Source organism: Moschus berezovskii, chromosome 22 (genome assembly GCF_049115385.1).
Source record: "Moschus berezovskii isolate FMDL1 chromosome 22, NW_MosBer_1.0, whole genome shotgun sequence".
Taxonomy (NCBI): domain Eukaryota; kingdom Metazoa; phylum Chordata; class Mammalia; order Artiodactyla; family Moschidae; genus Moschus; species Moschus berezovskii.
In genome coordinates, this window is record NC_142481.1 from 61,675,691 (window position 1) to 61,803,277 (window position 127,587).

Here is a 127,587-nt window from a genome sequence, read left to right on the forward strand (position 1 = left end):
GAAAACACTAAAACAAGGCAGTGACTGCCAGTGCAGTTTGGTGCCACTGTCTGGAACCCCCAGGAGGCTCCCCAGCAAGTAATTTTTTTAAAGTGACCTTGACCTCCTGCATCCTCAGCAGGGTCTTGGAGACCGCAGGGGCCTGTGGGTCAGACTTAAAGCACGGTCCCTGTGCACTACTATCACACCTAAAAATTGTACAGTATTTCCTAAATACTATTCAAATATCCAGTTGGTGTTCACATTTCCAACTTGTTTCCATGAATGTCATACATTTCTTCAAATTTTTCAAACTCAAGATCCAGTCAGGGACTTCCCTGGTGGTCCTAGCTCCCAATGCCGTGGGCCCAGGTTTGATCCCTGATCAGGGAACTAGATCCCACGTGATGCAACTGAGAGTTTGCATGCCAAAATGAAAGATCCTGCATGCTCTAACTAAGACCTGGCACAGCCAAATAAATAAATATTTTTTAAAAAATCCAAATGAACCTGTGGCCCAGGATTAATGTCTTTTAATACATAGGTCCTTCCTCCATATCTTTTTTCTCCCTTTGTCACTTACATGGTAAAAACACTGGATTGTCTAATCTGAAGAACTTCCACATGGTCTGGACTGTCTTGACCACCTTAACTTTTAATTGTCAATTTTCTCTTCCTTCATCTGAACTCTGAACCTGAGGTCAAGGTTTAAGAAGAAATTTTAGCCAAATATTACCCGTGATTCCTTACTCCTTTCCAGGTCTTGAAACAACTCTTTTTCTGAATAAGTTAAAATTTTCCCCCAAGTGTCTTTATTTTCTACTCCTTTATTCAGCATTCCTGCCATCGTTTATCAAGCACCAGCTGGCAGCAGGCACTGTGCGCGGACACAGCTCTGAGTGACCTAGAGCCCTCTCCTTGGGAGCTTCCATTCTACTTGGGGAGACAGGCAATAAACAAATAAAACAAAGCATGTCAGATGGCGTTTACTGCTAAGAAGGTCATATCAGGGACTTCCCTGGTGGTCCAGTGGTTAAGACTGCAATTCCATTGCAGGGGGCAAGGGTTTGATCCCTAGTCAGGGAACTAAGATCCTACACACCACTTGGCATGCCCCCCAAAAAAAGTTGTATCAAGAGCTTGTGGAGGGGTGAGTTTTTGAGCAGAATGGCTACTGAAGGCTTTACTCAGCAGGTGAGGTTTGAGCCAAGACTCTCTTAGACTCCATTATCCCTATAATCATAACTCTAAGACTCCATAATCAGACCCCTACCAGTGGATATTTCTTCCTTGTATTATTTCCAGTGTCTGACAACACCACTCCATCTGGTCACTAATTTCTCCCAGCCAGTTGACCGACCTCCCTCTTTTTTATAGCCGAGATGATGGAAAAGGAATGATATCTAATCATAAGCTTTTCCCTCCTCATTTGGGGCTCTGAGAAGTGACCTTCAATTTACTTTTTTCAAGGCAAAATTACAAAGTAGGGACCCTGCAAAAATTCTTCTGATTTGTAGCAAGAAAGTGAAAGTGAAGTCGCTCAGTCGTGTCCGACTCTTTGCGACTCCGTGGACAGTAGCTTACCAGGCTTCTCCGTCCGTGGGATTCTCCAGGCAGGAATACTGGAGTAGGTTGCCGTAAAGTAAATATAGTATGCTATCTTTCCTTTATTTATTTAAAAATTATTTGGTTGCATCATGTTTTCGTTGTAGCACATGGGATCTTCGTTCCGTTATGCAGGATCTTTCGTTGGAGGTACTGTCCCTCTAGCTGTGGCGTGCGGCCTCAGTAGTTACAGCAACAGGCTTTGTTGCTCTGCAGCATGGAGCTTCCCAGGCAGCTCAGTGGTAAAAGAATCCACCTGCCAATGCAGGAGACACAGGACATGCTGGTTCAATCCCTGGGTGGAGAAGATCTCCTGGAGGAGGAAATGGCAACCCACTCCACTATTCTTGCCTGGAGAATCCCCATGGACAGAGGAGCCTGGCGGGCTGCAGTTCATGGGATTGCAGAGTCAGACACGACTGAGGACACACGCACACATGCATGTGGGATCTTAGTTCCCTGACTAGGGATGGCAAGGTGGGTTCTTAACCACTGGACCACCAGAGGAATTTCTTTCCTTTATTTTTAACATAAATGAACTCTGGGGAATGGAACCAACCTGAGCCTCAAAAAAATTGTTATCTTATTTGAATGCTTGACCAGGCCATCTTTATCATCAATGAACGAAGGGGTCTTACAAGGTCAATGGCTGAGATCCAGAGGTCCTCTGTGCATACAAGGACTGGCTGTCTCATTTGTCACGGTCTTTCCAGCACTGTGCTTGATGTACATGAGGAAAGAATGAATGACCAGGGCCGGAAGTAATGACGCTTGAAACCCAACTACTGCCAGTATCGTGCACGTCTGTCCACCTGCGTGCATCAAGTGCTGCCTGTGCATCCTGCATCCTGCTGGAGTGGGCAGCTTCCAGCATCACCCAACTTTTCAGGGCTGCCCACCTCAGTGGGCCAGCAGTGCCTCTGCAATACACCAGGGTAGGTAGCTGCTCCTCTGGCCCTTCTCTCGGGCTGGCCAGGTCTTGGGACTGCAGAGAACTCCAGCTATTTCCTCACTCTATCTCGTCTTTGTGAAGAGACACCTAAAGACTACACTAAAAAAAGAAGAAAAAAGATTTCCCTGAATAGCCCAGTGGTAAAGAATCTGCCTTGCAATGCAGAGGACAAGGGTTGGATCCCTGGTCAGAGAACTCAGAATCTAATATTCCACATGCTGCAGAGGAACTAAGCCTGCGTGTCACATCTAGAGATGTGCGTACTACATCTAGGAGATCCCATATGATTGAACGACGAGCCCAAGTGCTGCAACTAAGACGTGAATCAGCCAAAATAAATAATTAAATACATTTAAAAAAATAATATCCTGTTTATCCCACCTTAGGGGAAAAAAATCATAGTCATTCTGAATCAGGTTTAACTTTGGGTACATTGGGTTTTATAGAGAATTTAGAGATAATTGCATACAAGTCAGAAAGACATAGGTTTGAATATTATTGGACACAGTATTATTCTTTTAAAAAGCAAATATTCTGAACTTGTTTTATTTCTTCTATTTGCCTTAGTCTTTTTTTATATTTATTTTTAATTGGAGGATAATTGCTTTACAATGTTGTGTGGGTTTCTGCTGTATACCAACACTATTCAGCCACAGGTATACATGTCCCCTCCTTCTTGTATCTCCCTCCCACCTCCCACCCCATCCCACCCCTCTAGGTTGTCACAGAGCACCAGGCTGAGCTCCCTGCACTATACAGCAACTTCCCATTAGCTATCTATTTCACACATGGTAATGTATATATTAAAAAGCAGAGACATTACTGTGCCAACAAAGGTCCATCTAGTCAAGGCTATGGTTTTTCCAGTGGTCATGTATGGATGAGAGGGTTGGACTGTGAAGAAAGCTGATCACCGAAGAATTGATGCTTTTGAACTGTGGTGCTGGAGAAGACTCTTGAGAGTCCCTTGGACTGCAAGGAGATCCAACCAGTCCATTCTGAAGGATATCAGTCCTGGGTGTTCATTGGAAGGACTGATGCTAAAGCTGAAACTGCAATACTTTGTCCACCTCATGCGACGAGTTGACTCACTGGAAAAGATTCTGATGCTGGGAGGGATTGGGGGCGGGAGGAGAAGGGGACGACAGAGAACAAGATGGCTGGATGGCATCACCGACTCGATGAACATGAGTTTGAGTGAACTCCGGGAGTTGGTGATGGACAGGGAGGCCTGGCGTGCTGTGATTCATGGGGTCGCAAAGAGTTGGACACAGCTGAACAACTGAACTGAACTGAACTGAATGTATATATTTCAATGTTACTTCATCCCACCCACTCCTTCCCCCATTGGACAAAGTATTGTTACAAAATAAGCAACTGAATCAAAGCTTCCTCTATTTTAAGAGCAGAGCCATAAATATTAACAGAACAGATCAGGACTCAACTGGTCCAAATACCCGTTCACAAATGGAAAAAGCTTGGAGAAGCCAACAAGTTTTAATTCTGACAAAGATAAGCTGTTTATGGCTTCAAAATGATACTATGACTGGAGCCTGGTAGGCTGCAGTCCGTGGGGTCGCAGAGTCGGACACGACTGAGCAACTTCACTTTCACTTTTCACTTTCACACATTGGAGAAGGAACTGGCAACCCACTCCAGTGTTCTTGCCTGGAGAATCCCAGGGACGGGGGATCCTGGTGGGCTTCCGTCTATGGGGTCACACAGAGTCGGACACGACTGAAGTGACTTAGCAGCAGCAGCAGCAGCACCAGGGGTTCCCCAGGCCATGCGCAGGTTCAGTTTTTCCTTAGAAGGACTCAGAACTCAGTAAGCTGTTACACTCATGGCTACATTTGACTGCAGTGAAAGGATACAGATTAAAGTCAGCATGGAAAAGGCACAAAGGCCAAGGTCCAGAAGACACAAGGCACAAGAGTCCAGATGTCCTCTCTCAGCGGTGCCATGTGCACAGCACTTGATTCTCCTAGCAGTTGTGTGTGACATCATACATGCAGTATAGCTAACCCTAAGCGCAGCTGAACCTTGGTATCCAGGGTCTTTACTGGAGGTTGATTATATGGGCATGTCTGACTGCCCACACAGCTGACATTAGTCTCCAGCCCCTTCCCAGGGCAAGCTGATACCCTGGGATCAAAAAAAAGAATAAATGTTTATTGTTTTATGCCATGGAGTTTTAGGTGTTTGTTATATCATAGCAACAGCTAACTGATTCAGTGCGGTAGTAAACAGAGCAGCAAAAGTACTTTTTGAAATTAAAGTGTAGTGACACAAATCAGACAACTGTTAAGACATACTTTTTTTTTTTTCATTGTTTAAATTTGTTTTGTTTTATTTCCAACTTTTTGGGGTACCTTAAATTGTAACTTCCAAGCACCTGCTTCTACTATGGGTAGGCAAGCCGATTTTAACTCTATTCGCTTTCATTTGTATAGTTCTTCCTCAGCATACAAAAAACAAGGCCCCATCATGTGGAAAATTTTATAAAACCTTTTAAAAAAACAAAAACAAAAAAAAGAACCCTTTACTGTTTCTCATTCCCATTCTTAGGTCTCCTTTATTGTGCGCTATAGAATTTTTCTTCTTTCTTATCCCTATGCATCATTTATATGGTTCTTGTTTTGGTACAATTCCCCATAATATTCCAGAATGTACGGTTTTGTGAGTAGATAGGTTTTTTTTTTTGCTTCTTCACATCCAGTGAAGAGTTGTAAAAGACATACTTTCTTAACACACTGCTGTCAAGCAAACATTTCTGGTTCTAAATGTGACAATGAAGTGTCAGCAATGCTTCTTTAGTTTAAAAAGTGGTTCTTAGGGGATATAAGTATACCTACGGCTGATTCTTGTCAAGGTTTGACAGAAAACAGCAAAATTCTGTAAATCAATTATCCTTCAATAAAAAGTAAATTAATTTAAAAAATGATCCTTGCATCATTTTCCTTGTCAGCTAGATCTTTAACATTTTTTAACTAAAATATTGTTTTAAGTGTAAGAACACTTGGGACTCCCCTGGTGGTCCAGTGGCTAAGACTTGGAGTTCCCCATGCAGGGGACGTGGTGGAGGAACTAGATCCCACATGCCACAGCTAGGAGTTCACATGCTGCAACTAAAAAAGAAACTTCGTGCCTCAACGAAGGTGGGTGCTGCAACTAAGCCCCAGTGCAGCCAAATAGATTAATAAATATATATTTTTTTAATGTAAGGAAACTTAACATGAGATCTGTCTCCTTAACAGATTTTTAAGTGTACTGTGCGTTTTGCATGAGCACATGAGCACAATGTGGTACAGCAGATGTCCAGAATTCACTCATTTTGCCTAACAGAAATTTTAAACCTGTAATTAGTCATCTACAGGATCAACACATTAAAAAAATGCCATTTTCGGGCTTCCCTGGTGGTCCAGTAGTAAGAATCCCCCTTGCCATGAAGGGACACCGGTTAGATCCCTGGCCCAGGAAGATCCCACATGCTGCAGAGCAACTAAGCCCACACACCGCAACTACTGAGCCTTCGTGCCCTAGCACCAGTGCTCTGCAACAGAAGCCACTGCAGTGAGAAGCCGGAACACTGCACCCAGATAGTAGCTCCCACTCTCTGCAACTAGAGAAAGCCCTTGAGCAGCAATGAAGACCCAGCCTGGCCAAAAATAAGTAAATAAATAATACCAGTTTCTTCTAATACTTTTATGATGTCACTTATTTACATTTAAATATTTTATCTCTTTGGTATTTATTTTGGATATGGATTCAACTTTATTCTTCTCCCTGATACCATGTGTTAATAAGTCCATCTTTACTACACTGACTTCAGGTGCCACCTTTATCAAACTAAGATCACAGCATCTGGTCCCATCACTTCATGGGAAATAGATAGGGATACAGTGGAAACAGTGTCAGACTTTATTTTTTTGGGCTCCAAAATCACTGCAGATGCTGATTGCAGCCATGACATTAAAAGACGCTTACTCCTTGGAAGGAAAGTTATGACCAACCTAGATAGCATATTAAAAAGCAGAGACATTACTTTGCCAACCAAGGTCCATCTAGTCAAGGCTGTGGTTTTTCCAGTGGTCGTGTATGGATGTGAGAGTTGGACTGTGAAGAAAGCTGATCGCCGAAGAATTGATGCTTTTGAACTGTGGTGCTGGAGAAGACTCTTGAGGGTCCCTTGGACTGCAGGGAGATCCAACCAGTCCATTCTAAAGGAGATCAGCCCTGGGTGTTCATTGGAAGGACTGATGCTAAAGCTGAAACTCCTCATGAGAAGAGTTGAGTCACTGGAAAAGACTCTGATGCTGGGAGGGATTGGAGGCAGGAGGAGAAGGGGACAACAGAAAATGAGATGGCTGGATGGCATCACCGACTCGATGGATGTGAGTTTGAGTGAACTCCGGGAGTCGGTGATAGACAGAGAGGCCTGGCATGCTGCGATTCATGGGGTCGCAGAGTCGGACACGACTGAGTGACTGAACTGACTGACTGACTTATCAAACATAAAATATTTGTAATTGATTATACTTCTGAACTTTCTGTTCCACTGGTCTGTCTATTCATGCAACAATATCACACTTATTATAATTGTGTCTTGTGGTATGTTTAATTATTAGGGTCCAATCCCCCCTCATTAATCCCATTTTCTATTTGTATTTTTATTAATAGACTTAATTTTTTCAGAAAAGTTTTATACTTACCAAATATTGAGCGGATAGCAGAACTCCATATCCGCCCCCCACAAGAGTGCACAGTTTTCCTCTATTATTAACATCTTACATTAATTAGTATGGTTCATTTGTTATAATTAATGAACCAATGCATGTGAGTGCTAAGTTGCTTCAGTCGTGTTTGACTCTTTGCGACCCTAATGGGTGACAGCCCTCCAGGCTCCTCTGTCCATGGGATTCTCCAAGAATACTGGAGTGGGTCGCCGTGCCCTCCTCCAGGGGATCTTCCTGATTCAGAGTTCAAACCCAAATCTCTTATGTCTCCTGCAGGCAGGTTTTTTACCTGGGACCACCTGGGAAGCCCAATGAATCAATAATAGTATATTATTAACTAAAAACCATAGTTTTTCAGATTTCCTTAATTTTACTGACTGTACTTTTTCTCTTACCAGATTCCATCCAAGAGGCTACATTTAGTCTCCGCGTCTCCTTAGGCTTTGCTACAGACTGAATGTTTGTGTCTCCACAAAATTTATGGGTTGAAAACCAATCCCCAATGCGATGGTACTTAAAGGTAGGGTCTTTGCGGGGATGATTACGTCAGGAGGGTGAATCCATCATGAATGTGCTTAGTCTAGAAAGCTCCCTCGTCGCTTCCACTATACAAGGACTCATCAAGGAGACAGCTGTCTCTGATTCAGGAAGTGGTTCTTATCAGACACGAGATCAGCCCATGCCTTGACCATGACACCCCAGCTTCCAGAACTGTGAGAATTAACTGTTACATAAGCCAATAAATGTTGCTGTTAATGGATTACTGAAGTCCATTCAGCAATGGACTTCAGCAACGAAATTCGAATGAACTAAAATGGACTCCCTTGGTTGTGGCTTTTTCAGACTTTCCTTGTTTTTGGTGACTTTGACAGCTTGGAGTACTGTCAGGCATTCCGATGTTCCTCTGTTGGTGAGTATCTGATGTTTCTGTCATGGTTAGACTGGGGTTATGGGTTTTGGGGAGGAAGACATCAGAGGTAAAAAGAACCATTTTTATCCTATCCTATCAAGGTCAGTATATTAGCTTCCTCGGGCTGTTATAAAATTTAAAAAAGTACCACAAACTGAGTGACTGAAAACAACACAAATTTGTCCTTTCACAGTTCTTGAAGTGTTGGCAAGACCACGTGGCATCCGAAACCCATAGTGAGGAATCCTTCATTGTTTCTTCCCAGCTTCCGTGATGCCCAGATGCAGCCCCTTCACCGCTGCCTCCATGGCCACGCGACATTCTCCTCTCTTGTCTCTGTGTCTCTTCTCCCCTTCTTATAAGGACACCAGTCACACTGGACTAAAGGCCAACCCTACTCAGTAGGACACCATCTTAACTGATTATATCTGCAACAACCCAGTTTTCAAATATAGTCCATTCTGAGGTCCTGGGAAGGACATGAATTTTGAGAGGATGCTATTCAACTCAGGACAGGCACCATCAACATGATTTGACTGTTAATGTTGATTTTGATCATTGGGCTGAAGTAGCACTTGCCAGGTCTCTCCACTATAACGTGACCCTTTTCCTTTCCCCCTTTCCATACTGTGACTTTGGAAGGAAGTCACTAGGAGCAGCCCACAATTAGGAAGTGGGAAGTTATGCTTCCTCCCTTTAAGGGGAACGTTCTGCATAATTTATTTAGAATTCTTCTGCACAGGAGACTTGTCTGTTTTCCCTACTTTATTAATTTAGTCAGTCAATCCGGTTAAAGTGTTAACTCGTCTCCCTTTGGGAAACAACCTGACTGACTCAAGGACAGTGCTTATGGGCAATTCCTTTTGCCTTTAGTCTAACTTAAAACTCCATTCATGGAAGTCAGCACCCGTTTCCTCCACCCTCTTCAGAGAGGTCGCTTTATACCTTTAGAAAGATAGATTCTTTTGTCACAGTCTTCATTCTTGCCTGGGATCCTCCAACCTCCTAAATGATCTTTTAGAAATTTGCCTCCACTAAAGTTCACTCTTGGTGTTGTAAACTTTTATAGGTTATGAAAACTGTGTAATGTCAGGTATCCACCGTCAAAGTTACTAGAGTACAGAGGCTAGAGAAATATATTAAGCAATCCCACAAGAATACAATCATCCAAAAACCAAATGTGGAAACTTCTACAGAACAAGCATCCTAGTTTCTTTAACAAGTAAATGGCATGGGAAATGGGGAAGAGGGAAACTGTTGTAGATTAAGAGAGGCTTATGAGACACATTAACCAGTTGCTCTGTGACGGCTTTCCCTAGATCTTGATTGGAACTAACCAACTGTAAAAGAGACTTTCTTTGATTTTTCTTTTTAAAATTTTTGGCAGTGTGACGTGTGGGATTTTAGTTCCCTGACCAGGGGTTGAACCTGCATCCCCTGCACTGGAAATGTTGAGTCTTAACTACTGGATCACCACGGAAGTCACAAAGAGACAACTTTTGAGATAAGCCAGTTAAGCAACACATTGAAAGTGGACACGTGGATTCATTTCAGATGTGGTTGGGGAGAAAGACCCAAGTAGGAGTTTGTATTCCTGGTTTGACTGGGAAGAAAAACAAAGACAAGAATAGCTTTATCTCAGTAATGTTACAACACGTTTTTTCAGTTTCTGTAGAAGGAAAACCAAGCTTGGAATAGCTTCAAGAGCAGCAGCCACATCACTCCCCAAGATCCTGGGATATGCCCAGTGGGAGATTGGAGACAAAGGGATGCAACTGTCTTTTCCTTCATTTACCTGGTAAATTGCTGTTCATCCTTAGCACTCCTCTTCCAGGAAGTCTTCCTGGCTTGCCTTACTGCAATAGCCCACCCCATCCCCAAGAACCTCCCTGTGCTTTCTTTCTCAGAGTCCCATCAAGACTTACTCTGTGACACTGGAGCTGGGTCTTGTTATTTACCAAGCCCCTGAGCCTGGCTGGAACTCTGGGTACTCGGACCACAAGGAGTCATTGCAAATCTTAAGTTAGGTAGTGGCTGCTCTTCCGTCTCCCTTTGGTTCAGTAAACCTCACCTCTCCTTCAAGAAGTACTGACTCAGCAAGGTCTGGCAGGGCCACCTTAAGGCCGCACCACCTTAAGCAGCCCCGCCCCCAGCACAGCCAATAGCCCGGGGTGGTAACTGGCGGCAGCACAGCTATGGCCAGCCTGCTCCGGCCTGCAACTTGGGGACTGTTCTCCTGGAGGGGCTACTGCTCCCGGGGGACGCAGGTGGGTAGGAGGGGAGGAGCCCCTTAGAGGGTGGGGGGCCCGGCTCCGTGCTACCCCAGCATCCGGAGATCTCCGGGGGTGGATCGCTGGGCTCACCCCATGTCAGATGTGGGTGTTGAGTGAGGGGGGCTGAAGCCCCCGCTTCTGCCATGAGGGGGGCTGGAGGGTTTCAACTGAAAGGTGTATGGACTCCAGAGAGCCCCTCTGGGGCTCCGGAACACACACACATTTTGAAAGAATGCCTGGGAGGCAGGAAGCTGGTTCTAGGCCAGGTCCTGTCATGGATTCGATGGCCTCTTATTCCCCGTCAGTAAAATGGGAAGAAATACCCAGGAAGGCTCCAAGAGCCCTGGGAGCCCCCGGCCAACGTGGGGCGGGGCTGTGGGTGCCTCGGTTCACGGCAATGGAAGCCCCACCCTCCCCTCCCACCACCCTGGTGGCCCAGGTATCTCTGAGTGACCCTGCCAACTTGTTTCCCCTGCAGGGCAGACTCAGCGCGGGCTTTGTGGAGGCTCTGAAGGCAGTTGTGGGGAGCCCCCACGTGTCTACCGCAGCTGTGGTCCGAGAGCAGCACGGCCACGATGAGTCCATGCACAGGTGGGTCCCCCCACATCAGAACCCCCCTGGGAGTGAGGGTCCTGGGATGTCTTCGGCCCCCTTTTGGGCGCTCTGGCATTCTCCACCTCTCCTGTATGCCCCCAGAAGGGTGTTCTCTACCCACTGCGCAGCCTCAGGCCCTGCAATACCTACAAACATGAGCAGGACCTGAAGGTGCCACACACCCGTACACTGCTAAGGGTCTGGTTGCAGGTGCCAACCTCCGGACGCCGTGGTGTGGCCCCAGAATGTGGAGCAGGTCAGCCGGCTGGCAGCCCTGTGCTATGGCCAAGGCGTGCCCATCGTCCCCTTCGGCACAGGCACCGGGCTGGAGGGTGGAGTCTGCGCGGTCCAGGTATGCGCGGCGGCCTCCTCCACCGTGCGCAGCGCCCCTTACCAGCCATCCTGGAGCTCCATTCCGCCTGCTGGGAGGTTGGCCACGTGCTGAGGGCCTCCTGGAGGAAGACCTAGGGCAGTCATGCCTTGAATGCCTCCCGCCAGGGTGGCGTCTGTATCAACCTGACCCGTATGGACCGAATCCTGGAGCTGAATCCCGAAGACTTCTCTGTGGTGGTAGAACCCGGCGTCACCCGCAAAGTTCTCAACACCCACCTGCGGGACCGCGGCCTCTGGTTCCCTGTGGGTAGGCTGGGGCGCGGGGCCTTTCCCCCGGCCTGGGGGGCTCCCTGGGGACGGGGTGTTTCTGAGGCTCGGCGGGACCCCTCTGCGGGCCCCAAGCTGCCCTCTGCCTGCCCGCCTCCTTCCAGACCCAGGTGCAGACGCCTCTCTCTGCGGCATGGCGGCCACTGGAGCCTCGGGCACCAACTCTGTGCGCTACGGCACCATGCGTGACAACGTGCTGAACCTGGAGGTGGTGCTGCCTGGCGGGCGGCGGCTGCACACCGCGGGCCGCGGCCGGCGCTTCCGGTGAGCGCCCTCTCCCGGCCGCGGCCCGCAGGAGAGGCGCGACAGGACACTGTCCTGTGGGCCTAGGCTGGTGGTCCATTGATGGGGGGTGTGCCAGGGAACGGCGGGACTTCCCCGGCGGCTCAAGCTCAGAGAATCCGCCTGCGAGGCAGGAGCGCCAGGAGCCGCAGGTTCGATCTCTGGCCGGGGAAGACCCCCGGAGGAGGGTATGGCAGCCCCCTCCAGGCCCAGGGACAGAGAAGCCTTGTCCACAGAGTCGCAGAAAGCTGGACAGGACTGAAAGGACTTAGCAGGGCAGGGGAGCGGCTGCCTTGGGGGGTAGTCCGCACCGAGGGAGGTCAGCCCAGACCTCGGACTCTGCTCCCTCCTGGCCTCTAGCCAGAGATCCAGCGGCATGTGGCCTGGGCGCTCACCTGCCTCGTGTCCCCGGGCCCAGGAAGAGCGCAGCCGGCTACAACCTCACCGGGCTTTTTGTGGGCTCCGAGGGAACACTGGGCCTCATCACAGCCGCCACCCTGCGCCTGCACCCTGTCCCTGAGGCCATTGTGGCCGCCACCTGTGCCTTCCCCACCGTCCAGGCGGCGGTGGACAGCACCGTACACATCCTCCAGGCTGCAATACCTGTGGCCCGCATTGGTGAGCATTTCAGGTGGGCTCCCCGGGGGAGGCCCCTTTAAAGGCCAGGCTTCACTTCACCTGGCCTCTCCTTGGCCCCAGAGTTCCTCGATGAGGTCATGATGGATGCCTGCAACAGGCACAGCAAGATGAACTGCTGCGTGGCACCCACGCTCTTCCTCGAGTTTCACGGCTCCCAGCAGGCGCTGGCAGAGCAGGTGCAGCGCACAGGTGTGCTGGGGTGCTGTGGGCAGGGGGCACAGGCTACCCCCAGATTAGAACTTGGTGTAACTTCCCCGCGCCCCCCACAGAGGAGATCATCTGTCATAACGGAGGCTCCCACTTCTCCTGGGCCAAGGAGGTGGAGGAACGCAGCCGCCTCTGGGCAGCCCGGCACAACGCCTGGTACGCAAGCCTGGCCCTGCGGCCGGGCTGCAAGGTGAGCGGGCTGGGATGCACGCGGAAGCCTTTCCTCGGCCTGGTACCCTATCGTCCAGGGCGGCCAGCCGAGGCCCTGGCGGGCAAGACTGCCACATCCTTGGGAGGGAAGCCCTTCTTCGAGCCAGGCCCTGGGTGCAGGGACTGAGCAGTGGCAGCACGGTGCCCTTAGGAGTTTGAATACAAAAGGCAGACCTCCTGGAGGAAGAGGTGGTGAAGGGGGAGGTGGTAGCTGACAGGAAGGGGAGGCAAGGCCCCAGTTAGCCAGTGCTGGGGGACCTGATCGGGGGTGGGGAGCAGGCTGAGAGCCCTGGGAGCCTATCTAGGCCAGCCCTCTTGTTTCCCAGGGGAAACTGAGGCTTAGAGACGGAGAGGGCACATGCATGTGAGAGGTCGAGCTCCCTGAGCCCACCTGTAGCCTTGACCCCTTACCTCCCGGGCATGCCGGGTGAGGGGGAGACGCTCACAGAGCTGCCCCAACTCAGGGCTATTCTACCGACGTGTGTGTGCCCATCTCCCGGCTGCCGGAGATCCTGGTGCAGACCAAAGAGGACCTGGAGGCCTGGAGACTCACAGGTTCTGCCAGCCCCTGCGGGCTCGTGGGGCGGGGCGGGGCGGGGCCAGGGCCGCAGCTCTGTCCTCTGGGCTCCCAGGAACCATCGTCGGGCACGTGGGCGACGGGAATTTCCACTGCATTCTGCTGGTAGACCCGGAGGACACTGAGGAGCTCCTCAGGGTCCAGGCCTTTGCAGAGCAGCTGGGCAGGTAAATGCGAAGCGGGAGGCAGGGCAGGAAGGCGGGGGCGGGAGGGGGGCGGGAGGGAGCTCCCGCTGAGGGTCCCTTCCGGTTGCCTCCCAGGCACGCACTGGCGCTCCACGGCACGTGCACCGGGGAACACGGCATCGGGCTGGGCAAGCGGCAGCTGCTGTCTGAGGAAGTGGGCGCGGTGGGCATGGAGACCATGCGGCAGCTCAAGGCCACGCTGGACCCCCGAGGCCTCATGAACCCAGGCAAGGTGCTGTGAGGGGCTCCGGGCACCTGACCCACAAGCCCCCCAGGGAGTGGCACCCCCGTTTTGGAACCTGTTTTCAAGCCCCAGACTCTGCCGGGGTCTTCACCAGCTGGAAAGGGGTGACTTTTTAAACGAACCTGGGGCCAGGGGGAGGAGAGAGAAGCTTGGACAGGTGGCTGGCTTCTCCCCAGCTCTCTTGCTGTCCTCAGGAGCCTTTGCTTCAATAAAATTGCTGGGGGTCATTCCCAGTGAAGCAGCTTCCTCTCTGCTCTGACACATCCGGGCCTGGCTGGGAGAGGCACCATGGGTCACCGCAAAGACCAGGTCCACTCCCCTCCTCGGCCTCCACAGCCCAAGACAGAACAAAAGCTGGGGACGCAGCACCCATAGCCCAGCTCCATCTACCTGGTGAACGGAACGCCCCTTTGCTGGTGGGGAAGGGAAGTTATGCTCCACGTTCTCAACCCTGCACCCCCACCTCCAAATAAACCTGAGCCCCACTTGCAAATGTCTTGAGATGAGCAACCTGCACCTGTGAATGGCCTCCTGTGCCTGCCCATCCCACCTCCTCCAGATTCTCTGTCCTTCAGCCCGTGATGCCCTCATCCCTCACCTGGCCCTTGCCCTTTGACCTGTTGCAGCCTGAGGAGGGGATAGTGCTCAGGCTGCAGGAGGAAGGTCACTTCTGGTGACCCAGGTCCCTGTCCCAGTTGCTCTGCCCATGAGGACCCCAGGACCTGAGGAGTAAACCATGGCCATCCTCATTTACCAGACTACCCCCACTAGCCCCAAACTGGGCTCTAGAACATTCTGATCATGTCCTTCAAGTGGCTGCTACCAATCACTGGAAATGGAAGTGATTTTCCTGGTCCTATACCTGTCCACAGTGTGGTATGTTTCTCTACCAGCTTTCTTGATTCTCAAGGTCAGGTTCCGTACCCCCTGAGGCCTGCCCCAGGCTTGGTCACAATTTCGAGCCAGAGCTCCTCGTCCGGGGTGCCTGGCAGTTGTTCCCCCTAAGCCCACGCGAGGGCGCCTGACACCGCAAAGCTCAGACACCAGTATCTATCTGCCTGGGGTGTCTGCTCCTCTCACAGGGACTTACAGTTCTCAGCTCTGCGCCACCCCCCCACCCCACCCCCATTCCAAGCTCCCACCCACCTGCCAGTCCCAGGAGCCTCTGGTGCAGGCCCACCTCCCTCCCTGGTGGCCTTGGCCCTCAGGAAAGAGGCTGAGCAAGGGGTGCAGGGGAGCCAGCGTCACCCCCCAACTCGTTTCACTCCCATCCTCCTAAGACCCCGCTGAGCTCCTTTCCTGCCTCCGCCCCATCACCCCATCAACTGTTCAGGCCCCCAGCAGAGGCAATGGCAAGCCACTCCAGTACTCTTGCCTGGAGAATCCCATGGATGGAGGAGCCTGGTGGGCTGCGGTCTGTGGGGTCGCTAGGGGTCGGACACGACTAGGTGACTTCACTTTCAATTTCCACTTTCACACATTGGAGAGGGAAGTGGCAACCCACTCCATGGTTCTTGCCTGGAGAATCCCGGGGACGGGGGAGCCTGGTGGGCTTCCGTCTATGGGGTCGCACAGAGTCGGACACGACTGAAATGACTTGGCAGCAGCAGCAGAGGCAGCCCCTCTGAGACACGCTTGGTTCAAACGCCTCCTCTGCTAACACCGGGTTGAGCCCTGAGTTCTCTCTTCTGTGACCTTTCTGTCCCTTGGATGTGCCAGGGGTGGTGTGGGGCAAGTCTCATGCCCACCCCCCCCCAACCACCCAATAAAGGAAACAGGAACACTGAACTCACCGGTGCCCCCCCACGCAGGCTGCCTGCCGCCAGCAGTCCTCCAGGGGCGGCCTTCTGCATGGCCAGGGCTCCCCCCGGAGTGCTTCTCCATCCCCCAGCACCCGCAACTAGTAAGGTGCTCAGCAGATGGCCACTTCCCCACAAGTCTTTATACGGAGAAGCTCCAAACATGCAGGAGATTTGAAAGAACAAGCACGCGTTCACTGAAGATTCAACAATGAATATTCCTACCTGGCTTGCTTCATGTGTGTATTGTTGGGAAATCATTTGGAATTGAGTTACAAATTTTTTTACATCATTCACCTATACAATTCAGCATCTGTTTCCTAGGAATAAGGACCTAAAAACTTCGACATGATTAAATGGCTACTTCGCGTGCTAACTTGCTTCCATCGTGTCTGACTCTGCGACCCCATGGACTATAACCTGCCAGGCTTCTCTATGGGATTCTCCAGGCAAGAATACTGGAGTGGGTTGCCATGCCCTCCTCCAGGGCATTTTCCTGACCCAGGGATTGAACCTGAGTCTCTTATTATGTCTCCTGCATTGGTAGGCAGGTTCTTTACCACTAGCACCGCCTGGGACTACTAGATGACTAGTTTTAGTGAAATGCCCTTTGCCCAGGAAGCCACCCTCTCCAAGTGTGCAATCCACTTGGCAATCCTCCAATAGCAAACCACTCCAGTACTGCTGACTGGAAAATCTCACGGACAGAGGAGCCTAGCAGGGTACAGTTCATGGGGTCACAAAGAGTCAGACATAACTTAGTGACTAAACAGCCAAGCATGCTGAGCCCTTGGCAGAGGGAGTGGGTGGAACCCACCTCCCAGTTCCTGCCAATCCCCCCCGCCCTCAGAAAGGGAGAGCTCGGGAGAGCCATTTGGACGGAGGATGACAGACACCAGTTCCATCTGGGAAGCCAGGACAACCCCATCCCACCCCCGCCCAGGAGCTGGCAATCTGGAGCTGAATTCAGAGGACACAGCCACCAGCAGAGGGCTGTAGTGAGCCAGGTGGAGTGAAGTCGCAGGGGACGCGATAAACACCAGCCCCAGGAGCCTGGAATAGCACCCAGGGAGTGAGCTCCAGCCCTCCTCTCACCCAGCTCACCCAGGGTGCCGCCAAGGCTGCCAGGTCTAAGCCACCGAGGTGGGCACATGGGTCCCCTCTGCCTGCAGGCCTAGGGGTCAGGCAAGGAGATGTTCAGGGCCAGCTTTGCTGGAGGAATTAAATATAGAACAGGGAGACACAGTTGCCAGGCAGAAGCAGGAGGAGCTGTGAATAGAACAGTGCTCTCTGTGGTGACAAAGCCATGAGAGCCTGCTATGCATGTGCCACGGCTTCTGGGCAGATTCTCTGACCCTCACAGTGACCTCTGAGCTATGACTGTTCCTACTTCACATTCGGGGCATCTGAGGTTTAGATGGGAGTCCTTCCCCTGACATGGTTCTGCCAGGCAGAGAAGCCCCATACAGATAGATTAGAGCCCAGGTTCCTGCCACCATGGCAACTGAAGGTTTCTGGGGTCACCACCCCACCAGCCTGAACCCAAACTCCTCTCAAGCCTTTATCTGGGACGCTGGACATGCCGGGGCCTTGGCTCACAGCTGCCCACCAGCCTGCAATGCACAGAGCAGGTGCTTCAGCAAGCCATCTGATAGAACACGACTGCAGGGCCTTGGTGGGGTCAGAGCCCACATGAGGGGGGCTGGAGGCCGGCAGAGCACGTGTTCCCCTCCTAAGCTGCCCTCGCAGGCTCTGCAGTGCCTCTCTGGGAGCGGGTCTCACGCAGGGACAAAGGCCAGGTGGGCACTGGTACCCCCTGCCCTACACTTCACACCCTGCCCAAGGTGTGCCAACTCTGGTGAGCCCAAAGTGGCTGGTTCTAATTCAAGAGCTCTGAGCTGGCTCAACTCCAAAGCAGGGCCTCTTTCTGGGCCTCAATGAAGCATGCCCATGAGTCAGCATGGAGACTCGGCCAGAGCAACAGGAAGGGCAGGGTGCAGAATGGGGAGCCAAGGATGGTGGTGGTGGGGGGTAATGCCTGTAAAAACGTGAGTTCCTACAGCCTCCATCAGCTGCAAGATCCTTGCCCAGCAGATCTTTCCAGAAAAGTTCTGTCACGACCACGCCACAGGTGACGGCAGATAGATTCCATGAGGCTTGAGCGGGTTTGTAAACCTGCGGGACTCCAGCCTGCCCTGCCCTGTTCCCTCACCCATGAATCCCTGCTGAGAACCGTGTCACACACTCGTAGCCCCGACACTAGCCTGAAGGAAGGCTAAGGCGGGTGGGCGAGAGAGCAGGGACAGAGACCTTCAATGCTCACTTCTTGGTTGTGTAATAATACTTGATTAAAATGAAGTCACACAGTGCATCTTTTATTAGACATTATTTTAATACCATATCAAAACACCTTGACTAATGAAGAAAGCCTTTTCCCCCAGCTTTGAACATTTTTTAAAACATTTTATAAGGGTTTTTTTTGTTTTGGATTTTAATATATAAATACAGAAACCTATCTTGCCGGAGCTGATGTCACACATGAACATCAGCAGCTAAAATGTTCTCCAACAGAATGCCTGAAAACAGGGGCAGCTGTACATATCCTTGTAGTCTTTTGTTTGTCTAAGTTTTCTGGAAAAAAGAAAAAAAAATACACAGGGGTCTAGGAAAAACGTTCAGGCATTTTTGCAGGACACTTGTGATTGTTAAATCCTCTGAACTGACCAGAACCAGGAGGGAAGTGGGAAGGAGAAATGGGAAGGAGGGGGAGAAGGTCCTGATGGGCTCATTTTTGGCAACGAAGTCAAGATATCGGGGTCCCCAGGGGAGAAAAGTGCAAAATCAAGCCAGGAAAATGGGGGGGGGAGGAAATCAAACAAACAAAAAAAACCAAGGCAGAGTGGTTGATGGAGAGGCCGCTGGGTGCTGGGCACAGGAGGGCTGTGAGCTCGCTCTGCGCCATCGGGACTTGAGTGGCAAGAACCCGGCTCTGTTTGTTTGTCACTGAGTGGGTTCTGGCCGGGCAGCAGACAGCAATCTGTAAACATCACGAGGGAAAACACCAGTCGACACTAGACTTTTTGCTTTTTATATAATTTTTTTTTGTAAACACTTTAGAGACAGACCCACAATGCCTTTCAAAGGTGAAAAAGAAAATGCCCTTTCCCTCCTGGGATGAGGATGAGGGGAAGGATAGCGGGTGATTCTTTCTTCTCTCAAATTGGCTCTCATCCAATCTGGTGTCCTCGGGGAGAAAGGGGGACCATTCTCTGGAAGTCAGTGCAGGAGGGCGCCCTGTTCTCACTGCTGTCCCCAGCTCAGCTCTGCCCCAGTGTCCGAAGCCTCCTCTCAGGAACGGGGCCCTGGCTGTCCCTGTGGGGACCGGAAGATGTCAGTCGTGCGTGGTGGGCCCAAGGCCGGCCGTGTGTGTCCTGCTGAGGCCGGGCTGGGGCGCCCCCGAACCGGACATCATGCTGGGAATCTGGACTTGCAGCTGGTGCCAGAATCCATGCCCTCTGCCTCTTTCCTCCCCTCGCGTTTTCTTCACCCCACGCCCTCGGTGTTTGAGGTGAAGGTAAAAAGAGCAAGTGTCCCTGAATAGTTTGACATCGTCAGCTGTTCTGGGGGTTTACTTGGGATAAATGAAACAGAGCGAGAGACAGAAAGAACAGAAAGAGGCCCCTGAACCCTTGGGTGTGAGATGAGGTAGGTTTTCGTTCCTCTGGGGGTGTCGTCTGTTTGAAGGAAGGGACAGGTAGGATGAGGACAGGAGAGGACGTTGAGCAGTAGAGCAGGGTGCCCGAGGGAGACTTGGGCTACACTATGGTTACAGGGTGGGAAATGCCCACCAGCTGACGGGCACTCCCCTTTCTGGGGAGGAAGCTGGTTGGGCTGGTCTGCAGTGCAGTCAGGGACCTGGGCTGTGGGGGCAGGGCCCCCAGTCTGGCCTGGAGGCCCCAGACTCATCTGCAAGGGGGTGAGGGAGGTGGCCAGAGGAGGGAAGAACCTCGTGAGGTGACTGCTGACAAGTGCGGCAGGGACAACGCGCGGTCCCGTTCAGTGACCGTGAAGTCCATACGGGGTTGCAAGCGAGACGTCCCCATCCCCAAAGAACCAGGACCACCCCCCCCCAACCGGGTGAGGACCTGCTCCGGCAGCCCAGGGAGCACAAGGCTCCCCCAACCCAGCACTTTCTGAGGCTCCTGCTGAACCTTCTCAAAGAGATTTGCCCTCAATGTCTGGATCACACTGGTCTTTCCCCAACTCCACCTCCCCCCATCCATATTCTTCTGGATGACCATGCAAGAGTGGGCTCTCAGGCTTCCCAGGAACCACTGCCACCCCAAAGAAGCACTGCTGCTTAGACCCTCTTCCCCTGATCCCTTTCAGTGGGGAGGCGGGGGGTTGTAAGGGCAGTTCAGCAACGCCCTCTCCACTCCAGGGCCCCAGTCACTGGCTCACCATTGAGAGGAGTCAGCAAGCGAGCCCAGCAGGGTCAGTCCGCAGGGTGTTCTGGACAAGATCTGTTCACTTCAAACCACGAGTCTATGCAACTGAGGGGACAGACGGCAAGGGGGCCACGTCACCGGCTGAGCAGCTGATCCCCAGGGCCAGGTCTCCGAGCAGGATTCTTATGTCTCACCCGCGAGGCCCCCGACACCCACTGTCTACTGGCGGGAAGGAGCAGGGCACTCAGACGGGTGTTGGCTCAGCCAGAGGCCCCGTGCCTTGAGGTGGGGTGGCATGGGTCTAGGCCCGCAGGAAGCGGGGAGCTCGGCCTCGAGAGAGATGAAGCCTCGGGGGAGTGGAGCCCGGGAAGACGGCACAACTACCAGAGAGACAGCGAGTGCGGGGCTACGAGGGGTCGCCAAGGCTTGAAGGGCAAGGAAGGCTGGGCCGCGCCCTGAGCTCCCTCCCCGGCGGTGACTTCTCAGGACACCCCGCTGCTCTGCTCGGCTGTGGCGGGCATCCAGCAGCCAGCCCTCCCGGGAGAAGGTGGCCGGGGTGGGGGGTGGGGGGGACTCAGGAGCGCCAGGCAAAGGCCGGCAGTGAAGTCCTGGAGTCACAGAAAGGGCTGTTGGAACCTGTCTTTGAAACAGGAACCAGACTGGCTATTTGCATAAGTCTTCCCCAGAGCTAAAGAGTCCCTTCCCGGCTCTGGTCAGCGCCTCCCGGGACGCTGGCGGCCTGGCGCTGGACCCGGGCCCAGACCCTCCCCGGCCCTCTCTCGCGCCCTTCCCGCACCAGCCGAATCCGCGTGCGGCCCCGTGGCCGGCGGCCCCAGTCAGGCTTCAGGACAAAGCCTGCGTCAGGAAGCGGCTCCGGGGCCCGAGGGGCCGAGAGCAGTGGCGGCCACGGGTGGCAATGGGGCGGCCTCCTGTCCTGAGTGAAGCGTCTTCTTTCCAGTTGGAAACAAGAACCAGGCTCGAGCTGGAGCCCGAGGACGAATCTCGGCCCTGTTAATTATGGCGGCGCCCACCCCACAGGTAGTGAATATTCCCGCCCGGGGGCGCCTCTGGGGCCGAGGCATGGGAGGAGCCTCCGGGGCCAAGGGGCGGAGCCTGGGGCGAGGGGCGGAGCCGGGTGCATGGGTCGGTGCCTGGGCGGGGCTACTGGGGCGGAGCCTGGCGTAAGGGGCAGGGCCTGGGGCCGAGGGGCGGAGCCCGGTACAAGGGGCGGGGCGGAGCAGCCAGCACCTCCCTCCGTGCAGGGCCCGCGGCACAGACCAGGGTCTGCACACTGAGGAGCAGGGCGGGTTGGTGGAGATGAACGGAGACCCAACCTTCCACAGGGCCAGGGATCCACAGGCCTGCCCGTCTCTGCGCCCCGCACGTCCAGACGTCCCCGCCTGCCGGCCTGTGCCTAGACCCCGCTCAGGGTCCTTGTGACGGCCGGCCTTTTCCTCCCACTACAGGGAAGGAGCCCTCTGGGGTCTGAGTGTGGCTGAGCTGGGCCTGCCAGCTCCCTCGTACCTTTTGTGATAAATGCACAGACAGGGCAGCCTGGCTATCGTGTCCCCCTGAAGCAGCTCCTCCAGGCAGATCACACACTCACCCGCGTCTTTAGTCAGCACGTCATCTGCAGAGAGGGGACAGTGGGAGAGGACGGGGGTCAGTCACCAGCTGGCAGGGGTCTGAGAGCCGGTTGGGACGGCGTGGTCCACCTGAGTGGGCGAAAGCCTGAAGCGGACCTTGAAATGAAGGTCCTCACTGCAGACACCAGACATGTAAACCACACGCGAACTATCTGAGGACAAAATGGGGTTAATCACCAAATCCGCAGCCCAGGAGACAGAGGATGAAAATGGACGGGAGAGTGAGACACAGGGAGCTGGGCAGCAGGAGACAAACTGGCTCCCTGGACCGACTTTTCCCCTAAACATACACACAGGCCAGGGACACTGATTTCTGGCTCAGGGAAAAAAAAATGGTGATGAAGAGAGCTGGACTAGGCAAGAATGCGGGGGAAAAACAGGCACTCTAGACAATGTAAGTGCATGCTGCTGCTGCTAAGTCGCTTCAGTCGTGTCCAACTCTGTGCGACCCCATAGACGGCAGCCCACCAGGCTCCCCTGTCCCTGGGATTCTCCAGGCAAGAACACTGGAGTGGGTTGCCATTTCCTTCTCCAATGCATGAAAGTAAAAAGTGAAAGTGAAGTCGCTCAGTCGTGTCCGACTCTTCGAGACCCCATGGACTGCAGTCTACCAGGCTCCTCCGTCCATGGGATTTTCCAGGCAAGAGTACTGGAGTAGGGTGAAATGTCCACTAGCTGATGGAGAAATGAACCGTGTGGACCCACACAATGGAGTATCACTGAGCCAGGAAAGGTGAAGGGCTGATGCGGGCCGCAACATGGACACACCTTGAAAACATGGTGCTGAGTTAAAGAAGCTAGACACAAAAGGCCACTGGCTGTATGATTCCCTTTATGCGCAATGTCCAGAAGAAGAAAATTTAGAGACAAAAAGTTAGGTCAGGGGGCAGTGGAGAGTGAGTGCTTCATGAGTAAGGGATTTTCCTTTTTCTTTCTTTGTGGTAACATGAGCTGTGCCCTCTTGATAAAAGTGTAAGAGTACAGTGCACTACTGCTCTAGGCATCGTGGTGCAGAGCAGACCTCTAGCCTTATTTGTCTCACGGAATCAAATTTTCTACCTGTTGAATAACGAGTGCCTGTTTCGCTCTCCTCTGCCATCCACCCTTCTGCTCTCCAGTTCTATGGAGTTGACTGTTGACTCCTTCAGATCCTTCATTTAAGTGGAATCATACAACGAGGTCCTTCTGGGGTGATGAAATGTTTGCAACTAGACAGAGACGGTGGTTGCACAATGTTGTGAATGTCCTAAATGCTACCACACTATTACTTGCATGTTAAACACATTTTAACTCAATTAAATAACTTGAAAAAAAAAAAAAGACACCTTACACTCCCACCAGAAAAGAATGAATGGAAGGAAGCTGCCATGCACACCCCGGGTGAAGCCGTAAGCACAACAGCACAAGCAGAGCCGGGGGCCAAGCTAACACCCTCTAGGACGTTCCTGTGACATTCTGGGCACTGGCGACTCAAGTGAATAAGCCACAGTCTCAGGATTCAAAAAACTCACAGCCCAGCAGGGGCGGCTGAACAAGACGGAAATGAATAGCACGGGGATTCCTGGAAGTCTTAGGACGCACACAGATCCAGATGTGAGAAGTGTCGGAGACACCTGGGCGGGGTGGGGACGGCTCAGGGAGGGGTGTTCCAGGCAAGGGGACAGCATCTGTGCACCTGGGGGGAAGGACACTGCTGCAGAGTCGTGGGGCCACAGGGGGAGGAGAGACCAACTTCCTGAGGACGGGCTTGGGACCTGCATTCTGCTGCGGGGCCTGGGCTTTTTCTGGTTCACTGAGGGGCCCTGGAGTTGCGTTCTGATCACATCTGGTCTTCTGAAACCACTAGGAGTGACTGGAAGAGCCCTTGGTGGGCAGCCCACTCCGGAGGCTGACGCAGCACGGCAGGAGAGGGGAACTCAAGGCCAGCACCAGCACTGGGGGCGGGAGGATGACACAAACTGGGGCAGCTGGACAAACTGGGGGTGGTGGTGGGGGGTACTCATCACGATGAGAGGGAGCCCAGGAAGAGAGCCGGCTTGGACCGAACGATGAGCTCAGCGCTGGCTGGGAGGTGCTGAGCAGGAGTCTTCCCGGGGACATGGCCACGGAAACCTCCTGGAGTCCGCGCAAGTCCAGGTCTGGGGTTTAGAGGAGAGATGTGGGCCATAGCGGGAGTTGGGGGATACAGAGCTTAGACAAACCCAGAGAGGGCAGACGACTGAACCAGGTGAACTCTAGTATTTGAAAGGCAGGTGAAAAGAGGTGAAGTCAGCAAAAGGCTACGCAGACGTTCTCAAAACCACAGGAGAAATATCCAGAGGATGGCTTCTGGATGTGAAAACAGCAGAGCCTGAAGCAGGAGAATTCCTCACTCCTGAAAGATTTTAATTGAGTGTGGATATGGCCAGTGATATACACTGAGATTTCCTGTGTGTGTGTTCAATGAGCCTCAGGATCTTACACGCCAGGCAGGACCCCTGGCTTTATTCCTGATTGGCAAACAGGGACAATGCAGTCAGAGAACCAGACACCTTGCTGAAGTCAGAGGGCTCGTGAATGGGAGCGGGCCGGGGACCCTGGGAACTCGGGGAGGCAGGCGGTGCTCACACACAGCACAAAGCCCAGGAAGCGGCATCTCCCCACTGCAGAAGGCAGAAGGAGCCCAAATCCGGCAACAGGTCTGAGAGGGTTGAGTAAAACTTCCTATCCCAATCCCTGGGGCACTAGGAATCAGCCACCCCCAAGTGTCCCTGGGTGCCCAGCAGGGGCGGGAACACAGCTGAAGCTGAAGCCTGGCCACCACACAGATCCTATAGTACTTTTGCTCTCTCATGCTGGGAGCCCGCCGTCAGCTGCCAGGGGACCTCACCGCCCAAAGGAGAGGACCCCAAATCACACTGAGATTACTATGCAGATGGACTCCGATGCCTCTGGGCTGGGCACCCCAAGGTCCCCAGAGCAGGGGGGCTTGACCGATCCTGGTCGATGAAAACAAAGAACCAAGCTGTTCTTTCTTCTCAAGCCCCACAAGCCCCAGCTTCCTGACACCCTGACACCCACAAGCCCCAGCTTCCTGACACCGCATGCAAAGCCAGGGTCTCTGGCCTGGGAGGAAGCGAGCCTGGCCTGAGGGGTGGTGCTGACAGGGCCAACGCTCGGCTCCAAGGCAGACCACAGAAGCAGCCCAGGGTGGCGGGCAGTGCATCCTGCTGCCGGGGCCGGGGTGGGAGGTGGTGTCGCGCTTCTGCCCGTTCCTGACAGCTGCCGTTCATCAGAGAGGCATGGCTGAGGAGGAGGAGAAGAGGCAGCCCTCGCTTCTCTGGGGCCTGCTGCAGGCCACCAGTACCACACACACAGCCCTCTGAACCCCAAAGACCCTGCGGGGTCAGGGCTACAGCTCAGGCTGCGGGTAAGTGGCCAGGACCCCTGCGCTGCTCCTTCCACTTGGCCAACCTGCTCCTGTCCTTCAGAGACCAGGCAACAGTCTTTCCTCTGGAGCTGGAAACCAGCATCCACCTCAGAGATGGCTCCGGCCCTCCCTTCAGGTCGGGGAGGAGCCTGGCTGTGGGGAGCGCAGGCCCAGTGTCGCCCAGTGGGACTCAGAGGAGCACGGAGGTGGGTGTGGGCATTGGGGGCTGAACCCATGTCCTCCGGCCTGTGGCGGTCACAGCCCTGGCGAGCAGGAGGGAGAAGCCCCACACATGTTCCAGACAGGCTCCACCTGGCCTCGCCTCTACGCCAGGTTCCCAAAAGCCTGGCCCCGCAGCCTACTGGGGGCTGGGAAGGGGCAGAGCCACCCACGCCGGGCCGGGCCAGCTTCCTTCCAGGGGAATCTCCAGGCGAAGGGGAGACTCTGGGTGGAGTGCTCCCCTACCAGCAGCGGTGTCTCACCCCAGCCCCCAGACTACCAGCGCTACCCAGGTGGGCTGGGCTTCCATCATGACAAGCAGGGGGGGCCCTCAGGCCCGAGGGGCTTCATGTTACAGAGGCTGCCCTGGGGCCCCTCAGTCCCTCTCCCCAGGGCTCCCTCTCAGCCACGCCTCATGCACCGCCTCCTGCCCTCCCCCTGCAGGAAGGGCACCTGCACAGACACCCCCTGACAGACCCCAGGCCGGCAGACTCAGCCACTACTAGCATCAATAATAGCCCCCAGCAGCGCCCCCACTGGCTTGGGCAAACTCCCCAGCCAGGACCTGGCTCCCCAAGGCCCAAGAAAAGGCACTTGCATCCCAACCACAGGGTCCCTGAGAGCAGAGACACAGGGCAAACAAGCACCATGGACACAAGTTTGCTGGTCGGGGGAGAACGGGCAGGAGGCACACCTGCTATGAGGGGAGCCAGAGTCCCTTTCCCTTAAAGAAACCTTGTGTGACATTCAGCATTTAGCTGAAGCTGATGACCTTTGGCAGAGAGGAGGGGTGCGCAGGCAGGACCTAAGAAGCAGGGCATGGGTCTGTGCCCCAGAAGAAAGCTAAGCGGACAGGAGCTTTTAAAGCTACTCTGACAGCCACCAAGCTCGCTGAATACTGCTGGCAAAAGAGCCTGCCACACGCCAGGCTCTCCCAGAGCCAAGGAGCCCTGTCGGTCGTGGAATCGGGGCCTCCTCGGTCTCAGGACTGTGACTCTTCTGTTCACGGCAGAACCAGGCCCCTCACCTCCAGATTCACTCTATTAGCTGACCAACATGATGGTCAAAACCTGAGTGTGTGTTCTTGAGGATGCAAGTTGCCCCAGTCTCAGAACCACAGAGAGACATTGGAAAGGGAGAGAAACAAGACCCGTCAAGCTGGCCACATGTATCCAAGCAAATGGGTCCCCCGACTCCACTGTAACCCTTGAGGCACCCATCCTGGGTTCAGAGTGGCCCGCAGAGGAGAAGAAAGGACAGGAGAGTCTGACCACCAGGTCACCGGGTCACCCCAACTCACGGGCGAGGTGCCCGTGTGGGAGCACCAGCTCCTGGTCTTCACGGTTCTCCTGAGCACTGGGTGAACCAGTTAAACTGGCCTTGCCTTTCCTAAACTGGCCTTTAAAAAAAAAAAAATCTGGCAGGCGGCTACTGGAGGCCTTCCAACCCACGGCTCAGGCCAACCCTCATAATAAGAAAAATACTACTTTCTATCAGCCTCATTTAGGAGGTTTCTTTTATCCCCCCTTTTTGGCGGTTAACTAAATTTCACCTTATATAACTGCTATCAATTTCCTAAAATTTCCCCAATTGGTGCTAGCATCTACAGAAAGGGTATGTGTGTGTAGATGAGGAATCTCCCGGGAGTGACCAGGAATTTCAGTGAATCTTCATAAGAAAACAGCACATACCCACTAAGAAAGTCTCAGATCATCCCCTTTCCAAAAAGATTGAGAGTTTTACACCTCACAAATGCCTTAAATCTCTTCTTCTTTTTCTCCTTTTTTAGTAGAAAAGACAAAGTAGGGTGATAAGAAGTCATTGGTAAAATATGACCTAGAGATCCGAACTGGGATTTTGGCTTAAGGCCTCAAAAGGCCTGTGCCGTATCTCAGAACAGGCCCCAGACCAGCCCTGGAGAGTCCCACTCCATATACAGACCCCAGGTGGCAAATACCTTCCTCATACCTGGAAGGTTTAGGTGTGCTTAGACAAAGACTGCATGTGTTAGCAGTGCGAGCAGAGGGCGAGGCACCTTCTTCGCCTGAAGACAAATTCCACTGAGGGGACCAGAAGCAAGACGCTGCTCTTTGCCTTGGATGATTAAGGAATGGCTTTTGCAAAAAAGGCCCTCCCGTTCACACTCACACACACACTCTCTCACGCACACCCTCCCCTCCCCTGCCCCCAAAGAGACGGCTTCTCAACTGTGTGAATGTCAGTCGCTCAACCATGTCTGACTCTGCGACCCCATGGACTGTAGCCTGCCGGGCTCCGCTGTCCATGGCATTCTCCAGGCAAGAATACTGTTCCTCCTTCTCCAGGGTATGTTCCCAACCCAGGGATGGAACCCATGTCTCCCACATTGCAGGTGGCTACTTTACCGTCTGTCTGAGCCACCAGGGAAGGCTTTTCAACTAGAGGAGGGAGAAAATGGGAACAGACCATAAACAGTCAAGGCCAGGCCTCTGGCTGGCTGGCGAACCTCTGCTCCCTCTGAGGGGACTCTCAGACTGAGTGTGGCTGAGTGAGGCCAGGGGACACCGAGGGCAACACGGGCACGCCCCTGTCAAGGCGAGACACTTGGGTTTGATCCCTAGGAAATGGCAACCCACTCCAGTGTTCTGGCCTGGAGAGTTCCATGGACAAAGGAGGCTGGTGGGCTACAGTCCACGGGGTCCCAAAGAGTGGGACATGACTGAAGTGACCAAGCACGCACGCAAGTCTGCATAGCACACTAGGCAGGGGTTAACTTTCACTGTGTCCACGGGGTGTCGTGGCAGGGGACCTGGGTTTCATGGAGTCCCCTGATGTACTCATGCTCAGCCCCGAGGTGGCAGGTCAGTTCTCAGTCTCCAAAGGTGTCCACACATCATGTCTATTCTGCCCTGGACAGTCAGGCTTAAGCAGGTTGTGCAAAGCTCGGAAAGGAATCCTGTTCCCCACAGAGAGCTGGTGCTCCCGTGGACCCTCTGCTGTCAGCTGTGCGTGACCAAGGCCTGTCTCCCGACCAGATGCAAGAGGAGCTAAGCAGGTAGCAGAAAGGACAAGGCACACTACACTCCTGAAGGACTCCCTCCCTGCCCCACTCCCCTTGCCCTTCCCGCTTGGAGGCAGGGTGCAGAAGCTGCCCAGAGGCCACCCTCTGCCCCCCCACACCCCGCCTCCTGCCCCAGCCAAGCCCTCACCATTGTAGGAGAGGCGAGGTTTGCTCAGACACATTATAAAGTGCATTTCCATCTCATCGGAAGCCACGGACTTGGAGCAAATGGGGCACTTGAAACCTGAAAAGAAGAGAGAACAGAATGAAGTGTTTTGTTTTGTTTCCCCAAACCAAGCATATCCATAATAAAGATGGAAACTCTTAGGTGACTCTGGCCATGTGGGCTCAGAATCAACATGGGGAATGACAGTCTAGATACATCCCACAACTGACTTCTGCATTAAAGGCAACCAACATTTCGTTTCTTTGTTATAGCCTCCAACTCCCATTTTTTCACGGAGGCTCACCCTTAGCAGAGACATTACTTTGCCGACAAAGGTCCATCTAGTCAAGGCTATGGTTTTTCCAGTGGTCATGTATGGATGTGAGAGTTGGACTATAAAGAAAGCTGAGCACTGAAGAATTGATGCTTTTGAACTGTGGTGTTTGTTGGAGAAGACTCTTGACAGTCCCTTGGACTGCAAGGAGATCCAACCAGTCCATCTTGAAGATCAGTCCTGGGTGTTCATTGGAAGGTCTGATGCTGAAGCTGAAACTCCAATATTTTGGCCACCTGATGCTAAGAGCTGACTCATTTGATAAGACCCTGATGCTGGGAAAGATTGAGGGCAGGAGAAGGGGACGACAGAGGATGAGATGTTGGATGGCATCACCAACTCAATGGACATGGGTTTGGGTGGACTCTGGGAGTTGGCGATGGACAGGGAGGCCTGGCATGCTGCAGCTCATGGAGTCGCAAAGAGTCAGACACGCCTGAGAGACTGAACTGAACACCCTTGTCATGCCCCTTGCTGAAGTCTACCAGTCATCTCTGGCAGCCGACTTGAGTTTTCTTTGCATTCAGATCCTTTCCCAAGGGGGTCTAGTGGGCAGTGGGGACAGGGAGTCACTGAGCGAATCAAGGTGACTGAACAGTCTGTCTGTGAATAACAAAGAATTAACATCCTTCCGCCTCTGGCCCTCAAACCACTTAGCTGGATCGCCTGGGGAAGGAACCCCTACAGGTGTGGGTACCTCCACCCCTCACCCTGAGCACCTTCCCTCCCGTGGCCCCTGCAGCTGTCATTGGAGAGTGTGCATTCAGCGGGATGGCCCTGCAGAGCGCTCCCAAATGCCACACATGCCTTGGCCATATGCCTCCAAAAGTGACAGCTGTTTCACAACCACAGGCGACTGACCCTGCCGTTTTATTCTCCAGGAAGTTTACTCAATATACACCTGGGGAGTTTCATCACACTGTGCATCAGCACTGGATATTTTGACGGAGAACCTTTTGAGCTGAACTCCATTATGCAAACTTAGTCCTTTGATTGCTTTTTTATAAATTATTTTTTGACCGATTTTTACAGATAAATACAGATTTTTACAGATAAATACAAATCTTTCCAATTTCCCCCATTTTACTTTTATTAAAATTACTTTTCAAAGGGGGAACTCCCTCCCTGGTGCTCTGGTGGCTAAGACTCTTGTGCTCCCAATGCAGGGGGCCTGGATTCAATCTCTGGGTCAGGGAACTAGATCTTGCATGCTGAAAGTAAAGATCCCACATGCCTCAATGAAGACTTGTTGCAGCCAAATAAATAATTATTTAAAAACAAAATAAATGGGAAATTCCCTGGTGGTCCGGTGGTTAGGACTCTGCTTTCCCAGGTTTGATCCCTGGTCAGGGAACTAAGATCCCACAGGCTGCACAGTGGAGCAAAAAAAAAATAATAATAATACTGTTTTCAAATAGATTACTTCACTTTCATTCTACTAAAAAGACTTAAAAGTCATCTATTTATTTGTCCATATCAAATTTTAAATACCACAGTGTCTCCCTTATGTGACCATAACCCCTACTTTCCCAGTCTGGAGTTTCCAGGTCAAATACAGGACATCTAAATACTGTTGTGAAGATTTGACCCATCTGTTAATTTTCAGCCTAAATGTCCACACAGTTTCACTGGATGCAGGAGCAGTATCTACCACGAGGAGAGGGTTCATGGCAAAGAGGAGCTCACAGCTTCCCCAGTGTCCTTCCTGAGGGGGCTTGCTCACTCTCCAGGGCAGCCTCTGACCTGGACAGCTGGTGGTGCTGAGACAGGAAGCAGGCCGGCTCCCAGGCAGGGCACAAGCCCTTGGCATGAAGTCTTCTCCGAACCCTCCTCTCTTCAGGGACAGGGCTCTGAGCTCCAGAACCAGATAGAACACCCACAGTCCGGCCCACTGCGGGCAAAGAGGACCTCAGACTCTGCAGCACCAACCCCATTCTCCCAGCCCCTCTCCCAGAGATACTCAGTGTCTATGTGCGTTGGCTAAAAGGTCCTGGAAGTGCTGTCATCTCAAGGACTCTGGCTGAGCTTTGAGAAAGGTCTGTATTTTCTGATCTCTGGGTGGTTGCTGCTGCTGCTGCTAAGTCACTTCAGTCGTGTCCGACTCTGTGTGACCCCATAGACGGAAGCCCACCAGGCTCCCCCGTCCCTGGGATTCTCCAGGCAAGAACACTGGAGTGGGTTGCCATTTCCTTCTCTGGGTGGTTAGGAATCCATTAAAGACAAAACCAGAACACAGAAAGGAAACACGAGAGGGGAGGGTCCAACCCACGGCCTAGTACAGGTGAGTCATGAACTAGAGTCTGGCACAGTGAGAATGCTCTTCTACCCTCAGTCCTTCTGTCCTCTGAATCTGCCCTCAGGCCTGTGTCCTGCAAATACACCAATACTTGTACTCAATAACATTCCACAGAATGACCAGCCACTGGGAGAGTAGTTGTTCACCCTTCTTTCTCACTCAAAAGACCAAGGTTTTGCAGCGTTTTAAGTGACTACAAGATGCTTTCACTTTAAACTTGCCAAGTTAGGACCCTCCCTGCAGGCTGAGGGCGCAGGGCTGAGGGGAGGTCAGGATGGACCTGACAGGTCCTCAGACACCACGTCCAGATGCGGCCACTGGGAGATGGTAAAGTGACTTCTCACTAAAGAAAAGCCTTTCACCTCATACATTGCTCACATCTCTGATTACTTAGAGCAGTCACGGTTGTCACAACAGTGTCATTCACACCCTTGCACCCCACCGTGATTCCCTGAGATTAGAAGAAGGGTCAAGTTACAGCTACGATGCTGCGAAAAAGGGACACCCCACAAGAAAGGTCTAGGGGGAAACGTCACTGGACATTTATGTCCTAGGAAGAAACAAGCTGAGGTTTAGGCCGATCCTCTCATCGTACAGGTAAAGAAAGAGACCCCAGGAGGCCAACAGTCAAACAACTGAGGGGCTAAGCTGAGACCAGAATCGGATTTCTTAGCTCCCAACCTAAAGTCCTCGCCTTTAGAGAAGAGTTGACTGCAGGTGTGATATTGTGATTTCTAATCAGAAGTATATATTTGGCCTTTGTCCTGTTTCTGGCACAGAGCTAAACTAAAACCCCTGGAATCCACTAACGTAAGGCCAATAGCATTTGGTCTTTTGTCATCACTTCCTGAAACAGCTCCAGAACTAAAGGTGAAAGAATTAAAGTAGTGTTTTTCTATTCATAACCATCTACTTTCAACTGCACCACAGTCTATGTAAATGAGGTGACTTTTGGGAAGTCCCTATATGATAGCCTAAGGATGGGGTCCGGTTGCCAAGAGAACCAACCATGTGATTAGAAAACTGGAACTTCCTACCCCACCCCTGACCTAGAGGCTGGACCAGTCACCAGTGGCCAGGGATTTAATCTATCATACCTATGTGACGAAGCCCCCATTAAACCCCAAAGGAGAGGGTCTGAGAGCTCTCTGGCTGGAGGTCTGAGGAGAGCGGTGTGCCTGGAGTCAGTATGGCTCTGCGTTCCTTCCCCCGACCTGACCCTGTGCACCTCTCTCCCTGGGCTATTCCTGAGTTACATCTTTGCATAATAAACCATTGGTCTAGTGAGTGAAATGTTTCTGAGGTCTGGGAGAGGAAGGGGGCATGGGAACCTCCAATTAACAGGCAGCTGGACAGAAGCGGAGGTGACAACCCAGGCTTGTGACTGGCCTTGGAAGTGGGGGCTGTCCTGGGGGGCTGAGCCTGTGGGATCGGATGCCATCTCCAGGTAGACACCCAACTAAGTTAATTGCTTGGTGGTGTTGGGAAACACAACTCAGAACAGAGTTTTCAATAAGAGGTGGGCTGGGGACACTAGGTCTTGGAGGAAGCTCCACTATAGTAGGGAGAGACCTGTATTCTAATGAAAGCAGGGTCAGTACCGCTTCCATCACCGACCTCTGCGTCTGTCTCTGTGTGTGTAAGGCTAAAAAACAAAACCCCTCAGGATCTGTTGTTGTTACGTGAGTGGGGAAGGCCAAGATGACCCGGGTTTTCCAGCCTCAAGACCTTGGCAAGTTATCTACTCTCCCTGGACCTCAGTTCCTCATCTGAAAAAGAGAGACATCTACTTCCCTGTGGAGGATCAAATAAGAAATATGAAAGTGGGCTAAAATGACACTGAACAAAGGCACACCATCAGCAAGCCAGGCAGTGTGTAACGAGGAAGAAGGGGTGGGGCGGTGCGGGACAGGGAAGATGGACCAGCAGGGCACCTCGGCCACAGGTCATGCAGAAGTGTGCTGGGGCTGACCATGGCCATCTCAGAGCACAGGGCTCCGGAGCAGTGCCTGGCGCTTCCTGTATGGCTGACACACCAGGAACTGTACACGCCAGGGCCCTGTCTAACTGCTACGGCACCCACTCATGCAGGTGATGATCAACTGCATTTTCGGTGATCTGGGCAGCTTTGCAGGTCTTCTCATTTGCTGGGAATAGGAGGCAGGTCAGCATGAACGTTAACTCTATTTTGCAGAAGAGGACACCAGGGTGGTCACCTGCCCAAGGTAACGCAGCCAGAGGGCCAGGGCCGGCACCCAGCAGCCAGGGAGTCTTGCCTCCCAGCAAGCACTGTGTTCCCAGGACCATGGGACAGGCCAACCAGTACATGAGGGTCACAAGGCAAAAGGGACGTGAAACGCTACACACACACACACCCACACACCCACACACACACCCACCACCACCACCACCACCACCACCCCCACCCCCCCCCACACACACACCACACACCCGCCCCCATCCTCAAACATTCACCTCAAGGCTTCCACATCGTCCCAGCAATGTCCCCTGAAGCAACTGCGGTCCTGGATAATCCCACAAACTGTACCAAGTGATAAATTTTTTTCCCCTGGGAGTTCTATTTACGGAAGGACCGAGTTCTGCTTTCCTCTTGGCACTGAGCCTGTAGCATTGGTTTTAAGATGCTGAGTTTGCAAACTACCTTTTAAATGGAAAGTGAAGGGCAAAAGGTAAAATATGGAGAGCCTGGGGGTGGGGGGACTAGTGACCCCAGCTCCCTTCCCGAAAGGTCCGGATGATCAGGATGGACACCACTGCTCTGCTGCCCCAGGCACTGCTTGGAGCTGTCCAGTCATGGCTCGGCACCAACAGCCCTACAGATGACAAGTACTGTGATCTTTTTACGTGAAATGGCTGATTTTAAAATGCCTTGATTTTTATTGACTGTGCTGGGTCTCCGTTGCTGTGGGCTTCTCTAGTTGCCCTGAAGTTGGGCTTAGATCCGCTGCAGCACGTGGGGTCTTAGTTCCCTGACCAGGGACTGAACTCCTGTCCCCTGCACTATGATCTCTATGAGCCATCTGACGGTTAAAAAAAAAACTAGGAAATTTTGATACCACTTTGAAAAAAAAGTCCCAACTGAACTAAAATCAGCGCAGCAAAGATCAAACAGTGGTCCCTGAAGTCATCCAATTGACATGATTTCCGTCAGCTTCATGCGACCTCATCAGCACTCAGGAAATTCGGGAAAGAGATGTTCTCTTGTCCTTCACAGGGAAGCAAGCTCCAGGTGGGACTCTTGAGGACTCTGCCCAGCGAGCCCTGGAAGCGGAGTGAGCAGACAGCATGTGCCCGCTGCCTCCCCCTCTGTCTAATCTCTCTTCGGAGGGCCCTGCCCGCGTCGTTTCGGCTGGCAGAGGGAGGAGGCGCCACTAGCTCGGGCTGGCCAGTCACATCTGCCAGCGGCTCCTGAGCCTGTGTCTGCCCCTCCCAGGCTGTGGCAGAGGCAGGGGTACAGGACAGAGCACCGCGGGGGACTCGTCTCCGCCCCAGGCCTGTGTTGGGGGGCTCCACTGAACAAATAGTGCTACAGGATCCTTCCACCCCCGAATCAAGAGGGACCTAATGGAGACCCCGTCTTCCTTCTTCCTCTTGCCATCAGATCAGCCCAGGGTTACGTAGAGAGGTGAAGGCCAGAGTCCAGCTGCTTCCTGTCGTTCGACAAGCATCTGGCCTGAGTTGGGGGAATCCTCGCTGGACCAAAGATCAGAGCTCCCGAGACAGGACAAGCCTGCACCTGGTGCGGGAGCTGTCCCTCTGCTATCCAGGGTTAAAGGGAGGTGGTGTCAGTGAGCCCCCCAGCAGAGAACCAAGAGGGACCCAGGAACACACACGTGGTCATGCACATCCAGCGTCTTCCTGGACAGGGTTAACTGGGCCCCCTGGACTTGACCCAGCTGCTTCCATCTGACCGTCAGAGCAACTGAGGAAAGACGGGAAACCAGCTCAAGTTACAACTCCCTCGTGCCTCTACAGCATTTATCTTGCAATACAAAGGAAAGCTTTTCTCATTTTCCCAAAACTGCAACCTTCTCCTTTAAGACCTGATTTCTTAGGCAGGCAGAACGCGTGTTCTCACGTTGCCCCAGTTCCCTTCCGGACCCTCCCTCTAAGCTGATGCGCTATTTTAGCCCTGCCCCAGTTCCGCCTGTCTCTGGGATCACCTAAAGGGAGAAGACGCAGAAGCAGCAGCCAGGGAAAAGGAAGCCACGCCAGGCAGGCCCCCTATCCTGGTGGGGGGCTGAAGGAATTCCTCCCACCGAGGGGCACAGGGAGCACCCCCCACTCCATCCCTACCATCCAGGGCCCAGTGTCCTGCCCAGATTTCTCCCTCTCACATTCTTGTGGTGCCTGATGTCTGTTAAATGAGACTTGACTACATCAATTCTATTAAATGAGATTTATTACAATGAAAGGCCAAGGGGTAACGCTGGATGACTTACTTTTCTATACCAAAGAAATGCGTCCCCAAGAGCACGAGTAAGTATCACATTCTTAACACACACTGTCTCTCTCCCTCCCTCCATCAAAGAAATAACTGGAAACCAACACACGGTTTATCACTGGTTGATGTCTGGGTCATTCCCTCCTGCAGGACATCCTGGACTAGGGAAAGGCCCACCAGTTCTGACTGTTGCTTCTTTCGACACTTCTCTTCTGGACTCAGCCTCTATACTCCGTTCTAGAGTCTGGGGCTCACCTACCGTCCCAGGAGCAGATAGAATTCTCATAGCAAGTATCAGGAGACAGTCACAAGGACAGATACTTAAAATCAATTTAATACCGAGTGCGTCTGTATGCATCTGTCTGCGTCTGTCTGTGTATATACTTAACATATCTGTTGTGCTGGTTAATTTTCCGTTTACTGGGTCATGGGGTACACAGATATTTGGTTACACATTATATCTGAGAGTTTCTGAATGAGATTAACATTTGAGTTTGAAGGCTGAGAAAAGCAGATTTCCCTCCCCAGTATGGGTTGGCATCATCCAATTTGTGGAAGACCTACAGAGAATAAAAAGGCAGAAGAAAGAAATTCTGAGCTCTGTGCCTGAGAGACACCGGTCCTCTCTTGCATTAGAACTGGCCTATACACCATCAGTTTTCTCCTGGTTCTCAGGCCTTCAGACTCAGATTAGAACTAAAGCCGGCGGGATTTCCTGGGTCTTCAGCTTGCAGACAGCAGATCACAGGACCTCTCAGCTACCATCACTGCAGGAGCCAATTCCTTATAATAAACTGCCCCCCCATATATATATATATATATATATATATATATCCCATTGGTTCGGTTTCTCTGGAGAACTCAAATATATTACTTTATTAGAATGTCAAACATTCAAGTTTAAAAGACTGACAACAACAAATGTGGGTGAGGATATGGAACAACTGGAACTCTCATACTTTTGGAGGGAGTATAAGAAGACACACCATTTTGGGAAAAGGTCTGGTAGTTCTTTGTAAGACAAAATACACACTTAGCCTAACTCAAGAGGTTGTTGTGCTCAATTGCTCAGTTACGTCTGACTCTTTGTGGCCCCACGGACTGCAGCTCACCATGCTCCTCTGTCCATGGAATTTTCCTAGCATGAATACTGGTGTGGGTTGCCATTTCCTACGCCAGGAGATCTTCCTGAACCAGGGATCGAACCCATGTCTCTTGCATCGCCTCCACTGGCAGGCAGATTCTTTACCACTAGAGCACCTGGAAAGCCCTCCTAACACAAGAATTACTGTCTAAATATTTATCCAAAAGAAACAAAAACATATGTCTATATGAATATGTCTCAGAATATTCATGACAGCTTTATTTTTAGTAAGAAATCTCTCAAAAAACCCAACTGATCATCAATAGAATGGATAGTTAAACTGTGATGTAATCATGGAATGCAATTAGAACACTACTCAGCAATAAGCAGCATAAACTACTGATAGACGGAACACAGATGATTATTAAAAACATGTTGAGTGAAGTGCATGAAAGAGCACATATAATAGGAATTATACAAAGTTCTAGAACAGGGAAAGTTAATCTACGGTGGAAAAAAATCACAATAGTGGCTGTCTCTAGGGGGCAGCGGGTGGGTCAGCGATTAGTTGAAAAAGGTTCAGAGAAGCTTCTGGGGTTGTGTCACGAGGAGGGTTTAGGTTACACACATGCATGTATCTGTCAGAATTCTGTGAATGTGTGCTGAAGATTTGAGAATTTCATTGGTGTACATTTTACCTCAACCAGAAAAAAGTGTAAGCAAATACTGAACCGTAGTTAATGACAGGCTGAATGAAGCATTTAGAGGAGGTGTACTAACGTCTACATTAAAATTAAATGCATCAAAAAGTAAGATACATAAGCTAAACTTTTCAACTTTTCTGTATGTTTGAAATTTTCATAATGCTGGAAAAAGTGTCATTTGATAATTTGCTTTTTCCTTTCTGATTTTGGATGTGTTTTATTTCCTTTCTTGCTTAATTGCTATGGCTAAGACTTCCAGGCCGCACACAACCGACCATGCAGACGCCAGACGGCTGCACAACCAACCACGCGCAGAAGAGCTACCCCAGGCCCAAGGCCAGGGGCGGCGGCCGAGAGGAAATACCCAACCCCGAGGCCAGGGGTGGCCCAGAGGAGCTGCCCCACGTCCAAGAGGTGGTGGCTGCGCGGGTACAGGAGGGCCGAGAGGAGCTACTCCACGTTCAAGGTCAGGAGAGGCGGCCTTGAGGAGATACCCCTTGTCCAAGGTAAGGTGCAGCGGCTGCACTTTGCCGGAGCAGCTGTGAGGAGATACCCCACGACCAAGGTAAGAGAAAGCCAAATAAGACGGTAGGTATTGCGAGGGGGCATCAGAGGGCAGACACACTGAAATCATAATCACAGAAAACTAGTTGATCTGATCACATGGACCACAGCCCTGTCTAACTCAATGAAACTAAGCCATGCCGTGTGGGGCCACCCAAGACGGGCGGGTCATGGTGGAGAGGTCTGACAGAATGTGGTCCACTGGAGAAGGGAATGGCAAACCACTTCAGTATACTTGCCTTGAGAGCCCCATGAGCAGTATCAAAAGGCAAAATGATAGGATACTGAATGAGGAATTCCCCAGGTCGGTAGGTGCCCACTATGCTACTGGAGATCAGTGGAGAAATAACTCCAGAAAGAATGAAGGGATGGAGCCAAAGCAAAACAAATACCCAGCTGTGGATGTGACTGGTGATAGAAGCAAGGTCCGATGCTGTAAAGAGCAATATTGCATAGGAACCTGGAATGTTAGGTCCATGAATCAAGGCAAATTGGAAGTGGTCAAACAGGAGATGGCAAGAGTGAACGTAGACATTCTAGGAATCAGTGAACTAAAATGGACTGGAATGGGTGAATTTAACTCAGATGACCATTATATCTACTACTGTGGGCAGGAATCCCTTAGAAGAAATGGAGTAGCCATCATGGTCAACAAAAGAGTCTGAAATGCAGTACTTGGATGCAATCTCAAAAATGACTGAATGATCTCTGTTTCTAAGGCAAACCATTCAATATTACAGTAATCCAAGCCTATGCCCCAACCAGTAACGCTGAAGAAGCCGAAGTTAAACGGTTCGATGAAGACCTACAAGACCTTTTAGAACTAACACCCAAAAAAGATGTCCTTTTCATTATAGGGGACTGGAATGCAAAAGTAGGAAGTCAAGAAACACCTGGAGTAACAGGCAAATTTGGCCTTGGAGCACGGAATGAAGCAGGGCAAAGGCTAATAGAGTTTTGCCAAGAGAACGCACTGGTCATAGCAAACACCCTCTTCCAACAACACGAGAAGACTCTATATATGGACATCCCAGATGGTCAACACTGAAATCAGACTGATTATAATCTTTGCAGCCAAAGATGGAGAAGCTCTATACAGTTAGCAAAAATAAGACCAGGAGCTGACTGTGGCTCAGATCATGAACTCCTTATTGCCAAATTCAGATTGAAATTGAAGAAAGTAGGGAAAACCACTAGACCATTCAGATATGACCTAAACGAAATCCCTTATAATTATACAGTGGAAGTGAGAAATAGATTTAAGGGACTAGATCTGATAGATAGAGTGCTTGATGAACTCTGGACGGAGGTTTGTGACATTGTACAGGAGACAGGGACCAAGACCATCCCCATGGAAAAGAAATGTAAAAAAGCAAAATGGCTGTCTGAGGAGGCCTTACAAATAGCTGTGAAAAGAAGAGAAGCGAAAAGCAAAGGAGAAAAGGAAAGATATAAGCATCTGAATGCAGAGTTCCAAAGAATAGCAAGGAGAGATAAGAAAGCCTCCCTCAGAGATCAATGCAAAGAAATAGAGGAAAACAACAGAATGGGAAAAACAACAGATCTCTTCAAGAAGATTAGAGATACCAAGGGAACATTTCATGCAAAGATGGGCTCGATAAAGGACAGAAATGGTATGGACCTAACAGAAGCAGAAGATATTAAGAAGAGGTGGCAAGAATACATAGAAGAACTGTACAAAAAAGATCTTCATGACCAAGATAATCACGATGGCGTGATCACTCACCTAGAGCCAGACATCTTGGAATGTGAAGTCAAGTGGGCCTTAGAAAGCATCACTATGAACAAAGCTAGTGGAGGTGGTGGAATTCCAGTTGAGCTATTTCAAATCCTGAAAGATGATACTGTGAAAGTGCTGCACTCAATATGCCAGCAAATTTGGAAAACTCAGCAGTGGTCACAGGCCTGGAAAAGGTCAGTCTTCATTCCAATACCAAAGAAAGGGAATGCCAAAGAATGCTCAAACTACCGCACAATTGCACTCATCTCACACGCTAGTAAAGTCATGCTCAAAATTCTCCAAGCCAGGCTTCAGCAATACGTGAACCGTGAACTTTCAGATGTTCAAGCAGGTTTTAGAAAAGGCAGAGCCACCAGAGATCAAATTGCCAACATCCGCTGGATCATCAAAAAAGCCAGAGAGTTCCAGAAAAACATCTATTTCTGCTTCATTGACTATGCCAAAGCCTTTGACTGTGTGGATCACAATAAACTGTGGGAAATTCCGAAAGAAATGGGAATACCAGACCACCTGACCTGCCTCTTGAGAAACCTGTATGCAGGTCAGGAAGCAACAGTTAGAACTGGACATGGAACAACAGACTGGTTCCAAATAGGAAAAGGAGTACATCAAGGTTGTATATTGTCACCTTGCTTATTTAACTTATTTGCAGAGTACATCATGAGGAACGCTGGGCTGGAAGAAGCACAAGCTGGAATCAAGATTGCTGGGAGAAATATCAATAACCTCAGATATGCAGATGACACCACCCTTATGGCAGAAAGTGAAGAAAGAGGAACTAAAAAGCCTCTTGACAAAAGTCAAAGAGGAGAATGAAAAGGTTGGCTTGAAGCTCAACATTCAGAGAACAAAGATCATGGCATCTGGTCCCATCACTTCATGGGAAATAGATGGGGAAACAGTGGAAACAGTGTCAGACTTTAGTTTTTTGGGCTCCAAAATCACTGCAGATGCTGACTGCAGCCATGAAATTAAAAGACACTTACTCCTTGGAAGGAAAGTTATGACCAACCTAGATAGTATATTAAAAAGCAGAGACATTACTTTGCCAACAAAGGTCTGCCTAGTCAAGGCTATTGTTGGTTTTTCCAGTGGTCAGTATGGAAGTGAGAGTTGGACTGTGAAGAAAGCTGACTGCCGAAGCACTGATGCTTTTGAACTGTGGTGCTGGAGAAGACTCTTGAGAGTTCCTTGGACTGCAAGGAGATCCAACCAATCCATTCTAAAGGAGATCAATCCTGGGTGTTCATTGGAAGGACTGATGCTAAAGCTGAAACTCCAATACTTTGGCCACCTCATGCGACGAGTTGACTCACTGGAAAAGACTCTGATGCTGGGAGGGATTGGGGACAGGAGGAGAAGGGGACAACAGAGAATGAGATGGCTGGATGGCATCACCGACTTGATGGACATGAGTTTGAGTGAACTCTGGGAGTTGGTGATGGACAGGGAGGCCTGGTGTGCTGTGATTCATGGGGTCACAAAGAGTCGGACAAGACTGAGCGACTGAACTGAACTGAAGACTTCCAGTACCTGACTGTGTGGATCACAACAAACTGTGGAAAATTCTGAAAGAGATGGGAATACCAGACCACCTGACCTGTCTCCTGAGAAGCAACAGTTAAAACTGGACATGGAACAATGGACTGATTCCAAACTGGAAAAGGAGTATGCCAAGGGTGTATATTGTCTCCTTGCTTATTTAACTTATATGCAGAGTACATCATATGAAATGCCAGGTTGGATGAAGCACAAGCTGGAATCAGGACTGCTGGGAGAAAGATCAATAACCTCAGATATGCAGATGACATCACACCCTTATGGCAGAATGAGAAGAACTAAAGAGCCTCTTGATGAAAGTGAAAGAGGAGAGTGAAAAAGTTTGGCTTAAAACTCAACATTCAGAAAACTAAGATCATGGCATCTGGTCCCATCACTTCATGAAAAATAGATGGGAAAACAGTGGAAACAGTGACAGACTTTACTTTTTGGGCTCCAAAATCACTGCAGATGGTGACTGCAGCCATGAAATTAAAAGACACTTGCTCCTTGGAAGAAAAGCTATGACCAACCTAGACAGCATATTAAAAAGCAGAGACATTTCTTTGCCAACACAGGTCTGTCTAGTCAAAACTATGGCTTTTCCAGTAGTCACGTATGGATGAGAGAGTTGGACTATTGAGAAAGCTGAGCGCCAAAGAATTGATGCTTTTGAACTGTGGTGTTAGAGAAGACTCTTGAGAGTCCCTTGGACTGCAAGATCAAACCAGTCAATCCTAAAGGAAATCAGTCCTGAATGTTCACTGGATGAACTGATGCTAAAGCTGAAACTCCAATACTTTGGCCCCCTGATGCGAAGACCTGACTCACTGGAAAAGACCCTGATGCTGGGAAAGATTGAAGGCAGGAGGAGAAGGGGACGACAGAGGATGAGATGGTTGGATGGCATCACCGATTTGATGGACATGAGTTTGAGCAAGCTCTGAGTTAGTGATGGACAGGGAGGCCTGGCGTACTGCAGTCCACAGGGTCACAAAGAGTCAGACATGACTGAGCCACTGAACTGAACTGAACCATGTTAGGTAGAAGTTTGCCTGGGTATAGGATTCTTGAATGGCCTTCCTTTCTTCTTTGGTGGTCTGCAGATAAAATTCTATCATTTTTTAGCTTTCTGGAGTTGCAAGTAGAAAATCTGATGCCAGTGTGGTTCTTTTTCCTTGGTAAATGGTATGTCCCTTTGGCCTGAAAGCTTGAAAGATTTTTCTTCCCATCCTAAGAGTTAAGCAATATTACTACGATACTCTTAGACGTATCTTAGTTTTTTCCCCCTTCATGGTAGGTCAGGAGTGCCATTTACCAAATATTTCTAGCTTTCCTCCTTCCAGCTGTATGGTAGGAACGTATGTACCTCCCTTTGAAGTTAACAGTGGGATTGTGATTTGCTTTGGTGAATAAAATAGGAGAAGTGATAGCTGCAAGCCCAAGCCAACTTTAAGTGCTATTAATAGTTCATGATTCAAAGCCTCTGTCACCTTTTGTTCCTGAATAACAACAACGAGCAAAATTCCCTCCTCCTATACCTATACTGGCTACTGTATCATGGGGGGAAAATAAACTTGTTGAGTTGAACTACTGATCCTATGGACTGTTTGCTATTACATTTTAACCGACTTCTAACCTGTCCTCACTGATAGCCCCTTCCTTTACCTTTTTCCCCTTTGAGTGCCCCTCCTACTTGTATGTCAAGTGTCTTGGTTCCATCTTCCGTGTGGGTCTCGTCTCCTCTTCCATAACTTCTGTGTCTTAGCATCTGCTCAGGAGTTCACCGTTTGTGACTCCTCCAGGCCCTGCCTGCCCCTGCTTGCTGGAAGAGGTCAACAGTTGGCAGCAGAGTCAAAGCAATGAGACGTGCATTCTGATTAGAATCCTCTCCGCCCAGATATCCATATTTTCCTCCTTTAAGTATACATTCTCTTTGTATCAGTAACAGTCCACACACGAGTCATGTTCAGTGCCTCTGCATTCTACAGTAATAATATACTGTGCTTAGCGATTTTCTTCTGTGGGTGTTTCGATTCCCAATTGTTGCCTACTGCAAAGATTCAGTAGAGATCTCCACTCTCTACTCTAAGCAAGGAAGGCATACCAATGTATTTTTGAGGTTTCTGGATTCTAGGCTGACTGGTCTGGAAGAAAGAAAATTATATTAGGAGTCAGAAGAAATAGGCTCTCTCTCTCACTAGCCAGGTGGCCTTGTACCAGCTTCTCAGTAATATATGCACAGGATAGCACCCTGCCTTCTTTCCAGGATAGTTCCAAAATCCAACCAACAGTGGACAAGCAAGTGCTCTGAACAAAGTCATGTGAAATATGAGCTGGCCATTTTACCTGGCTGCCCCTGGTGCAACTTGAATATACAGAGGCTTGCTAGTAAGTCTGCCTGTTTGGGGAAATACACAAATTCTTTGGACAAAGAAGTGAAAAATGAGCTGATCCTATGTAATGTATTTTTGTGGACTCTAAGATGCCATCAATTTATTTTTTTTAGTTGGAATATAATTGCTTTACAATGCTGTTCTAGTTTTTACTGTACAACAGTGTGAATCACCTGCAAGTATACACATAACCCCTCCCTCTAGGACCTCCCTCCTATACCCCAAGGTCCCAGCTGTCTAGGTCACCACAGAGCACAGAGTTGTGCTCCCTGTCTGTACAGCAGGTTTCTACTAGCTTTCTGCTTTACACATAGTAGTGAATATATGTCAATGCTGCTCTCTCAATCTGTCTCCCCCTCTGCCATCAATTTTAAAAGGCACCATTATGAACCTCCAAGAAAGAGAAAAAAGCTGTCAGTTATAATTTGTGCATGTGATTATATGACACATCCTGATTTTAGAGTTAAATTGTGTTTAGTTGTTAAATTGTGAAATATATGTGCCTTAGAATCAATGGATGTATGAAAAACATACGTAAATATTTTTTAAATATACAGGCTGAATCCCAATCAGTACATGTATCCCGTTCACTGGCTAAAAACGAGAGCAGGCTCAATGGAGTACCCATCATGGGGACACAGGCAAGAGCTGCAGGCTGTGCACGCGGTCGTGTGCCTGCAGACTTCAAACTCGCCCACAGCCACAGCAAGGCCAGGCTGCGCTCCTGCCAGGTGGAGCCCAACACCAGCACCCCAGCCAAGAGGAGAGCGGGAAAAGCATCTGCCAGGAGCAGGTACGCTGCTAACTGGTCCCGTTCCCCCAGACCCTCTAACCCACTTCTTCCAGAAAGAGGCCCTGGAACGACTATCTAGAAGAAGGATTACTGGGTGGAGGGAAGCAAGAAGCGGCATGACTGTCTGAGGACCTGGGCCTGAGCACGGACAGATACACAAAGGGTGGAAGGCTCCGTGCGAGAGTGATCAAGTCCCCAGCCTCTGTCCAGGAAACACCACTGTCAAACGATAACCCCTCATTGCAGGGCTAGCATGCTCGGGCCAAACTTAGGGGCAGCCAATCATGGCTCAGTGTGGATGTGGTCGCCAGATGAACACCTGGATTTTAGTTTGGAGATGTCTCAATTAAAGGATAGCTCATCTGTTCAAAGAGGAAGATGGCCCAGGACCCAAAGGATCAAGGCAGAATTCCTTCAGATTCTTAGATATTAGGTTTATCTATAAGCTAGGCAGTAGGACAGACAAGGCTGGCCGGGAAATGCCCAGTTACTCAGCCAAGTACCATGCTTTCCTCTCAGTGGCGGTCCTGCCTCCATTCCAGGCACCAACACAGCACAGGCCCACATCCTCTGGACCCAGGACCCACAGCTGCGGTTAGAGGGGGCTTTCTGGAGTCTGGGCAATGCTGCAGTGCATCTGTGGAACAGGCAGAACTGCTCAGGCTTCTCCTCATAAACTCAACTGCATCAGGCAGGGCCAAGGAGCCCCCTCCCTCAGAAGAGACAAAGGGAACGTAACATCCGGGTTTCAGGCAGAAAAGGCAGTTACCACCCCCAGAGATATGGGGACTGCCTCCACAGTGACAGCAGATGCCAGCCTCGCTTCTTCCAATTCAGAGGGGGATGCTGTCTGAGCAGGACATGCGCCATGAAGGTCTACCCTCACGCCTAGCAGGTGCCCTCGGCTGACTTTCCCAGAGAAATGGGACTATACTTGGAATCACCCTATTGTCAGCCTATACTCTTCCAAGTCCTGGGATCTTGACTGATACACTTAAAATTTCCAACTTTTAAGTAACTTTTTAAAAATGGTGTGTGTGTGTGTGAGAGAGAGAGAGAGAAGGTGGAGTTGGAGGAAAGAAGGAGAGTTAACAAAGACAAAAAGACAAAGATGGAAATTTTTGCACAAAACCCATGCAGGACCAAGAGTTTATTTCTGGGTTTCTGAAGGCACTGTCCATCCCGATGCACATAAGCCTGATAGAGATTTTTCACTTACAAGAAAGAAAACACTTAAACACACCACGAGATCATGTTCAGCCAGCATCTGACTCACCCGGCAAATGGACATGACACTCTCATCTGAGTGACCGCTCATTCTGAAAAACGCCATTTGCCTAGCACCGTGGGAGCTGCATCTACTCATGCTGACAGCCCTGGCCTGTGCGTCACTGGAGGTCTGCCAGAAGACCCCTCCACAGCCCCCAGTATCGTCTCAGGATGCGGATCTCATGCTGCTGTATGTGCTCCACAGAAACCATCAGCTCCGGTTGGGCCCTGACATGTGGCCACGTGGCAGGCTGAGCTGGGTTATCTGCAAGGATGAGCAATGGTTGGCGTTTCGCCTAGGCCTGGAGACCTGGCCCCTCCTCAGCAGGGCATCCGCTGCTCATCTGCACCTCCAACACAGAAGGAGATGCAGGCAGGAACTCGGCGGACATGATCCTGTTGGCCACAACTGTGCTTTGAAATGGCATCTAAAGAAGAGGAAGCCAAAAGAATAGAATGAGGTTGTTTTGAGAGCTCAAGAGCAGCGGAGTGATCAATCCTGTGAAAGAGAACTGTCAGGGCAAGAGAAGACCTTCATGCTTCAGTCCTTGATTTTCTGTCATCCACAGCTTTGAGTACCACAGAGAAAGAGATGAGGAGACCCGAGAGAGCTACGAGGTACTGACCAGTGAGTTAAAAAGGGTTTCCCAGGGACCCTCCAGACACAAAGCACAGGCAGAAAGGGCCATCAATTCTAAGATCCCTGAAATAGCGAATGACCCCTATCAAGACGTGTAGAGTGTGCTACTGGACTGATGGCGTGGAGTCTAGCAGACAAAGATGGGAGAGGTCGGTGTGGGGGAGCAAAGCAGGTAAAGGAGGAGACTCCAGTGTAGTAGCAGGAACAGGGCAAAACCGCCTCATCTTGCCTCATAACAGCTCCAAGGTTAGAAAGTCAGAGATTTCCTAATGACACATAATCTGGCTGGCTGGCAAGCAAAATATTAGTGACATGCTGTAACATGAAAATCAAGTATATGTCAGTGGACAAAATGTTAAACCACTAAGCAGTCTCTATTGGACTTTACACATGAATGCTGATGAGAAATGGGAAGGCCATGCAAACTGGAATTAAATTCTTTCTTCACTTTGATCTTTTGCCATGATAACCACAATTACATAGGTTTTGATATTTCCTTATTTCATTGAGTCAGCACATCAACTTCCCCAAATATTGGCATCAGGAACCTAAATACTGACAAATATCACTAACTGGAATCCATGGAAGATATGAGAATTAAAACACGAGCAGCCAAGCAGAATGGAACAAGGTGGTTAGGACTCCAAATTCCAGCGCTCAAGTCATGAATTTTGGAGCCAAGAGGAAATCACCTGACCTCTCTGAGCTTCCATTTTCTCACCTGTAAACCAGGAATAATTTTACCAACCGAGCCTCTGAATGAGAACCTATGTGTAAATAGCTATAGAAGTGTTTGGCTGGCAGAATAACAGTCCCTAAAAATCTCATGGACAGAGCACCCTGGTGGGCTACAGTCCATGGGGTCGCTACTAGTCGGACACGACTGAGCGACTTCACTTTCACTTTCATGCATTGGAGAAGGAAATGGAAACCCACTCCAGTGTTCTTGCGTGGAGAATCCCAGGGATGGCGGAGCCTGGTGGGCTGCCGTCTATGGGGTCGCACAAAGTTGGACACGACTGAAGCAACTTAGCAGCAGCAGCAAAAGGTGTCCACACCCTAACCTCTGGAAGCTGCAATTGTTACTTTTTTTATATAAAAACATACTTTTTATTGTAGTACAGTTACTTTATGTAAATATTATATGGAGAAAAGGGCCTTACAGATGGGATAAGTTAAGGATTTTAAAATGGAAGACTATCCTGGATCATTTGCGGTGGGGGTGAGGGGAGCCCAATGTGGTTACAGATTCTTTACGAGGTAAAGGAGATAGCCAGGGAATCAGATGTCAGAGAGACGTTTGAAAATGCTAGCTGACGGCTCTGAAGACAAAGGACGGTGCCATGAGCCAAGGAGAGCGGGTGGCCTCCAGAAGCTCCAAAAGGCAAGGAAATAGCTTCTCCTCTGGAATCGCCACAAGAAATGCAATCCTGGCAAAACCTTGGCCATTTCAGGAATTTTAACCTCCAAAAATGTAAGACAGTAAATTTGTGTTCTGATCATTTGTTACACCCGTAACAGGAAACCAACACGAAATATAACAGGAGACGTGGTTATTTCCCCAAAGGAACAACTTGTTAAAGGGGAGCTGTCAGCTCGACGGGAAGTTACCGAAGCATGGTGTCCTGACTTGGGCGTCAGTGAGGACTGCATGGCTAGCCGCTCCCCACACTCACGAGGGGAGCAGCCAAGTGAGGCAGGCAGTCTGTCCGCTCGCTCTTACTCCGGTCACTAAGCGTAAGAAACAAGGCAAAACATTACATAGTCTTTACTCTCAAGGAACTGATGATCTACATGGGAAGAAGAGAGAAGCAAGGCCACAGGGCTCTCATTTTCCCTGCCATTTCCAGAGCCTTCAGGGACTGACGGTGTTGGGAACGTATGTGACGTGTAGCCTCTTGACCTGGGTGCTCCTGGAAGAGACGTCAGAGGATCCATCAGCCTCCCTAAACAACATGATAGAAGTGTTTTTCTTGGGTATGATTCCGTAGATTTAGATTGTCAGAAGGGTTTGGGTTTAAAACCCCAAAGTTTGGAACCATCTGGATAGCAAGAGAAAGATTACAAATACATGGAACCAGGCCCTCCAGGGCTCTTCCTTACGACTGGGGTCTTTGCAACAAGTTCCATTAAATGCACTTTCCCTCTCTACTGAGTCAGCAGGCCCAGGCCAGGCCTCCCCAACACAATCCTCTCTCAGTTCCACTTCCACCATTATAAATGAGCAACTGCCCCATGTACCATGAAAAGCACCTGCAAAGAGTTGTCGGCAATGGTCCCCTTCACTCCCCGATTCCATTCCCTCCTGAACTACTCTAAACCCCCAAACTGCCCTCACCAAGATTACCAACGACTCCCAGGCGGTGGTATCTGCAAGTCGCTTCTCCAACCATCAGTGGTGTCTAAGAAAGCGACCCTGCTCCTCCTGCCCCACGTGGCTGCACTGGCTTTCCAGTCCCCGTAAGGACCCCTCTCCCTGACGATGTCCGTTCCCTCGCACCTTCTCAGACGAACTCCCTGGAACCCCCAGCCCTCTGCAGCCGCACCCCGTCAGCGCTCCCGGCCGCTGCGCCTGCACCACCCCCACGACGCCGCACGCTCCCTGGAGGCCCCTTCACTGCTGCGTCCCCGGAGGGTGGGCTCCTTAAAACATCTGTCAGGTGAACAAACACCACACTGTGGAACTGGGTGAGAAGGCTCCAGCTGTATAACCGGGGACGGACAGCGAGTGGAGGCTACATCAGACTGTGAGCCGGTTCCCAGCAGAGGTTCACCCGCTACCACCCGGGGCTCCAGCAGCTGCCACACCACGGCGAGCGCCAAGTGGGATCACAGTGTGCCAGATGCAACGTCGGTTAGAACCCACCGCGGTCACGCCGCTTCCTGCCCACGCCTGTGGTCCCCGTGAGGGAGCACGTGGTAATCACACGGGCGTGTGCACAGGCTGCAGTGCCCTGCCACCAGCACTGCGGTGTGCAGCGGATGTGGGGCTTTGGCTGCCACCTGGGCAGGCCCTGGAAGCTCTGGGGGCAGGAGAAAGGTCAGCCTGCCCCCATGCTGCCCCCAGACCAAGCCTCGCTGAGCCAGAAAACCCTCAAGTTCCCGCTGCTTCGAGCAACAAGGGCGGGCAGATCCCCCTACCCGCCTCAGGGCAGTGCCCAGGGGCAGCAGAAGAGCAGCAGCTGGTGACCTGGGTCTTCAGTCCAGGGTGAGGGCTACCAGGAACCCAGGGGCCATTTCCTGGACAGGGGAGCTTCTGAATGCTTCAATAGTTTGACAGATACATTTCCTTTTACAAAGTCTTTTTATTATGGAGAATTTCAGACAAACAAAAAAACAGGATATAATGAGCTCCCAGGCACTCATCACCCAGGTTCAGCACTGATTAACTCAGATCAAGTCAGTCTCTTCTTCCTCTGGGGTGGCCATGTCTTGGTGTGTGGGGACAATCATGATTTAAACTTGGCGTCCTAATGGAATTACTAGCCCCCTTGTATCCGCCTGCAGTGCAGGAGACTTGGGTTCAATTCCTGGGTTGGGAAGATCCCCTGGAGAAGGGAACGGCCACCCACTCCAGTATTCTGGCCTGGCACAACTGAGTGACTTTTACTTTCACTTTGTTCTGTCTCAAACATGCCTAGGATTGGACAATAAATATAGTCACCTGATCTTTACCCCATCCACCTGGATTATTTTGAAGTCAATTTCACATAAGTCTGTTCATAAATATTTCAACACATGTTCCAAAGATTTTAATACAGCTCAACACTCCAGGTATTGACCTGCCCACCCTGAAAGGCTCTGTGCACTCAGGTCCTCCATACCCACTGTGTGGGCTGACAACACAATTCCAGCTCATGCACTGGGCAGCCAAGTGCATGGAGAAGCCAGAGGTGCACTGATTCAAGCTGGCGACTCTGCTGGATGGCCTCCTTCCACTGCCTCCAGACAGAGGTCGAGAAACAGCTGTGGACACTGGGACACTGGGACAACCCCCACACTGTGGATCATTTTCCACATGGACACAGAAGGAGCAGTGAGTCTGAACTATTCAGAGTAAAGGAATTCATACTTCAAGCCGACCCACAAGAGAATACAGCCCCAACCTTTGTCTCTGTTTTCTGGATGGTATCACTGCAAGCTTTCAGAGGCAGGCTAAAAGCTGGGGCAGTCTACGCAAGATACTTTCTTAACACTTAGGACAGAAAATGGGAGAGAAGTGGGATACAATCACTTCTTTTGAATCTTTAGAAGAAATGATAGCAGAAAGTTCACTGCTCTATGACCAAGTGAGCCCATTTCTGGTAGGCTTCCCTGAGAAATCCTCCTCCAGGCCCATCAGAAGACGGCTCAGGAAGTTCCCCACCGCACCCAGCAGGGCGGCAGAGAGCTGCAGGCAGCCCGGATGAAGAGCGGGAAAGGTAAGTGCCATGCAGAGTGCAGACACTATGGCGTGTTTGTGTGTGGCAGGCATCAGCAATGGACCGAAAGCACACACAGGAGAAATCTGAACCCAGTGCCAAGTGGTGAAAAGATACAAAAGGATCTGGAGCACCAAGCCATTTAAGGTAAAAACATATATATGTGGTCACTGAAATCCGAAAACAAAAAAACACACAGCACACAAAGCATCAGTTCCTAATGCAACAATGAGAGAATATATATGAAGCACATTTGCGTGGTTGGCTAAGGGCAGGGGAATGGAGAACAGGAATAAGAGCAAGGAAACTTATGTACAGTCAACGAGAGCCAAGAGGACAGCCTCACACGGACCAGCGACAACATGCCACAAACCGAGGAGCAGGGACATTAACGCAACCCTCTGCACCAGAGGGAGGTCTAAAGATGAAGAGTGGGGGGGCTCATTCAAAAGCTGGCAAATGATTAACCTGAGAAGGGAAGCCTGGTCTCCATGTCTGAAGTGCCTTCTTTACCTGGCTGACATGGTCCAGGACCGGGCAGGGCGAGAGCAGGGGGGCTGAAAGGGCGCCTCACTCCTGCTCGCTGCTGGCGCTTGGGGAGGGCGTGTGGATGGCAGCGCCTGGGCTCACTGCTGAGGCAACACAGTCCCGGCTCGGAGACGAGGGCAGGGGGCCCATTTGCTGCAGCCCTGTGGCTGCAGCTCCCAGAGGCTCCAGCTTCCGGCTGGACGACTCCTGCCACAGCTCACTTTACAAACTTTACCTGCAAAAGCAGGAGGGGGACAGGACAGTCGAAACCTAAAACTGCTCCCTACTCTTAATTCTTGGTTCCTGTGCATGTGTTACAACATCGCTAATCCTGTGTGTTACACTGTTAATGCTCACTTCTGTGCATAAGCCACAGTCTCCAGTTGGGGGACACTGAAAGATGAATCCATTTTCAACAGTTACGCGGTTGCTGTGGATTTTCAGGCCAAAGATGCTGTGGATGGGGGGCCAGGCTGCACTGCTGCTGGCCAACCCCAGGGAAACATTAAGGTCCTTGTGCTGTGGGGGCCTCTGGACTCACTGTCTAATGGCCCTCTGGTGGATTTAGAATCCAGAAAGGACATCTGGTCGACTCAACTCTGAACAGTTATTTACCTTGATTACTGAGTTTTTTGGTGTCTCCTCACACTTTGTGCCCAATCCTGGTGTAAAAGGATACGGATTAAAAAAGAACTCCAACGTGTTCATTCTCCTGGATTTTTATTTTTTAATCTGAGAAGTCAGAGGAATGGGTGCAAAAGCATTCATAGTTAAAAAATGATGCTCAGGTTTCTGGCTTCAGAAACTAAGCAGACCGTGGTTTTCATGAATATACAAATAAATCCTAGAAGGAGAGTGGTCAACAGAAAGGGGGCAGGAAAGAAGATGACGGTGCAGTTGGGATGTGAGTTTGGGGAACTCGTGAGCAACACGGAAGTAGAGCCGACGGTGTGTCTGGTGTAAGGAACTGGGGCCCTGAGAGAAGATCTACCCTGGAGATATGGAATAAGGTAGACACAGCTAGAGAAAAAACCCACAGGAACAGATACGCCCAGTCTAGGAGTGTGTGTGAACATTCAAGCCAGAGCCTTGAGGGAAAATAACATTGATGGGACCACACTGAAATACATGTGAACATATATGGTGGAGACTGGAAGTAAAAGGGAGCGGGTAAGAATAGTATATTCATAGTATATATTCCTGGGATCCAGAACAAAAAGCAAAGATGCAACTGAAGCTCCCAAACAGGAGATGCCTATCCACAGAGCAATCTTCCTGCCTTCTTTCTTCTTGCTCCTCTTAACTCCCTCTTTTCCCGGCCCCATCGTCCCCCTCGGGAATCAGCTTGATTCCATCCATTTGCTGAATGAAACCAGGGAGGAGGGAGTGGACGTCCATGTTTTTGAGTGCACCCAAAATAAACTGGTGAGGGAGCCTCAGGTCCATTTCGCAAAGAGGAAAAAGGCCCAGACACATAAGGAAATAGACACACGGTGAAAAGGCAAGTATGTTCTTACAGGCCTAGCCACCAGGGCCAACTCTTAAGCGTGCATTAGGGTGATTACATTTTGTGCCCTGGAGGGAGGCAAGATTCGTGGCTGGAGACCTGGAGCTTGCTGTGCAGACTCCAGACCCTAGAACTACCCTTGGCATCACTCACCCCGGCACCTGGTGTTGGAGGCCGTCACACACTGCTCGGGCTCCCTTCCTCCAAAATGAGATCTCTGGGCTTTTAACTTTTTGGACAGAGATGTGTTTGAGTTTGGCTTTAACAGGCAAGACCAATCAACCAGATCATCCATAAAAAAGGAACAGCGGGCATGGATCAGAACCCAGCTTGGCCTCCTGAGAAAGGATTTGTCTCGGGGGCCACTGCCCCACTGCTGGCAGAATGAGAGCCCCTGGTCTGGTGAGCCACTTCCTTCTGTTCCACTGCCAGGGATGGTGTCGTATGTGAGGATTTTTTTTGTTCCCAGTCACTTAAGCATGTTACAAACTGTTCACCAGTCCTAAGTGCCACCCTCCTCCTGCTCAAGGCTTCCCCAGTGTACTGCTCTTGGAGAAAGCTGACTCAGCTCCAAACTTTGAGGCGAATTTTATGTGACAGAAAAGGGTTTTATTTTTAAAATACATTTCTGGATTATATGTTGAGACATTTTTTTTTGGTATCTACACTATTTTGAAATCTACTTTTTTCATTTTTAAATACATTTTCTTCTATGGAAATGATATAATCTCCCTCATCTCTTTCAAAAATGGGTTATGCAGGATCCTACCGTGCATGCGGGCTCAGTCACTAAGTCATATTCAACTCTTTTGAGACCCCATGGACTACAGTCTGCCAGGCTCCTCTGTCTGTGCAATTTCCCAAGCAAGAATATTGGAATGTGTTGCCATTTCCTTCTCCAGGGGGTCTTCCCAACCCAGGGACTGAACCTGTGTCTCCTGCACTAGCAAGTGGGTTCTTTACCACTTGAGCCAACTGGGAACCCCAGAATTCTACTATATGGAGACGTAACTTAAGTATCCAATTTCCTACAGCTAGACTAAATTTAGGGTGTCTTGGCAGCACCTGTCCAGTTCCATCCGTGGGTAAATTTCACAAAGTGCTTAGTTAAAGACACAGATACTTCACAAAAACCACAGCTACAAAAGAGTACAAGGGAAAAAGTAAAAGTCCCCAGGTTCAACTCCCGGAGGTAATTACCGATGATTACATTTTAAGACCTGGGGAATGGCTTTATTCTACCCTCACGTGTCTGTCAGTGGAGGCTGATTGACTGGTTTCACTGTAAGACAAAACATCTCTTCCTTGACCTGTTACAATCTTCTGGCGCACCCGCTGATTGGATCACACAGCACAACTCTGGGCACTTGGGTCTGAAGCCTTTTTCTTGTGTCCCTTCATTCCCAAGGGTCATTCAATTTCCGCTCTGCAGACCTTTTCCCCTGGGAGCAACCATTTCAATCTACTTCACATGCCTCCTCTGGTTTATAGGTGTTCTTGCAAAATGTGGATTGATATTTTGGCTACATGACTATGATTTTTTTTTCTATCATCCTCATCAACAAACAAATAGGCTAGTATTCTCCAATTTTGGAAAAATGCCTCAATTCCACTTCAACTGACAGCTATCTCTTCATTTCTTTTCATGGTTTTGTATCAAAAACTCTTCTGCAAGGTTGTCTATATTTGATAATGTCTTTCTTCCCTCTCACCCCAAGCCCACTCCAACTAGATTTTTGCCTTTAGCACTGCACTGAAACTGCTCTGTCAAGGGCACCATGGCATGCAGGCCACCACACCTAACAGCCACCTTTCGGTCCTGTCTACCTGAGCTCTCACGGGAGCAGGCCCAGGTGGGCGGTCCCGCCACTGTGACTCACTTTCTCCACTTGGCTTCTAACCGGGACTCTCCTGGTTTTCCTCTTACTCCTCTGGTTGCGCTGCCTACTTTTCTATTTCCTATTCTTCCTCCCCCCAAAAAAGGGCTTTTAACAAGGGAAATTTCTGGTAGTCACCATGTTAACCAGATTATCAAATTTAACAGAACTAGGGTGGAAAAACCTGACATTTTATTATGTGTTTCCTTACATCACACAATATGAAGTACATCGCAACAACACCTGTATTCTTGCCAAAAATGTTCAAATGGAAATTATTCCAGACCTCACTTTCAGTTTATAAAGAAATGCAAGGGATAGTTAGTATCTAGAGAAACAGGTTAAACGACACCATGAGAAAATCAGACAAATCCAGAATGCTGCTGCTGCTAAGTCGCTTCAGTCATGTCCAACTCTGTGCGACCCCATAGACAGCAGCCCACCAGCCTCCTCCGTCCCTGGGATCCTCCAGGCAAGAACACTGGAGTGGGTTGCCATTTCCTTCTCCAATGCATGCAAGTGAAAAGTGAAAGTGAAGTTGCTCAGTAGTGTCCGACTCTTTGCGACCCCCATGGACTGCAGCCTACCAGGCTCCTCCGTCCATGGGATTTTCCAGCCAAGAGTATTGGAGTGGAGTGCCATTGCCTTCTCTGAATCCAGAATGAGGGACATTTTATAAGTCAGTTGGTTTTGGTCTTTACAGAAAGTCAATGTCACGCGCACACATACACAGTTCTGGATCAAGAGAAATGAATGAAACGTACTAACCAAACATAATGGCTGGAATCCTGGCTGGACCTTAGTTCAATAAAGCCAACTAAAAAAGTAAAGTTTTGGTTTAAGGCCTCAAATATCCCTCAAATTAGAATCATGTTAAGGTCTGAAGAGAGAGAGAATGAGTTAGGACCAGGAAAAGAAGTCAGCTATTCTCCCAACTAAGTATAGCAGGAGGAAGGCCCCTCCAGAAGGAATCAATGATTCCTTGCTTCATGTCCTTCCAGAGTTCTGTTTCTGCCAGTACTATAGCGTTTATTGCAGCCTGTCCTGCATATTTTTTTTCGGTGTACGGTTGTTGTATGTTTGTTTCTCCCACACTAGATGGTTCCCGAGGAAGCAAAACATGTCTCAATTTACTTCTGTATTTTCCAGAGTGACCTCAATAGCAGGTGTTCAACAGTGTTCACTAAACTTTATTCAGTGAACAGTGAACAAACAGTGCTCAACTGCTCAATAAACACGTGCCGAGTGGGGAAAAACATGTGGGGGTAACTGGACAGGTGTGAATGTGGGTACCAGATGATATTATGGAATTATTATTAATTTTTTAAAATGTTGGCTATTATGATTCTATAGGACAATATCTCTTTCCTAACGGAAATACCAATACACAGCAATACGTATAGATAAAGTATCACAACCTCTGAAACTTATTTCAAATGGTTCAGTAAAAAAGAAAAATATATATACAGATACACATATATAGATAAAACAAATAGACCAAAATGATAAATATTGAGTTCAGTTGTAGATATATGGGTGCCCACTGGACGACCCTTTCGATTTTTCTGAATGTTTGTAAGTTTTCACAGTAAGTTTGATAAAACACTGCAGTGAAATGTGTGATATTCACATTCAGCAAGAAAAGGAAATGTACAGTGCTTCACCTCAAGTTTTTCTGCCTTGTGGGTTATGAAAGACCTTTTAGTTTTCAGAGCTTCTTGGATTTCACGTTTGTGGATAAAGGAGAGTGGGCCTCTATTAATTTTGTGGTGTAACCACTTTCATTTAGGCCTTTAATTCTCTCAGAATCTACCATCGTATGTGATATTACGTGGTAAACTGGTTTATGTTTTTCCAACTGATGAATCAGTTTTCCCAACACTATCTACTAAGTAATTCATCCTTCCTTCATTGTCTGTGGTGGCTTTTTATTGTTTAAAATATTCATTTACTTCTTTTGGCTGGGCCAGGTCTAAGTTGCAGGGTGTGGGGCCTTCCATCTTCATCCTTTCAGCTGCCAGATGCAGGATTTTTAGTTGCAGCATGTGGGATCTAGTTCCCTGGCTAGTGGACAAACCCAGGCCCACCTGCACTGGGTCAAGTCTTAGCCACTGGACCACCAGACAAGTCCCCTGGGGTACCTTTTTATAGTATATTAAGTTCCCACATATACATGGGTCTATTTCTGAGACCTTTATTCTATTCCATTTTTGTCTATCACCTATTCTGGCATAGATACCATACTTCTTTTATTACTATGGCTTGTTAGCTTGTATCTGATGCAAAAGTCCCCTTTTTCTTTGTAAAAGTTGACTGTGCTATTTCAAAGGCATTTAAGAATAAAAGTTGCTGCTGCTGCTGCTGCTGAGTCACTTCAGTCGTATCCGACTCTGTGTGACCCCATAGACGAAAGCCCACCCGGCTCCCCCGTCCCTGGGATTCTCCAGGCAAGAACACTGGAGTGGGTTGCCATTTCCTTCTCCAATGTGTGAAAGTGAAAGTGAAGTCGCTCAGTCGTGTCCGACCCTTAGCGACCCCATGGACTGCAGCCTACCAGGCTCCTCCATCCATGGGATTTTCTAGGCAAGAGTACTGGAGTGGCTTGCCATTGCCTTCTCCAAAGAATAAAAGTTATCCCCCTAAAAATCCAGTTTAATTCTGAATTGAACTGTAGCTCTGGCAGCCTCTATTTTCCAAAGATGGCTGCACCAGCACATGTTTCATCCCACATAGTTTTTCCAATGATATTAACATTCTCTTATCGATACATGGGGTTTATGTTCCCTTCTCTTCTACCTAGAGTGACCTTCGCAACCTGCCTGAATCAATAATGTGCAGAGGTGATGCCATGTGACTTCCAAGGCTGGGTCATAAAAGGCTTTCCCCTGGTTCTCTCTTGGGACAAGGGCATGTGGAAGCCCTGAGCCACCTAGTAAGAAGCCCAGCTATGCGGAAGGCACCATGCTGGTGAGATCACAGGAGAAGCCTGCACACAGAGATGCCTAAGGATTCCCCAGCTGTTCAAGCCCCAAATGCTTGAGTCTTCCCAGACCAGGCACTGGCGCATGAGTGAAGCACCTTTGCGATGGTCCCATCCACAGCTACCGTCTGACTGCAAGCTTATGGGAGCCCCAAAAGACAAAAGTACCTGCGAGAGCTGCTCCCCCATCACTGGCTCATAAAAGCTGTGAGAGAGAATGTGTTTCAAGCTATTCAGTTTTGGAGTAACTTGCTACTCCACAGTTACTGGAATAGCACTGTGTATAAATCAGTGTGAAAGGCAGGTTATGATCTGTACAATAATAGATCTCATGCAAGATCTTCCCATTTATTTGGCCTTCCCATAGAGGTTCTATATATTTTTGTTTTTTGTTAAATACCAGAAACTATACAGTTTCTTCTGCTATTATTTCTTAAATTTCTGGTTGATCCCTGCTAGCATAGGGATATAAAACTTAAACTAATAGATTCATCTTGTTTCTGATTACATCATGTGAAAATGTTATCTCTTTCCTTCCAATGCTTACACTGAATTTCTTCTTTCCTTAATCTGTTGATCAAGATCTCCAGTAAATTAAACCATTTCTTCAGTTAAATACAATGCTTGTTATAGATTTGTTATATAACTTCTGTCAAATTAAGTTCTTTTAATCATTATTTTATTGAGTATTTAAAACAAAAAATGCTGCTGAACTTACAAATCATTTTTCTCTATCAACTGAGATCCTATTTTCCTTCCTTTCGTCTACTGATATCAGAGATTTTTTGATGCTGAACCATCCCTGTATGGGGGGGGTACTGTACTTGTTTGTACACGTTCTCAATACACTATTGAATCGGATAGCGGATCTCTTATTTGGGGATTTTGGTAACAGGAATGCCAGAGAGTTTTTTCATTTATGACCAGACCTCTGCTCTGTAATAAGTTCAGTTTCTTCAAGTACAGAGACTTCAAACTTGCACCCCTACTGTAGGGAGTTCTGAAACTAAACAGGAGAGGAAACTTGGAGCCTACAGGTACAGTGTGGATTCTCATCTGATGCTCCTACCTCTGGCTTGGTACCTCACTCCCACCTTCCCTTCCTTGGTGTCTGCCCCAGTCCATAAACTCCCGCTCAGTTTCTCCAGAGACAATACCTCCCAACTGCTGCAGAGCTGGGAGGGTTACCGGATGGAGAAGAGGTGGCAAGTGGCCCTTATTCAGACTTTCTCTCCTTATTTTCAAGGTTAATAGAAGTCTGGTGAATAATCTGTGGAACGTCCATATGATGGGTTAGTGGACAACTAAAATTTAAAAAAAAAAAAAGTTCTAAATATTAAAATTTGTCCACAAATTAAAAAAATATGTAGAGTGTGACACCCTTAGAAAACAAAGAAACCCACACATGATTACAGCATGAGCTTGGACACACATCTGAGGGCACACCCGTGTGTGACAGAGGCTACCCGGTTACCCACAGACCAGAGGCTGCTGTGGGAGAAGGGACACAAGCTTTCACTTTCGACCCTCTGCAGTATTTGACCCTGTGATAATGAACTCAAATTACTTTCAGAATTATAAGAACCAAAGAAGATTTTTTTTTGTTACGTCCCACTTCCTAACCCCCAGCCAATTACCCCTGGATCTCGGTGAAAATCACAGTGATTGAAACTGCTATTTATTAAGAGGGCAAAACCAGTGGTCCAGGCCTGATGAATGACCAGACAGAAAAACCCAGGGTGAGTCTGTACAAGAGAGCATCGGGGCCCTGCAACGAAGCCAGGCAGGAGCGGCAGGGCCTCTCCAGCTTTCCTGTCATCTCGGCTTCCCCCAACGCCATCTTCAGCCCTGCCTGCCTGCCTTCTGCATGTGTTCCACTGTAACCACCAAAGCAATGGAGAAGGAGGAAACAGAACAGGCTCCGTCTTGAAAGCAGGAGTCCATCTTGGGCTGGACTGTGGACTTTGAGCTATATGCCCAGTATCTATGGAAACGACATACCAACTGGAAAACCTGGCCCTCCCAGATGGAAGAACCCCAGGGCTCATATCTAGACTCTCCACTGCCTAAAAGAATACCCTAATTATCTGGGTAACCAAATAGAATAATAAACTATATTAAGCTTATTGGGGTATGACCACAGGCCTACTGATAATTGTCCACTGTTAACTACCTATGCTTAAGGCATATGAATCACAGGTTAACTTTGACTGTACCTTTCTCTTCCTTTGTTCAGACTAGTTTCAGGGAATTTGGGGAGGTGGGTTTGGGCACGTATACTTAAGGTATATAAGGTTTTCACAAAAACTGGTCGGGGTCCTTGGCTAAGAGGAGACTCTGCCTTGGGCCCGCCTGTGTAATAAATTGCACTTTACTATCTGCATCGTCCTGAGTTTGTTTCCCGGAATGCGTGGCTTCAGCAATGGGACTGGTACAGTTTCTTGCTCTGAAAGCACACACCTTTCTCCCTTATTTGAAAGCACAAGAGCTACTGAGCAAGGACACAGGAGCCAGCCCCGCCCCGCCCCATCGCATGAGACAAGGTGAGAAACACCCCATGTCTCCAGGAAGAGCAGCTGGGACGTCTCAATTCACCCAATACCACACTCCTGGGCGACCAGCTCTGAGCTCCGCACACCAGCGGGCGCTCCACGCGCCTTATGTGGGGTCCTCTTTGGGGCGCGGAGAGAGGACGCACAGTGAGCTGAGGGCAGGATGGGGCACTCAGTCCTTCCAAAGAACCTCTTTGGCTCTCACCAGCGCAAGACACGCCTGTGCCAAGTGCAGCCTGGAAAGGTCTCCATGCTCTTGCCGCAGCAGGTCTGCGCCGACTGCTCACGGGGTCTCCATGCATCCAGGAGAGGGGCAGGAGCGGAAGGGGGGAGAGAGGACGGGAAAGTGGGAACAGAGGCACGCGTTTCTGGAGCCGAGCCAGAGCCCAGCTTGGCACAGGCGCTGGGCGCTTTATTCGCACCACATTTAAGCCCTTGGACATCTGCGCTGGGCACCACGATTATTCCTAATTTACAGGGGAGGAAACTGAGGCACCGAGACATGAAGGCCAGACAGGATGGAGCGGGGCCAAAGCCCAGCCCAGGCAGACTGACCCCGGAACCACATGGAGAACCGGATGTGGAAGCGGGACGCGGAGCCAACTGAGGCTCCGGCTGGTTCCTTCTTGTCAGTCAAGGAAGAGCAACTGAGTTTGGGCTTAAAAGCAGGCCTTCTGTCAAAGACTGCCCAGTGTGAGACTGGAGGTAGGGGAGAAGTTTTCAGGAATAACGCTCCTAAACTCCTTGGGATGACCTGGAAATATAGAGGAAGAAGTATAATGATAATGGGAATGGACCCATGTTCACAGCCCGCCTGTCTCCAGCTTTCTACTGAGGCCAAAAGCAGTGACTCTGGGCCCAGAGTTTCCCCTCCTCATTCTGATAGGAACAGGGCCCTCCCTCATCTCCAGAGCTGGTGGCAGGAGAACCACCTTGCTGACAGCCACACAACTTCAGAGCTCACAAAGGGGCCTCACAGACTTCAGTGTCCACTCTCAAAACCACCAGTGCATTGTCTCCACTCAAGGGTTCATTAACATTCAAGAAGAGATCAAGATCTTTGGGCTGAGATTTAAAATATACATACAAGATTCCTCCATACATATTTTTTAAAGTAACAGAACAAGGACATCTATCCAAGGCAAATGGTGAGGCCAGCGGGGTTGGGTGGGAGGAGACCTGGAGATGAAGGGGATAAGGTAAAAGTACATCCACGTGGAGCCTGGCTGTCAATGCCTGTTCCAAGATAGGCTGGGATCTACCCCCAGCCTCCAGGAATGTGAATACCCCTCAGCACCACCAGGCTGGAGGCTCCTTCCGCCCTCCCTAAAGGCACGCCTGTGTATCTCCTGGCTCCAAGGGCCCAGCCTGCAGCCTCTGCAGTGGGAAAGGGACTAAGCAGGAAGCTAAAATACGTGAATTCTTATCAAGGTTATAAATCCTGATGTTTCTGAGTTTCCACTTTTTCACCTGTAAAGTGAGGAGACTGGCTTCTGTCTCTAAGATTCCAATTCTAAGGCTTACGAATTTGAAATTACTGACGACCGTGGGTCCTCTTCAGTACAGTTTTCTTTTTCTCGTGGGATCAGATCTTAGTTCCCTGACCAGGCAGTGAAAGCACAGAGTCCTAAAAGCTGGACTTCCAGGGATTTCCCAACACTCTTGGTTTCTACTGCCCCTGAAGAAACGCAGTATTATTTTCAGGTGAGCTAAAAGAGTTAGAAAGCCTCAGGCCTCACACAGGGTGAATATTCTAAAATATTTTCAGAATTGATATTCCTGTTTAAAAAAGAGAGGCAAGGAGATACTTGTTATTCACATGCTGACTGTTAAACCTCAGAAGATTCTCCTCTGAGAGCTCTCCATGGACCTTCCCCCAGCCCTCCCTTACAAAACCTCCAACACCTACAGGGACCTGAGAGACACTCATAAAGAACTCAGGTGTGTGCGGCCAAAGCTGTTGGGAAAAGGTAAAGACGTATTCCATATTAGCACTCCCTTCTACTTAAGCTCTTTTAATTGACCCTCTCTGATAAATAATTCACCTCACCTTGGCAACTGTCAACTTCAGTAGAAGGTCAAAGCATTACCCTTGGGCTGCCTTCGGAGAGGCCTAGAGAGGTTCTGAGGAGAGAGCAGTATTTCCCACATGACTAAGAAATGCATTTTTCTGAAGAGACATGGGGTGTCTGCCTCTGTCACCCGAACCTCCCAACTGCTTAGGAACAACTACAAGGCATTACCTTCTTCTGAGACGCTCTTAAACAAACAAGGTTCCAAGCGTGTTATTATAAATGAGATGTAACAAGGCTGTCAAAGCAGCTTCTTTAAACTGTCTCGATTCTTTTGAAGCAGCTGAACAGACATTTGCTTAGATCCTTCTGAGCAGGGTAGCAGCGAGAACACTGATACTCTCTCAAGTGAAAAGTATAATTTTATGTTTCACAGATTAACTTGAGAGGAGATACAATATAAACCAGTGTCTTCCAGCGTCTCAGCAGCCAGGCTTTCAGAAGGGCAGTCTCTCATGGTAATACTGCACTTAGGCTAATTTTTCATTAAAAGGCCTCAGCCAGGTCAGAAGCTGTGACAAAACGAATTCCTTGAATTAATACTTTAAACCAAGCCGGTGACAAGATGATTAATTCTGTAAAAGAAAGTTGGGGGAGTGAAAGTTATACTCGGTACAGGGATATTCTCCATGTCCTCGTTCCCCGATTACTTCTGACTAAATCCATCACAAAGCCCTCAGTGTGATCACCAGAACCATCACTGCAGGTCTGAATTCACCCTGTCCCCCTGAAAGGTCGTCACCCTAGGGCAGTCTTCCTGAGACCTTGCCTCACTTTCTGAGCCTCCTCCTGCGCGTAGTTAAGAAGCTGCAGCACCCTCAGAGTACAGAGTGGAAATGGAGAGAGAACTTCAGAAGTCTCCCCCATCAAGAGGGCAGCCAAGACCAAGGCCCAGGGGTCTGGGCTCCTCAGCTCTCCTGAGACTGCTGTGCTAGGGCGGGTTTCAGGGCCCTGGTGCTCAAATGAGTAGATATTAATAGAGTTTATCCCTCTTGTTTTGGTCCAGGTAGGATCAGCCTAACTTACCCAGCTATCTAGTCAAACAGACCTTCCCCAACTCTCTTCATCACTGGACTCTGTAAGTACAAAGGAGAGTGGGAGAAATGGGGCAGGGGGCGGGGCGGAGAGGAAGGAAGATAAAACAACATGACTTTCAAGGGTCAGATGAAACAAAGCCAGCCTAAAGGAGAAGGGGGGAGCTCTGAAATCTATCAGTCTAAGATCTTCAGTCCATTTTAAAACTGATTAAGGCAACTTCTAATCACCACAGGCAGAGTAAAAAAACTCAAGCTTTGGGTTCCAAATACTTCTCTGCTCACAACTGGGAGGATCAAATAAGACCTAAGGACAAACATCAAGAACCAGAGTCTTTTGATGGCAGAAAAACTGTTTTTTTCTGATACCAGAGGTTTATTGTGCTCCATCTTGATTTATGATGATGTTCTTTCTCGAATCCCACAGATATCTGATGCCAAGCCTGCAAATGAGAAGGTAACCACCAAGTGTCTAATGAGTCCAGCGTCTGAGCCCAAGACAGCCGAGAGTTGGACCTTCCAGCAGGGCCAGGTCAGGGACGTTTTGAGGGCTCTCTTCACAGATCCCAAACACTACACAGCTGGAGATCAAAGCCGGGATCCAGTTATTTATACTCAAATGGGGAAAACCAACTGGGCAGTGGTAAGTACAGACTTGATTTATTTAAAGGAGAAAAGGAAAGGAAACACTTCTGGATCCAACCAGCAAAAGCTGTACCCAAAGCAAGCCTAAGTGCTGAGAGTTACTGCTAACATCTTAGCATTCTTGGGCTTCTCCCATGGCTCAGTTGGTCAAGAATCTGCCTGCAATGTGGGAGACCTGGGTTCGATCCTTGGGCTGGAAAGATCCCCTGGAGAAGGGAACGGCTACCCACCCCAGTATTCTGGCCTGGAGAATTCCATGAAAAGTACAGCCCATGGGGTCACTAAGAGTCAGACACTGAGCACTGTCACTTTCAACGTCTTAGCCAATTATCAAACTCAGTCTAAACATTTCTGTCCAAAGCAGCGTGATGAGAAGTACTACTGGTTTTGTGCCCAAGTGCAACACGAAGGGCTGGGACACCCATTGTCCAACAGGGCTCCGACTCCCCTCCAAGCTGCCCTAACTGTAACCACTTCTCTCACTCTTCCATGAGGCCTTGGCTGCTTTCCTTCCCCATAGCCTCTCCTGCTTGCGGCGCTGCTGGGCCAGCAGGTATGGAGAAATAATCCCTGGACTTCACTGTTTCTGCGGTGTTATTCTCAGAGTGCAACATGGCCACTGAGAAGCCAAAAAAGGAATAAGCTGCCCACCACTGATGAGAACAGCCCACCTAACGGGACGGCCCCAGGCTACCATCAGGTCTATACACTCCTGCAGAGAAAGAAAAGGAAAGCGGGCTGGTCAAGTATCAGAGTATTTACAGAACCAGACACATGAACAGAGGCTCTGCTCTCTCGGACCCCACACGTGCTGAGGCGCTGACAATGGCTCTGCCAGCCCCCACCCCAACACTCAGCGCAAGGCTAAGACCTCAGTTCCCAAGGCAGGCAGACAGCACTGCCTTCCTCACAGAGCAGCTGTGGATGACCGTCCTGAGGCACGGAGTGATGAATCCCTTATTTATGAAGTTTTCATTTGCTCCTGTAAAGTTATTTTCAATCCTGCTTCCTAAGACTTCTGACTCTGGAACTTGAACTAGAAGGTTAAAAACTGACAGAGATCCAGAGGAACGATAAGGAATCAGGCCACCTCAATGCCTTGAAACACCCAACCTCTGGGCTAAGGGAAGGCTTCTAGTCTCAGGGCTCTCTCAGTCAAGGACCAAATTAAATCATTTAAAAGGGGATTCTCTCTGGTGGTCCAGTGGTCAGGACTCCATGCTTTCATTGCTGAGGGCCCAGGTTCAATCCCTGGGTGGAGAACTAAGATCCCACAAGCTGTGTGGCAGAGTCAAAAAATTAAAAAATAAAATCGACACTTCCCCAAACAAAAACCTTTTTAAAAGAATCTCAAGGTATTAATCAAACCTGGTGATTCTTGCTGAGCAAACAAAACTCTATTGCCAACTCTAGTTGTACTAGAATAACCCACTAAAATCTGTTTAGATCAGAAATCTGCTTGGCATGAAAAAAACATAAGCATTTGGGTTAAACAGGAGTCAGAGGAGTGGGAGATGGAGGAGGAAGCTGGCAAAATAGAAGTTTTCAAAGAGACCCTGGAGCCATCGGATTCTGAATGAAGGAAAACACCAGGAGACTCTGAACAAATCTGAAAGAAAATACAGTGTTGACTCTGTAAGGAGAAACGCCATCATAACAAGAACCCTGTGTCTTGAGTTCCAACAAGCCAAATAACTAAACCAGAAGAAGCCATGGGACTGAATAAATGCACTGGGGAAGTAAAGTTGGCCTTCTTTTTCTAGCAACAGAATGGCCAGAGCCAGAGAGCTCTGGGTTTTATAGTTGCTTCTCAAGGGAATCCCCAAAGTGGACAGTTGAACTTACTGGTATTAAAGGTCTCTTCCATGAGATAAGAACATGGTGATTCCTCCTCCCATGCGCTACTTGTGAACTCCAGTCCCTTTAAGTCTGTACAGGGACACAGTTCCCATTCTCATTAGAGTGCCCACGCTGTCTTTATTCTTTAACCTGGAAAGGTTAACACCAACATTGGAAAGAACTGTCACCTGACTTTCAAATCTGTTCTGGCCACAACCATCACAACTAGAATTGATGAGCAGTCTGTCATCAGAAAGGAAGGACTGCTCAGCCCAGTACCTCCTTTCCAAGGCCTCTGAAACGTAAACTACCACTACAGTCGCTGTGACCTACGGAAGCAGATGGTCTTTTCACAGTCAACCTCCAAATGTGCTGACCTCTGAAGAGGAAGATGCTGACTCATCTTTACGGATCCTTCTCTGTTACTGGCCATGTGGCACACGGGGTCTTAGTTCCCTGATCAGGGGCTGAACCTGCGCTCCCTGCACTGACAGTGCGACAGCCAGGAGGGTTCCTATGGATCCTTCTATTTAAAAAAGATATTAAAAAAAAAAAACTTTTGAAGTGAAATGGTAAGGGGGACCTATAAAAATAACCACCAGCTATTAGTAGCTAAAATGGCTGCAGCCCTCAGAATTTTCTAAAGCAACAAATAGCCCTGATTACACATAAATATAACCTGCCAGCTCGGCAACGATGGATCTAGATTCTGAGCAGCTCCAGAATGGCTCTGGGTCAACCGCAAGAAAAATGTCTGTACTGAGGAAAGACCGGGGCAGAAACTTTTGATTTCTCCAAAGCTTGTGATGCGAGAGACCCCGTCTGGGTCCTTCGAGGACACGTGCAGTTAAGAGACGAGGCTGACTCTCCTGGGGCAAGCTCAGTTCAGTAGGAAGGGCAATAGTCACCCCTACAGACATCGTGTTTATGCTGCTTTTCTTCTGTAAAATCCAGGTCCTTTGTCTCCAAGCTCACTTGAAGAGGTCATGGGCGTCATTTCAATGCCTTTCCAACAGAAGTGACTCCCCACAGACCAGAAGCAAGGGCTTTCTGGCTCCAGGTGGCAGAGGAAAGGCTCTCCCCACAGCGGGAGCAGCCGCGCCGTCATGAAGCCCACAGTGTTTCCGAAAGGAAAGTGGGCCTGCAGCGGGCCCAGGGCATGGCAAGTGTGAGGACCAAGTTCTTCCACAAGAAACACCAAGAGCCTGAAATCAGGACCCTGGTTCTGCACACAAAGGGGGAAGTTCTTCAACCCCAGGTGAGGGGCCGGGAGAGCAGACTGAACACACGCCGAGGTCCTTTGCTCTAGTTAGCCAGCGCTGCCACTAATTCAAACCAGAGAAACAGCTCCTTTAGAAAACACTGAAGTGGAGGCAGCGGGGAAAAGCCCAAGTGATGGTCCCACACTTGTCCACTCTCTCCTCGCACCACCGCAGCCCGGGGCCCCTCCTGGCCCTGCTGGCGGGAGAGGGACGCCAGCCCCGCAAATGAGTGAGGACCCTGCCCTGCCACCTCCACAGCCTTCTTGCTGCCTTTGCTCTGGGAAGTGGGAAAGATCAGAGGAGCAGGCTCATCCAGACGCCCTGCTCCTTTATTACCCTTCTAAAATGAGAGCTACACAGAACAGACCGGGAAGAGACTCGGACTCTCTTGTTCGGACTTGACCACTACGAAAGGCCACGTATGAGAGGCCAGGAGGGCTGAGACTGTCCAGTAGATGCAGCAGTGAAAGTCAAGGACCACTGCCAAGAGCTGGTGTCCCGCTCCAGGAGACCTAACGGTCCACACGGGAGGCGAGGCCAGTGCCCCATGGACTTCCATCAGGAGAGGAACCATGGCGCGACGCGCCAGTGCCGTCACAGGACATGGACGGAGAGGACGGTCAGGGAGGCGCAGGACGCTGCTACAACCGACCAGTAGAGTCCTGAAGTATTTCTTAAAGTAGAAAGCAATGACTCTAGACCTTTAATTAGACATGCGTGATTCAGAGGTCAGAGTCAGGGCTGAAAACCCAGCATAAGACCCGAGAAGCCCCCAGGGATCTCCATGCCAGCTCCACTGTGTCCTCCGCACACCTTCTCTCTACCCAGGCCCACAAGCCAGTACCTAGCTTGTCCCCAGACCCACGGAGGCCAGCAAGGCAGAAGGACAGCCAGGGTATCAGGAAGGCAATGGGGAGTCAGCTTCCCCCAGCAGGACCGTGGCTGGAAGTCCAGAACCAGACCTGAAAGTCCCCTGCCACTCACAACAGTTGGATCAGTTTTTGGATCAATACGGTTAACAAGACCCCTCATGCTCTGGAAGGCAAAACGCGCCCATGAAAATACCATGCCTCTGAAACACACAGCAGGCCTTTTATTCTCCACATGGGCACTGCCATCTCCACCAGGAACCCCAAACCCAGAGGGGAACTAAGTGGTCCTGCTGGGTGGAGACGAGCACAAAGGGGCTGTCAACCAGGAGAGAAGAGTGGAGCAAACCTGTAAGAGGAAGGAGGAGACTCTGACTCAATTCAAGTAAAGCGAAGTTTTGCCCTGGGCTTGAGAAGACGCTGGCCACTGAAAGGAACATAACAGAAGATTGTGAAGAACCAGGACGAGCCAGATGAGCCAGTGGACGATGCTAAGCAGAGGCTACGGCCTGAACAGGGAGCCCAGGAGCCGCAGATGGATCCGGAAACCCAGAAGAAATAACTCTGAAGTCCAGATTTTCCTGAAAATATAATGGGTCATCTCAATGCAAGAAATGAAAATATATCATCTGAGGGCATGAGGAAAACCTCTATTTCTGTGAGTCAAATCTGCTTATTCAATATGTCCCTTGCGTTTTGCATGAGGCACCCCTGTGACGGGAATTACAGATGCAAAGAAGAGGAAGACCTCCAGGCCCAAAGGTAGCCCTTGACGACTACAGTTTTCCTCTCTCCAGCTGGAATCCTCAAGTTGGAGAATATAATTCTTTTCTGACCCTTGGTTCCCATTTTACATGTATATTTAGATAATCGGTGTTTAATGTTAAGGTTCTAGCCACCCACCTGAACTAATTTAATTTTAAAAGATGGGATGGGTAGTGAGAGAAAACCCTCGAGATTTCCTCCAGGATCTGTGAACACAGGTTCAGGAAGGCATCTGGCCTACCCGGGGTGGGGCTGTAAGGAGAAGTGTGTTTCCTTGGGAAGGAGATTCCTCCTTCATCCCCAGCACACATGCCTCGTGGAGCAGTGGCGGGATGTCTGGCCTTGGGAACACGTGTGTCTTAGCCCTGACGGTTGCTGCTGCTAAGTCACTTCAGTCGTGTCCGATTCTGTGCAACCCCATAGACGGCAGCCCACCAGGCTCCCCCGTTCCTGGGATTCTCCAGTCAGGATCACTGGAGCGGGCTGCCATTTCCTTCTCCAAGGCATGAAAGTGAAAAGTGAAAGTGAAGTCGCTCAGCCGTGTCCGAATTGCGACCCCATGAACTGCAGCCTACTGGGCTCCTCTGTCCATGGGATTTTCCAGGCAAGAGTACTGGAGTGGGGAGCCATCGCCTTCTCCGCAGCAAATGAAAATGCTTTCCCATCTGCAGGCTCAGATTCTCCTCATTTTCACATGCGTCACCAATTCTGCCTTAATTTTAAAAGCTGGTGCCACAAAGGACGGAGAAGGCAATGGCACCCCACTCCAGTACTCTTGCCTGGAAAATCCCATGGATGGAGGAGCCTGGTAGGCTGAGGTCCATGGGGTCGCTAAGAGTTGGATACGCTGAGCGACTTCACTTTCACTTTTCACTTTCATGCATTGGAGAAGGAAATGGCAACCCACTTCAGTGTACTTGCCTGGAGGATCCCAGAGACGGGGGAGCTTGGTGGGCTGCCGTCTATGGGGTCACAGAGAGTCCCCGCGTGACTGAAGCAACTTAGCAGCAGCAGCAGCAGCCACAAAGGGGCAGAATCATGGAGAGATTAAAACTGCATTTGACCTTATTTACAAACTAGAAACAGAGTCACGGATGCAGAAAACAAACCTGTGGTTTGCACGGAATGGGAACGGGAGGGATAAATTGGGAGATTGGGACTGACACATACACACTGCTATACACGAGAGAGATAACTAGTAAGAACCTGCTGTAGCAGAGGGAACTCCACTCAATACCCTGTAATGGCCTATACGTGGAAAAAACAGGTGCATATATGTATAGGTATATGTATAACTGATTCACTGCTGTATACTTAAAACTAGCACATTATAAATCAACTATACTCCAATAAAAACAAAACCAAACAACGTGCATTTGGTGAAATGAAACAATAAAACAGTAGAATGGGCTGCACTGATGAGGAGTTCATGATGCAGCAAATGCAGGGAGGTGCTGACCGTGGCGGCTGGGTGGCGGCTATACGGATGTTCACTGCACAGTTCTCTCAACTGTGCCGGCTCTGGTGGATCCGACTGCTTGAGGATGGAGGTGGCCTTGCAGGAATGAGGAAATTGCTCACATTATGTGAGATCAGAAGACCAGGCCTCACCTTAAACATGTTTGCTGGCCTGAAGGCGGCTTCTGAGGTCACCAAGGACTCTTTACAGAGGCATATATCAGAATCAGCCTCCTCAAAGTTTGGGACCTTTGCAGACGCTAATGCTTGGGCCCCACTGTAAGTCTCCTGACCCACAAGCTGGCAGAGTGGTATAATCTTTCTATCTTGGTGGAGGTTTGTGTTGTTTCTCTGTATACACTGTCAAAACTCAGTGAACATATACTTCAAATGTGTGCATTTCACTGTATGTAAATTTCATGCCAAGGGAAACTATAAACAAACACTAAAAACCAGTTAATGGTATGCATGTTCAAATATTCAGAGGAAAGCATACAGATATTCATTTACTTTGAAATGCATCAAAAAATAAGACTGCGTGGCAAGATGAAAAGAAAAGAAATGTGGTGATAAACAAGCAGAGTAACAAAGATGTATTTGGGGTCGGCAGCGGTGGTTGCAGTGATATGACCAGCAAAACAAGCATTTTTTTGGAAGTTCCTCAAGTGTGTTAAATTGCAGTAGAATACTACTTAGTAACAACAACAACAACAACAGGAATGAATTATTGATAAACAGAACCTGGAAAGGGAATTATGCTGAATGAAAAAAAGTTAATCCTGAAAGTTATATACCAGTGTGATTCATTTCCAGAGCATTAACAAAATCACAAAATTATAGAGACAGAGAACAACTGGCACAGTTGCCAGACACTAAGGAATGGGGCGGGGTGGTGGTGGCGTGAACTCAGTGGTGATGGAACATTCTGCAGATTGATTGTGGTGATGGGTGCTCCAGCTGACACATGTGACACAACTACACAAACCATACACACACACCCACGTGCATGTCAAACGGTGACCTGTGAATAAGGTCTGTGGGTCGTCCCAAAGGTGCCAATGCCAATGTCCTCATTATGACATAACGCCACAGCCACATAAGATATACACCACTGTGGGAAACTGTATGAAGGTATATGGGGTCACTACTATTTTTACAACTTCCTGTAAACCTATAATTATCTTAAAGTAAAAAGCTAAACAAAAGTTCCTCAGACAATTCCAAATTTCCTTAGTGAAGGACAACTCATTTTAGTCTAATCACTGACTATAGAGAAGAAAAATCAAAATTCTATAGAGTTCTCTCAATCACAAAAAAGTTTACCTTCTGATTCAAAAACTAAACTTGATCAGGTACCACAGAAATGTTCGTCGATATTTCTAAGCCAACTGTGTCTAAACACATCCCCTTCCTTCCCTGGGACAGGCATTCTTGGCATTACATGAAATATCAGGATTGAAATCGTCCACAGGGGTAATCTGAGGGAAAAGAGGTAGGTCAAGTGGGCCAAAAGAAGAGGGAAAAAAAGATGCTATGTTACAAAGGAGCAGCTGCAAATGTGCAAACTAACAATTACAGGGAAGTTTTTAAAAAACCCAGTGTTTCACAACCAAGCCAAGGCCTGTCAAAGGGGTCTCTCTCAGCTCTCAGAGCTTCCACGCCGTCATCTGCTAGTGAATTCCACGAGAAGCAGAGGCGGACACGCTCCAGACACAGCTGTTTCCATCTGCTGTTGAAAGTAAGATCCTGCCTAAAAAAAGAAAATGTTAAAAAAGTCACAAATCCTTCAAACTACAACCTCAGCAGAGGAGTGAACCATGATTCTTTTCATCTTTTAAAATGTGATAACTTTGCTCCTGCTTGATCACACTGAAAAGGAAACCATTCTGACACGTTTAAATGCTGATGTGCTGATGCCCTTAAGAACTGGAAGATTAAGCAAAACAGGACACACTTGGAGCTTCTACAGCTTAACAACTTCACTGTCCTTCCTGCTGCTTTTCAGCACTCCATCCCTTCTCCAACCCTCAACCATTAAGAAAAAATAACCCGTAAGAGCTTTGTAATCGAGATTAACAATAAACTGGAAGGGAAGATTCCAGGACTTGTTAAATTGTGAGAAAGGTAACAACTTGAGTCACTTGCTAAAAGTTCACAGAATAAACCTAAGCCTTAAAAATGATTTGAAGTGCCGAGTCTCTCAATTGTGAAAATCAAAACCAGGGGAACTTCCAGTTACAGTAATATGATAGCCCAGAAAACCCTGTTGCTGCAAATACCTAATACTACTGGAGAACAAAAGAAAGAACTGGAAATCCCCAAGAACCAGAAACTGAGAGAACTGAAAAGAGAAAGCGAGGGTGGGGAGGAGGCTGGGCTGCTTGTGCCACAGAGAAAAAAGGCCTCTCCCGAGCACCGTAGCCGCCGGCTTGCACCTCCTACTCTGGTGCCCATGAGCTTGCAGCCAAAAATTACAAAACACACGGGAAAACCACCCACCAAGGGCAGGGTTCCAACAGTACAATCCGACAGACACTGCAGATACGTACAATGTCTACACCTTAACTTTTAAATTGCTCAGAAAAAATTATACATGAGAGGTAAGGGAGTGAGAAGGAAGAGAATTCAAATATGACAAAACATTAATTGGCTGGATCCAGGTGAGGGGGACGAATATAGGTGTTGGTAGTCCTGTTCTTTAAGTCTTCTGTAGGACTGAAATGTTTCAAAATAACAAGTTGGGGAAAAGAAAAGCATTATCTTATACATTTATAAACATAAAAACCAATGTACGTATCAAGGCAATTAAATATGGTAATGAGTGTGGGGATTAAAAAAGAATGGAAGAACTAGAAGCAATTAATGAATGATTTAATGTGGTTTCAATCCAACTAACTTATAGAAAAAAAGAAGTCCCCAGGAGATCATTTGAGGGAGAGTTAGTTCATTTACTTCAGGAGATCTCATTTCCATACTACTTAAAACAGAGCTGATAATAGTATGCATTTGTATTGGATCATCTAAGGAAATGTAATTGCCAACTTCACCAAAAGATCTAAGAATAATGTTTTCACTAGATATTCTACAGCCATGAATCCCGAATACTAAATAAGGAAAAGGCTTCTTATGTGAATGTGAAAGTGATTTTTTAGAAAGAAACAATATAAGAGGATTAAAAAAAAAAAATTTCCTCTATGGATTAAAAGACGTTTGTGGGACAGCAAAGCAGAACCTACAACAGGCAAATCTATACAGGAAGTAGACTGCTTAATGCTAGGAGACATGGCCGGTGGGAGGTGTGGGGCTTCTTTTGGGGGTTAAGCTGAGGGTGATGATGGCTGCATAATTCTGAAAATACTAAAAGAATTGTATACTTCAAATAGATGAACTATATATAAACTGTATCTCAATAAAGTTGTGAAAATGCATATACTAGAAAACAAAAATAATGGAAAATCATTAGCAAAAGTGTCCAACTTAAAAACCTAGGAAAGAACTATAGAGTAAACCCAAATATAAGGAAAGGGAGGGCAAACGGGCCAAAAAAAGCAAAGCACTCGGCAGAAAACAACCATGGTGTTTAGGCAGAAAAAAAGTTAATGGTGGCAGAGTAACTTGGAGAGAAGCTAAGCTTCTGAGCACAAGGCCACACACACCACGCCACAAGCGGACCGACAAGGAGCCGCCCACCTCGGGAGGCTTGAGAAAAGCACCACCACCACACCACCCACAGCCGACCCTGATGCCATTTCCATGCTGGAATCTGACCCGACCATAAACAGCCTCCATGGCCTCAAGTTGCTCTTTCCAAATTAGCCCTTGGACGGGGTCCAGGTCATCTCTCTGGACCCTGCTGTGAGGAGAGCCAGGTATTCAAGTTTTCTGAGCTCTAACTGATGAAAGCAGGCCCTCATTGGTTTGGAAAGTCTCCAGCCTCCACTCCTGAGAGCAAAGAACGCTGACAGGACCTTCTCGAGCCCAGGGAAAGCATCTACAAGTCACAGCAACGAGCACTTTCAGAAGCGAAAGTTTAAGAACATTCCCTTTAAAACCCCTCTGTGGTCAGGAACAAATCAAGGATACCCCCCAGTAAGTACTTCCGTTCAGTGGTGTGTGAGCAAGCTGAGACAGCACAGCGTTAAAGGCTGGAGCGCGTCCCTCCTAATTCCCATGTTGCAGTCTTAATGCCCAGTAACCCTTAATATGACTGTATTTGGAGACAGGGCGGTTAAGGAGGTCACTAGTAAAAGTAGGTCATTAGGATGGGCCCTAGTCCAATATGACTAGTGTCCATATTCCAAGTGGAGATCAGCACACACACACAGGGAAGACCATGTAAAGACACAGACCGTCCATTAGCCAAGGAGTGAGGGTCAGAAGAAATCAACCCTGTGGACATCTTGATGGTAAACTTCCAGCCTCTAGAACTATAAAAAATTTCTGCTGTCTAAGCTGCTCAGTTTGTGGTACCTTGCTATGGCAACCCTAGCAATCTAACATAGTAAGAAAGAGAGACAAAAGATACAAGGACAAGAAGGGAAGAAACACCACGGTGGCATGATTATCCGCATGAGGAAAGGCGGGAGAATCTACAAACTGCCAGAACTAGTAAATGCTCAGTAAAACTGCCAGACGTGAGATTCTCACACAAGAAAGTCAACAGCACTCCGCCCAGAACACTAACAACAATTAGAGAACAAACAGATACTTTAATTAACTGTCCCTCACTGTGCAAATGGATAGAGAAATTGAACTCTATTCACCCACAGATCAAGGGAACAGGACAAAGCAGTTATTTCTAAAATAAACAGGCTGGATCTGCACAGATATATCTCAAAAACACAACACTGAATTACAAACAAACAAACAAAAAAGCAAGTTACAAAGAAATAGATACATTCTATCTATTCATTTTCAGTACACACACAAATCATGGAGATGCATATAAGCACAAGTGCAGATAAACCCACAGGCAGGGTGTTTATGTTAAACATTTCATCTTGGTGATAGGCACACAGATGTTTGCCATATCATTTTCTGTACTGTTTTACATATTTGAAATGCTTCATTTTTTGGATAAAAATAGAAGACTCTTTGAGGTCTAGATAAATGCAAACTTAAAATTCTAAGGGGTTCACGATTTTAAAAGCCCCACAGTACTCTTCTCTATTATCTGTACACATATGCTTTTTTAGGGGACTCTTAAGTTCACTCCCATACTATTCCTACCCCAGCAGGAAGATAAAACCAGCAGAGAAAACAATTTAGGTTTCAAGACATCTAATTTTTAAGTCAGAATAAAAACCAACTTTGGGTAGTGCCTTTCTCATGACTTGTGTGATCGCCTATAATCTGATAGGTGCCAGGGATATAAATATACCACATTCTCCACCTGGGAGCACTCACTGAGGTCATTAAAGAGGATTTTCAGCCAAATCAAAGGATTACAGGCACCAGGTTCATGTCAAATTAGGACCATAATTGGGATACCTTGGATAAAGTCAGGGACTGATAATGTCAAGGAATCTTTATAGCTAGGTTAAAAAAGAAATCTTGGATCCAGTAAAACCTGCACTGGCCCCTCCTCTGCTTATTAGCAGTCACCTTTCCCCACTCATCCATCCTCTGTCTATGCCTAGGATAATGACTTCAGTTCCTACTTCCCAGCCTTTTCCTAAGGCGGCGGCGGGGGGAGGGGGGGTGCGGTGGGAAATCAAGAATACCTAATAAAAATCTGTAATGCAAAGGGCAGAAAGAGTTCATGCATTTAATTTTAGGTCAGTAACCAGGTTTTTCTTGAGCTCTGGCCAGGGTTATTCTGGTAGTGGCATGGGGAAACCTATTTTGCATGGGTGCGGGTTAGATTAAAAACAAAGAAACAAACAAAAGTCTCACAACAGGCGCTCAACTACACATCCCTCATGCAGTCCCTGAGGCCACCAGACAAACACTGCCCACTAAGCCAACCACGTCATCTGCCAGAGATTCTGCTAAAGACAAGGGTTTCCCATGATACAGAAAAGGACAAAGGAGACAGCTAACAGAATCACTATTTCAAATCCTCCGCCACTGCCTCCTTCAGATGGAAGTATTAAGCAAAGCTGGAGAAAAGAAATCTCACAATGTTGGAGGAAAAAACAGACCAGTGGATGACAGAGAACCATGTTAAGCTCCCCTTGAAGAATAAAATATGAAATAGCAGATAACGTGCTTAAAATATCCATATGTCACTCTTGGTTCATTCATTACATATACAGCCCTTTTTTCCAAGGGAAACAGAACGTCCATCAAGCAATTTGATCCTTGCAAAATCAATGGCAGCAAACTGAGTCAACAGGATAAGGGGCCTGTTCTTTACCCAGCAAGGCTGATGGTTAAACCATGCAAGAGATTTCCAAGGATTAAATTCTGAAAGTCAAGATCTGGGTTTTAAAATATGCAACGGTGGCTTCTGATTCATGCAGATTCTTAGGGAACCAGTATTCCATTCGACCCCGAGATCCTCCTCTCTCCTATCTGCTCCATTCTACAGATATTCTCTAGCTATTGTGCACTTGCACCACACACTGTTTCTCTGACTAGAGTATAAACTCCGTGAGGGCCAGAACCATGTTCTATCCATTTTTGAAGATCTGTTAGGGCCTAGAATGATACTCTGCCTATAGTCAAATGCTCAAACAAACTAAGCTGGGTTTAAGCAAATCTGGCCCAAAGAGGCCTGGTGAAAGAGAAGGAAGATAAAAACTATAGTCTGGAAGGCAGCCTGTTCAAAAGAACTACACATTTAAAATGTTAAAAGATGAACAGCCATCCTCTGCAAGACACAGATAAAATGTTCCTCTAAGTTAAATTGAGGAAGGGAAATACCAGTTTCCTCTGGCAAGCTTCTGAAAAGATAAAAGCATGTGTGCTTTGAGTGATAATGTGTTACAGACTTAGGCAAGAACAGGTGGGAAAAAAAAAATCTGATAAAACCATGAAGCTGCTGGTAACTCAATGAAGGGGGAACCGGGATTGGCCACGCCGCTTCACAACTCATGGCTACACAGGGTGGCTTTAAAATAAGGAAGGCTCAAAAAGAACAGAGAACATAAATCCATTATCCTCAACTTGTCCTTTATTGCAGATGCTCTCTTACTCCTATTAAGCATTTATGGAGTGCCAGCTACTGGTGAGACATCCAGGTGAAGGGAGACACCCCAGCTATCACTGCTCTGGAGCTGGCCTTGGCTTGTGTTCTCATTAGCTGTTCAACCTGCCGTACGCCTAAGCTGGAAAGAGGACAGTACAGCAAGTGTCTCTCAGGAATCATTTATTATAACCTACCAAAGAGCAGAGTCAGTTTCACTTTCTCTCCGAGAAGTCACAAAGACTCCTGAACAAAAAATAACAGGATTCAAAAACAAAGAACTGTTTTGCAGAAATCGACAAGCTGATCCTAAAAATGTGGATGGAAATACAAGGACCTGCTATTGCCAAAATGATTTTGAAAAAGAACAAATTAGAAGAACATACAATACCAGATTTCAAAACTTAACCATAAAGCTGTAAGTAACTAGGATAATGACAGATCTATAAATCCATGGAACAAAACTGAATCTAGAAATAAACCTTTATATTTACAGCCAGTTGATTTTGCCAAGGGAGTTCAGTGGGGAGAAGGAACGGCCTTTTCAACAAATGGTGCCGAGATAACTGAGTGTACAAGTGGCTCTTGAAACAACAGTGGAGCTTGCACCTGTACCTTGCACTGCACCCCGATATTGACTCAGAATGGGGTAGAGACACAGGTGCGAGCTAAGACTGTAAGACTTCTAGGTGAAAACAGGAGAAAATCTCGGTGACCCTGAACTAGGCAAAGATCTTTTTACATATGATTCAAAAGCATGGTCAATAAAAGAAAAACCTTGATAAACTGGATTCAATCAAAATCTGAATACTTGCTCCTTAAAAAACACCATAAGAAAATGAAAGGACAATTCACATATTGGGAGAAAATATCAAATCACATATCCAGAATACACAGGGAATTCAAGGTACAACTCAATAAGACAACAGACAACCCCACTGAAAAGAGAGAGAAACAAGTGGGAAAAGAAATGAGTAGACATTTCACCAAAGAACATATGTGAATTGATATGAAGCACATGAGAAGAGGCTCAGCACCATCAGTCATTGGGAAAGTGCAAATTAAAACCACAATAAGATGTCACTATCCATCTACTAGAAGAGCTATAAATTCGTAAGGCTGACAATACCAGGGGTTTTGAGGATGTGACAAAATTGGCATACCCCCCTCCCCAATCCTTTGGCTGAAATGTACTTTGGAAAAGTCTGTCAGTTTCTTGAAAGGTTAAATAAAGAACTGCCATGTGGAAATGCATGTCCACACAAGAGCCTATACATAAATGTCCACAGTAGCACCATTCATATGCCTTAAAGTAAAATCAATCCAAGTGTCTACCCACTGATCAATCAACAGGATGTCGTAAATTCACACAGTGGAATGCCACTGAGCAACAAGAAGGAACACCACCCTCAACATGGGTAAACCTAAAAGAAGGGAGCCAAATGCAAAAGACTGCACATGAAGGAAATTTCCAGGAGACACCAGTCCAGGGCAGCAGGGCAGCGGGACTGAGCAGGGACTGACTGTAAGCAGGTATAATGTTTGGGGGGATGGAAATGTTATAAAATTGGATTTCGGTGATAGTTGCACAACTCTGTCAGTTTACTAAAAAAATCCCAAAATTGTACACAACAGATGAACTTTATGGCATAAAATTTGTAAGCTTTAGCAAGAAACATGTAAGAATCACCTGGAAACCTGTTAAAACCCAGATAACCCAGATATCCTCCCATCCCAGATATGGATTCAGCAGGTCTGGGATGGGGCCCATGAATACGCAATTCTAAGAAGCTCCTGGAACATGCGGCAGTAAAAATAGATTCCAAAGTCCCACCAGAGAACTACTACATAGAATCTTTAGGAAAGGAAGCCCTGGGATATCTCCACCTCTTACAGGTATAGCCGTCCCTCAGTACCCGTCCACAGGGACTAGTTCCAGGACACACCACCCCATGGATACCCAAATCCACGGATGCTCCAGTCCCTCATAGAAGATGCACAAAACTAAACACAGCCACACCCATACACTTCAAATCATCTATAATATCTTAATACTTAATACTATCTAAATGCTATGCAGAGAGTTGCCAGGGAGTGGCAAACTCAAATTTTGCTTTTGGAACTTTCTGGAATGTTTTTCCCAGATATTTTCAATCCATAGTTGGTTGAATCCATGGATTGGGAACCTGTGGACAAAGAGAACCAACTGTATGGGAGAATCTCATGCTCAATCTCATGGTTCAGCACTTCATGAGCTATAACACTCTTATACACAATTAATTCCAATGACTTGAAGTAGTTCCAAGAATAAAATCTGTGTGCTCTTATTTTGAAAATGATGAAGTAAATGTCCTATATTTTTACGTGGTTCAAAATCAGATGGGGTTCTGCCTTAGGCCTTTCTAAATAAAATAATTTGCAGAGCAGCAAACTATATTCATTCAAGGTATTCTAAATATGGCTCCACATTTTTAAAAAATTTCTCCTTTAAAAATGTTTAGGCTACTTTTCAGGTTGAATCTGTTTTAAATCTATTTAGGTGCACGATCACATGTTTTTCTGAATTCTTAACAAGGATGTGTAATTGATCTATACAATTCTGACTGCCATGGATAACATTCAACAGCACTGGTGCCATTTTTAATGGTTCAGCTCAGTAACTACTGGAGTCTAATGCTCTGCTGTCAAAGAAGACACAGAAGACCTGGCTCACAACGGGGACTAACCATACGTTTTAGTATCATAAACACAATAGCACCCAACATCAGTGAGTGGAGAAACGGGACATTTTTGCAGAAGTCTGTGTTCTAGGGGAAAAAAAAACCACTTATTTTCAATTTCTGTTATCAGTATGGCTCAAAAGAGTGGCAGTGGCCTTGCACACTGGATGCCATGTCACACGGGCCAGAAACAGCCAGACTGAGTGCTGAGGAGAGCACACGTGGGACTTCCCTAAGAGCACCTCACCTCACTGTTTTTTCAGATTCTGACTGAAATGGCCTGGGGTGGGGCTCAAGCTCTCCAGGGCAAGGATTCGATGTTTCTAAAGACAGTCACAACAATACTGTCCATCCCACAGGCTTCTCTGCAACGGCCCCTCTCCTAGCCCTGACTCCTGCTACTGACCCACAGAATATGGAGGGAATGACAGCAAGTCACATAAGAGCTACAGCTGTGTTTTCCCCGCCTGGAAGGCTTGCTCTTGGAATCCAACTGCCATGTGATGAAACCCAAGCTAGATAAGAAGCGAGAAAGCCCCACGGAAAGGGAAACATCCTTGCTTCCCAGCCACGCCAACCAGTGTCCCTGAGGTGTGGGTGAAGGGATGTCATGTTCCACCCCAAACCCCGTCACTAACTACCACCTCGTGAGATGCCCCGCCTGTGGCCACACAGATAAGAACCACCCAGCTGGGCCCTGCCTCAATTCCTGCGCCACAGAATTATGAGCAAAGATGAAATGGCTGTGGTCTTAAGCCATCACATTTTGGGGTAGCTCTTGCTACCTAACAAGAGAAAACAAATATAGGTTTCAAGTTTGCTCTCAAATGTTCTTGGTAAATGACGGGCAGACATTAGTCAACATGTACAGACTTGGTCTCTACACCTCAGGGGTGGGAAAAGCCTGAAAGCCAGTTACCAGGGAAAGAAAATAAGCGATCATAAGCAAGACTCAATCTGCTTCAAAGACTTTTCCACATCTGTTGGCAAAAGATTTTGTTGCTTCCCAGTTTTTGTATTGAAGAATCAGGTTACATGAGTTTTGTGCTTTTCTAAAGGGGAAATCAGGCACAGAACTGCCATTACACACCAACCTATCAATGTGATTCACTTAAGAGTTTACTGAAACAGAAGAAACAAAAGATCCTAAAGATGTAGCCTTCTATAGTCTCATCCTTCTATATACAAGGATGCGTGTGTGCTAAGTCACTTCAGCTGTGTCCGACTCTTTGTGACCCCATGGACTGTAGCCCTCCAGGCTCCTTTGTCCATGGGATTCTCCAGGCAAGAATACTGCAGTGGGTTGCTGTGCCCTTCTTCAGGGGATCTTCCTGACCCAGGGATCAAACCCTCATCTCCTGCATTGGCAGGCAGGTTCTTTACCACTAGTGCCACCTGGAAAACCCCTTTATACCAGAACCCCCTGTCAATCTTACAACAGGGAAGAGAGTTTAAATCTGATTATATCTAAGATGTGACCGAGCACAAAGATGCGAAAGCGGACGCTGAGTCATGTGGGTTCAAAGTCTGGCTTTGTCATTTCCCATCTATGAGATGGGAAGTTTGCACTGAACAAGCACTCAGGAAATGTCAGGTTCATGTTTACTTTCTCTCTTCCCTCCCAAATCAATGCAACTAAACCTGTAAAGTATCGCACAGCCCAAGGGTTTTCTTGAAGGTACTCTAAGCAAACACAATAAAGAAACTGAATCACATACATCTCAGTTCATAGCGCTCAGGGAGATTAAACATAAGTATCCAAGTACACTGAAAAAATCTTACTCATCCAAGTACCATACAGGTATTACCATCCCTTTTAAGTGTTTATAATTTCAACATCTGAGAAAGAAAATTAGTGAAGTCATTTCTGAACAGGTTGCCCAAAATTCTTTAGACAACAGAGAAGATAACTTAGCTGCCAGAGAACAGGCCATGCTTGTCCAGAGATAGACCCTTAAAAGGAGAAGTGCAGAGATGCACTCTGAGCCTAAAGCAGCTATGCAAGTCTTAATGATCCTGACTCAAAGCTGGCTAGTGAACACTTCAGTGCTGGGAAGTAGTGTCTTAAGAGAGAAGAAGGCTTTGGTTGAAACAGGACAAAGTCTTCATATTCAGAAGAATGCCAGCAGGTACAGAGCTTAGTTCTGCTAGGGTTTAGGAGACCGAAGATTTCCAGTAGGATCCTTCCTGATTTTTACATAAGATAGTAACTTGAATCTTCTCATCACTGACATTAAATTGATACTGGCAGCCTCCTACTAATTATAGCCCCCCAAAAAATCACGGTTTCTTTTATACTCAAATCTCCCTCACTCTTTTATCCACTTGAACCACAGAACCAGAAAAATAAGACTACATGTGCTTTTCAGGTCTCAATACGATTTGCTCAAATCTTATACTTCTGCTATATGAACTGTGAAATCGCAGTTTTATTATTTAGGGCCCACTCACTCACCCCTCCTCTCAGGTACAGTGGTTGAACTTGAGACCTTGAGGCAGCAGTAAAGGACTTAGAAACCTTCTGCTGCAGGCAAACGAATGGAAGAGTACCGCTGGGAGGGTCTTACCCTGTGCACTAAACGTGCTGTGCTGTGCTTGTCACCCAGTCGTGTCTGACTCTCTGCAATCCCACGCACTGTAGCCTGCCAGACTCTTCTGTCCACAGGATTCTCCAGGCAGGAATACTGGAGTGGGTTACCATGCTCTCCTCCAGGGGATTAAGCCCAGGTCTCCTGCATTGCAGGCGAATCCTTTACCATCTGAGCCACTAGAGAAGCCCATACATTAAATACTATGAAAGAGACTGAAGGCACACTATGATGAGTTAAAGATGTATAACGTAAAACCTAGGCTAACCACTAAAAAGTACGCCAATATGTACAAAGCTGACGAGCCCGTGTGCTGAGGTGACTGTGCTCAGTCACTCACTTGTGTCAGGCTCTCTGTGATCCCATGGACTGTAGCCCACCAGGGTCCTCTGTCTGAAGGATTTTCCTGCAAAGAATACTGGAGTGGGGTGCCATTTCCTCCTCCGGGGGATCTTCCTGACCCAGAGATTGAACCCATGTCTCCTGCATTGGCAGGCAGATTCTTTATCACTGAGCCACCTGCGAATCCCAAACAGCCCACAGTGAAGATAGAATAATAAAAAAAATGCCAGAATATATAAAGAACTTCTACAACCACAAAAAACAAACAGCCCAAATTTTAAAATGGACAGATGATTTGAACAGAATTTCTCCAAAGAAGATATATAAATAGTCAACAGGCACACAAAAAGATGCTTAACGTCATTAATCATGAGGGAAATACAAATCAAAACCACAGCGAGTTGTCACCTTATACCTGTCAGGACGTCTATTATCCATAACAAAAGAAATAACAAATGCTGGTAACTGTGGAGAAAAGGGAATCCTACACCGTCAGAGGGAATGTAAATTGGTACAGTCACTATGGGAAATTGTATGGCAATTTCTCAAAACATTAAAAATTACCATATGGTCCAGCAGTACCACTTCTGGGTATACATAAACTGAAAACAAGGTTTCAAAGAGATGTATGTATACCTATGTTCATATTAGCCTTATTCACAATAGTCAATAGATGGGAGCGACCCAAGCGTCTATCAATGAATGAATGGTTAAACAAAATGTGATACATATGCAACAGAATATTAACCAGCCTTAAAATGGAAACAAACTCTGGTACTTGATATAAATGGATAAACTTTGAGGAAATCATGTTAGGTGAAATAAGCCAGTTACAGAAAGACAATTAACACATGATTTTACTTACATGAGGTAGCAAAAGTCGTCAAAACTCAGAGAAACAGAAACATAATGGTGGTTGCCAAGGGTGAGGGGAGGGAAAATGGGGAGTTGCTGTTTAAAGGGCAGTTTCAGTTTCTCAAGGTGTCAAAGTTCTGGCTAATACACTTAACACTACTGAATTGAACCCTTAAAAATGATTATGATGGTAAATTTTATGTGTCTGTTTACCACAATTTTTTAATTTTAGAGTGAAATTCTTAGAGATAAATGTTTAGAAATGTGTGCAAGATCTTTACTCTAAAACTGTAAAACACTGCTGAGAGGGATTAAAGATCACTTACATAAATGCAGAGAAATACTATTTTCACAGATTTGAGGTTGCAATATTTAAATTTATTCATAAATTTCACTTGATCTCAATCAAAATTCCTGTAGGCTTTTTTCCTGGAAACTTACAAGCCGATTCCAAAATGTATACAGAAATTCAAAGGATAGCGAATACTCTAAAAAATAATTTAGAAGAAGGTAGAAGAGTTACAATGTTTTGATTTCAAGACTTACTATACCACCAGTATAATAAAAAGAGTGTGGAACTGGCATAGGGACAGACACACAGAGCAGAACAGCACAGTCCAAAGCAGGCCCACCATACAAATGGTGGTGAACAGTTTCTTCTTCTGCAGTAACACTGGTTTGCAACACTGTGCAAGCTTCACGTGTGCAGCTTTGTATTTCTACTTCTGTGTGCGCTGCTGCAGCACGCTCACCACCAGAAACCTAGTCCCCACCCACCACCGGACAGCTGATCACTCTGACCAGCTGCACCCTCCCCCTCACGCCACCTCTTCTCTGATAACCCCTGCTCTGTGCTCTTCATCTATGCACTGATTCTCATCTGGTGTGTTCACTTCATCTGTTTGTTCTTTATTTTCCACATTATGAGTGAGATCATGTGGTATTTATGTTTCTCTGAGCGTAATACTCTGGAGTCCATCTATATTGTAGCAAATGGCTGAGTAGTAGTCCACTGTATATACACATTTTCTTTATCTGTAAATAGAATCAACAATTCAATAGGGGAAAGCATAGTCTTTTCAACACCTGGTGCTGAAACAACTAGGATGGAAAATGAACTATGAAAGCAAAGATAAGGCTTGTACATGGAAAACTACAAAACAGCTGAAAGAAATCAAGGAAGACCTAAAAAACAGAAAGACATCCCATTCAAGTTCATACATTAGAATACTTTAGTTCTATTTAGATGTTAATACTCCCCAAATTGATCTAAAGATTCAATGCAATCCCTAACAAAATCTCAATTGCCTTTTTCACAGAAATGGATAAAATGAGTCTAAAATTCAAATGAAACTGCAAGCAACCACAATCTTGAAAAAGAACAAAGCTGAAGGATTCATACTTCCCAACTTCAAAATTAACTACAAAGCTATAGTAATCAAAACAGCATTGGCATAGGAGAAACACACAGACCAACAGAATAGAGAGTACAGAAATAAACGCATATATCTATGGTCAATTGACAAGGGTGCTAAGACCATTCAACTGGGAAAGATTAGTGTTTTCAATAAATGATGTGGGGACAACTGGGTATCTCCATGCAAAAAGAATGAAGGTGGACCTCCACCTCACACTACAGATAAAAATCAAGAGATCAAAGACCTAAAACTATAAAACTCTTAGAAGTAAACACAGGTAAATCTTTCTGATCCAAAATTAGGCAACACTTTTTTAAAAGTATAGGAAACAAATGAAAAAAAAAAATCGGGTTTCATCAAAATAAAAAACTTGTGTGCCTCCAAGGACACTATCAAGAAAATGAAAAACCAACAGAACGGGTAAATTTTTGCAAATCATGTATCTGACAAGAGACTAGGATCCAAAATACATACAGAAAACTTACAGTTCAACAACAATAACAAAAACCAAACAATCCAAATAAAAAGTTGTCTAAGGACGTGAATGGACATTTCTCCAAATAAGATACACGAAGAGGCAACAAAGAGAAAAAAGATGCCCAACATTCTTGGAACTGAAAGTGGAAATGAAGAAAGTCACGCAGTCATGCCCGACTCTTTGTGACACCATGGACTATACAGTCCACAGAATCCTCTATGACACAATACTGGAGTGGGTAGCCAGTTCCCTTCTCCAGGGGATCTTCCCAACCCAGGTCCCCTGCACTGTAGACAGAGTCTTTACCAGCTGAGCCACCAGGGACATCCCCCAACACCCTTGGGGAAATGCAAATCAAAACCACAGTGAGATACCACTTCACAACCACCAGGATGGCTATTATCAAGAAAACATATAATAACAAGTACTGGACAAGATGCAAAGAAATTAGAGCCCTCATAAACTGTGGGGGAAAATATAAAATGGTATATTTCCTAAATAATCTGGAGTTTCTCAAAAACATCAAACACAGTAATGATATGACCCAGCAATTTCACTCCAAGGTATATACACTGGTGAAATGAAAAGACATATCCACACAAAAAGTTGCACTTGAATGTCCTTAGTAGTATTGCTTTTAATGCCCCCAAAGTGGAAACAATGCAAACCATCCATCAACAGATGAATGGACAGACAAAATGTAATATACGCATACAATGGAATGCAGTACTGATACACACAATGTGGATGCACCATAAAAACACTAGGCTGAGTGAAAGAATGACATGTACAAAGGCACATACTGTACAGTTCCACTTTCATTACACGTCCAGAATAGGCAGACACACACAGTGGAAAGCAGATCAGTAATTGTCCAGGATTGAGGTAGATTGAGAGAAATTGAGTTACTGTTAATGGTTATGTGGATTCTTCTGGGGTAATGAAAATGTTCTAAAATTTATTGTGGTGATAAGTGCACAACTCTCAATACGTTAAAAACCACTGAATTGTACATTGAAAATCTGTAATTGGTGTGGCATGTGAATTACATCTCAATAAAGCAGTTAAAAAAATAGGTCAAAGGAGAAACTGAGCTAGAGAGGTAAATTTTGGAGTTACCAACATACATACAGAATTTATAACCAGTATTCTTGAAGACTTCTCCAGGGTTTTGCTATACAAAAAAATGAGAAGTGGGCCAAGGACTAAGCCCCCATTTTCTTCAACACTAGAGGTAGAGTGATCAATGAGAGGCAACAAGAAAATTAGATGAGTGTGGTATCCTAGAAGCAAGTGAACCAAGTGTTTCTCAATCTGTCATAGGCACCTGGCTTTCCCAAGCTGAGCACTGAGAAGCAACCACTGCCTGAGCAGACATGAAGGTTTTCAGTGACCTTGAGAAGAACAGTTCTGACAGAGAAGAAAGGACAAACACCAGATTAGAGTGGGTTCAAGGAGACTAGAAGGAGAAAAATCAGAGAATCAAGGAAAGACAGGTTTTTCTTGTTTGTGTTTTGGCCGTGCCCACACGGGATCTTCCCGGACCAGCGATCAAACCTGTGCCCCATGCAGCTCTGCCTAGCTCTTAGTGAGCCATAAATAAATGTCTGCCATTAGTAATACTGCTTTACACACTACTGTTTAAGAACTGTGCTTAAAAGCTGCAATAACCAAGAAAAACCAGACTGTTCTAAAAGGAACAGTCGACTCAGCAGGGAAGCGTTCAAAGACCCAAGCACGAAGCCTGGCTTGGGCTCAAGTCATTACAGAACCCTTCCAGGCCCTTTTCCCACTCTGCTCCTGCTTCTCCACTTCCTGGGGGCATGGGAGAAATAACACGTGCCCTCCAACAGGGCTCCGAGCTCACAGGAACTCCATAAACATTACCTGTGCTGTTGGGTAATGGGTTCAACTTCAACCGAAACTCAGTTTCTAAGTTCTATGCCAGCTTCCGGCCCACATAGGTGGCCTTGATAGTCACATGGAATAGCAACATCTTTAAAAAAAAACAACACCCTAGGAAAGGGTGTCTTTTTAATTTAGGAACATTTCACATGTCCATTTAAAAGAGACCAGACTTCTTCTACAGTTCAAATAAGATGCCTGGTTACTGGTCATTTTATTGCTCCACAGGTCACTGGAAGGAAGAGGAGAATCAGTTATTCACCTGCCTGTCACCTGACAGAATCCTCTGTGGATCCCACCGCAGTGTCGGGTCCCAGTGGGTTGCTGCAGGCACCACTGGCATGCTGCCTGTTTGACAGTTTGTTTGCAGAACCCCGAAGAAGCAAAAGCACCCGCCGAGTGCAGAGCCCTGAAATTAGCTGCCTCACACAGGCCTGGCTTGAAATGTTTCCACCGCAGCCCCCACCTGTTGTTTCCTTTTAGGGCAGCTCAGGTTGTGCATCCAAGGTAAAAATTTCTTATGCTCTAAGTCCAGCTACTGGCAGAACCAGTTATCGCATCAGAAGTAAAAATGGGCAGAAGCCGTGAACTTGGGAACAAGCTGGCCATACTCGGATTATTTCAGGACTGAAGGCTGGGAGAGGGTGGGGCCCTGTGAAGCCTGCTGCCTGGAGCCGTCTACTCACCAAATGCTCTCGGTGTCTGGGGCTGAGCTCTGGGTTCTTTCTAGTTTATAATTTAACTGCTCTACCTAAACAAACTAAATTTACAGGAAGGGCTATGTGATCTTTCCCTGTGACATCCTTTTAACAACGTACAGTTAAGGAAGTCTGACCAAATGAGAGGCATGGTCTCTCTAGCAAAGAGGTGAAAGCGTTTTGGGGGCAAACCTCCTGGGCATCAACCTGTGACATTATGAGTTCACTCAAAAAGGCACAACAGCTGGAAGGTGACGGGGAGAGACCCACTTTGAACAGGTTCCCCCACAGGCACAAGTTTCTGGAAATTACACCAGAGGCAAAAGCAAAACAAAATCAAGGAGTGACACGCAACAATGAAGAAAAGATTAAATGAAAGACAGAGGTTGTGAAATGAGATAAGCAGAATGTGATTTCTACCGTTTTAAACATATTAGTCCACAGGGGCAAGCAAAACTCTGGAGAAACACATACCAAAGAGATCATAGAGAACTTTCACTTTCTGTATCAATGATTGAAATCTTGACAGTGAATATTCTGATTATTTCCGTGACAGGGGAAAAAAACCTAGGAAGAACCTATGCTTCCAGATTTGCTTGAAAAACAAAAAACTGCTCATCTAGAAACCACAAAGGTCTGTTAACTTCTGTTTCTGCCAAGCGCCTATTAGTTCATCCTTTGCAGCTTCTTCCAACCTTTTCCTTTCCAGCCTGTTCTAGGATGTTTCCCTCTTTTACAACATTTTTTCTTTCTGAAATGCTGTCTCTGAATTCTTTCTAAACCCCTCCCAGTCATCTTACAAGCTATCTTTTTCTTTCAGATTAATTTCTTTCAAAAAGTCACCTCTAAGCTAGTTTTGCCAACCCTACAAAATCCACCAGGATGAATTAATAAGTAATGGATTCTTTCCCATAAAATTACCTTTATCTTCACCCCTAAAATTAACATCCTTTTTTCATATGTATTTTCACTGAACAACTTTTATTTAGGTACCTACTCTATACCATGAGCCATGCATACTCCAGACAGAATTTAAAAAATTTCTCAACTACCATATCTGGCTCATAATAGGTACTCTGCAATCAACCAGAACAATGCTCCTTCTCAGAATAGCAAACTTCAAATCCTAGCAAACAACAGGCTTAGTCTCACATGCCAACTCCAGCTAGTTAGTCTGAATTGGGCACCTGAGCACTGTGTTGAGGATGCTAAGCCCTTGCAGCCTCCATAATATAGACTGAAGTATGTTTCTGGGTTTTTTAAAAATATTTATTTGGCTGTGCCAGGTCTTAGTGATAGCATGTGGGATCTAGTTCCCTGACGAGGGATCAAACCCCGTCTGCACTGGGAATGCAGTCTTGGCCACTGAACCACCAGGGAAGTCCCGTGAAGTATGTTTTCAGCAGTTCTTTTTCACAGGCGAAAAACAAGGTTAGGGTCACTGGCTCTTTCCCTCTCTTTACAACCTGCTGGGGCCAGGCTAGTATGACCCACACTGTTCTTATTTTTGGTCTATCTTGAGTCCATTCGCTGTGAAATGTTGCTAAATTTGAAGAAGGTGTGGGTGTGTGTATGTGGTGGGGAGAGGGGGTGGAGAAAGGTGGTGCCCCTTTCCTTGAGAATCCTGAAGGTTCTATACTGCAACTCAAAGGAAAATGAGATGGCAATTTAAGGGGGTGGAGAAAGATGATTTCATTACAAGGAATTTCCAATCTGAGTCAAACTTCAAGTAATAAGACCCTGGGCTGGTTTTCTCCACTCACAATCCATCTCCCCTATTCTCAGTTTAATCACAATTGCATAAAATCAATAGACCCATGCAGTAATCCTTTTCCATATTCCCCAAAGTTTATTCAACATTAGGTTCATTCACTTCTCTACTTACCCTCTCCCCATCAAATTACAGGTAAGACAAGTAAGCTTGGGTTTACCACTTCACCCCGTAAATCATTCTCAGAGTGCAGCACCCTTTCTGTATTCTTCCCACATACTGACAGTTCAGAATGGGGATAACTCAAAAGAAAGACTTCCAGGTTCTGGTTATCAACAAGTTCACTTTATGAGACTATATTTACCCATTCTGTCTACCGTAAGAATACTATGGAAGAGTTCAGAACAGCCCTGTCCGAGACAACTTTCTGCTACAATGAAAATGTTCTGTATCTGTGCTGTCCAACTGTAGTCATCACTAGCAAATTCGTGGCTGCTGGGCACCTGAAATATGGCTAGTGGGACTCAAAGGAAATTCCGAACTTTAACTGACAGTAATTTAAACAGCCATACGTGTCTAGAGGCTACTACACTGGACAGAAGAAAGAGCCTCATGACAAAAAAAAAATGGAAAGCTCTAAAAGTTTTCCCTTTAACTTCCCTCTGCATATCCCAAGGACAGAGGAAGAGTTAGGTCCTCTACTGCCATAGAAACAGACCCCCACCACAGCTGTGAGCCCCCAAGAGGTACAGTGCTGAAAGTCTGCCCTGTATGACTGAGGAGGTACTCTTCCTCTGGGAGCAGAGAACAAAATGATGATGGGCTTCCAGTTTCCTGCTTCCCTGTTCACAGTGTTCACTCAACAGTATGATGCCACTGACAAGGGCTTTATGGAATTTCTGAGCAGGAAGAGAACAGAACACAGCTAGCTCACCCCACTGATTTTCCCAAAGAGAAAAACTAGAAACATAAAAGACGATTTACTCATGCAAAAGTCTTTTCACACAACTGAAGGAAAAAAAATAAACAACCTACAAGGAATTTAAAATGTAGTTCAATTAAACATAAAACTCAATGAGCAGGTTAAAAAGTAGGTAAGAAAGAATTACTGTACTGAAAGGTCAGTCAGTCAGTGCTTAATTATGTTTGACTCTGCGACACCATGAACTGCAGCCCTCCAGGCTCCTCTGTCCATGGGGATTCTCCAGGCAAGAACACTGGAGTGGGTTGCCATGCCCTCCTCCAGGGGGTCTTCATGACGCAGGGATCAAACCCAGGTCTCCATCATTGCAGGCGGATGCTTTACTGTCTGAGCCACCAGGGAAGCATTAAGAAATTACCAAGAGTGCAGCATACAGAAATAAATAGTTGGAAAATATGGAACTGCTTAAGAAACACAAAGGACAGAAGAAAAAGGTCCAATACATGACTTCTAAGATTCTCAAAAGGAAAGATGGGAGACAAAACAAAAGCAAAATATGAAGGGATACATGGCTGAGAACTTCTTGGACACTCTGAAAGACATGAACTCTCATATTCAAGGACAAATAGCAAGCAAGAAATACAGAGATACATCAAACCCTGGACACACAACAGTAAATGTGCAGAATACCAGGAACAAAAATTATAAAGCAGTTAAGAGAAAATACAAATTAACTGTTTAGAGCTGAGAATCAGAATTCTCAACTGCAATATCAAAAGCTAGAAGATAATGAAATGGAATAACATTGCCCAATTGCTGAGAAAAAAATTACTGCCAACAGATTTTTATACTCTGCTAAATCATCACTCAATAGTTACAGCAAATAAAAACATTTTTTTCTATTTGCAAGCAAAAATAAAAGTGTTTAGGAACTTCCCTGGTGGTCTAGCAGTTAAGAATCCACCTGCCAGGACTTCCCTGGTATTCCAGTGGCTAAGACTCTGCTCCCAATGCAAGGGGCCTGGGTTCGATCTGGTCAGGAAACTAGATCCTATATACCACAACTAAAAAGATCCTACATACCGAAACTAAAACCTGGCACAGTCATATAAACAATTAAAAAAAAAAACAATCCTCCTATAACGCAGGAGACGTGGGTTCGATCCCTGGTCCAGGAGCTAAGACCTCACATGTGATGGGTATTGACCACAGCTACTGACCCTGTGCTCTGGAACCCGTGAGCCATACCCACTGAGCCCGCACACCACAACTCCTGAAGCCAGACAGTGCCCAAAAGCCCACACTCTGCAATGAAAGAAGTTACCACAAGAAGCCCATGCACCGCAAGCAGAGAGCAGCCCATGTTCACTGCAATGAAAGAAAGCCCATGTGCCACAATGAGGACCCAGCATAGCCAAAAATAAATAAATAAAAATGTTTTAGTGTTTATGTTTAACATATTCTCACCGAAAAAATGTAATGCCTACCTCTACAAGAAGGAAATTAACTCAGAAGGATAAAGTATGATGAAAGAAGGAACACCAGGCAAAAAATCTGCTAAGCAGGTGGGTGACTCCAACCTAGCAGACATTATAAAATAAGAGGCTAATTCTAGAGTATAGAAACAGAAATGAAGTGGAATTAGAACAGTCAATCTCAACAATGTGTAAGACAAACTGGGTTCCTTATTATTTGGGAAGAGAGTAGTGATATTAACTTTAGATTATTTTCAAACACGCAGGCCAAAAATTTAAGAGTAGCCTCTAAAAGAACTGAAAGTTCCCAAATGGTGATAAAGAAAACAACTTATATAGTAGAAGGAAGGAAAGCAGAAAAACCCAAACAAATACATGATATATAACACAAAATAATAATATATATATAGTAAGATATTAAATTAACATATAATTGTATTCACAGTATTTTTTAAATGAATTAAATCTGCCAATTAAAAGTCTCAGATTAGCTTGAAAAAAACCAACTATCTGTCATTTACAGAAGATACATCTAAGACATTAGGACACAGGGACTGAAAATAAAAGGACAGGAAAAGATACCAGCAAACAGTACAAAAAGAATACTGACATTAATACCAAACAAAATAGATCAAAAGAAAAAGTATGTAAAATAATAAAGAAAAACAATCTGAATAAATGCAAGGGGAAAATCAGATAAAATAGCCATCTGTAATATTTAACAAATTAAGAACAGAAGGGAATTCACCTTTGAGGGAATGAAGGCTATCCAACAAAAACAGAGACAATGCTTTTAATGCAAGAAGCACTTTCTTCACTAGCAGGAAAACAAGAATGCCCATGGTTATATAGATTCAAATAAACTCTTTAACACAGGAAGTTGTCAGCAATCCTAAAGTAGGAAAGAGGTGTGACACACAAGAGAATTAGAAAAGAAGAAACAAAACAGTTATTATTTACCAATGTAATTCGCTTGGATTTTCTCTGTAGATGCTTTCCATTAAAACTATTAGACCTACACGAGTTCATCAAGTCTGCTGAATATACCAGAAACCTGAAATAGTCACAAAAAAAATTTAAAATACTACTTACAGCAATAACAAAAAAATATAAGGTACCTACGGATAAATCGAACGAAAAAAGATTCGAGATCTTTAGATAATTACTCAGCTTCACCCAGAGACATTAAGTATTTACTTCTACTGATCACTTACTATCTGATGGGCACTGTTTTGAGAGAGGTGGATATGTCAATAAGCTCATTTAATTGATACAAAGTACATATGAAAGATATAATTATTATCAGTTCAGTCGCTCAGTCATGTCCGATTCTTTGCAACCCCATGAATCACAGCACGCCAGGCCTCCCTGTCCATCACCAACTCCCGGAGTTCACTCAAACTCATGTCCATCGAGTCAGTGATGCCATCCAGCCATCTCATCCTCTGTCGTCCCCTTCTACTCCTGCCCCCAATCCCTCCCAGCATCAGAGTCTTTTCCAATGAGTCAACTCTTCGCATGAGGTGGCCAAAGTATTGGAGTTTCAGCTTCAGCATCAGTCCTTCCAATGAACACCCAGGATTGATCTCCTTTAGAATGGACTGGTTGGATCTCCTTGCAGTCCAAGGGACTCTCAAGAGTCTTCTCCAGCACCACAGTTCAAAAGCATCAATTCTTCGGTGATCAGCTTTCTTCACAGTCTAACTCTTACATCCACACATGACCACTGGAAAAACCACAGCCTTAACTAGACGGACCTTGGTTGGCAAAGTAATGTCTCTGCTTTTTAATACGCTATCTAGGTTGGTCATAACTTTCCTTCCAAGGAGTAAGTGTCTTTTAATTTCATGGCTGCAATCACGATCTGCAGTGATTTTGGAGCCCCCCAAAATAAAGTCTGCCCCTGTTTCCACTGTTTCCTCATCTATTTCCCATGAAGTGATGGGACCAGATGCCATGATCTTTGTTTTCTGAATGTTGAGCTTTAAGCCAACCTTTTCCCTCTCTTCTCACTTTCATCAAGAGGCTTTTTAGTTCCTCTTCACTTTCTGCCATAAGGATGGCGTTATCTGCATATCTGAGGTTATTGATATTTCTCCCGGCAATCTTGATTCCAGTTTGTGCTTCTTCCAGCCCTGCATTTCTCATGATGTACTCTGCATATAAGTTAAATAAGCAGAGTGACAATATACAGCCTTGACGTACTCCTTTTCCTATTTGGAACCAGTCTGTTGTTCCATGTCCAGTTCTAACTGTTGCTTTCTGACCTGCATACAGGTTTCTCAAGAGGCAGGTCAGGTGGTCTGGGATTCCCATCTCTTTCAGAATTTCCCACAGTTTATTGTGATCCACACAGTCAAGGCTTTGGCATAGTCAAAAAAGCAGAAATAGATGTTTTTCTGGAACTCTCTTGCTTTTTCCATGATCCAGCGGATGTTGGCAATTTGATCTCTGGTGCTTCTGCCTTTCCTAAAACCAGCTTGAACATCTGGAAGTTCACGGTTCACGTATTTCTGAAGCCTGGGTTGGAGAATTTTGAGCATGACTTTACTAGCGTGTGAGATGAGTGCAATTGTGCGGTAGTTTGAGAATTCTTTGGCATTCCCTTTCTTTGGGATTGGAATGAAAACTGACCTTTTCCAGTTCTGTGGCCACTGCTGAGTTTTCCAGATTTGCTGGCATATTGAGTGTAGCACTTTCACAGCATCATCTTTCGGGATTTGAAATAGCTCAACTGGAATTCCACCACCTCCACTAGCTTTGTTTGTAGTGATGCTGTCTAAGGCCCACTTGACTTATAATTATTACCAGCCTCACTGAACCTTAACCATCACCCCACACTGCCTCTCCCAAGAAGGGGTGTCTCATGGGCACTAGTGATACAGTGGTAAGCACAGCTTTCTTCCATGAAGGGGTGTCTCACTGCAGGCATCACCCATACAGGAACCTCTGACTAGGACAAGTCAAGGCTCCAAAAGACATTCTCAGGTGATACTGAGGCAGACTTGACTGGAATTATCCAGCCTCCAGCTGTCGAAGACTCTCAACTGAAAGCAAGAAGCCCCTCTTTTACCAGATGAGATCACAGAACAGCACACACCTGCAGGGCAGAGACTGGGACCTGATCTACATCAAATCACATAAGGACACAGACCAACTCTGAAGAAAGCACATCTCCAGGTGAGGCCTAGCCACCCCTTCAGACACCATGTCATTGTAACATCATGTAGTTTTCCCATTCCTAGCAACAGATCAATGTAGATTCCTCAGACTTGAGATGCTTCATGTATTAGGACTTTGCAAAGTCAAGAACTTGGTGGATATTCAATTACTTAAGACTTTTTAGTAACACTTGAAAATTCTGGCTAATGGAAATGCAATATTGATTTTGCATTTTGCAACTTTTCTATAAGTCTGATGCTGCTGCTACTGCTAAGTCGCTTCAGTCATGCCCGACTCTGTACGACCCCATAGACGGCAGCCCACCAGGCTCCCCTGTCCCTGGGATTCTCCAGGCAAGAACACTGGAGTGGGTTGCCATTTCCTTCTCCAATGCATGAAAGTGAAAAGTGAAAGTGAAGTGGCTCAGTCATGTCCCACTCTTCAAGATCCCATGGACCTCAGCCTACCAACCTCCTCCATCCGTGGGATCTTCCAGGCAAGACTACTGAAGTGGGTTGCCACTGCCTTCTCCTTCTATAAGTCTGAAATTATTTCAAAGTTTAAAAAAAGTAAAAAAAGAAAATTCGTTTCTTATATCTGTTAGGTCCATTCCCATCAGGTTCATGGGTAGACCCAATTTTATAAAGACGGCAACTGATAAACGCAATGTAAAACTCCAACAAATATCGTAACAGTTATTTATAATAAATAAAAATATCCCCACAGAAGCTGACAAAGTTGATTTTAAATTCTATATGGAAGCAAAAAGCACCAAAAATAACTAACCAGTTTGTGTTGTTTTTATTGTTGTTGTCTGTAGCATACAGAAATGTTTATTCTGCTGCTTGCAATACAAAGACATAGGGAAATGTTACTGTTTGTGCAATATAGTAGCGGAAAAAATCTGAAACTGCCCACTAGGGTCAGTTTGCCAGATGTCCTGTCATTAAGAAAAACAGCTATAAACGGAGCAGTTCCTGGTACTCTGCACTTCATTTTGCTGATTCTATCCGGATTCCCTTCTTTGTCCCCTAGAAAGCTTTATTTAGACAACACAGCTTTGAAAGAGAATAACTAGTTGAAAGGATTTGCCCTTCCACACAGCAAGACAAAACTACAGTAATTAAGAAAGTATTAGCACAAGGATAGACAACTTGGCCAATGGAACAGAACAAAAAGCCCAGGAACAAACCTAGGCCTGGAAAGAAACTTGATTATTTTGATAGAGGTATTTTGAAACTTGATAAAGGTAGCTTTGCAAATCAGTAGGAAAAGACTTTACCATTCTTCACTTGCTGTTGGGAGAGCTGGCTATTCATACAGAAGAAGGAAAAGATATCCTTATCTTATCCCAAACAACTTAATTCTCCATAGCTTAAGGACTTAAATATGAAAGACAAAATTCAGAAACTTTCAGAAGACAATATATCTCTTCTGGCCTCAGGGAAAGACAACCTTTCTTAAGACACAAAATGCATAAGCCATGAGGGAAAACACTGGAATATTATATTAAAGATAGATTAACCATAAGAAATTGCAAAGAGAATAAAGAGATAACCCACAAACTGGGAGATATACATCTGTATATCATATGCTTCAGATGTGTATCTGGAAACAAATGAAACAAAAATACAAATTCATAATATATGGACTAGTAAGAAAAGGATGAACCATCCAATATAAATATGGATAAAAGACATGAACAAGCATGATGATTAAAAATACGTTAGCATATTAATTATATGTAAATATTATTATATCAAGTATATAAATAACAAAAATCACAATGATACACCATCTCACACTTACTAGAGCTCGCCAAAAATTCAAGTATAACAGTATCAAGTTTTGGCAAGAACATGGAACAAGTGAATATATGCTATCTGGGGAGTATAAAATTGGTACCAGCACACTGGTCATCTACTGTGCAGTATTTAATCAAGAGTTGGAGCCTCTTGATGAGCCTATGACCCAGCAGTCTCATGACTAAGAATGTACTCCAGAAAAACTCTCACTCAAATATGCAAGGAAACAGCAAAATATTCTCAAAGTAACCGAAAATAACTTTAATATCCACTGATATCCAAGAGAATCGATGGATATATGCTGATATTTGTGCTACATTCATACAATAGAGAAGAGCAGCAAAAATGAATGTGTTAGAGCAGCAAACAGTACAGTGGATTTACAGAACCCAAATCCAATTTTGAGGTATATCTACAGACAGAGATATAAAAAGATGAGACATTATGAAGTTTAAATTGAATACTGTAAATACTATTTTGGATAGAAACAGGGAGTAAAAAGTAGGAACATATACAGGATGATCAACAGGAGAATCAGGGCAAAGGTTACCTTTGGGAGAGGAGAAACATGAATCGCGTGAGGTCCATACAATTACATCTATAATGTTCTATTTACTTATCTGCTTGGTAGGTAAGCACATTCTCTCTTGAATGCCTGAAACAGCTCATTTTTGAAAAGATTTCAAGAGACAAGAATTCCTATTCAGAGTCACACCACTATTTGATTTCCTAAAATGTGCAAGTGAAACCAAAACTGAAATAGCACAAACCCCTGTGACCCTTCCATCTTGCAGTCATAGGACTGGGGCTTCACAGAGTTCATCTAATGTGAATGGACAGGAAAAGGAAGGGTCAGGCTCCAGCCTGGATCCCATGACAAGATGTACCCTGGGGACCCTCCAGGAGAAGAAAGTTATTCCGCCATTTTATAAAAGTGATAATCATTTTTTAGAAATTGTTTTGAACTCCTTAGGCAAAAGGTATTTTGTAATCATGCTATCAATTAAAAATACTGAGACCCACTATACCATCTAAGAGAAATTTGAATTCTCAGAACAGAGGGCTTTGTTTGAGCAAGTTGGTTAAAGTCATCTCTGCAGGATGTATCTATAATCCTAGAGGCCTGGATACCTTCAAGGCCCACAACTCCCCCTCCCAGTTCCCTGCTTCTGCCCTTTTCTCTTAGTTATTGCTGGCTCTTAGGCATCAAACGCTGGCTTCCTGTTCCCCCTCACTGAGCTCTGGAGACTTGGAACTGGTAAAAGGCTTTGAAGAAAAGTACAAAGCCAGGAAAACACGGAATGGAGACAGCTCTGACTTTCCAAAGGAAAGCAAATCTCAACAGTTGTAATAACCTTTCAGACTTTCCTTCGTCTGTAGCTTACGTAAGACGTGGTTCAGACACGAGGACCGATGAAGTACTGTTAAGTCACTGAAGTTGGAAACGGTGAAAACTTAGGTTCTGGTGGGCAGAGAGGCTGAAGACAGGCATTCTGGATGTTGGTAGTATAACTGTGGCTTGTTCTAAGTCTCGGTGTCTCTAGCATCCCCTCTTCACCATCCCACAAAGACACTGGGTCAAGGGTTCATTTTGAGTGTTATTCTAAGTGCTTTATTAGACCTGAAGTCTTAAGAGCACAGACTCTGTGTGAATCCTCTCTGTGTGAGGTGGTCAGCGCCAGGCGCCATGCCACCATTTCACAACGAGGCTCTTATGAGTCTCATCATTAGGACCACAGTCATCCCTGAATCCAGAAATATTGTTCTAGTACACAGCCTCAGGCCCTCTAACCCAAGGACTCTGTTTCATGATCCTTTTACACTACAATGCTGTCTTAATGTAGAGTCTGAATGCTGAAAAGCCAATCTCCTTGGTCAGGACACTGTGACAGTTCTCTGAGCACAGGCCTTCCCCTTCTATTCTGCTGTCCTGAACTTTGAATTCAGGGCTTGCTGTCAGCACAGAAAGCACCAGAGTTCTGATATGGCAGCCCTTTGGCTATGTTCGACCAAGGGATTTATCTTCCACAACCTACTCAAATCCTCCCCCAACAGCTACCAAAAATTCCCCTGGTGAGAAATGCTATTATGAGAAGGAGTGGCTGCTTTGTGACTCACACTGTTTCATTAAAAAGTTTTTTTTTTCCAAACAAATGTTCAGTAGAAGAATCCAAAAGGTTTTCCAAAGCCACAGCAAAAACAGAACAGCTCATGGTACTATTTCTCAAAGGTCTGCCACTTCATAGGAGATTCCTATACCTCAAAATACTGGAGATGCTTAGATTCACTATTCTTTTACATGGCATTTGGCCTCTGCATTTGAGAGGAGGTAGGAAATGGATGGATTAAACACAGTCAACATGACTGGACTTGTTCAGATATTAAGATGGAAGGCAGCTAGCTTGCAAGTCAGTCCTGAACACAGGCCTTGAATTTAACCAGAGTCCACCAGGGCAACTGGATGCAATGGTATGAATCTTTCAGCCATTTCTCACCAGGATAGAGGAAATGTAACGTTATATTTCGTAATGCTTATTACAGTAGTGGGCAATGTTGTCACAAAGTTTCTTTGAAAAGCTGACTTAGATGGTGCTGTACCTTTGAGGGCATTAGAAGTGCATATGATCTAAAGAGAATAAAACAATATTAGAGAAAACTCATTTGTATTTATGGTAGACCAAATGCTCCATCGGTTTAGACTGGAATCCCTAGGGCTTCCTCAAATCCTTGCAGGACTCCTGGAGTACCAAGGTGGGAATCAACATAAAGAACCCTAAGAGCTTTCTCTTAGGAAAACCACCATCTCAGCAGGGGTGGGGGAATAGGGGTGTTCTCCAAACACTGGAGAAATGTGGGCAAAATGACCAAGCTGGCTAAGATCTTGGGGGGGTCTCAGTTTTGCATTCTCCTCCTACCTCTGTCTCAGATCGTGTGGGCGACTCCAGATTTAAGTTTCTCCACATGCTAAAAATCAACTTCCACCTTAAAAGACACTGTACAATACAGAGGTGACTAATTACAGAATAACTCTTTTTGAAGCATGGCTTGTTTAATTACACTCTGTAGAGGGCTGAAGGCACAGCCAGTAAGCAATCTGGAGCCATGGTAAGCCGAATGTACTCCAAGACCAAGAGGCCACATACACAGCAGTGCAGGGAGAGGCTTCTGCAAAAAGCATGCTTCAGCGACCCAGGCATCACTGCAACAGCCACAGTCCACAGCAAGTCTTCCAGCATCGAACACTCTTCTATAGTCTTTACTTTGGGTTAAAAAAAAAAAAAAACTCAAATACAACACATTTAAAAATTTCTGGGGGAGAAATAACATTTCAGTCACCAGTGTTGCCTTCAAAAATTACTTAAAACAGCACTAAAGTGTCAATGTCGTGGAGCTCAGAGACAAACACAAGACCAAGAAGGAAAAACTCTTACTCACATTTCCTTAAGTACATTTTGGCTTAGGATAAATTTCACAGACATGGGTTATAAGAGTGGTGAATAAGGCTTCCAGAACAGTGTTCAGTGACCAGAAAGAAAAGAGGCTCTAGGGATGACAAAGATACTGAAGGGCAAAGATAATTTCAAAAAATGTTTTTCTTTTGCAATTTCCATTGAGAAGAGGACCGCTCGTGTTGGCACATATGAGGCATTGCTTCTTAGCAGGCTCTTGACTGGAAACTCAAAGAACAGATGACCTGCCCCAGCCCAGACAGAGGGCCGAGGAAAGAACGGAGAGCGTAAGCCAAGAGCAGGGAGGAGACCAGCCCTGTAGCAGCCTCATGGACAAGCGCGTGAATCTGTCTGTGTGTTCAACAGAGTAACAAGGAAGGTCAAATCTCACAGGCTTCAGTATTCAGACTCTCAGAGCAGCGAGGAAAAAAAGATTCTTAGAAAGAACAAACTAATGCTAATCACCTTCACCGTAAGTACATATGCCCGGTACCTAGGTATACTGGAAGCAATCAGTCTCAGTTGAATAAATCAATGTCTTAGTTCAACAGATCTACACATACAGTTTCATCCTTTGTCAATTAAAAAATAAAATGAAAAAGATATTTTGTCCACGTTAAAGTCTGGATTTATCTTAAGATTTTGACTTGTCTAGCTTTCCGGCTGGAGATAGAAGAAAGAGGATGTAACTCAGGAAGCCCTCCTGCAGCACAAGCAGCTAACGGCAAACACGCCTCAGGAGAAAAACCAGGGGAGGAGAAGCACAGGAGGCGGGGACCCTGCCCCAGCTACCTCCTGTTCAGAGCGACTAAGGACCAGGGCAGACTGGCTCAGGCCTGCCTATAGGAGAAAAACGCTTTGTACCATGCGAAAGAAAACGGCCAAAGACTGAACAGTGCTCTTGCTGGGTGGATATACCCTCTGGGAGCAACAGAAGACAAGATCTGTGTGGATTCCACTTGGGAATCTAGTTTAGAGATGTTGAAAGGGATGAATGCATAAGAAAAGCATTCGGAGTTCTCTGGGGAAAGAAAAGTTAAATCTATGGTAGGGGTGCCTTTCATTTATAGAGGGTATTCTGACTACATTTTTAGAATCATTTGTGACAAATTCAGGTTCTACTGAACTCTGGGAGTGGGGTCCTGCCATCTGCATCTGTTAACGAGGTTCTGGAGAATACTGGGCAGAGTCAAGTTTGAAAACCCTGTGAACCATTCACAGAAATCAGGAGAGCTCAGTGTTTGCATCTGCCTTCTTCTCACTACAGATTTGGGAGTGCACTATAAATTCTTACTGTGCCTCCTCTAACTTTACAGGGCACAGCCAACTCCTCCTTCCTCTTTACTCTCAGCAGAGCAAGGCTGTACTCTCAATTCCAGCAACTCCAGGGAGAGCTCAAGGCAAACAAACTCACCCGTCTATACAGTACCCCAGCTGCAGCTTTAAGATTCAACACTTGAGGGTTGCTCTTCAGGTTATTCACTTACACCTGCAACTCACCCCTCATCCATTCAGCCTATCAAAATCAGGAACCCAACTGTTGGTTTCACCTTATGAGGAAATAAAGATTCAGAGGTGAAAACTGCCAGGTCTCATACTCAAGCCTACACCCACCGTCATCACTAGGAACCATCTGATTGAGACAGGCCATGACAAAGCTTGGAAAAGAGACAGACGAAAATTTGTAAGCATTCATTACAAGACTAGGAACAGGATTTAAGTTTTGGACTAACTTCTAGATTTTGGTACCACAACCTCAGTGACCCAGTCATTAAAAACACCCCCTACTTAAGGGTTTGTAAGTGCAAGACCAAGAGCCCATTTAAGTTACCAACACTTCCCTATGACATTTCCTCCAATTTTGAAACTGTCAAAATTGAAGTTTAGTTTTAAAATTGGATTTGCCAAAATATAAGTGCCCAATAAACTTGGGTTGAATATCACATCTGTAAAATACAAAGCATGTTCCTTTTCCCAAAAGCAACTAGAGTTGCATTTCTGGTAAAGAGTGGCTTTGGCTCAGAGTATTCCTTGTGACCTATTTGGGGTGTGTCTGTTTAATGGTAAAATGTACACATCCCATAAAACACACACTTTAAGAGTGAAACCACTGTTTTTTTGCAACACCTTTTAAACCCCAATGAGGAAGAAGTAACTGTGACCTTCAAGAAATGACCTTCTCCTCAAGGGAACCCTATTTTTCTTTTATAGCAAACAAGCCCTCATGGTAACAGAGAACTAAAAATTCTGCTTTGGAAAAAGTCTTCCGAAAAAAAAAAAACAAACCTAATCTTCATTAAGAATAGAACTTTTGTAGGGCAAGGACTCATCCTGCTACTTGGAGGCCACGGAATGGCTCTCCTTCTCCAGAATCCTTGGAAAGGACCATTACGTCCAGCACACCTAGTGAGGCACAAAGCAGCTTTCTGATCTACTCCAATGGGACTGGCAACTCTCTCTAACTAGTTAAGAATAGAGAAGATCAAATCACTTGAGAACCCTAGAGTGCCAGCAAAACAGAACCCATGAGATATCCTGCTAGCAGGTTCAAAGACTTACCAAAAGTCACCTTCTACTGGCCCCTTTGATGGCCCGGTGACAAGAGAGAACAGTTTAGTTTCCTGAACATGCACGTGTATACACACATATATGACTAAGAAGGCAGAGGTCAATCTCAATGACCAGCCATTTTATATTCAGGCCCAGGACATGGGCAACCTCTTCCTTCCAACATGCTGGGTCTCTATATTTCCCCCCATTTGGCAATTTGCATTCTGAATTAAAAAGGACTATAAAAGGATGACCAGACCTCCAGAATACCTCCCAGACAACCATTAGAGGAGTAAAAAACCTTACAGCAAAACACATTTTAATGTGGAAAAGAAGGGACTCAGACTCTATTAGGTGGCTCTTCTCAAATGGCATTTGTTATTATGGATGGCCCCCTCAGTACAGGTCAGATTTCAGCAGAGAGCACTTGCTTTCATTCTGGACAAAGAGTTCACATGATTCTAAGTCTCTCTGCCCAGAACATTCTGAGGAGGTGAAAGAAGGCAGAGAACTATATAAGTGACCCCTGTGAGATAACCACTTCCCATTGTATGTTACTTGGCTTTTGTAAACACCCTCTCCTGAGACCACAACAGTGACCTGGCAAAGTAAGCAGAGCAGGTACTATCTCCATTTTAACAGGTGGAGAAATGGTTGACTTTGAGGTGAAATGACTCACTTGCACAAGGTCACAAGTCAGGCAGTTAAGGAGCAGCCCAAGCAGGAGAGGAGCCCAGCCTCTGACAAGTGGGCCAGTGAGATTTCCACAAGGTTCCCCAGCTTCCTTGTGTTTTAGGATGACAGGAGGCAGAGGGTAATGGCTAAGAGATCAAGTGGATTCTGATACTGGCAGGCCTGCACTGCAATCCCAGCTCTGCCTCCCATTAGCTGCCTGGCCTGTAGGGGTTCCTTAACCTCCCTCTACATCCGTTTCCTCATCTGTAAAATGGGAATAAAAACATTTTACCTCCTACTGTTACAGTGACGAGTAATGATATGATGGACATACAGCATTCAAATTAATTCACTCAACAAATATTTGTCCCTGGCACACAGAGTGTAGAAGTTACAACAGTGATCAAGAGGCAGTCTTGCCCTCATGGAGTAAAAACTCAGCCGAAGTAAACAGCAACAGTAAACAGATAAATAAAGTGTGTTAAGTGCTATTAAGGTAACAGGTGCGTGATGGGAGAGACTGACAGGAGGGAGGCAATTTTTAAGAGTGGTCCCTGAGGAGAAATTTAAGTTAAGCTTAAAGAGATCATAAAAGGTTATCCATGTGCGGAATGGAAGGAAAAGCATTCCAGGCAAAGGGAACAGAGTGTGCAAGCTAAGGTCACAACCCTGGCAAAGGCAAATGTGACTGCCATGTATCCTCACAGGATTTGGCGAAACAACCTTTACAGGCTGTATCTGTATTTTAAAAATAACAAGGCTAAGACTCAAAAGAGGTGAGGCGTCTCGTCCAAGGTCACAGCTCCTGGGACCCTAGCATTCTGCCCCTTGACACAGTGTCAGCTCATTCCCTCTGAGGAAGCCTCGTGCTCACTGACCTCCCCTGCCTATTTCACAGACAACTGTTTTCTGTGCCCATGAAGAGATCCAAAAGCACCCTGGAAACAAACAACGACATCACAACGACTTCCAGACACCCAATCAACCGTGCCCTGAAATCCTTACTCCTCTGCTCCTCAGACACAAGAGTGAGAACTGCGGGGACCTCACCCAAAGGCCGCATAATGGAAACAAGTTTCTTGTCTTACAGCAAGAGAGCAGCGAACAAGAGAGGAAAAGGATGTCCTGGAAGGAAGGGCCTGTGGCCCGTGTCAGAAGGCGAGAGAGAGCCACCACTGCAGAAGAGCGGAAGCATCAAAGTTCCTCTCAAATGAGCTGCACAGGAAAAACTAATTATTTCACTTGAATAAGACAACAAATCCCTAAGGCAGTGCTTCTCAATCAGGTGACACCCAGCCCCGACCAAGAGCGCTCTGAAATTTGTGGAGGCGCTGAATGGGCAGAGCCAGGTATGTTCAGTGTCCTGCCAAAGACCAGGATGGCCCTATGAGGACCATATTACCTGAAATATTAACAGCAGCCCCCCATACACACACTTTAATGTCAATCCCTCAAGGGATTAATATGCTTCAACTTTTCCTATAGTCCCTGGTTCAGCGGCTCTTCCTAACCTCTAGCTGGAAAAAGAAAAAAAATTAAGGTTTTACAGTTGAGGAGTCTGAATTTTAGAATCCAAATGCAAGCTCATAACTCTGGCATGGAACCTGGTGGCGGAATAAGGAAAAAGAACTTTCTGGTAAAAGAAAAGAAATTTGAGCAGAAAAAAGGAACTCCTACTCTAAGATTACATTCCTGCAACACACAAAATTCTACCTGTGACTTTTGAGAACTGTCTTATAGTGCTTTTCTGTTTAAACTCAGACACTAAGGACAGTTCTCTTAAAAATTTACCTACAATCACCTCAAAAATACACCTGACCCTTTCTGGACCAAATTTTATAAGGAAGATTACTAAGTTCAAGATGTGTAAAGCTGATCAAATGATGTCAGAAAGTGCCAGAGGTAATCACACCCTACATCTCTTCAGGGCAGAGTCCATGCTATCTAGAAGTCTGTTCAGGGATTAAAATTCTATCCTAGCAATTAAAAGCCACTTTCAAGGATTATCCTAAATTAGTCACTATTCCTCCCCATTTCACAATCAGTTTAAAGAATTGAAAAAAAATTAACATTATTTCCAGAAATAGAGATCCAAAGTGTATCCAACAGATAAATCCCCCATAGAGCAATCTTTCTTCTACACAGTATCTAAATTTTCTGAAGTCGCCCAAAGGAGTCTGAAAACGCTAACTTCTTCACTCCAACTCGCCAATTAGTAAATAGCGGCCCCACACCCCTTCTGACCAATTTTCTAGAGGCCTTAACCTGGTTTCTCAGGTTAGCTAAGCAGACAGACCTGTTTTCCTCCAGATGCTCCTGCCAGTGTCTTTTTTGCCCTGCCAGAGTCTAGGAAATCCTCCTCCAGCTTTTTGCTGACCTGTCACCAGAAGTTCACAAAATGAATTCATCCAGGTCCTTTGACTCCTCCTTTCCCCCTGAGATGTGCCAACAGCCGGGCAAGAGAACTGCCATGTCTTGGTCACAAAAAGATGCAGAATACCCAATCACTTTAGCATGGAGAAGAACAAAAAAGATGGAGGAATCCAACAGTCACTGAGCCAAGGCTGCTACTGCATGCAGCACGGGTAACTAGAGCCCCGGTCCCGCAAAGCCTCCCAGGGAGGCTCCCTGGCTGGGCCCTCCGACCAGCAGGCCACACCTGCCTATGGCAGCAGCCTGGCGGCCGCTCCATTTAAACAATTCAAATTTCCAGCACAGCCGCAAAACTGGGCAGCCACTTCTCCAGCAAAAGCAAGTGCCCTCATCCAAACCCCACTTGGCCCCAATCTTCTTTTCATATCCTTTGTCTGAGATGCTCGGTCAAATAGAATTCTTCTGTGTTACCGGTGCACCCAGCACAATGCAGCAGTAACAGAAAGGAAGCACGGAGGCCGACCTGCGACCAGCCAGACTTCTCTGAGGACCGGGAGGCCAATGAATGAGACTTCAACAGGCATCCACAAGTGAACCAACGCCTTAAGTCCTCACACACCTGGCTCTCCTAGGCCTCTCAGAAAGCCTCATTTCTAGAGGGTGGGTGTTCCATTCATCCCTTGGCTTCGGGAACCAAGATCCAGGTCGCTCTACCTCCAGACCTTTTGCGTGCACGCGTGCGAAGGTGCGGGGCACCCCACCCTCCGAGGCCTCGGGCGCCCGCGGACTCACCACTGTGCGAGCTGAACCACCGGGGTGCGATGTGCAGAGGTAGAGCATCCGCCAGCGAGGCTCGGGAGCCCAGGTACAGCATCCCGTCTCTATGGTGACCGCCACCCGTCTCCTGGTAACCATTGCCGTGGGCATAGGTGGAGTCGGACGCCGACCCTCCGCTGCCGGGCGCCCTCTCGGCGTCGCCGGCCCCCCGGGAGGCGGGGGTGTAGAGGCCAAAGGGCACCCCGCCGGCCGTGCTGGGGTCCATGCCCATGCCCGCCACGGAGCTGACCGAGCGGCTGCGGAGCCCCATGGCCCCGCCGCCCGCCCGGTAGTGCCCGAAGTGGGGCGCCCCTCCCGGCGGGGGCACGGCGCTGTCGTCGGTGGAGACCCCCGGGAAGGGGCCGCGCGAGCGGGCCGCCGTGCTCTGCTTGCCGCCCATGCTCGCCCGGGCCCCGGCGGGGCGGGAGCCTGCAGGCCGAGACCCTCCCCCTGTCCTCAGCGGCGGGGGCAGGGCTGGGCGGGCATACGGGGAGGGCGGAAAGGAGACCGGAGGGGAAAGGGAAAAGAAGGAAAAAGAGAGGCCCCGGGCGGGACCCAGACTACGGGCTGCAGGCGTCCCAAGCGCGGCGCATGTTTCCCCTCACGGTCCGGAGAGGGGCGGCGCGCGGGCTCGGCGCGCCCCAGGCCGCCCCCGGGCTCGCGAGGGCCGGCCGCCGCGGGGAGGAGGCCGCCCGCCCGGCAGCGGCCGCCGGAGGAGGCGGGCGGGGGCGCCGGCGCGTGCCGCCTCAGGACGCCGCGGCCGCGACGGCGGCCCGGACCCCCGAGGCCCGGGCGGGCTGCGGCGCCGGCGGCCCGCGGAGCTCGCGAAGCCGCGCTCGCGTCGCGCTCTCGGCCCTGCCGCGCGGGCCCCGCCGGCCGCGCCGCTCGCTCACGGGCTGCGCTCGCCGGCGCTCCTCGCCGCCGCGGAGACAATGGAGGGCGGCAGCGCGCAGGCGCGGCGGCGCCCCCGCCCCCGCCCCCCGCGTTAACCCCTTCGCGGCCCGCGCGGCGCCGGGTGGGGACGCCCCGCCCGCCCCGCCCGCCCCGCCCGCCCCGCCCCGGCCGCCTCGGGGCAGGAGCGGCCCGAGCCTCTGGGGCGCAGGACCAGCGGGGACGCGGCACCTTCAAGCCCCCGAGAGCAGCTGGTCATTCAAGGGGAATCCCCCCGTGGGCGGAGGGGCGGCAGTGGTCCGAGGCGTGGGAAGGAAACCCGGGGAAGAAGGGCAAGGACTCCAGACGCCTACCTAGCCCCGAGGGTCACTGGTCACGCTCCCCTCCCGGCACGAATTTGCCCCCGCAGCACCCTCTGGTGGACTTGCGGTCCGTTCTGAGGTTCAACGTCCTGGAATCCCCAACAGCAGCAAGCTTAGCGTTTGGGGACTCGATAGTTTTTCCGGGATTAAACAGGGCTGGGGTGGCGGGCGGGGGCGTTGCTTGTGATTCCAGATTTTGCTGCCAATAGATCAGAACTTCCAGTTTTGGACTTAAGCAAATGGGTAGATCCTTAGATAAAATGAGATTCTGAAGATCATCAGGTGTACGATAAAAAAAAAGGTAACAGACGTGGAAATCTAATAATGCAGCTAGAACTAGTGATTTTAGAACATCCCTGGTTCAGGGAAGGACTCCTGTTTTGTTTCCTGTTTATCCAGGTATGCATCGCAGGAACTGGGACACAGCAATATACCCAATATTTGCTCACCGAGTCTGCGTTTTGCAATGTCTCCCTCACATATTCACATTCACTCATTCATTCTTTCGTTCATTCATTTGTTCAACAGCTATGTTTTTTAAGTGCTGAGTGCTGGCTAGGACTATCACTCAGTCCCTGGTCTAACTGACTTCCTTGTTCTAAATGTCAGATACTTCCAAATCAAGGAGCCAAAACAGGGTGTAAAGAAATATTAAAACTGAAGAAAGAAAGGTTGGTTTGTCATCGGTTTTGATTGTCCCAGTGTGACCAGCTTGGAAAGAATAGGAGGCCTTTGCAAGCAGCAAAAAGCCCTGCAGAAGTTAGTTGAGATTTCTGTATGAGAAATGATGAAGGAAAAACAGAATGTTTTAATACCCAAAAAGTTATCTGTAAGTTTCCAAATGGGGAATTTGTATACAGCTAACATCCAAATGAGTGATTTGAAGAAAAACAAGAAAGGTTAAATTTAACCCAATTTCCTCCCTGAAGAAAGAAGAGGGGTAGTTCAGTACTGTACAGAAAAGAGCCTCAATAGATCTCTACTTAGGCGATAAATATATAATCCATAAGTATTTTAACCATCTAATTAGCTTTTGATTTACCTATTCATTCAACACTTTTTTTTAATGTTGAACAAAATATGAACTTTTTTTTTTTTTTTTGGCTGCACTGGGAGGCTTGTGGAATCTTAGTTCCTTGATCAGGAATCCATCCTGGGCCCCCAACAGTGAAAGCACAGAGTCCTAACCACTGGACAGCCAGGGAATTCCCAAAATATGAATTTCTAATAAGTGCCAGGTATTGCACTAGGTTCTGGGATATGATAGTGAGCAAGACAAATTAAGTCTTGTTCTCACAGGGCTTCAGAAGAAACACTAACCTAAATGTTCATTAACTGGTGAATGGGTAAAGCAAATGTGATATATTCATACAGTGGACTGTTAGTCAGTCATTAAAAGAACCAAGTGCTGATACATGCTACCACATGAATGAATCTTGAAAACACTAAGTAAAAGAAGTATGAAATGTCCAGAATAGACAAATTTATTGACAGAAAGAAAGGTGAGGGGGAGGGGCGGGAGGAAGGGAGGGGAGAATGGAGAATGACTGCTGCTGGGTTTATTTTTGGAGTGATGAAAATGTTCTGGATTAGATAATGGTGATGGTTGTACAACCTTGTGCATATACAAAAAAAAAGCACTGAATTATACACTTAAAAGGGTAAATTTGATGATATGTGAATTACAGTGCAATAACACACACACATATATATGAGGTATCAACGCAGACAGTGACACTCCAGTGTGGTAGATAAGCCTAAAGCAGTGCCTGGCAAGTAAGCAACACTCAATATGTGTTTATGAAATGAATGAATGAGTAATTGCTGTGAGAATTCAAGACCGTGTGCTGATGGAAGGAGATGGGCACAGACATAGTGATTCTAAGCCAAGACCTAAAAGATGAGTTGAAGATTAGCCAGGGAAAGCAGGGTGGGGGTGGGGAATTAGCTGTGTTTCAGGAAGAGAAGAATGTTCCAAGCAAAGGGAACAGCATATTCAAAGGAACTGAAAGATGCAGTAGAGCTGCAAAGAGAGGAAGTGGGAACCAGACATGAAGTTGGTCCTCAGAGCTGACAAAGGGTCCAGGGTAGCTGTGAACTGTATCCTGAGGGGATGGGGAGCTGTGGAACGATTTATCAACATCATCATTGTTAAAAATAGTAACGATTAATAAGGCCAAATGATTAATGAGCCCTGAAGATGCTGCTGCTGCTGTTTAGTCCGTAAGTCATGTACAACTCTTTGCAACTCCATGGACTGTAGCCCACCAGGCTCCTTTGTCCATGGGATATTCCAGACAAGAATACTGGAATGGGTTGCCATTTCCTTCTCCAGGAGATCTTCCTGACCCAGGGATTGAACCCACGCTTCCTGCATTGGCAGGCGGATTCTTTACTGGTGAGCCACCAGGGAAGCCCCAAGCACTGAAGATAACCAACTTGAAAAATTAAGAAACTTATGCTCTCCGTAAAGTTTTCTACATTTTTCTTAGCTTACATATGCATAAAGATATGAATGGAAGACTGGATGGAAACATGAAACAACATAATGTAATCCTCTGGGGGGTGGGAAGTAGGAACTGGAGAGCTGGGGTGATGGATGGGAAATGTTTCATTTTATTATATACTTTTTTGTGTTTTAGTGTTTGAACAGAGAGCCTAGATAGAGAGGGGGGCATATGGAAAGTATAAACTACTGGAAGAAGCAAAGCTGGACTTCTAAGCTTTACAGTGAACATGCTCATTAAGACCTCTTTGGATGACAATTTCATTTTTTCTCTATGCTTCCCAATGGGGTGAAAAAGATTAGATCTGCCTAGTAACTGTATTTCTTTGTGTATATTAATAATTTGCCCTTGAGGAATATATTCCAGTCTACTGGCTGTCCTGTCTCTCTCACATCTGGCACCACTGAATGGCTGAAAGTTTAATCTGCAAAGGTGAAGCCCCTGCTTTCTGCAGTGTGATGACACTGAGCTTAAGTGGCCTGTGGGACCTTGAATGGCAGTCTTTCTCAGGCATTGTCCTTGTTATCTCCTTGCACAGTTATTCAGATGACGAATTTCCCCCTGAAATAAAAATATTAAGATATAGAGCAAGGAAAGTTCTTCATTCAGTAGCTTGATTCTGTCCTTTACATCTTAGAGAGAGTGACTCATGCCATAGCAACAGGCAGCCACCGAAACCTGCAGGCTCAGATTAGCTTCATTTTGTCATTTGTTGCATCAAGAATCCAGTATGTATTTTGCTCCAAGTCTCTCCTGTGGGTTCTTGGTTTAAAGTTAACAGATTTGGGGAGAGGTGACAGGCAAGTCACTCCGGACACACCTGATGCAAGGATATCATATGCAAAAATGACTCCAGCTAGACAAGAACCCTTTATTTTATTTTTTATCTTCATGCTCTCACTGACCCTGGAAGAACTGTTTCCTGGTTCTCTGCCAGCTGTGAACTAGGATTAATAAATCACTGACCCACCTACCGGAATAGTCAGGAAAAAGAGCTGACAATCAGCACTGCCTATAATCAATATTTTATAATAACTATAAATAGAGTATAATCCTTAAAAATTGTGAATCACTATGCTGTACACCTAAAACTTTTATACTATTTAAATAAACCGTATCTCAATTTTTTTTTACAAATCAGCATTGCCAAAGCCATTTACCTTTGCAATGTGAGTGTGTGACAGTGATGCAAAACCCCAGTTTGGAACATCACCTGGAAGAATGTAAGTCTGGGACCTGAAGGGTTCAGAAAATGAAGGAAAAGACTTGTTAGGGACTATTCCTGGGAAGTAGCCAGGCTGGGAATGACCTCCCATGGCTTCTAGGAGTTGACAAGTATTTCCAAGTAAGAAATGTCCTCTCAGCCCTCTCATAGCTCTTGGTTTTATTTGTTTGCTTGTTATTGGCATTGTTTGTTTTGTTGTTTGTTTTTTGGCCCCACCCTGAAGCATGCAGGATCTTAGTTCCCCAACCAGGGATGGAATCCACATCCCTTGCAGTGGAAGCCTGGAGACCTAACCACTAGACTGCCAGTTAAGTCCCCTCTCATACCTCTTTGGAGAAGGCAAAGGCACCCCATTCCAGTACTCTTGCCTGGAAAATCCCATGGACAAGAATCCAGTATGTGTTTTGCTCCAAGTCTCTCCTGTGGGTTCTTGGTTTAAAGTTAACAGATTTGGGGAGAGGTGACAGGCAAGTCATTCCGGACACACTTGATGCAAGTGTGTCCTTGCATCTCCTCCTCCCAGGAGGAGCCTGGTAGGCTGCAGTCCATGGGGTTACTAAGAGTCGGAAATGACTGAGCGACTTCACTTTCACTTTTCACTTTCATGCATTGGAGAAGGAAATGGCAACCCACTCCAGTGTTCTTGCCTGGAGAATCCCGGGAACGGGGGAGCCTGGTGGGCTGTCTATGGGGTCACACAGAGTTGGACACAACTGAAGCGACTTAGCAGCAGCAGCATAGTTCTTTAGTTTTTGAATTGTTTTACTTGAAAAGAGAAAACATAAAGAGAGAAAACCAGGCTAATGATCAGCCAAATGTATGTAGTTAGGAGCCAGAGCATGTGGGCATATCCACAAATATTTGTTGATTGATGAAGAGAGGAAAATTACTGGTAGACTTCAGGGCAGGGTTCCAAGCTTCCCGGATATAGAGAGACTAAGGGGTCAGCTAACTCCACATTCTGCAGAAGAAGAAGCCGGGGACTGGAAAGATAAAGGATTGTGCTCAAACTTGCAAGGCGAGTTGCTGATAAGAGCCAGCCAGAGTCCTGGGTTTCAGGGTTGGCCACATCATACCCTGCCTTCCTGTGGCATGGCTAGCAAGTGACCTTCTGAAAAGACATTGTTTGGTGATAAGAGCCTTGCAGCCTGGTTAGCAAGTTGGAATCTGCCTGACAAGGGACCCCCAGTGCTCTTCGGTCTCTAAACCAGACTGGACCTTCAAATGCACATCTCGGGGGAGCACAGTAGTGAAGAAGCAAGCGGAGAGCTCTGGAGTTCTCTCCAGAGTCCCTACTCTTTCCTGGTGACACCGTGGATGGGAGGTTGAAAGAAGGCTTGAGGAGGTAGCTAGAAAGGGGCTCACGGTCCCTCTCTAAAAATTCTCCCTTGGCCTTTTTCATGTTCAGGAAAGAAAACATTGGGAAAACAGAGAGCAATGAGGACTTGAAACCCAAAGTACTTTCTGTACCTAATACCTATGACAAGCAGATTTTGAGAACTAGACAAAAATAAACTAAAGAGGTGGGAGTTGGGGAGCGTTTCAGAAATGCTTGGGCGGGGGCAGTCCTATTGGTTTTAGTGGGAAAGGAATTACCAAGTTACATGTTGACAGACAGAGAAGTTCGGAATCTCTTTCTCTATCCAAAATAAAACTTCAAAGTCTAAGCAGGTCCCTTCCTAATGAGCCCTTTCCAGCTTTTCTACCTGTACTTTTTGTTACATACTGCCATCTTCCCTAAGTTATACCAGATTATTTGCTAATCACTCGTTCAGTGGACATCTACTTCTGCTTCATTGACTATGCTAAAGCTTTTGACTGTGTAGATCACAACAAACTGTGGAAAATTCTAAAAGAGATGGGAATACCAGACCACCTGACCTGCCTCCTGAGAAATCTGTATGCAGGTCAGGAAGCAACAGTTAGAACCAGACAGGGAACAACGGACTAGTTTCAAATCAGGAGAGTAGTACGTCAAAGCTATATATTGTCATCCTGCTTACTTAAACTTATATGCCCAGTACATCACGTGAAATGCCCAGCTGGATGAAGCACAAACTGGAATCAAGATTGCTAGGAGAAATATCAGTAAGATGACACCACCCTTATGGCAGAAAGCGAAGAACTAAAGAGCTTGTTGATTAAAGTGAAAGAGGAGAGTGATAAAGCTAGTTTAAAATTCAACATTCAAAAAACAAAGATCATGGCATCAATTCATGGCAAATAGAAGTAGAAAAAATGGAAGCAGCGACAGATTTTATCTTCTCGGGCTTCAAAATCACTGCAGATGGTGACTGCAGCCATGAAATTAAAAGACACTTGCTCCTTGGAAGAAAAGCTATGACAAACCTAGACAGTATATTAAAAAGTAGAGACATAACTGCCAAAAGGGTCTGTACAGTCAAAGCTTTGGTTTTTCCAGCAGTCATGTTATGGGTGTGAAAGTTGGACCGTAAAGAAGGCTGAACACAGAAGAATTGATGCTTTTGAACTGTGGTGTTGGAGAAGACTCTTGAGAGTCCCTTGGACAGTAAGGAGAACAAGCCAGTCAATCCTAAAGAAAATCAACCCTGAATATTCATTGGAAGTATTGATGCTGAAACTGAAGCTTCAATACTTTGGCCACCTGATGGGAACAGCATTAGAAAAGACACTGATGCTGGGAAAGATTGAAGGCAGGAGGAGAACGGGACAACAAAGGGTGAGATGGTTGTGTAACAGGAGGGAAAGGGGCAGGACACAACTTCTGAAGGGATGACACAGCCTACATAAACCGATTAGAATCAAATGGGACCAAGATGGCAGATAAGACTAGAACTTAATCCTCAATAAACAAGTGAAATGACACACCCAGAGGTGCCATGACAGTTCCCTGGCACTGTTAAAACACCAAAGAGTGGGCGGTGGCACAAATCCTGGACATCTCCATTTCAGTCAGTTTAGTCACTCAGTCATGTCCAACTCTTTGCTACCCCATGGACCATGCCAGGTCTCCCTGTCCATCATCAATTCCCGGAGCCTACTCAAACTCATGCCCATCACGTCAGTGATGCTACCCAACCATCTCATCCTCTGTCTTCTCCTCCTGCCTTCAATCTATCCCAGCATCAGGGTCTTTTCAAATGAGTCAATTCATGGAGGTGACCAAAGTATTGGAGTTTCAGCTTCAGCATCAGTCCTTCCAGTGAACATTCAGGACTGATTTCCTTTAGGATGGACTGGTTGGATCTCCTTGCAGTCCAAGGGACTCTCAAGAGTTTTCTCCAATACCACAGTTCAAAAGCATCAATTATTCAGCGCTCAGCATTTTTTATAGTCCAACTCTCACATCCATACATGACTACTGAAAAAATCATAGCCTTAACGAGATGGACCTTTGTTGGCAAAGTAATGTCTTTGCTTTTTAATATGCTATCTAGGTTGATCATAACTTTCCTTCGAAGGAGTAAGCGTCTTTTAATTTCATGGCTGCAGTCACCATCTGCCGTGATTTTGGAACCCCCAAAGATAAAGTCTGTCATTGTTTCCACTGTTTCCCCATCTATTTGCAATGAAGTGCTGGGACCAGATGCCATGATCTTTGTTTTCTGAATGTTGAGCTTTAAGCCCACTTTTCACTCTCCTTTTTCACTTTCATCAAGAGGCTCTTTGGTTCTTCTTCACTTTCTGCCATAAGGGTGGTGTCATCTGCTGGTAGTTTGAACATTCTTTGGTATTGCCTTTCTTTGGAAATCTCCACCCCTTCCCCAAAATAGTTGGAATAATCCTCCCGCTCTTTAGCATATGAAATTACCCAGGGTATAAAAACTAACCACACCAAATTTCACGGCCACATTCACCCTCTGCGATGGCCCACTCTCTGTATCTGAATAAATCCACTTCTTCCCGATCACTTTGTCACTCACTGAATTCTTTCTGTGATGAGACATCAAGAACTTGAGCTTCATTAGGTCCTGAAACCAGGTGCTGTGGGTTTTGGTTGGGTTTGAGGTCCAGCCACATGGGTTTAAGTCTCAAACTAGGTTTGGGCAGGGTTCGAGTACCAATCTGAGGTAAACGGTTACAGCTGGTGACCCAGATGGGGCAGTGATAAGGTAAGAAAAGGTTTAGAGTCAGATCTTGGTCCGAAGAGGTCCCTGGGACACTGTGAGTCGGGTATACTGAGGAAAACGCTCTGCTGTTGTCTGCCTATTTGTGACTGGCAGGTCAATCCTGTATGCTTATACATGTCCAACAGCAGGTCCAAGATAGAATTATACTGCTTTCTTTGACTCTGAGGTTTTTCTCCTACATTTTGTTCTTCTTGCCGATTTCTTCTCTGTTTCTTCTCTTAACTCCAGAAGATTGCTTTTATTCCCTCCCTGTAACCCTTACAAGTGTTGACCCTTTATTCCCAACTTATAAACAACCTCCAGCTCATCATCAACACCTTTGGGGAAGTCTTCATGCCATTTCTTTATGACAACTTTTGAGCACTAACAACCGGCTGGGAGACTCCCTTGGAAAGGATAGCATCTAAAATCCTAAGTGCAAATCTTGACCAAATTGTGTGGGGGATTCTGACTTAAGGGTAAAATTTTGAATAGAACAGGAGTTAGAGACATCATCTCTGGTTTGGGTCTGAAATGGGTCTGGAGGCATCAGTCCCAACTAATACTCCCCCTGGGTATTATCCTCCAGGATTGGGAAAGATTTGGACGACTGGGATTAAAACCAAAGAAACTTATTAGGCTTTGTAATCACGATGGGCCACAATATGAGCTAGGAAGCCAAGAAAATTGGCCACTAAGTGAGTCCCAGTGTCATGATACTATATTGCAGCTAGATTTATATTATAGAAGGAAATTTAAATGGAGTGAGCTTCCATATGTTCAAATTTTCATTGCCTTGTATTTAGACAGTGAGAGCCCACAAAGGATTTAAGGTGTGAGTAGCTCAGAGGAATAATTCCAGTCAGGACACAAAAGACATTTTCACTGATCTTCCAGTGAAGAGGAACTAAAAAGCCTCTTGATGAAAGTAAAAGAGGAGAGTGAAAAGGTTGGCTTGAAGCTCAACATTCAGAAAACAAAGATCATGGCATCTGGTCCCATCACTTCATGGGAATTAGATGGGGAAACAGTGGAAACAGTGTCAGACTTTATATTTTTGGGCTCCAAAATCACTGCAGATGCTGATTGCAGCCATGAAATTAAAAGACGCTTACTCCTTGGAAGGAAAGTTATGATCAACCTAGATAGCATATTAAAAAGCAGAGACATTACTTTGCCAACCAAGGTCCGTCTAGTCAAGGCTATGGTTTTTCCCGTGGTCATGTATGGATGTGAGAGTTGGACTGTGAAGAAAGCTGATCGCCGAAGAATTGATGCTTTTGAACTGTGGTGCTGGAGAAGACTCTTGAGAGTCCCTTGGACTGCAAAGAGATTCAACCAGTCCATTCTAAAGGAGATCAATCCTGGGTGTTCATTGGAAGGACTGATGCTAAAGCTGAAACTCCAATACTTTGGCCATCTCATGCAACGAGTTGACTCACTGACAAAGACTCTGATGCTGGGAGGGATTGGGGGCAGAAGGAGATGTGACGACAGAGAATGAGATGGCTGGATGGCATCACCAGCTCGATGGAGGTGAGTTTGAGTGAACTCGGGGAGTTGGTGATGGACAGGGAGGCCTGGCGTGCTGTGATTCATGGGGTCGCAAAGAGTCAGACACGACTGAGCGACTGAACTGAACTGATAACACATATAGGCACATATGAACACACAAACACAGAGACTTCATAGTACCTGTTCCAGAATTTCAGCCAAGATCTTGAGAACCCAAACAATTTTTCCAAAATATTTCCTAAATCCAGGAGAGGTACAATATCATTTTGTATATATTGATGTAATCTTAAAGATGGGATTATCTTCTTAATCAAGTTCTTTGTTACTCCTTTTCTGTTCATGTGGGAAAAGTCTCTACCCATCCAATGAATGTATCTACCTTTACCAATAAATATTTGTGTCCTCTGGACTTAGGCATCTGAGTAACATCAGTTTGCCAGTTTTCCACATTTTCTTGGTGCTGAATGGGACTAAATAATGGATGAGGGCATGGCATTGTTCTAGGATTATTTTGTAAACAAGTGTCACATGATTTGGTAATCTGGGCCACCACCATTTTCATTCCTTTACCCACAAACAATCATTATAGTAAATTCTAAAGAGCTTTCCAAAGAGCTTCACATCCACAGTGGGTAGTTTCATATAAAGCCTTGATTACTTTCCATTGCTGAACTTGTGAAATCATACTCTTTTCATCTAACATATACCATCCCTTCAGACTTATTAACCCCCTATTTTTAGCCCAGTTTTCTTCCTTGGTGCTCAGACAGTAAAGCGTCTGCCTGCAGTGCGGGAGACCCAGGTTCTATCCCTGGGTTAGGAAGATTCCTTGGAGAAGGAAATGGCAACCCACTCTAGTACTCTTGCCTGGATGGAGGAGCCTGGTGGGCTACAGTCCATGGGGTTGAAAAGAGTTGGAAACGACTGAGCAACTTCACTTTCACTTTTCTCCCTTGGTTTAGCAAGGCTGTGGCATTTCCTCTATCAAGCCTAAGACTTTTGAAACTGCCTGTGTTTTTATCTGTTGGTATATAAGTTGCTTTCTTTGCTTCTTGGTCACCTCGGTGATTTCCTTTTCCAATTTCAGACCTGGGAATCTGAGACTGATGTCCTCTCCAGTGAACAGCCATTTCTTGATGATCGTGTGTAGTAACTACTGGCTGGACATCTTTGGCCAGATCTGGAACCTCGATATTTTGCAGTCCAGGGCCTAGTAAGTTTTCTGTCTCAACTTCAGATTCAATCCGTCCCTTTCTGGTTTTTGTTAAAATCATTTGGCGGTGAGGGTGGTCCCTTTGCCCTTCCAGAAACAGAGTGGCCCCTAACTTAGTTAACAGATCTCTCCCCGTTAAAGGGATGGGACAGTTAGGCACAAGCAGAAATGAGTGTAAAAACAACTGGCCATTTAGTTCAGTTCAGTCGCTCAGTCGTGTCCGACTCTTTGCGACCCCATGAATCACAGCACGCCAGGCCAGGCCTCCCTGTCCATCACCAACTCCCAGAGTTCACTCAAACTCATGTCCATCGAGTCAGTGATGCCATCCAGCCATCTCATTCTGTCGTCTCCGTCTCCTCCCACCCCCAATCCCTCCCAGCATCAGAGTCTTTTCCAGGGAGTCAACTCTTTGCATGAGGTGGCCAAAGTATTGGAGTTTCAGCTTTAGCATCAGTCCTTCCAATGAACACCTAGGACTGATCTCCTTTAGAATGGACTGGTTGTAGCATTGCACAAATGGGCTCTAGGAAAGTGTAACCCTGTTTCTTCCCTAACAACCCCATTACATATTCCTTATGATTGCTAAGGTTTCCAATACTTTGGGTTAAGATTGAGAAGGTTGCACAAGTGTCTATAAGAAATTCTACCAAGCGGCCAGCCACATCAACGTCACCCAAGGCTGGACATTGGTTATGTAGACAGTGTCTCTAGGCAGAGTCACTTTTGCCCTTGGGTCCCAACAGTCTTTTGATTGCAAAACCATCAATAGCTGAGGGGCCCTGTCACTTTCTGGCGTCTGGGGCATTCTGTCTGCCAATGCCCTGGCTGTTTACAAAGGACACTTTGACCAGAGGCCTTCCTCCAGTGCCTTTTGTCCGCACAGGGTACACTGGCCTTGTAGGGGTACCCATGGGCCGTGTGGTCTGCCAGGACCAGATTGGCCCAGAAAGGGCAGCCTCCTAATTGGTCATCTCTGAGCAGACAAAGCCATTGCAATCATTTGGGTCTCTTGCATATTTCTCTGGGTGTGTTCAGCCTTTTTGGCCATATCCCTATTATCGAAAACTGAATAAGCCAATTGGAGCAAATCGTTCATTGGAGTCTGAGAGTCAGCAGTTGCTCTCTGAATTTTGTACCTTACAACTGGGGCAGACTGGACCATGAAATGTGAGCCAAGAGGGCCTGTCCCTCTGGGGAGGAGAAATCCACATTTGTATACTTCCTAAAAGCCTCCACTAATCTCCTTTGGAAGACTGCAGGATTTTAATCCTGTCCCTGTTGGAGCTCTTTCACCTTTTCATAATTAACAGGTTTTACTGTAACTTCCTTCATACCCTTTATTAAACAGTTAATCATATGATCCCATCTATCTCTATCAGTGGAATTCAGCTGGTGATTCCATTGTGGGTTTGCCTCAGGGACAGCTTCATTACCCCCAAGATGCCTGCATGCCAGTATTACACACTGCTTTTCCTTGATGAAGCAATGGGATAGTAAAATCTGTAAGTCCTCCTAGATGAGATCAAAAGATCTCACTCCTCAGGTAAATTGTTTCATAAAACCTTCAGGATACTCAGGAAAAACTTCCCAACTTGTTCTCTGCCAAACTTAGGTCAGACATTGAGAAAGGTACAGAGACTCTTACTGTTTCTCAATTTCCATCAGGAACTTCTCTCAGAGGCAAAACTGTAGGGGCAGTTGATTGGTAACCTGTATCACTGACTGTGCTAGCTGAGCTAAGAATGGGCCCCTTGGGTAACTCAAGGTACAAAGAAGGGGTTCCTGAATATGGGTGGGGCCTCTTTTCATCCCTAGATGTGTCTTCCCCTCAGTCAATGGTTCCTCCCAGTAGGCCAGAAGCAGCTCTGGCCCCTCCTTGCAGAGGATTTAACCTTTGGATGTCCCCATAGGGTTCAGTTCAGTTCAGTTGCTCAGTCGTGTCCGACTCTTTGCGACCCCATGAATCACAGCACGCCAGGCCTCCCTGTCCATCACCAACTTCTGGAGTTCACTCAAACTCATGTCCATCGAGTCAGTGATGCCATCCAGCCATCTCATTCTCTATCGTCCCCTCCTCCCCCTGCCCCTAATCCCTCCCAGCATCAGAGTCTTTTCTAGTGAGTCAACTCTCCGCATGAGGTGGCCAAAGTACTGGAGCTTCAGCTTTAGCATCAGTCCTTCCAATGAACACCCAGGATTGATCTCCTTTAGAAAGGACTGGTTGGATCTCCTTGCAATCCAAGGGACTCTCAAGAGTCTTCTCCAACACCACAGTGAGCATCAATTCTTCAGTGATCAGCTTTCTTCACAGTCCAACTCTCACATCCATACATGACCACGGGGAAAACCATAGCCTTGACTAGACGGATTTTGGTTGGCAAAGTAATGTCTCTGCTTTTTAATATACTATCTAGGTTGATCATAACTTTCCTTCCAAGGAGTAAGCGTCTTTTAATTTCATGGCTGCAATCAGCATCCGCAGTGATTTTGGAGCCCCAAAATATAAAGTCTGACACTGTTTCCACTGTTTCCCCATCTGTTTCCCATGCCATGAGCTTTGTTTTCTGAATGTTAAGCTTCAGGCCAACTTTTTCACTCTCCTCTTTCACTTTCATCAAGAGGCTTTTTAGTTCCTCTTCACTTTCTGCCATAAGGGTGGTGTCACCTGCATATCTGAGGTTATTGATATTTCTCCCGGGCAATCTTGATTCCAGCTTATGCGTGTGATGTTTCCAAAAATTCATAAAAGCACTCTATTTAATTGACTTTAAGGAAATTAAATACTCATATAAATACTCAAAAATACAAAATAATCTGGCCAGAATGAGTTTCAGGCTCATGTTATCTGAAAAATGTTCAGGACAAAACTGATATCTGGTATTGAAAGTGGTCTAATCATTTTGGTGTGAGTAATATAGGCATTTAATATAAGAGGAAGCACAAGCTGGAATCATAACCTCAGATATGCAGATGACACCACCCTTATGGCTGAAAGTGAAGAGGAACTAAAAAGCCTCTTGATGAAAGTGAAAGAGGAGAGTGAAAAAGTTGGCTTGAAGCTCAACATTTAGAAAACAAAGATCATGGCATCTGGTCCCATCACTTCATGGGAAATAGATGGGGAAACAGTGGAAAACAGTGGCAGACTTTATTTTTTGGGTTCCAAAATCACTGCAGATGCTGACTGCAGCCATGAAATTAAAGGACGCTTACTCCTTGGAAGGAAAGTTATGATCAACCTAGATAGCATATTAAAAAGCAGAGACATTACTTTGCCAACCAAGGTCCGTCTAGTCAAGACTATGGTTTTTCCCGTGGTCATGTATGGATGTGAGAGTTGGACTGTGAAGAAAGCCGAGCACCGAAGAATTGATGCTTTTGAACTGTGGTGTTGGAGAAGACTCTTGAGAGTCCCTTGGATTGCAAGGAGATCCAACCAGTCTATCCTAAAGGAGATTAGTCCTGGGTGTTCATTGGAAGGGCTGATGCTGAAACTCCAATACTTTGTCCACCTCATGCGAAGTGTTATCTCACTGGAAAAGACTCTGATGCTGGGAAGGATTGAGGACAGGAGGAGAAAGGGACGACAGAGAATGAGATGGTTGGATGGCATCACATCACCGACTCGACGCACATGAGTTTGGGTGAACTCCAGAAGTTGGTGATGGACAGGGAGGCCTGGTGTACTGCGATTCATGGGGTCACAAAGAGTCGGACAGGACTGAGCAACTAAACTGAACTGAACTGAATATAGGCAAAGAGTTACACATGATCATGATTTTCTAAGATTGGATTAAATTTAGTTGGGTAAATGGATTTTGTTAGGAATAGGCTAAGATGAGAGTGGATTTGGTTTGTTTCTCAGAAGTATTCTTCAAATGCTACTTTTGACAAACAAATTGAGATGAGTTTCTTAGCCTGTAAGTGATTTATATTTGCTTTTGAGATCTTTAGGGAAAAAATCTTTAGGTTAGGGGATAAGTATTGTCTTCCAGTGATTTATGATCTTATCTGACTAAAAACTAACTTTGGGCTCCTAAGGTATCTCAAAGAGAAGTATTTAACTAGGGTTATTTGGTATGTTATGTTAAATGTGATCATTTCTAATTCTGGTTATTGTAACCAAAGTCTATTGTACACTGTAATCAGATGTTTGACCATGTCTTTTGAGTTTTTTGTCATTTATAGATATTTCTTTACACTGGTGCTGATACAAAAATGCTTCATCATCAAAAAGATACATAGGAAGACTAAAGAACCAGTTACAACAGTTCTACATCCAGATGCTGGCTATGTATGGATTTCAGCCCAAGTGGACTAAAACAAGGAACTGCCCTGCCCCTGGGGCCCCTAGATTAGGTATACAGAGAGTTTCACTCCCTGATAGGCAGGGTCAAAGCCCCTACTCAGCCTCGAGGCAATTACAGAAAATGGACCTTTGCCCTTCTTTTTCCCAGAAGATTATGGAAGTAAAATCTCTGAGGGGTGAATGTAACAGGAAGGAAAGGGGCAGGGCACAACTTTTGAAAGAATGATGTAGCCTAAGGACACAACATAAACTGATTGGAATCAAATGGAACCAAGATGGCAGACAATCAATCCTGAATCAGCAAGTGAAATGAGACACCCAGAGGTGCCATGACAGTTCCCTGGCAGCGGCCCAAATCCCGGAAATCTCCACCCTTTCCCCAACATAGTTGGAATAATCCTCCCACTCATTAGCATAAGAACTTACCCAGCCTATAAAAACTAACCACGTCACATTTCATGGCACTCACCCTCTGTGATGGCCCAAACTCTGTCTGTGGAGTGTGCTTCTCTCTGTATCTGAATAAATCCACTTCTTACCTATCACTTTGTAAATCTCTCACTGAATTCTTTCTGCCATAAGACGTCAAGAACCTGAGCTTTATGAGGTCCTGAAACAAAGTACTGTGGATTTTGGCTGGATTTGAGTCCCAGCCATGTGGGTTTAAGTCCCAAACTGGATTTTGGCTGGCTTTGAGTCCTGGCCACATGGGTTTGAATCCCAAACCCTGGTAAATGGTTTTAGTTGCATGGCATCACTGACTCAATGGACATTAGTTTGAGCAGCTTCCAGGAGATGGTGAAGGACAGGGAGGCCTGGCATGCGGCAGTCCGTGGGGTCGAAAAGAGTGGGACATGACTGAGTAACTGAACAACTACATCCTAGGGCTTCTCAGATGGTGGCTCAGTGGTAAAGAACCTGCCTGCCAAGCAGGAGATACAGGTTTGATCCCTGGTTGGGAAGATTCCCTGGAGAAGGAAATGGGAACCCATTCCTGGGTTATCTTTCAGTCTCCTGCCCCTGACTCTGGCTTGCAGTTTTCCCCCTTTCTGGCTCTTTGAGCTGATACCCTTCTCTCCAGAGTGGTCTTTTTTGATGGTGAATTGGGAAGAAACTATAAGGTAGGAAGAAAGTCCAGTGCAGGAGTTTGGAGGCCAGGGCTGGAGGAGATGTTTAAAGACTCGATTGTGTGAGTATGTCTGATAGGTGAACGAGAAAGCAAGCAAGTGATTTTAGGGAGCACTATTGGTGATTCTGTGTTACTTTCTGGGTGTAAGGAATTACAAGTAAGGACCTTGAATTGTTTCAGGAACTGTTTTTGCTTTCACAGAAGACATCCTTTTGATGTAGACAGCACGGGGGTGCATGACATACACTTTTTGCCTTTATTCATTGGACCAGTATTCATGGAGTGCCATGTACTTGCTGTTACCATGCAAGGCTGAACAAAACAGGCCTGGTCCCTGACATTCCAAAGCTTGAAAATATTCAATAAACAGATAAATATTGAGTTACAAATTGATTTGTATGTTGAAGGAAAGGAAGAAGCCACAGTGCTGTGTGTGTTAATTGGGGAACTGTTTTATGTCTTTGGAACACATCCTGCTCTTCACACTTTATCATGCTGAAGTACCTTTTAAAATATAGGACTCTATCAAAAATCCTAAAATTATCCTGTAAAGTTCAACTGTTACTGTCTTTAGGATGTTACATCAGGTCTCCCATTTAAGCTGCTTTCTTCTGGCACATTGCATTCATAAAACACAGTTCTGCTAAGTGTATACTGTTGTGTCCCTGTTTCCCCGCACTGAGCAGTTTACAGGCATGAGTTGGTCTTCCTAACCCACTGACAAGTCCATCTTCCCATTAAATCTACACTCCAAGAGGGAAAGGAAGCCTTCTCATCTCTATTCATGTCACAACTTGCATGTAGAAATACCTATAATTTTAACAATAATAATGATAGCTTACACTTGAGTATTCACTATATTTCAGGCCCTGTGCTTGCTTAACTCCTTACCACAAAGAAATGAATTTCTTCCTTCTATAGAGAAACTGTCCCAAAGAAAGGCAATGCCAAAGAATGCTCAAGCTACCACAATTGCATTCATCTCATGCTAGCAAAGTAATGCTCAAAATTCTCCAAGCCAGGCTTCAACAGTACGTGAACCATGAACTTCCAGATGTTCAAGCTGGTTTTAGAAAAGGCAGAGGAACCAGAGATCAAATTGCCAACATCCTCTGGATCATTGAAAAAGCAAGAAAGTTCCAGAAAATCATCTATTTCTGTTTTATTGATTATGCCAAAGCCTTTGACTGTGTGGATCACAATAAACTGTGGAAAATTCTTCAAGAGATGGGAATACCAGACCACCTAACCTGCTTCTTGAGAAGTCTGTATGCAGGTCAGAAAGCAACAGTTAGAAATAGGAAAAGGAGTTTATCAAGGCTGTATATTGTCACCCTGCTTATTTAACTTATATGCAGAGTACATCATGAGAAACGCTGGGCTGGATGAAGCACAAGCTGGGATCAAGATTGCTGGGAGAAATATCAATAACCTCAGATATGCAGATGTCAACACCCTTATGGCAGAAAGTGAAGAAGAACTAAAGAGCCTCTTGATGAAAGTGAAAGAGGAGAGTGAAAAGGTTGTCTTAAAGCTCAATATTCAGAAAACTAAGATCATGGCATCTGGTCCCATCACTTCATGGCAAATAGATGGAGAAACAGTGGAAACAGTGTCAGACTTTATTTTTTGGGCTCCAAAATCACTGCAGATGGTGACTGCAGCCATGAAATTAAAAGATGCTTACTCCTTGGAAGGAAAGTTATGACCAACCTAGATAGTATATTAAAAAGCAGAGATATTACTTTGTCAACCAAGGTCCATCTCATTAAGGCTATGGTTTTTCCAGTAGTCATGTATAGATGTGAGAGCTGGACTGTGAAGAAAGCTGATCACTGAAGAATTGATGTTTTTGAACTGTGGTGTTGGAGAAGACTCTTGAGAGTCCCTTGGACTGCAAGGAGATCCAACCAGTCCATCCTAAAGGAAATCAGTCCTGAATGTTCACTGGAAGGGCTGATGCTGAGGCTGAAACTCCAATACTTTGGCCACCTGATTCAAAGAGCTGACTCATTTGAAAGACCCTGATCCTGGGAAAGATTGAAGGCAGGAGGAGAAGGGGACGACAGAGGTGAGATGGTTGGATGGCATCACTGACTCAATGGACATGAGTTTGGGTGAACTCCGGGAGTTGGTGATGGACAGGGAGGCATGGTGTGCTTTAGTCCATGGGGGTCACAAAGACTTGGACATGACTGAGCAACTAAATTGAACTGATGGAGAAATTGAGGCTAAGTCAGTGAAGTCCAGGATTTGAAAGGCTGAGGCTGAAAAAGAGAACTTAATAACTATTCCCCATGTTAGCACAGCAGTTCTCCAACTTTTGGATCTCAAGACCCCTTTCGTCATTGTCGTGGTGAAGTCGCTCAGTTGTGTCCGACTCTGCGACCCCATGACTGTAGCCTACCAGGTTCCTCCCTCCATGGGATTCCCCAGGCAAGAGTACTGGAGTGGGTTGCCATTTCCTTCTCCAGGGGATCTTCCTAACCCAGGGATCGAACCCAGGTCTCCTTCATTCCAGGAAGACGCTTTAACCTCTAAGCCACCAAGGAAGCCCCCAAGACTCCTTTAGACTCCTAAAAATTACTAATGACCCCCCAAAACTTTTATGTGGGCTGTGTTTAGCATATCAGAAATTAAAACTGAAAATTACAAAAAAATTATTTCATTTAAACATCAATGCATATTAACGTTTCTGTTGTTCAGTCGCTCAGTTAATATAAAATATTAACATTACTAACACATTTTATAGGTGAAAAATAACTTTATTTTTCAAAACAAAAAAGCTTTAGTGAGAAGAGTGGCAGATCTCCTTAGTAGCTGGCTTAATAGAAAA

General features: G+C 46.8%; 2 protein-coding genes across 4 annotated transcripts; one reads left to right on the forward strand and one right to left on the reverse strand.

Moving 5' to 3' along the window:
* The first annotated feature begins 10,352 nt into the window (after positions 1-10,352).
* LDHD (lactate dehydrogenase D) lies at positions 10,353-15,188 on the forward strand. 2 transcript variants are annotated; one of them, XM_055413130.2, is made up of 12 exons: positions 10,353-10,449; positions 10,934-11,046; positions 11,260-11,401; positions 11,548-11,689; positions 11,814-11,973; positions 12,410-12,609; positions 12,691-12,819; positions 12,900-13,027; positions 13,512-13,602; positions 13,680-13,791; positions 13,885-14,041; positions 14,248-15,188. In XM_055413130.2, the coding sequence occupies exons 1-12, from the start codon at positions 10,378-10,380 to the stop codon at positions 14,263-14,265; spliced, it is 1,464 nt and encodes a 487-aa protein (XP_055269105.1). In that variant the 5' UTR covers positions 10,353-10,377; the 3' UTR covers positions 14,266-15,188. The 2 variants fall into 2 exon arrangements, with proteins under 2 accessions (XP_055269105.1, XP_055269106.1); XM_055413131.2 differs by having other exon boundaries at positions 13,885-15,187.
* A 2,896-nt stretch (positions 15,189-18,084) lies between these two features.
* Positions 18,085-108,441, reverse strand: ZNRF1 (zinc and ring finger 1). Of its 2 annotated transcripts, none has more exons than XM_055413133.2 (5): positions 107,483-108,441; positions 28,763-28,858; positions 21,825-21,930; positions 20,314-20,405; positions 18,085-18,889 (listed from the first exon to the last, which is right to left on the reverse strand). In XM_055413133.2, exons 1-4 carry the CDS (start codon positions 107,904-107,906, stop codon positions 20,348-20,350), a joined length of 684 nt encoding a protein of 227 aa, XP_055269108.1. In that variant the 5' UTR covers positions 107,907-108,441; the 3' UTR covers positions 18,085-18,889; positions 20,314-20,347. The 2 variants fall into 2 exon arrangements, with proteins under 2 accessions (XP_055269108.1, XP_055269107.1); XM_055413132.2 differs by lacking the exon at positions 18,085-18,889 and adding an exon at positions 18,930-19,224 and having other exon boundaries at positions 107,483-108,438.
* Positions 108,442-127,587: the final 19,146 nt, after the last annotated feature.

Bases quoted from the DNA above. Each gene is read 5' to 3' on its own strand.
- LDHD (XM_055413130.2), top strand. From the start codon at position 10,378: ATGGCCAGCCTGCTCCGGCCTGCAACTTGGGGACTGTTCTCCTGGAGG. The intron at 11,047-11,259 runs GTGGGTCCCCCC...GTCTGGTTGCAG, and splicing joins CACGATGAGTCCATGCACAG to GTGCCAACCTCCGGACGCCG. The intron at 12,820-12,899 runs GTGTGCTGGGGT...CGCCCCCCACAG, and splicing joins AGAGCAGGTGCAGCGCACAG to AGGAGATCATCTGTCATAAC.
- ZNRF1 (XM_055413133.2), bottom strand. From the start codon at position 107,906: ATGGGCGGCAAGCAGAGCACGGCGGCCCGCTCGCGCGGCCCCTTCCCG. The intron at 28,859-107,482 runs GTGAGTCCGCGG...TCTTCTTTTCAG, and splicing joins GTGGTTCAGCTCGCACAGTG to GTTTCAAGTGCCCCATTTGC. The intron at 20,406-21,824 runs GTACGAGGGAGC...CTGTCCCCTCAG, and splicing joins CTGTGCATTTATCACAAAAG to TTGCATAGACTCGTGGTTTG.